This window comes from Rhinolophus sinicus, chromosome 14 (genome assembly GCF_057876585.1).
Source record: "Rhinolophus sinicus isolate RSI-liver-muscle chromosome 14, RSI-T2T, whole genome shotgun sequence".
Classification (NCBI taxonomy): Eukaryota; Metazoa; Chordata; class Mammalia; order Chiroptera; family Rhinolophidae; genus Rhinolophus; species Rhinolophus sinicus.
In genome coordinates, this window is record NC_142514.1 from 38,343,594 (window position 1) to 38,458,027 (window position 114,434).

The 114,434-nt window shown below is 41.0% G+C and overlaps 3 protein-coding genes across 10 annotated transcripts; 1 reads left to right on the forward strand and 2 right to left on the reverse strand.

Moving 5' to 3' along the window:
- Window positions 1-7,344: 7,344 nt before the first annotated feature.
- NDC1 (NDC1 transmembrane nucleoporin) lies at window positions 7,345-52,552 on the reverse strand. 2 transcript variants are annotated; one of them, XM_019742886.3, is made up of 18 exons: window positions 52,342-52,552; window positions 50,746-50,866; window positions 48,863-48,964; window positions 46,937-47,111; window positions 44,691-44,829; window positions 41,604-41,712; window positions 36,103-36,154; window positions 34,196-34,331; window positions 33,589-33,681; window positions 31,999-32,080; window positions 30,549-30,704; window positions 28,142-28,387; window positions 27,943-28,055; window positions 25,845-25,895; window positions 24,010-24,073; window positions 23,217-23,317; window positions 13,003-13,163; window positions 7,345-9,866 (listed from the first exon to the last, which is right to left on the reverse strand). In XM_019742886.3, the coding sequence occupies exons 1-18, from the start codon at window positions 52,396-52,398 to the stop codon at window positions 9,803-9,805; spliced, it is 2,022 nt and encodes a 673-aa protein (XP_019598445.1). In that variant the 5' UTR covers window positions 52,399-52,552; the 3' UTR covers window positions 7,345-9,802. The 2 variants fall into 2 exon arrangements, with proteins under 2 accessions (XP_019598445.1, XP_019598446.1); XM_019742887.3 differs by lacking the exon at window positions 25,845-25,895 and having other exon boundaries at window positions 52,342-52,540.
- A 9,063-nt stretch (window positions 52,553-61,615) lies between these two features.
- YIPF1 (Yip1 domain family member 1) lies at window positions 61,616-91,582 on the reverse strand. 7 transcript variants are annotated; one of them, XM_019742829.3, is made up of 11 exons: window positions 91,416-91,580; window positions 90,917-90,989; window positions 90,472-90,551; window positions 86,410-86,543; window positions 83,266-83,346; window positions 82,932-83,019; window positions 72,701-72,817; window positions 69,498-69,664; window positions 68,954-69,136; window positions 64,914-65,011; window positions 61,616-61,765 (listed from the first exon to the last, which is right to left on the reverse strand). In XM_019742829.3, the coding sequence occupies exons 3-10, from the start codon at window positions 90,500-90,502 to the stop codon at window positions 64,922-64,924; spliced, it is 891 nt and encodes a 296-aa protein (XP_019598388.1). In that variant the 5' UTR covers window positions 90,503-90,551; window positions 90,917-90,989; window positions 91,416-91,580; the 3' UTR covers window positions 61,616-61,765; window positions 64,914-64,921. The 7 variants fall into 7 exon arrangements, with proteins under 7 accessions (XP_019598388.1, XP_019598390.1, XP_019598386.1 ...); XM_019742831.3 differs by having other exon boundaries at window positions 86,410-86,540; window positions 91,416-91,579; XM_019742827.3 differs by having other exon boundaries at window positions 86,410-86,570; window positions 91,416-91,579.
- A 2,725-nt stretch (window positions 91,583-94,307) lies between these two features.
- On the forward strand, window positions 94,308-111,311 carry DIO1 (iodothyronine deiodinase 1). The gene is made up of 4 exons (XM_019742832.3): window positions 94,308-94,681; window positions 102,353-102,496; window positions 107,767-107,966; window positions 110,229-111,311. Exons 1-4 carry the CDS (start codon window positions 94,360-94,362, stop codon window positions 110,295-110,297), a joined length of 735 nt encoding a protein of 244 aa, XP_019598391.2. The 5' UTR covers window positions 94,308-94,359; the 3' UTR covers window positions 110,298-111,311.
- The last annotated feature ends 3,123 nt before the right edge of the window (window positions 111,312-114,434 follow it).

Genomic DNA, 114,434 nt, shown 5'->3' on the forward strand with positions numbered 1-114,434 from the left:
GCCTTTCTTACTGTTATCACATGACCTCTTCAGTGAGAACAGGGGGGTCAAATTGACCACTCCTTATCTGGTGATGAACGCAGCTGTCCTCTTCTGACTCTCCAGCTTTATGGAAAATCTTGGTGATTTATTCAGACATGAATAAATAAAAGTCCACTAAAACAGATTTATCTTTTCATTCAGCCTATTTCTTTTCAAAGTTAGGAAGTTTTCCATTGGGCTTGTAAAATGAAGTAAGAAATCTTTTTAGTAAACTTTACTCACTAAACAGGTTTGTCAGCTTGAGACATTTTTTTGGAGACACTATATTACTAATATTTGTTTTCATGTGGAGAAGGAGCAAAGCCTGACAGAACATCACAGTTCCTATTTTCAAAGGAGACTAAGAAGTAAAGTCTACCTTCTTCATGAAAATAAGCTGAAATTTGCAGAGGAAAAAACAGCAAGCTATTTCTAAGGTTTTGCTTCAAAAATACAGACTCCCCTCATACATTCTTGGTGATTGTTGCTTCAGGCTGCCAATATATTCCTTCTCTGGGAAAACAAAGTACAACTCCCAAGAAAATTAAGATCCTCACTTTGAAGACAGATCTCCCTGCCATTCAGATAGAATCTGAATCCCATCCCCACTAGATGTGTGTCTTGGGGTGAATTAGCACACTTCTCCTGCCTCAGGCTCCTCTTCTGGAAAACTGAGGTAAACTTCACAACAACCCTGGAAGATAAATGGCTATTAAAGAGAATGCGTGTAGAGAATAGTGCACAAGGTCCAGCACCTAGTAGGTGCTCAATAAATGGTAGCAGTTATTCCTCTCATAAGCAATGATCTCCAGAAACCCACTCAAGCCATCAACACTTTTAAATGTAATATTTAAAAACAACTGATTTTTTTGAGAACATTTAAAAATACAGAAAGTATGAATAAAAAGTCTCCCACCAGGGTGATGAATAAAACCTCCCCAAAAGAGAAGTGGTGTGGTTTTTCCTCAAACAACTTTGAAATAGTGACCTCTGCTGGCTCGTGGAAAACATGAGCTTTCCAACCAATGCTTCATGATGGAGCAAGGGTTGAGTCAGCCAGGCTTGGTCCCTGTCCCTGGAACAAAAACCAGGTGTTGCATTACAAGGGACAGAAATCGTCACAAGGGTTACCACAATGTAATTGGGATGTTAACAAAATTAAAGGCCGGCCTTTCCATTTGCTCATCCGCCCAGAAGATTCTTTTTTTTTTCAAACCCCATGGTCTCCTATTTTTAAAATGTTATAATTGCATGCAAATGTTACAGCCGAAAAACAACACAAGGGGCATTAAAAATCAATCTTCCATGTAAGCCTCAGATTTTCCAGCATGAAGATCCAAAAGCAGAAGTGGTGACAAATGTGTAGAAAACAGAGTGAAAAAGTCAGAATGCATCATTAAGAATATTACAACAAAAGGAGGGAAAAAAATCTTTGGGAACACATGTCTGATTCAGCTGGGGTAAACGGCCAACTACAAAGAAGGCTTTAAAAAACTCTGCAAACCTCTTACAGATCTGACCCAGAAATCCCATTAGGAAGCAGTCACGACCCTTTTCTTCAGGCAGAAATATGCTTGATGGAAAAGGCAGCTCAAGAGTCTATTGGCTGGGATGTTTAGACATGAAACACATTCCCACCTCTTAAAGGTGTGAAGTAAAACAGAGGTTGCAAACTGACAGCCATAGGGCTGTGTAGTTTGGTTTGGCACTCACTGTATTTTTTTTTAATTAATTAGTTTCCAACTCTTAAAAAATGGAGATTTCACGTCAAAATCTGAATTTCTGCCTTCTTATAAACAAATGGGGAGATAGACATACCAGGCAAGCATTCTCCCACAGCAACAATCAACGAGGGCCAAACAGCAGCGGCAGTCACCAGGGCACATGCTCTCCAGTTTCCCAGGCCCCCCATTCCCCATACTTGGGCCCCACTCATCGTATCACCTGCCTGGCTTTTGTAAACACTTGAGTTTGAGACCCTGGGTTTCTAACAACCCTAAGGCACTGAAGTACATTCAGTTCAAACAAGTATCAACCGTGTGTGAGGTACTTTAACAGGCACTGGGGATATAAAAAATATGATCCCTGAACTCCAAGAGCTCATAGATCACTGTTTCCAGTGAGAGCACGTAAACCGGCAATTATAATACATTACGACATGTGCATTGAAAAGGTATAAAAGTGGTAACGACCCAAGTGAGTAAACTCACTGTCTAGCTTTTTGAGATGATTGTCAGCTCACTGATGTTCAGCCTTTTCTTCTTTCCTAATATACACATTTAAGTGTATAAATCTCCCTCTAAGCTTGGCATTTGCTGTATCTCACAAGTTTCCACATGTATTCTTATCACTCCTTTGAAAACATTTTCCTCATTCCGACCTATGTGATGTCTTCTTTGGCCTGTGGACATATTAAAAATGTATTTCTTAATTTCCAAATATACAGAATGCTCTAATTGTCATTTTTAATTGATGTTTACCTTAGTTGCCTTACAAACAAACTCGAAACAACTTGAATCCTTTGTAATTGGTTGAGACTGCTTTATAGGCCAACATAGGGCCCGATTTGTAAATGTTCGATGTGAACTTGAAGAGAATGCACGTCCTTCCATTGGTCGGCGCAACGTTCCTTGTGTCCACTTAGGTCACGTTTGCTGATCATGTCATCCAAATAGTCTACATCCTTAGTGATTTCTACAATCTGCTTGTTCTATCAGCTACTGAGAGAGGTATGTCAAATATCGTTATAATTGTGGATGTCTATTTCTCCTTGTAAGTGGCTCTGTTTTTGCTGTGATGTATTTTATTAAGGTATAACATTCGTCAAGTACATACATCTGACATAAATAGTTTGATGCATTTTTATATGTATATGCCCACATAATCCAAATCAAGATTTAGAACCTTTCCCGCACCTCTGGTTTCCTCGTGCCCTTCTAAATCAATGTGCTGCTCCTCTCTCCATGACCACTATTCTGACTGAGGGTGACAACATTGTTACCTATTCCTGACGTGCATATAAATGCCACCATACAGTATATATTCCTTTGTGTCTGGCTTCTTTTGCTTAATATTATGTCTCTGCGCTTCATTCATCTTGTTTCACGTAACAGTTCATTCTTTCGATTGCTATTTAAAATTACACTGTAGAAGTATAGCATGATTTATCCATTCTATTGATGGACATTTGAATTGTCTCCAATTTGGGAGCTATTGTGAAAAATCTTGCTATAAGCATCTTGTAAACATGACTGTCGGTGGACATATGCACTCATTTCTCTTGGGCAGAGACCATTTAGTGCAATTGGATAGATTCTAAGATAGGTGTGTTTAACTTTAGTAGATATGGCCCATTTGTTCACTACCTCCAGCAATTATTTGAGTTTTAGTTGCTTCCCATCCTCATCAACACCTGTCATTGACAGTCTTTCTATTTTGAGCCCTTCTGATGGGTGTGTAGTGGTATCTCAGTCTAGTTTACATTGGTTTCCCTACTAACAGTGAATACCTGCCTTCTCTTATAAGCCGTTTGAATACCCTTCTTTTTAAAGTGCCTGTTCATCTTCCGTCCATACTGTTCTAATGCACTGAGAGACTATGCTGTTAGGGACAGTAACATTGAGAACTGTATCTTTCTCATGAATTGAATCTTCTATTTTGAAGTGCCCCTCTTTGTCTCTAATCAGGCTTTTTGCCTTAAATTATACTTTGTCAAAAATTAAGACAACTATACCAGTTTTCTTTTAGTGCATATCTTTCCTATCCTTTTATTTTCAATATATCTATCCTTATGTTTTAGATGTGGTCTTGTTAACCGCAAACAGTTGAATTTGGGTTTTTATTTAATTTTATGACCTTTGCTTTTTGATCAAAACATTTAATCCATTTACATTTAATGTAATTACTGATATATTTTGGTTTAAATCTACATCTTACTATGTGCACCTTCTTTGTCCTGTCTATTACAGATTTCTTTTTCCTTCCTGCTTACTTTGTTTTAGATTACTTTTTATTGTTCCATTCTTCCCCGGTCTCAGCTTGAAAGTTTTAAATGATTCTTTTAGTGATTATCCTTAAGTTACAATGCACATATTTAATGTATCAAGAATCTACTGTTGGTACTTTCACTCTTCCCAGACAATGTAAAAAGCACAGGATATTTTGAGTCCCAAATACTCCAATTTCTATGCCACTATGTTGTGTACTTTAATTCTCTATATTTTTAAAACCTCATCAGACATTATTGTTTCCTAAGTCGTCATATATACCTTTTTTGTTGCTCTTAATTTCCTGCTTCTCTGTCCTTCTCCCTGAAAAAGCTACCTTTATAAATTTTTTTTTAATGTGACCTGTTGATGAAATTTCTCAGCTTTTGTCTGAAAATGTTTTCATTTCCCTATCATTTTGCAGATTAATGCTGGGTATGGAATTCTAGGCTAGCACATTTCTTTCAGTATGTATTTCATTGCATTCAGCTGTTTTTGTTGAGAAGTTAGTTGTCTAGCTGTTGCTCATTTCAAAGTGGTCTTTCTTCTCCTCTGGCCACTTTTAAAACTTTGCCTTTGGTTTTTAGCACTTTTACTATGCTGTACCTCAGTGTGCGTTTTTATTTATCTGTTTGTTCATAGAGCTTTTCCAATCTGTGACTTGATGTCTCATCCATTTGATAAAGTTATTTGCTACTAAACCTTCAAAATTGCTTCTGCTCCATTAGCTCTCCATCTTTCTAGGATTCCAATTAATTACACTTATAAGCTTTCTCATTGTATCATGTGTCCTAACCTGTCTTCTTCTGTATTTCAATATTTTTTATTTTCCATACTTTATTCTGGATAATTTCTTCTGACCTACCTTCCAAGTCATTTTTTTCAGCTATGTCTAATCTGTAGGTAAACCTAACCACTGACTTCTTAATTTCAGTTATTCTATTATTTGGTCCTAGAATTTCTGTGGCTCTCTTTCAATGTTTACTTAGAGGTATATATATAACAAGGGTTGCCTCCACTTACTTCTCCCACACAAGGTGGTAAGTTCTTTGAGGGCAAGGTCTGTGACTTTGTACCATCAATGCCTATCACAGAGCCAGGTATACAGCAGGCAGTGAGTGAATGCTGAATGAGTAAATGGAAGAATTCACAATATTCTACAAAAGCAAGTCTACAAGGTTTTGTCTTAAACTCCTGATGCCTGATGTTTCAGAATAAAAATGTTTCAGATTTTAGAAAGGAAACAGTGACGCTTATTACATACAACTCCCATGGAGTCTGGGATGACAGCACCTCATAATCAAACATACTATAGTGAATTAAGCACAGTCATACTACATGGAATAAATTAAGTCTACAAACAGCCTCATAGGTTAAGGTCAGACTGCGCTGCCAAATCAATTTTGTCACAAAACTTACCAATAAACAACAAGAACAACTAAAACCCCTTCATATTTCAGAATCATAACTAAAGGTCTGCTAATTTTCACTTATTTATTGGGAAACCATTGATAGTGGCTCATAGTCTATGTGGCATTCATTGATGGAAAAGTGAAAAATATTAGAGAAGACTAATCATTAAGACATAGATGATATACTGAGAAAATGTAACTGGAATCCTGGAAGAAGTCTACCAAGGAAAGCAGATATGTAATCAGTTAAGTTACAATTCAGTGTGATAAGGTCCAAAAAAGGAATGACAGAGCATTGAAAAAAAACTCATTGAAATCTCTGGGAGTATGTGGGAAAGCTAAGGTCACCGTGCAGAATGAGAAGTACGCCCAGACAGAAAATCAGGCAAAGGGAGAACACTAGCTCAAGTGCATAATTGCATCAAAGGGCACCTTATGTCACATCACCTGCTGCGACTTCAAGCTAAGCATATAAACACCTGAGTATTTCTCAGCATTCCTGCCTTACTTCTGGGATCTAACCATATTCTTCAAGCTTTCCAATAAACGACTCAGATGGAAGAAGTCTACCTTAGAGCAAATGATAACTCCTATGCTGCACGCATCTGAGAGAACCCCACACATGAGCAGTGATTCTGTGTAGTCTTCTGATTAGCACTGTCACCTCGACTCAAATTCATGGGCCTCACCCCAGACTTAATCAGAAACTCTGAAGATGGGACCCAGTTATTTGTGTTTTTACAAGCTTTCCAAGTGATTCAAATGCATGCTAAGTTTGGTTAACTCCTGATCTATCATAAACAATTCTCACAGTGTGATTCTCAGACAGCTCTTGGCAATCAGACCAGATCTCCCAAAGCAGACCCTGCACTGAAGTGGAGTCCAGACTCTGCACCTCTACTAAAGTTTCTGTGAGTATGATGTTTCTGATTCCACATTCCAAATGCCACTACATTAGATTATAAACTCCTTGAGGGTACAGACTGTCTTGCTCACAGTTCAATTTGTTTCTACCGTGTTTCCCCGAAAATAAGACCTAGCCGGACCACCAGCTCTAATGTGTCTTTTGGAGCAAAAATTAATATAAGACTTAGTCTTATTTTACTATAAGATCAGGTCTTATAATATAATACCTGGTCTTACATTAATTTTTGCTCCAAAAGGCACATTAGCGTTGATGGTCCGGCTAGGTCTTATTTTCGGGGAAACACGGTATTAGCAGGCCCATAACAGACTCAGTGAATATTTGGGACTGATTCGCTAGCTCTAAGTCAACTTGCTCATCACCACAGCAACTGCCCAGGCTGCCTAGGATCAGGACTGAGAACTGTAGGGGTATGTGCTTGTCTATCTCACCTCGTACCCCTCAAAACAATAAAGATTTTACTTATTTAAAAATGGTGGTCAGCAGCTTGCTAATTGCTGGATGGTTAATGGGTAAGTTCAAGCCATCTTTGTTATAAACTACGTGGTTTTAAGGAAAGACGACTGCATTGGGAGAGCAAAAGAGGGAGTGAGGGCCTTGGTGTAGTACCTCAACTACCTTGAGGTTAAGTTCAGACTAATTTAAGCCAAGCTGACAGACATAACTGTTAGCTTGGGGGAATCTGATCCATTTGGAAACACTACTCTGGCAAGAAAAGAAACCTCTATTAAGAGATGTCTTTCAGCACCTGCCTCCTTTGTTTAGTTCTGGAAGAAAGGCAGCCAAGACAACGAAGAAAGAGACTTTCAGAATTCAGGCTCCTTTGCATTAGCATTAAACAATGATCACCCACCAAACTACTCTAGTTAAGGGCAAACGCTAATTTCTCAAGAAGTTAAACCTTTTCAGGTTTTATAAGCAATGACGTGGAGATGGAATTCAAATGGCTAAGGAAACGCACACACCAGAAATTAAATCATTGACACTGTAGATACACGTATTTCAATTAATAGTCCCATTTTTTTAAATGTCAATTTATTTGTCTACCCAATTCAGTGTCAGTGATATACAAAAGGATATAAACACATTACCATATTTACAGGAAGACATACAAAACAATTACCAAGGAAGAAATCTGGCAAAGTAACAAATTCTTACTTATCCATGTCCACTCAGCTGCACAAAGTTTATTCTAGGACAGTTTCCTGGTTCTCTAGGAAAGAAGTTGTATGGATTTATATCTTCCGTAAGAATCAAGCAAACATTACAAGGGCTGACAGAATCATGTTTTACACGGACAGAGAAAAGCTTTTAAAGAACACTCTAATTTTCAGGCCCATGTTAGAGCATCAGTGGGCTCACAGGCAAGATGTGACTTCATCCAAGGAAATGCTTCTCTCTTCTTGGCCTTCCTGCGATCCTCCTCCTTGCACATAGGAGGAGCAGCTCTTTTTAATAACAGGTGACGGAGCTACACCCTACCCCACCAGATGGTGTGGAGATCATCAACACACAAATGGGGAAAAGAACTGAACCAACTAAACACAATGCAGATTTGGGAAGACAGTTTCACTTTATATGACCCATACTTTGTACAAAGCGCACTCTCTGGAGAGAAAATAGGAATGAACACCTCAAAATTTTCACATTGCTCATCAAAGGTACCTTTGCCCAAAGTATTTGGGAAATGGCAAAAATCTAAACTCAGCCAGACATTTTATCTAAGCCAAAATTTAAAGGAATCATCCCGTTGTCATTCTGGGGAATCCAGTGGGTTAAATACCACAATTCTTTAATGGAAGCAGAAGGTGAAGAGTCCTGTTCTCCCAAAAATGCCTCAGCTAGGGGCAGCACAGAGAATGGGATATAAAAAGCTCAATGGATTTAAAATACGGAACACAACAGTTCTCAGTCAACCTAGCCACAATTGTCTGGTCATCTGTAAGGAACTATGACATTCAAAATTCAACTTCCATATTCAAAAAGAGATCAACTTCACTTCGGGGGGGCGGGGGGGAAAGCAATGACAATAGCCGAAATCCTCCAAACACTTGACAATTGGGGAACTGTCTCATAAAGACTCTTTAAAGGCCATCAGGATTCATTTATAATTTGGAATGTGCCAGCTGAGGGGCAACAAATGAAGGGAATAAAGATACAATACGTCAAGCAATCAGACAAACTGTAGACATATATACCACATAAAAGATACACATACAATACTGTGCTGACTAAAGAAAATATTGGGGATCACTAGAGGGAAAAGATAATAGGAACAAAATTACAAGGGAGCATTTCAGCCCAAAGTTAATCCAGTGAGTATCTAGCGGTAGGATTTCCAATCTCTCATCTCCAAAAAAGTTGAGCAAATAAATTATAAAATCACGTTGCTCACCTTTGGGACACACAACATGCTCTCAAGTAATCCCCCTGATATCTTGGACTCGCTTGCTATTTGACGACTAAGTTGTTTCTGGCTGTAAAGATTTTCCCAATATATTTGAATTAGCCAGTTGACACAGCAAAGACTGCCCCCTCTGTGAGGCCAAAACAGCTTCACAAAATAATTTGATCTAATGAAGATGAAGGGTGGGGAAAAAAGGAACATTTCCTTGTTCTTGCAAAACTTTTTCTCTCACTTAAAAAACTCTGCAATCACTTAATGTTTTGTTCCAGAAAAAGAAAGTAAAACTGGCTGGGAAAATCACCATATACGTATTGTTTACTAACATGGTACAAAATAAATTCATAGATGGCAGTCGATTGTCTTTCAAAAACTAAATGCAAATGCTTCATCTTGTAACTTAAGAACTGAATTTTTCCACATTCCTTTATATAGAGTTAGCATCTGTAAATTGAGACCTTTTTTGGACAATCATGCAAATTTAATTTGTTCCTGGAAACAAAAACACAACCTAACAGATTAACAAAATATGTCCTTTAGACAGTATTTTTTTCTGTGAACTTTTCTCCAGTGTTACCATTTTTATCCTTTAGTAAACAGACACTTCTCTAAACAAGTTTATGTATCTTGAGTTTACAGAGAGCTAAACTCTCAGAACGATTAGAAAGGAAGACTGGATCAAGTAAACCTATTTTACCTTCTGAACTGGCTCTAACCCTCTCAAAAGTAAATTCTAAATATTTTCTAGTTATTATGATTAAGCTATATAAGCTAGAGACATTTCTACTGTCATAGATGCTTCTGTAAAATTGAATAAAGATTTTATTATACCACACACACAAAAAGCAACTGGTACAGAAAAGGCCGTTTTCAGTTTTTCTGTTGAGAATTTCTTTCCATGATTTCTCCCATTAAAGTATAGTTTTCAAAGCAACCACCACGACAAAGGAAGCATCTAATTAGTCCATTTTCTTCTGATCCAAGAATGCTGAACATTTACTGTCCCATCTGTAGTTGTATCAGCAGTGTAATGAACACAGTTTATATTACTTAACTATTCTTTGAACTCCAAGAACTGTTGAAGTCTTTTCTGATGTTCTGCAGATGCTTGCACAGCACTAAATGAAACATAAATTCAAAGCATAAGCTTTATTTTACATTAAGCATATTAAGTGAACCACAGAGCACAGAGTCAATATTTTTCAAAACAATTAAAAATGAATAGAAATCTTCACTTATTTAGTACTTCTGAAAAAGTTGGATGAAAACTCTCCTTAATCTAATGAGGAGGGTGGCTCACATTCAGTAATGGCATGCTTCCACCTTCTAAAAGACCAAAGCAAATTAAGACTGACAAGTGAAGGCATCGATTTTAACCTGCTCTGCTGTGGAACCTGCTGTGTAGAGTTCCAGGGCTTGCAGATTTTCTGGATTTTATTATTTTATTTAAACCAGATTCCAACATTATCTTTGAGTTGTGGAGTATTTGAATTGTCTTTAATATAAAATCCTTTAAACTAAAATGTTTGGTTAAAACATAATAGACTCCACTAATCGTTTTCAAAGGTAACAGCTCAGTGGTTTCAATTTACTTTTCCCTTTGAAAATAAATTGTCTTGGATGGGGAAATTGAGTTCTCTCCCTACCCTTGCCCCCAGAAAAATACATTACCTTGACAAAATTGGGCAAATATATACAGAAACTAGTGTAAAACTTCCTCTTAAACTTCTGGCCAAAAAGTGAATACAATGAAAGATTCTGATTTTCTAGCTGTTGAATAGTAATATATCATCACGGAATGATAAAATTCCAGTAACTGAAGGTCACCACTCTTAAAAGTGCCAGAGTCTTATTATAACAATTTTGCTACAAATCATTCCAAAAGACCTTATACATACACCTCTCTGCTTTCCTAAACCATGTAGCTGCCTCTAATTGAACTACTTCAAATATTTTACTGTGCAGCTTCTGCCTAGGTGCTAGTGAGGCTGTAACCACCTACTAAATGGCTCTGAAATCTCTCAAACACCAAGTCTGCAACTTTCCTCACGACCCTTCCCTCTGCGAGCTGGTACCGCACTATGTCTTAGTCCTGTCAGCGCGCCTGACTCGAATAGTTCTCCTGTTTCCTCCCCTCAAAACTAATACGCTACGGGTTGGAAAACCAGTAAATCAAATTTGCCTATATTAAGAGTCAATATATATTGTATGGCAACTGTAATTGAAAAATAAATTAAAAAAAAAAAAGAGTAAATCGGGGTTGAATGAGTGTCTCCCATGAGAAATGGCCGTGTTAATTTTCACGCCTCCAGAGTTTACTTCATTTATACCTGATTCTCAGAGGTGGAGCTTTGGAAAATGAATAAATTAGGTATTATTATACAGTAATATATATTGTCCAACAATATATAATGTACAGGTTGGGCTTTATAGATGTATGACCCCATTTTATCTCTAATAGCAGCCAATGGCACAAAGTGGGACGAATAACACACCCTTTCCATGGGAGGGTAAGCAGTGGCAGCAAGCTTCAAAGGTTAGGCGGGAAAATAGACTGTAGCTAGAGCTCTAGGGTCACAGATTTGAGTCTGAATTCTGGCTCTGCAATTATTACCTGCATAATCTTGGGCAAGTTACTTAAATCATAAGGTAACTTGCCCACAATCACAGAGTCAATAATGTAATGTTTTAACTCCAAATCTAACATTTTTTCTACCAGATCGTTCTGTCCTTTATTTGTACAAAATAGTCTCTACTGACCTCAACAATTTCAGTGCACATATAAAACATGGCTCTAGAAAATAAACTAAGGCAGTTTCATTCTCATAATTTATCAGTCACCTATCTCTCATCTGAGAAATCTCAACTTTCCCCTTTTCTCCCTGTGTTTTGCTCTATCATCAACATACATCACATCTATTTCATTCTCTGAACTCATCAAGTGTTTTCTGAGAGTAACCTGCATGGCAGTTTACATCTCAGAGGCGGTCTGGTGGTATACAGGAAAAGAAGGTGGAATTTTAAAAGCAAGAAAGACCTGATTTCAGGTTCATGTTCTAACTCTCACTGGGTTGTGCTATTTATTAAGCAAGTTCTTATCCTCTTTGAGTTTTAGTTTCCATATTTGTACAATTATGCTCATCTCTACACCTCACAGGCTCTTTGAGAAGAGTAAATGAAGAAAACGAATGTATAAAGTGCTAAGTGTATTGTCTAGAACAGCATTGTCCAATAGAACTTTCTGCAACAATGAAATTGTTTTGCTATCTAAGCTGTCCCATACAGAAGCCACTCGCCAGCCATATGGAGTTACTGAGGACCTGAAATGAGGTCAGTGTGACTAACAAACTGCATTTTAAATTTCATTTAACTTTAATTAATTTAAATAGCCATACACGACTATCATATTGGAGAGCGCAGATGTAGAAGGCACTCAATAGATTTTGTTTGTTTTTAAACAAATGAATAAACCTCTTAAGGACAGAGGGTTATCTACAGCTCTCTTGAATTCCCACATAGAACCAATGTGTGCCATAAAACTTGCTACTGCTGCTACCTGGAATTATGGAAGTAAAAGAAAATATTCTACTGTTTATTAAAGCAGGTGTATGAGGAAGTTCTGAACTATTTATTGATTGCATACAGACAGGCAGAGCAATCTCTCATGTCTCCTCAAGTTCATTTTATAATTATGATAAACAAAGCTTAGTTAATAAACTAGTATCCCTTATCCTGCCTCGCCAGATTATTTCATGAGAGGAAAGCAGTAAACATCAATGAAACTAAATATAAACAGGTTTGGCATTTGTGGTTTTCTTTCTGGCTCCGTGTCTGAAGGTGTTGTGATCTGTCATGGTTTTTCCAGCATGATTCACAAAGCACCAAGGACTCATCTATGGAATATTCTGCTCACCCACGTCTTAGTAACCTAGATGCAACTGAATTTTCTTTGTCTTTTTTCTCCCTTAAGGATGTTTTGGTAATTTAAAAAAATAATAATAATGTGTGATTACATTTGCTGTTTTCATAACTTTCTATCCTCTTTTTTTGGCCATCTGAAAGAAGGCCCCAAAGCTTATGATAGGCCACATTTTAAAATATAAAGTCTAAATCCAAGCTGTTAATTTCTGGTAAGAATCAAGAAGGTGCCAAAAGAACACTTTCACCACATGAGCCTTTCTAATTCTCAGATCTATTTCTTAGGGGACCTCCTGAAAGTGGACTATCCTCAGGGAACAAAACAGGTAAACTTACTTCAGATGTTCACCAAATGTAGTAGTTATTCGATAGATGGCAGTTTTTAATGATGCTCTAAATGCAAATCTTAATGTTTTATAAGAAGTGTCCACAAGGCTTCCTGAAATCCGAGGTGGCTTACTGGAAGCATGAGGAAGCTTGAAGTACTTGTCAACTGCCTGGATCAAGAAAGAAAGAAAACACATTAGTTCAAACTACCGAGAAAGCCAATTTAGTCCAATGGATTAAGGAGATTTTATTTCACACATCCAGACAGACAGACACATACAAAGACATATATGAAATATTTATTTTGGATGACAAACAGACCAGGAGAAAGTCCAGACCTTTCCTCTAACAAGGAGCTGTACGTCACAACAGCCTTGAAAATGCAAAACTGGGGAGTGAAACATAGTCACCCTACTCTGCTTATGATGTGTTTATGTGTGATGGTAAGAGTGTCTTTATTATAAACTAAAGCTCAGCAAAAAAAACTGAAACAACTTTATACTTTACATAATAAAAATTACTTACTAAACTAATCTTCCTTTTCAATTCTAGATGATAAATCATCTACACGCAAGAATAGGTGGGGAGAGAGAATTTAAAAGAGAAACTGATTTATAGTTGATAGAATAGAGATTTAAGTGTATCTTTTAAAGGCCAAAGGTACCTTCAGACAGAAGTGAGGATAGAAAAGTATACATGTATTAATCTACTACAGTAAGATAATGTCTAAAGTGACTAGAAACAATAGTATAAACCTATTATTTGTAGTAATGGATAGAACCACCAAAAGAAATAAAAACAACAGTTAAACTGATTTATGCCATCATATTTTAAATTTTAAGCTCTTTATCCTTTTCACTTTAGCACCCTTTTAAAAATTTTTTTTAATTAGTTTCAGGTGTACAAAACAATGTAATAGACATTTATCATTTATATCCCTCACACAGTGATAACCCCCCTCCCTCCATCTACTACCCCTCTGACATCGCACAGAGTCATTACATTTCCACTGCCTCTATTCCTAATGCTGAACTCCACTTCTTGTAACTATATATATAAAATTGTAGTTGACATTCATTATTGTTCAGAGGCACCCTACTTTTGTTTCAAGGAGGCAATATCCTTTCTTATGTCTGAGGATTTTGCTGATTTTTGTTGTGTTTTTGGTTGCTTGTCAGTTTCTTCCAAGTTGCTTCTTTCGATCTTTTATCGTCTACGTTACAGACCTTCCTCAGAAATCTAGTGACTCCTTGGCTCATACCTGAGAGTGGACTTCCTAAGGAGCTGACCGAAAGCTCTGAGTACACGGTTGAGATTACTGACAACACTTCACAATAGGTGATCTGTGTGGACTTCTGTGGGGTGAGCTCAGAGTTCCCAGAGAAGAGTTTTTCCAGTACGCTGTCTGGAGGGCCTGGTCTCCAGTGCTCGGGGAGCCAAGTGGGGAACAGAGAGCTACTGAGGACATCCCTGTGCTGTTGGTGCAGAACCCACAGCTGTGTCTGGACTCTCTCAGTCCAAAGACCCAGTGTTCTACTCTCTCTAAAGGATAAACTCTGACTTCTGCTGGAGTGAGGGGGGAGCAGCAGCAGCAAAGAATCTAGAGATCTAACTGGTTTTGAAACAGCTCTCACCTAAACCTCTTCATTTTGGTACCTGTCTCTACCCTTGTTTCCAGAGGTGGTTGGTGTTTGTCCCACTAACAACTTCAGATTTGCCTCTGGGATCTGCTAAGTCATTTATGTCAAGAATCTACTGCCCAGCTTTGAAAAATTTGTTGCTGTTGTCTCTTCTCCTGTTTATGGATTTATATGTCTTTTTCAAAGTCCTTTACTGTATTTTAGCAGAGTTTGGGGGAAGGGACAAGATTTAATATGCGTTCTGTCTGCCATGATAACTTCAAGTCCAATCATTTATTCTTCAACAGCAACTAATAAGAGTGTTTCCCCAAACTGGGACATACTTGAGATAATTTTAGGCAGTATGGGTGGGGGTATTCAGTGACACACTTAAGCAACATTAAACAACAGTGAATCAAAATGGAAAAGTTACTTCCTTTTCAGTTTTCTTGCAAACCTTCTGATTAACTCTCAATATATCAGGAAAAATAGTCGTCATTGTTTACCACCTTGGTTCAATGGACCCTTTTTATAAAGTCATTTTACAGAAGTAAGAATGACAAGATAATATAAACTAACTATAGAAATGTAAAGAAGAATACAAACGTATTTTCCAGGTTTTGAAGATATATATACATCTGAAATGGGCAATATCCTGTGACTGCAACTAGCTGCTCACTAGTTATCAAGCATAAACTTGGAACATACCCATCTTATAATACTGATTTCAAATTGAGGTTCTAGCTTATCATTACTTCTGGTTCTTTTTTTGCATTTGTACCATCAAAACACAATATTTAAAAAAAATTTTGATTTTATATATATATATATATATATATATATATATATATATATATATATATATGTATGTATGTATGTATATTTTTTAAAGATTTTATTGGGAAAGGGGAACAGGACTTTATTGGGGAACAGTGTGTACTTCCAGGACTTTTTCCAAGTTAAGTTGTTGTCCTTTCAATCTTAACTGTGGAGGGCGCAGCTCAGCTCCGGGTCCAGCTGCCGTTACCGTTGCTAGTTGCAGGGGGCGCAGCCCACCATCCCTTGTGGGACCAAGGAATCAAACTGGCAACCTTATGGTTGAGAGCCCATTGGCCCATGTGGGAATTGAACTGGCAGTCTTCAGAGTTAGGAGCATGGAGCTCCAACCTCAAGCTACCGGGCCCGCCCCGATAACTTGTAATTTTGTTGAAGAGAGTTCAACCATTTACTTTGTACCATAATTGCAAAACATTTTCATTCTTAGATTTATAAAGACAAATTCAAAAGGTTAATTCAGTGACTTTTTCATTTTGATATCATCTATGCCTTCCAATGTCCTTTGTATACTTTTAGCATTTATCCACTTATGAACCATATAAAGTCAATTTTGGCACATAAATGTCATAGAAGATGAAGGAATACTGTCACATTTACTTTCAGCAAAATGGGATGATTCATGTTCTTTCTTACTTATATTATGGGATGAAATCCTTCCTGTTGAGTGACTTACTAGATGAGAATATCACATATATTTCCTTTTTTCTCCTTAAAAATTTGTTCCGTCAACAATTCTTGAGTTTGAGAAAAGATATCTAGAATATTATGATCTGAAACATCAGTGTGAAATTCCTTTTATATGATCAAGTTCACCATCATCATTAAAATCTATAGCTACACTGTTCAATATGGTAATCACTAAGACACATGTAGCTATCAAGGACTTGAAATGTGGCTGGTTTGAATTGAGATACGCTATTAGTAAAAACTATACACCAGACTTTGTAGACTTACTATAAAAAAATATAGCTCAATAATTTTATATTGATTACATGATAAAATGATTTTTAGATATACTGAGACAAATGAAATATATTATTAAAACAAATATCACCTGTATTTTTCTAATGTAACTACTAGAAAATGTAAAGTTACATATGCGAATTATATTTCTATTGATCAGATATGGTCTAGAGTATTGTTATTTGTCTCTTTGCATTCATTTTCTGATTTACCTACATAACTACGTAACATGATGGCAATCTTCTTCCCTTTACCAAGTGGGTGGAAAAGTTTTTAAATTCTGAATTAGCAGCTGTATTCAATGAGACCTAACAACAACAACAAAAATACTATAAGGATGTGGGTCCAGGCTACTTATATGTACCTTTTCTTGAAAGATGATGCCACACACAACATGATTTCATCATGCTTCTGTTTTCTTACTGGTCTTTTTTACCGCAATTGAGAATAACTGATGAGTAATAATGAAATAATTCCTAGGATGATCACACAACAAATTGTTTCAAGATACTGGAAATGTAAAATCACTAAAATTTTAAAGAGGTCTAAAGGGTAAACTGCAGAAGAATAAATTTTGTTGAATTGTTTTCTTTGTTTTTTGAAAGACCTCTAAGAGAGAATAGAAGTCATAAAATATCAAATCTTACAAATAGTTGGACCAGCTCAAAAAAGAAATGCAAAAAATAAATTAGGTCCAACAGACCCTAATGGCATGAGGGTTAAATCAGGGGGTAAAGTCTCGGTTTGGAGCGAATGTGTCCTTAACATATCTTTAATCATCACTAAGCTCCTTTTATAATAAAGGATAAGCAGGCTTCGTGTTAAGGGACTTCAGCAAACAACAGTATCTTACAATCACTGTCTTTTCTCACTCTGTCTTATGCTCAGTACTGAAATCCAAAAAATTCTGAACACAAACTTGTGTAACTGTTGGTGGCAAAAGCTGACCTGACCTGCCTGACCCCATCTGGCAGTAAAACCTGACCCGAACTGACATAAACTATTTAGTCTTTAATATAAACATTCAGATATTTCATTGGAGAAAAGTATTAATGTATCTGATTAAGGGGATTCTACCTCAGATACCAATAGGACTGTTACATAATGTTTGATATGTATACTATTTGTTACATTTTAAAATCCAAAAAAATCTGAATTTTGAAATCTGTCCTAGGGTTTGAGATAAGGGGACATACACCTGTATTCTATTTATAGCAAGTCAACTAGTTTTCCTTTTACAAAAGTGATATAAACTTTCCTTTAAAATAAATTTAAGTTAAAAATGAATGATTTAAAATACTAAGTAATAGTTCAGGTGGAATATAAATGACTAAAATTATGACAGTATGTTGTGACAAACAGTACGGCCCAAACCACGAGGGAAGTATATGAATAACTGAAATTCAGGACACACTGATTTATGTATCTAATGCTGTGCCCCCTGGTTAGGAGAACTGAAGTACTTAATAAGCTGTGAGATTAAACAAGTTATCTACTGAGCACTCATTGTTTGCGCTACGTGTGGTTCCTGCCCTGAAGCCTCACATTACACAACTGGGATCTCAAATATTTGGTAAAGAATTATCCCAAACAATAAAAAGTATAAGCAGTGAGTACAACACACCACTGAACACAATATACTCTTCAGGAAAATTTTAAAATTCCTTGAAGGTCTTAACTTTGGCCCTAATACATGTAAAGCCGAAAGAGGGCTGTACTATGAAAACAGACACTTTTTGTCCATTTACATTTATATACAGTAGTTAGTACATGCACAAAAGCCAAATAAAGAGAAAATTATAGTTGCTCTCCCCTCAATATTTATCTATTGGTGTCATTAACAAATGTTCACTATGTAGAGACTTGACAGTCTCTGGTCTCAAGGATCCTACTTATAACCTAGCTAAAACGAAAGTTGACTCCACTAAAGCCAGAATTCCAAACAAATGTTAAGGATAAATGTAGACTTTGTTACTGGAAATAATGACTACAGAGCAGAGTTTTCCAACCTCAGTACTAGAGTCATTTTGGACTGGAGAATTCTTTATTGTGGAGGCTGTTCCTGTGCATTGTAGGCTGTTTAGCAGCATCTCCAGCCTCTTACACAATAGATGGCAATAGCACTTTCCTAGTTGTGACAATCAAAATGTCTCCAGACACTGCCAAATGTCTCCTGGGAAACAAAATCAACATAGTTGAGAATCTCTGGTACAGAAGAATAATACTATTAGATGATAATGACAGCCAGGTACCATGTCAGATGTTAGACAAGGTCCCTGCCTCTACTCCGACTAACAGAGACAAGAAAAGTAAATGGAAAATTAAAATGCAGTGTAATAAAAGTGTTGAGATGGGGGTTACAGGGCAGAGCCAGACAAAAGGAGAAAAATCTGTTCTAGGCAAAGAAGGAAAGAAAAGATATCATGTATAGAGTCAGAGTTAGGTTAAGAAAATAAAATATATTTTGGGGGAAAACTGAATAGTCCCTGGTAGTTATTAGAGCAGAGGGCTCATGGGAAGAACAGGAGAATGGCTGGAGTCAGAAAAGAATCTCTGTTAAGAGTTAGCAGGGGCAAGAGGCCACAGTAATAATTCAGGTCAAGAATGCCAAGGGCCTGAAGTAAGGCCAACACAGGAGCGATGAGCAAACAAGAATGGATGCGTGGTGGATACAGAGGTTTTGCCACATCAGCACAACTGAAGAACACAGGGACAGGGAGTTGAAGGAATTAGGAATAAAATGGTTGAAGTGACAGACTATTACCATCTAAGCTGAATAAGAAAAGATACATATGCAGCCAGGAGAGACTGAAAGACAAAGGAAGAGAAAATATTGATAAGGACACAGTGTACAGAAAAGGCAAGGGCATGAGAGGGCTATGCTTGGAGTAAGGGCTCATGTAAGAGATATACCCACAGATATATGGGTAAAATTCAGGGGGCGTAAACTTTAGGATAAAATTTACGTATATGTCTTCACTAATAAGCGCTAATTAAAAACTAGCATTTCTTTCAATGATGAATGTAAGCAACAAATCACAATTGCATTAGCAGTTCCTGTGAATTTGTCACCAACAGAAATTGCCAATTATCTTCATATCACATTACTATTGCAATTATCTTGAAATACCATTAAACTTATCACTACTTCAAAATGACAGTCATTAGACTCACTGATAGATCCTGTTAGTTAATGCATGAATTAAAAGGCATTCATTACTATATCACAAATTTGATACTTTCATAATTGTATTCCAATATAATTGCTTTCCTTTCTAATCCCAAGTACTTTATTTTATGCTTTTAAGAACATTATTCTGAGAAAAAGTCCACAGGCTTGATCAGACTGCCAAAGAGATCTTCAGCACAAAATGTTTCAGGATTCTGGTTTAGAAGATAGAATCCTAGAGGTTTAAGCTTTGAAGGTTGAGAATTCAGGGGATAATGAGGCCTGGGTGATGGCCGTGGGCTGAGACTGAAGGGTACATAAGAGAAGTCAAAGAACTGTGCTGCCAAAAAGGTGTGGGACAAATATCCAGCCATATGGACACTGGATTACTCATTACAGTCAATCTAAGGATATGGGGTGGAAAAGGCAACACCGTAAGGTAGTATGCGAAATCTGATGACTGTCGAATATGACCAAAAGGCTGATGTGAAGTAGCCTAGGAGAGAAGAGATGCCATGAGCCCTACACAACGAAGGGTTTTTATACTCAGAAGCTAAGTACCAAGTCAATGGTCCTGTTTTTGTTCCTTTTACCTCTTCCAACTCTTAAAAATATGCCTCTGCTTCTTTCTGCTTTGCTGCTCAAAAGTATTCTCCTTTCCAACTCCTCTATTTCAAAGTAAATAGAGTCATACCTTTCCACAAATCTGTAATCCCTACCTTCCTAACCAAAGGTATAAATAACTATAGTCAAATAAACTGATCGCTTTCCTTGTCATACCTACCCATAGTCAACTACAAAGAAGAATTAGGTATTTTGATGGTGGGAAGGTGAAAAGAAAGAATATCTCCAGGGCAGTGTGATCCTTATGAAATCAATTCAGTTTCAACCAGCATTTTTTAAAATGAAATAGAATGGAAAACATTAGACTGAAATGCATATAGTAAAAGGTAAGTACTATTCTAAAAATCTTTTGTTTCTGTTATACACACACACACACACACACACACTATATCTAATGTAAATGTACTGCAGGTCATGGTTCAAAAACTTTGAAAGCATGGTTGCAGGGGTAGAAATGTCCTCTCTGAAGAGAACCTCGTGTGAAAATAAAAGGCCCAAGACAAAGAATAAGGGACGTGGAGCTACAGCTTTCCCTGGGGTCTACTACACTGCTAGTGGCCTGCAGTCAGCTTGGCTTCAAGTCCCAGCTCTGCCACCTACAAGATCTGTGTGTGTGAAAGTCACTGCACTACCGAGCCTCCCTCACCTGTGAAATAGTGCTAAAATACCTCCATCTGAATTACTTCACAGGATAATTATGAGGATCAAAAAAATAATGATATGAAATCATTCTGTAGACTAGAACGCATTGTACTGGTATTTGCTGTGAACTACACAGCCAGAGTGATTAGAAACAAACTCTGCTATATGAGTACCAAAGATATGCCCAAATCATGGTTACCCTAGTGTGGTCAGACAAGCCAAATATTAGAAGTTGTGGGGAAAGACTAGGAAATTATTTCTTTAGAGAAAAGTAACTGCAAAAAGAGCATAAATAATGAAACTACCCATGTGTACATACATGTCTCAAGTAACATACATGAGACAGTGGGCACAAAGAAGACTCAAGGCAAAAAAAAAATCCAAAAACACTGGTTTTGGTGGGTAAGACTTTTTAAGAGGTAAAATGAATTGAGATGAAGAAATGGACAGTGAAGCATGATTTCTCTTCATATCTTAAATTGCTTTCCAAGACCAAAATATGCACCAATTGTTACCCTTCAAGCCTAGTTCAATATCACCTCCTCCAGAAAACCCCAGCACACCCCACCCTCTAAATGCCTCTAGCACTCAAGGATTTATATGTCTCATGTGACACACAACCAATACTACAAGGCGGTGTAGAAGGCCCATCCACCTTATAGAAGGGCCTTCTGCTTACTCACAGTTCACCCATGTAAATGTTACTCTCATCCAAAAACATCTTCCACCTTGACACATACAATTAACCGTCACACCCTGGAAGTAATTAATTCTAAACAGATCCATTAGGAAAGGCTCTAAGTTATTATTGACAGAATGTCTGCGTTGAAATCTTATTTCTTCTGTTTCTCTTTGTGTTATCTTTGGGCACATAATTTAATTTCTCTGCCTTGGCTTCATTGCCTGTAAAAATGGAGGTGTAATAATAGTGCCTACTCCACAGAGAGGTTATGAAGGTTAAATGAGACAATGCAATGTTAGAGTGAGTCCGTCATGAACAGAGTTGCTATTATTGGGAGTATTAGAAATACACAAGCGTTTAAGCACAGGCACATCCTATTCACGCTAAACTCTTCTTATGATTTACAAACATACTTTAGGCAAAAGTATTTCATATTAACAACTTCTCACGTCGCCACGTAAGTATTGTTTGTCATCCACTGTGCCTAAATACTACATATGCCTTTTCTGATTTAATCTTTATCAGAAACATGACGTTAGGTGTGTTATTGTGCCTATTTCCAGATGCTACATTGAGGCTTGGAGGAGTCAAATGATGTACTCCAGGTCAGACAGGGACTCCGTGGTCGATGGGGTCTCCGTCAGAAATCTCTTGACTCTTCTTCATCTGGATCCTTTTCCATCTTAACATGCCTGTGTGCTGCTGGATGGCACCTAAGTCAGCCAGGCCTAAGTTTGCTGCCTCTTTGCATTTGGAAATATAGTCTTTTTTTGGGGGGTGAGTGGGGGTGGGCTCGAATCTGATAGTTTCCTCTTCATGTAAAGGGAGTGTAGGTACTCACATTTTACATTTAGTTTTGATTTTTTTCTCTACTTTGCTTTATTTCCTTTTTGACGTTAGCTAGGACCCCCATAAAATGACAGTTGCAAAACATGCCACGTTTTACTTGCTATGTATCTGCGTACTTATTTCTGAGCAAGGAGAAATGACAAATAAACATTGGTGCGTGTTTTATGCAAGCTAAGTGTCAGTACACTGGCCTCTTTGCAGCTGAATGGCCCCACGAAAGTCAATGATGGTCTTAGCTGGATTCTGCTTGTTTTCACTCACACCAGGGGTTCAGTAAAACTCAAATTAGTCTCTGCACTCAGAGACTCAACATGAAGTTAGGAAAGGCGGCCTATACATTTTATTTTTCTGCCTTTAAGTCTAGGACTAAAAAGACCTATTAATTTAAAACTATGCACCCATCCTGACGGCAGGGATCCACTGGCTTCAGCTTGATTGTTGTGAGCCTCTGGCCAATAGGTAATTTATTATCTACATGGGCAATTTAATTACAGGTCACTTTTAGTAGCTACAAATTGTGTAAGGATCCAAATGTATACTACTGAACAGAATTGTAATATCCTAAATAACCTGATTACTACCAGAGGTATAGCCTACAGGTTTAGTATACTTTCTTTTTCTGTTACTACAAAATTATTACTTATCAATGAATTAAAAGTTTTTATTCCTCGTCTCTTACATTATAATTTCCTAAGGGTGAGAATAGTACCATTATTTTAACTTCAACATATATTTTGTTACACAGTAAATATGATATATTAAAAAAAAACCTGGGGCAGGGGGTGAGGTGGGGGAGGGAATAGGACCTCTACAGCCACCGAACCCACATATGGCCTACCTCTTGTAGCGTCAACAAAGTATTAAGAATAGCTGGTAGTGTAGTCTGCACAGCCCCGAACCTATCTTCTGTAAACGATGCTGCTACTAGGTGAGACAGACCTCAAGGAGAAAGAAGAGAAAAATTAAAAGTGAATCAAAATTAGGCAAATCTATTTGCAATACATCGATTTGAGAAAGGATTAATATTCTGAATCTATAAAGAACTTCTAAATAAAAGAGAGGGGTAAGAAAAATGGACATGAGGTTGGAAGAGGCACTGGAAAGATGCTCAACTGCAGCAGTCCCCAATAAGATGACAGTCTGCTTTACGTTCTAACAGGAAAAAGTTTTTTGAAGAACGTGAGGATGCTTTTCATTCAGTGTCAGGAAAGGCCTCTCTGAAGAAGTATCGTTTACGCTTTGAGAAGGCAGTATCTATAAGATATACATAAATTCTTTAACAACTATGTTTTCATGTTTAATCTAAGTTAAATATATTAAATATGTTAAATAGTTGTATCAACGTAAGTTGCCAGTTAAAAACAATCTATTAATTGCAGTTTTTTTGAAGTAGAGAAAGATATACAAGAATCCCAGGCTCAGTTTATTTATTTATATACAAGGAAAATTTCTGCCCAAATCAAAGTACACCCAAATATGTAAGAAAAATGATCTGTATGAAACAAAAATATAAAAATGTATCTGAAAATTCGAAGATTGAGATCAAAGTCCAAAACTGACCTTTCATAAATTATACTTCAATATTTAATTGATAATTAAAATCATAGTTGTAATTCACTGACATTGCTTACCTTCTAATGCCCAAATATGCATTTGGGCATCTGAAAAAACAACTTGAATGGAAGCCTCCGGGTGCTACAAATAACAACAAAAACATTTAAGTAAGTTCCCCTGGGCAAAAACTCTTATTTCATCTAATCAACTATGTAGACTGGAACAATGAAAAATTCACAGCTGCCTCAAGAATTAAAATCTGAAATTCTAATGCAATGTCATCTAACTGCAATACAGCATTCTGCCACCAACTTATTATGTGACCCTTGCCAAGTCTCTAAATTTCTATGTGCCTCAGTTTATCATTTAAAATAAGAGTTTCATATGCTCAACGCACCTTAGGGATTAGTATAGAGATCATTTAAGGGAATGGTTACAAAAGCTTTTTTTAAAACAAAACCAAAAAAACTGCCTAAATACATATTACCTCTCTTAAATTGTCTATCCCAACCCCACTCCGAAGAAAAACCACCCAACCTTATTTAACATAACAAGGCCGAATAGCATGAAGCAACAATTAGCTCATTTAAACAAACACTGGCTTTGGTAATGCACTCAATGAAGCCCATTAAGCATAACAGCACGTTACATTGCTCAACATCAAACAGCAGTGTCTATGTGTCTATAACTCCTTATTACAAGATAGATCCACTTGCAAAATTACAATCAAAAGTAACTGTTCACTTGCAAGGAAAAAGGAGACCTCGTTCAGCCAAGCCTGCTCTGTCACTTACAGGCTATGTGCCCTTAGGCTAGCTGCCTGACCTCACCCCAGAGCCTCAGGTTTCCCTATCCATAAAAGGAGGACAGAAAGACCACTCACAGGAATGGTGTCAGAATTAACGGAGGGAACTCAGGTGAAAAGAGCACGGGGTACAGGACACAAGGGTGACTTCCCTCCATCCTTCTGACACAAAGCACTGACTTGAACTTCAGACGACCTCTCTTCCTCTTGGTGGGAGACACCTTCCTCAGGTGTCTCGTAGTTTTCCCAAAGCTCTAATGGACAGCCTAAGTCGATTATTTTTGGCAAAGATCACTGATAGCTGGGTGGATCTTCCCTGCCACCACAGTGGAAAAAAGTTTCAAGAACTTAAAATGGTTCTTTGTTATATGCATCTATATTCTATCAGGGTTACTCAGATCTCTTTCCCCACCGGAGTATTACGCCCAAAGAATAAAAATAAATAATGTACGCCAACGCAAATTTTCACTTGGAGGCATAATTGAGTGCAATATTAGCTAATACTGCAATATCTGCAGAAAGAGAGAAGCGAGATTCAAAAAACTAAAACAAAAATTCTTTCCCCTACATATGGGCAAAGGTTTTGCTCATCAAAGGATTAGTTAACACACAACAGCTGTAGCCAGTGAAAATAGAAATGAATCTTTAGCTTCTGCAATTGAGATTTACTCTCCTGTGGCAGCTGGAGCAGCTGAGAGACAAGTTGGAAAGTCATTTAGCTTGTGGCCTGAATTACAACTTTTTATCCAACACAAGTTTAACAGCTGCGATCTAACTCCGTCATCTCTCATCTGAACACCAAACTGGCCACAAACATGTTAGCAAGACAACGAGCCATGAAGGATCGCCATGGATTTGCTCATTTTGCAGGAAGGGTTGTGTATCAGCACAAAGCTGCCTGCAGCCAAGAGACTCAGGGAGCCACTGCGTGAGTACAGGGCAGCTATTGTTAAAATGAAGGTTAAGTGAAGCGCGATGCAAAGCTGCTGGCTGGGCTTGCTGGGTTCCAGCTAAACACTCAGAAGTCAAATCCTATCTGCGACTTCATTTCTTATTTCATTTCCTCTCCCCTGATTGATTCCCAAGGCTATAACTACACAATCTTACCTTACTGAAAAAATACATTATCAGCACCCGTTTTGACAAGAAATTCTTAATCTGAGTTGGAAAAAAAAAGAATTAACACATTTACAGTTTTCAATTCTATTCAAAAATAATATTACATATTTCTAGGTTCTTCCTTACACTAACTTAAACACCTCACAGAGAAAAGAATATTTACAATAAACCACGTAAGTAAATACCTTTGTGCTATAAATTAGATTACCAAGATGGGCCATCTGACTAACTGCATTACCAGGTATACATGTCTAACCCCCAAATTAGAGACCTGTCATAATAAAAGGAATACTAAGTGGTTCTGGTGATATTTGCTAAGACCATATTCTTTCTCAATTCTCCACAGCTGTCTTGCCCTTTTAACTTCTTAAAACCAAAAAAGAACATATTTACCTTACCAAAAAAACCTTAAGATGTGGAGTGATTTTCTACTAATTGACATTTACAGAGAAAACAATTTTCTTAGTATTATAAGCTGAAAGTTACGCAACCCCAACTAACTTGAAATTAAATTCATGGCATGGCAGTACTTCTGGCATATAGAGCCATAAGGGATCCGGAAGTTTGTAAAATGCCTTCAGTTCTTCCCTCTATCAATTGATCATTCCATCAGCAAACATGTTATTACTTCTGCCATCTTAAGAAATAAAACCCGTCTTGGACCCTAACTCCCTGCAGCTACTACCCCATTTTTCTGCTCCTCTTATAGCAAAACTCCTGGAAAGGCCCGGTTTTTCTCGTGGTCTCCAGTTCCTCTCCCTGTCCCTCCTGACCCCATGCCAATCAGGTGTTCATCCCCACCACTCCCTCCGACAGCTCTTCACAAGGACTCAATGACCTCCACATTTCTAACACGGCAGTTCATTCTTAGTTTGAATCTCATGCGACTTGGCAGGAGCACCGGCCACTTCTCCTTGAAAAGCTTTTTTCTTGGTTCTCTTCTTACCTCAGTGGTCACTTGGTCTGCTTTGCTATTCCTCATCTCCCAGATTTTTAATTATTGGAGGGTGCCAGTTCTTGTGTGCCTTTTCTTCTGTGTCTACCATCCCTAAGAGTTCCCATGGAGTCTCACAGTTTTAAATACTGTCTATACTCTGATGACTTCCAGATTTACGTTTCTAGCCCAGAACTTTCCCCTACACTCCAGATATATGTCCAATTTCCTATTCAGTATTTTCACTCAGTTGTCTAGTAAGAATCTCAAAATCAACATGTTTAAAATCAAACTCCACATGTTTACAATCAAACTCCAGATTTCCCCACCTCGCTCCCATCAAATCCCTTCTTCTAGAATCATCAGCAAATTGCAGCTCAATAAATTCCAACTACATTATTTCAGATCCTTGGGCCAAAAACTTTAGAATCAATATTGACTCTCTCTTTCACACCACAACCAAACCTATTACATTTACCTTCAAAATATGTCCAGACCTTGCTCCCATCTTACAGCCTCCACAACCACTTTGGTCACACATACCACCATCTCACACTAGATTACTTCAGCAGCTTTACTACTATTACCGTGTTTCCCTCAAAATAAGATCTAACCGGAAAATAAGCCCTAGCGTGATTTTTCAGGCTGACATCCCCTGGACATAGGCCCTAATGCGTCTTTTGGAGCAAAAATTAATATAAGACCCGGTTTTATTTTCGGGGAAACACGGTCTCTGAGAATGTAGTCTCAACACAGCAGATAGAGCAAGCAGCACTTTCAAAATATAAAGTTACATCATGTCATTCTTACAGGCAAAGCCATACAGTGGCTTTCCATCTCACTCAGAAAATGTCAGTCTTGACAAACACGCATGGGCCCGACGAGCTCTGGGTGCCTGCTACCCCTCTGACCTTATCACCCACCTACCACTTTCGCCTCATTCACTCGGCTCCAGCCACACTAGAACCCATGCTCCTCACACAAACCAAGCTCAGTCAAAACCAGTCCACCACTGGCAATTTCATGCGGGTCAATTTAATATAGGGAGCATCAAAAAAAAGTCCTTTTTATTCCTGATGGTTCACTCATGTGAGAGCCTTGATGCTCTCAATGTTACATGCAAATATAAATCCTGTAACCATATCATCCTACCTGTTCACGTTTATTCTGCATCCATGAATAAATCACACTGGGCGGTCTCACTGTCTTACCCTCAGCACTAACAGTGGTAAATGGAGGATTAGAAAATTCAGTCATTTGCTGATCTGTAAAAAAAAGAAGGTGAAAACTTAGGCCATCTGATTCTCTGCAACTACGACATTTCAAATTTTAGAAAATAAGTAGTCCTCACCAGAAGCAGAAGTCCATAATCTGGGCCCTCTTCTTATTAGCTGAGGACTTTGAGGTGACCCATAGCAGGTGTTCACATCAAACATCCCAGCCATCCGATTCACTACACTAGTGCCAAATGGGGTCCCAAAGGGACTTGCAACATCAGGTGTAGATAATTTTGAGGAAAACAGTGACGTCTTCACTAACGGTGGCACTGACGGCTGAGGCATCTGGCTAGATTTTGGGGTCTGAAAAGTAGTTTCTTCTGCAAAAGAACAGATCCAGCGCTGAAGGGGCAACCTGATCCAAACAGGTCAGCATGGGGTGTTCTCAAGTTTTATACATCTCAATCTTTTGGTTAATGCATTCCCCCAGGGCTCAGTAGGTTGTTTCCATTTAGGTTTACATTCGCAAGAGCCAGCTTTTATTACTGCAACTCAATGACCACTCAAGGCGCTTTAAACATCTTTTTCTGTCAGACTGGTAAGCCTCTCTTGTCCCCTCCATGAATATCCTCATCTTCAAGATCATTTTCTCTAAGCTGTTTTGAATAAACTTATCAATTTACATTTTATTTTTATATGGCAACAACTTCAATTATTGCATCTTTCCAGTTTTATCGCATGCCCCCACTGGAACTATTACTTGGCTAAACACAATCAAATTCATACTGTGAAACTGTAAAGCTAGAAAGTGCCAACCTTATCCCATGTTCCCAGGAGTTCTTTTTAGTTAACAGAAGTCACACCAAAGACTAATTTGTCCAGGATATCTACATATCTGACCCTACAAATCTGATCTGTAAACATCTTCTTCACAAATTATAACTCTACCAATTTAGTTAGACTGTTGTACAAAGGAACATTTTTCCTGCCACTCCAGTACAAGGCACAAAGACAAATAAATTACACTAGTATTCTTTTAAATAAAACCACCATAAGACATTAAACATTTAAAGTACCATATTTTCATTACATGACGTTGGAAGAGTTAATGGCAATTAGAAATCTTTGAATAATCAATTTAAAAATTAAGACTGGGGTTTTTAAGTGTTGCAATAATTCCTCACAATTAGAGGCAAATTTTGTCGGCACGATAGGCTATGACAACAATTTAAAACAATGAAAAACCCATTTGGTCAGATCCATGATCCCTCCAACCCAAGATTACAATGATCTTTGTAATATACTAATTTGACGTAACTAGCCTATTCAAAACTCTCTAATGGTTCCCTAACTCTATGGGATAAAAATCTAAGCCCCTTTTTATAACATACAGGCCTCCTTTCATTATTAAACATCTTATCCATTCAGGCTCCTTTCTGACAGATTTACTTTTAGCAGTTACATTGTCTTGTCATTATTTGCATGCCTCCCCCTAAACCATCAGTTCCAACGCTGTTTGTCATCTTTGATTCTCTGGATTCTAGCACATTGCTTGGTATGTGGTAGGCATTCAACAACTGTTTGTTCAATAAACAAATGCTGATCTGAAAGTTGATAACATTGGAAACACTCTAGAATCTTATAAAATCTGACATTCATGAACTTATTTCATTGTAATCTATTTATTTTTGGTATATGGTCACTCCAGAGTAATGAAGTCAAAAACACAGATGTGTTTGCTTTGGCCCATACAGGGATTTTTTTAAATATCAAGATTAGTTGCTAACATTTAAAATGTGAAAGATTTCAGGCTTCTCTTAAAAAAAAAAAAAGAGACCATGAGTTCAGATACTGGGTCCAAATTCCCACATGAAAACCACGGTCTAAAGCTAATCCATAGCTTCCCCCTTCAGATGAAGCCTGTGCTCTCACCTAGCCAGTTTCGCTCGTTTTCACTAAATGCCTGGCTCCAAAAGACATCTGAACATGAAGTGCTTCATCAGTCTTACATTCCTAGGCACGTTCTACTTAAGGGACTTGGTGAAATAGAGTAAGTTCTTCCACCTGTACGTCTTCCTGTCAACTTGCATCCTTCAAACTGAAGGGGTACTAACATTATACTAAGCTATCTTATGACATTGAACGTGATACTCCCATCCCCAAATCACTCATTCATTTCAGTTGCTCTTCTCTGGACACTGTCCAGCAACTTTTTGTCTCTGGGATATTGCAATAAGAACAGCAACTAGTATCACCTGTAAAGATTCACCTGGTTTTGTATTTAGAGTAAGATGAAGGCCTGTTTGATGACCAACATTTTGTTAGCCATTTTACAACCACTACTACAACGGACTTAATTTTTTTCAATCTACAATAACACCCAAGTCTTTTTCTTGGTTTAGTGCATTACCCCATATATTAGATTTTCCCTAAAAATATACGCCTCACATTAATATACATATCCTTAGATTAACTACTGTCATCTTTCTTAGGAAATAAAATGCAAATGCTCTCCCCTCTCTTAGTTGTACAAGGAGTTACCTGGAAAATTCAATTTCTTAGGTTCCACTGGGTATGAAGACATTACTCTGCCATTCGTAGCAGCAGCTTCTTGGTAGAGAACTAGTTTTTGAGTCATATCATTTAAAAGATTCAAACACTCCCTTGAAATGGCTGTCCAATTGTGGGGATGTCCACCTAGGAAGTCCAAACACCAGCTTTCAAAATGTAGATAATTATATAGGCTTCTCTCAAAGTGGGGAGAAAAATCAGTAAGAGATGCTACATTACACTTTGTATCAGGGCCCACTTTTCTCGGTTAAGCTACTATTTATACTCATCACATCTAACACACAGCAGGAGTTCAATAAATATTTGGATGAAATAATTTTCCCAAAGTCTACAAGTAAGAAGTTGCTATTTTACCATTAAAAAAAACCTCTCAAACTAATCCCTAAAATAAAGCCAAACACCAGAGCATGGCTTGAGTAAAAAAAGCCCAAGGTTACTTTATTATTACTGGAGTACTGAACAGACTGAAGACTAAGGCGACAAACATGACTAATGAGATGCAACCCACAGCCTGGTGACCTATAAACTGCTGTGTCTAACCCACTGTGCTCCTTACACTTTCATTTGTGTAACAGTCACATATTGTTTGGTAATCATCATACTTCATACTTGGAGACTTTATATCTCTGCTGATTTTTTTTAACTACCATGATCCACACTCTTATTCCCTTATTTCTCATTAACTTTTTGATTTTCCAGGACTTTTATCCTAGAGTTGTGTAAAGATCTACTCTGCTTCATTATGTGTTGATTAGAGAGAAGATGAAAAGCTACTCAGGTTCTCTGCTCCCCACTGCTGGCTGGGGCTGGAATGCTTTCCCTGTAGGAATAAAGCAGAGCACTGGCACAATTAGTCTTGAAGGGCCTGGCAAGTAAAAGTGGAGAAGTGGTTCAGAGTCGCCAAGAGCACCCTTAGGTTACCATCTACTCTTTTCTTTTTAAGGGAGGCAAAGTAGCAGGGCAGGAGGGAGCTCAGCACTCAGAGATAAATGACAGGATGTCTTATTCCAACTGTAACATTAACTTTATTTAAGCCATTTAATCTCTCTGAGACTTAGGTCCCCCATAGAGAGGTCATACCACCTGATTTTTTCAGACCCTTATAGTGTTAAAACTTTTAGGATTCTTACACTGTGCTTTCCTGCTCTAAAACTGTCAATGTACCTCAAACTACTCCAGGTTAAGGGAATCAAGGGTGCTGAAGGAAATAATATAAAAAATTAAAAATACTTTTCCTGATGACATAACTTATACCCACAACAACACAAACACTTAGTTTTATAAGATTTAAATCAAGACTTCGTTTAATGGACTCACTTATGTGTGATATTTTATTAAATATACCTATCTCACCAAAAACTTTAAGTAGAACACCTTCTGCACGCACATGCTTAATCAGGTCTATCACTTTTAGCAATACCTGGTTGGCTAAGGCTAAAAACTTCTTGTCTTCGTGAAGGAGAATATTGAGAAAGCAACATCAGGTCCTGCAAGGCCAAATACTAAAAGGGGAAAAAAATTTATTTAATTTTTTTATCTTCATATAAAATCTTATTTATGAATTGGGCTCAGCACTATATATCTAAGGGGAAATTAGTTGAGACTTTGCATGAAGAAAATAATTTCTAACCTTCCTTTTTAGACTTCTAGAACTTTCCTGCCTGCAACCTCTATAGGCCCCACCCACTGTAGGCTCCAGCTACAAGGAACTATAGAACCCCGTTCCGTCCCACCTGTGTAGTGCGAAACTTTCCTTCCTCCTAGAACTTTCCCTGGCCTCTCCCACACTAACATACGAGTACACTCACACAATTCTCAACTGTGGCACTAACCTAATTTATTATGATCGCCTTTTACTTGTCTCATTTGGTTCCACCCACCAAACTGTAAGACAGGAACCACGTCTTGCTTGCTTCCACATTCAAAGGCCATGCCTAGCACACAGTAGACACATGATGTGTTGTACTTGACTGAAAATCTCCATTTTGGTCCCTGGCAAACCTCTTTACTCATTATGCAAGATATCATCCTTTCTGTGAACCTTTCTTATATTGGTCCCAAGCATAACAAGTGGTTCCCACTGCACTTACCATAGCGCATTTTCATTATTTTGTGCATCTGCCTTTTTGTGCATCTGCCTTTAGGCTGTGCTACACCTTATTCACCATTGTACCCTAAGTAACTAGTAGCCGTGACTGACACCTGCCCAGTAAATACAGATTTGTTAAATAATCAAATGAATAACTGATATTTTTGTTTATCTGTTAGTCAAAATTGACATTTAAAAAGGTAATCAGAGTCTCAGTGGTTCATTTTCTTATTAATTTATAACTTTTCCAGAGTGTAATCAAAACTATGGGTTCAAACTATTTCGATTCTTTTTAAGTTCTATGACCTCTTAACAAGATCATATATATTACAGATATACTTCAAAATTTCAAAATTTAAATAAAAACAATTTATTCTTAGTTTGATTTTTAAATTTATTGCAACTTCTTTAAACTCTATTAAAATTTGTTTTAGGATCATCATTATTCATATTTTAAGAGAGTTTACTGAGTGTCTACATACTATTAATATCAAGCACTACCTTTGATCTTAATAGCCAACAAACTACATGAGTACAAATATATCTTGGTCCAGTGATTAAAAAAGAAAAAAAAGTGCTTTGTTTTGCTACCATGAGGAGTTTACGAAAAGCCAATGCATATTGCTGGATATCATATTTCACGCTAGGAAATATTTTTACATCTCTTCTGCATATAGAATTAGTTTAACTTATAAACATACATTTTGCAATATGTACTGCATTTTAGTCTCTTGGAAAGAAAACTGAAAAAGTAAACAGCATTCAATGTAGCACGTACATGATTTTTATAATACCAGTACTAGAATATTCTAGGCCCTCGAAAAATATTATCTAAATACCCAAATATGCTAAATATTAAATCCTTCCTTACGATGAGTTAGAGATGACTGTGTAAAGATACAAAATGCACAATTCTCGTACCTTTATGATGAGGGGAGGATTGCTGTTTAAAACTTTCGGGAGGCATTCATCTGACTCTTCCGCAAATGGTGGCTGAATAGGGAACAGATGAGCCTATCAAACATAATCAAATGAAAGGATGATGATGGATCATGACTTTATTACATTCACTAAGTACTAACTGAAATTTATTATAACAAAGACAATACAATCAACATTAACATCTTTATAGTTCTTTGCAAAAATAGGTATTAAAGCTATATATATCAAAACACACTATTTTCAAAAATGTTACTCTCCCAATTTTATTACATCTCTGGCTTCCAATAATAGAGACAAATTTTAAAAACATAGATTCTCTGAAGCCATTCAATGATACAAACCTACAGAGATGGTAAAACAGAAATACTCACTGTCCAAGACAAACACTTGGATAATAAAGACAATGTAATTCCCATTCATTTAAAAAATGATAGACGTGATACATCTCTAATGAAGTCTCAGAAGAGACCAAAACCCAATTTACCAAAATGGCTTTGGGTGTAATAGCGTGCTAATCAGTGCTCTACTAAAAATAAATCTGTACACTCTAAAACACAAGAAGTATTATAAAAAATTCAATACTAACCTCTGTGGCATAGATTTTAAAGAGCATCCATGAGATGTACCAAGTCGTCAGGAGAAAGACACCACATAACCAGACATGGTAGAGTAATGAGAGATTCAAGAGGCCACTCACAGTGTCAAGCGGCCTATGAAATTGCCTATGAAAGCAGAAATTACTATTTTATTCTATGGGGGAAATACAATCTAACCATGTAACAGACTTGGGGCTCAACGCTGAGAAACAAATAAATCCTCTTTGTAAATAATCATGGTGATAGACTCCTCTCATTTTGTACCCTATAGAATTCCTTTCCTAATGTCTTCTGACAAGGTGTATAAAGGAGCCTAAAGGGAAGAGTAAACCCAAACTGGCACTCAGTTTCTTGTGTTCCACATCTTCACTGCCATTTACTATGGAGGAAGAATGAGCCAAGCCTACAAGCCAACCCTAGAGGTTGGGTAAAATTTTATTATTGTTGCTTTGTAGTTTAATACTTAAAAATCATTCAACATGACTAGCACCTCTCTTGGACCAGATTTCAGCTCTATCTGTATACTCCATAAACAGTTTCATAATAGTTAAAAGCATATAGTTCTACCTAAAAATAACAATAATTACTTGTAAAATAATTTAAGAAACTGTCAGAATGCTAAATAAAACAAATGCTATCTTACCAAAACCTTGAATAGGTCAATTAGTAAAGTCATCATAACCCTACAATCACACAAGGAGCAATTGTAAAAGCAGGTTTGAACCTCTGACTCTGCCACTTATAAGCGTTATGGTTCATAAATCTCTTGACCTATCCCACTCTCAGTTTCCTCATCTATGTAATGGAGACATGATGTCTTTGTTCTACCTCTTAGGGCTGTTATGAGATTTAAAACATCTTATGTTAAGAGTGCCCAGCATAGGACCCGACATTCACTTGTTGAGTAGGGGGAGAGGGGTGGGGGGGGACATAAATGGAGTTATTTTCACCTTTTAAATAAACATTTACTTAAGACCTGGCATAAATTAAAGACAGAATATCAGTCATGCTGCCATACAAACAAAACAATTTTTCAGTGAAAGGGGGAAAAAGTATTACATTAGATTTCTATCTAATATCATTTTATTTTTCTCTTTCTATTTGATCCAGTTTAAAATCTGGGCTAACAAAATAAATGACCCATGCATTTGATTTCATATCTAGCAATTAAGCAGAAGACAAGACTAAATTTTACTAAGGAACTTTTAAAACAGAAATTGAAGTCTACAGTGTAGAAACCTTATCTCAGAAACATCCATATATGCCAATATTCCCACTCCCAAAACCTGACATTAGTGAAGTCCAACTCAAAAAGCCTCACAATTGAAAGAACAAAACTAATAGAGAAATTTACATTTATTTGCCAAATAAAGATTGAAGCTTTATCTATGTGCAAAGTACATGGTGGTAACTAGAATAATACAACCCAGTGCTGCCATTTGGTTGCCACTTATGATCTTCAACTGGTCACATGACCCTGCTCAATTTTGGTTTCCTCACAGGCAAAATAAGAATAATGCTAAAGCACTGTGGTTGTCTAGCACAACATAGCATAGAATCATTGAGGAGAAAACCAGGAGGCCATGTCCATGCAACTGAAGAAGTCCACTTTTATATAATATAAAAGCTATCATCTAACAAAAAATGAATTATCATTGCTTACTTCTGGGGAGAGTAACTGGGTGACTGGAGATACAGGCAAAAGGAGTCTTTTTCACCATGTACTCTTTAATACACTGCTGGAATTTTAAACTATGTGAACTATGTGTGTTCAAAAATGAATACAATCTTTAAAAATCTTAAAGCCTAACCCAAACAAAACATTCGGAAAGAAGCAAGCATTGAAAGGGATGAAAACATGTAAGAGTTAAAGCTAGACTTTTCATAGAGCACTTACTCATCTATCTGAAGGTCCATAGCTGTGCTAATCCAAGCTTTAGGAATATGACCTGAGGGAAGAAAAATATGACACAATGAACATAAAAAACTAACAAAGCAAACTTTAATCATGCTTTAGAATCCGAGGTTGATGAGATCGCCAAGTAGACACCAAGACCTCAGTCAAAATGCTAGGATTAGGAATCGGCAAGTAAAGAGAATAATTTCTAAATATGGGCAGTACTTGGTTTGCAGTCCTGATATATATTAATACATATTTCAGTTATCATGGTTTAGTTACCAACACCAGTCACCAATAACACAACTCAAATTTCAGTTACCATAGCATATTAACTGTGAGCAATTGAATATAGTACTTCTAGCTTTTCAGTACACAAATCAGGATATAGACAAAAGATGTCCACAATAATCTGTGACTCATCACATATCGTTTTTCAAAGTAGATTGGTGTTTGAAGGATTACAGGAGAATACCATAAACAATTACATGCTAACATAGAAACAATTCTATGCTGGAAGAAATAGGTAACTTCCTAGAAACATACAATCTTCCAAGACTGAATCAGGAAGAAACAGAAAATCTAAGCAGATAGATAACCACTAACAAAATCAAATCAGTAATCAAAAAACTCCCCACACACACAAGGTGAATTTTAACCACATATTCAAAGAAGAATTGATACCTATCTTTTGCAAGCTATTCCAAAAAAATGAAGAGGGAAGCTTCCCAAACTCATTTTACAAGGCCATCATTACACTGATACCAAAACCAGACAAAGACACTACAAAAAAGGAAAAGTATAGGCCAATATCCCTGATCAACATAGATGCAAAAATCCTCAATAAAATACTAGCAAACCAAAGTTAGCAATACATTAAAAAGATCATACACCATTAGCAAGGGGGATTTATTCCCAGGATGCAAGGCTGGTTCAATATCCGTAAATCAATGAACATGATACACCATATAAACAAAATGAAAGATTAAAATTATATGATCATATCAGTAGATGCAGAAAAAGCATGTGACAAAATCTAATATCCATTTATAATAAAAACTGTCAGCAAAGTGGGGATAGAGAGGACATACCTCAACATAATAAAGGCCATATATGACAAACCCACAGCTAACATCATATGCAAGAGAGGAAAGCTAAAACCTTTTTAAGATCAGGAAGGAGGCGTGGACGGGTGGCTCAGTAGGTTAGAGCATGAGCTCTGGGCAACAGGGTTGCCAGTTCGATTCCCACATGGGCCAGCGAGCTGCACCCTCTGCAACTAGAATGAAGACAATGAGCTGCAGCTGAGCTGCCACTGAGCTCCTGGATGGCTCAGTTGGTTGGGGTGCGTGCTCTCAACCACAAGGTGGCCGGTCAGCTCCCGCAAGGGACGGTGGGCTGCGCCCCCTGCAACTAAGATTGAACAACGGCAACTGGACTTGGAGCTGAGCTGCACCCTCCACAACTAAGATCAAAAGGACAACAACTTGACTTGGAGCTGATGGGTCCTGGGAAAAACACATGTTCCCCAATAAATAAAGTCCTGGAAATACATACTGTTCCCAATAAAGTCCTGTTCTCCTTCCCCAATAAAATCTTTAAAAAATAATAATAATAATAATCAGGAACGAGACAAGGATGTTCACTTTCACCACTTTTATTCAACGTAGCATTGGAAGTCCTAGTCAGAGTAATCAGACAAGAAAAAGAAGTGAAAGGCATCCAAATTGGAAAGTAAAAGTAAAACTGCCGCTATTTGCAGATAACATGATACTATATACAGAGAATCCTAAAGATTCTACCAAAACATTATTAGAACTAATGAATGAACTCAGTAAAGTATCAGGATACAAAATTAATATTCAGAAATCAGTTGCATTTTTATACACAAATAACAAACTATCAGAAAGAAATTAAGAAAACAATCCCATTTACAATTGCATCAAAAAAAATAAAATACGTACGAATAAATTTAACCAAGGAGGTAAAAGACCTGTACTCAGAAAACTATAAGGCACTGAAGAAAGAAACTAAAGATACAAATAAATAGAAGCATATACCATGCTCATGAATAAGGAAGAATTAACATCGTTAAAATGTCCATACTACCCAAAGCAACCTACAAATTCAGTGCACTCCTTCTCAAAATTCCAATGACATTTTTCACAGAACTAGTACAAATAATCCTAAAATGTATATAGAACCACAAAAGACCCCAAATAGCCAAAGTAATCTTGAGAAAGAAGACCAAGTTGGAGATATCACACTACCTGGTATCAAACTATATTCCAAGGCTATAGTAATCAAAACAGCATGGAACTGGCATAAAAACAGATAACATAGGTCAATGGAACAGAATAGGGAGCCCAGAAATAAACCCACACCTATATGGTCAATTAATCTATGACAAAGAAGGCAAGAATATATAATAGGGTAAAGACAGTCTCTTCAATAAATGGTGTTGGTAAAACTGGACAGATGCATCCAAAAAAATGAAACTAGACCATTTTCTCACACCATTTACAAAAATAAACTCAAAATGGATTAAAGAGATAGTCAGCGGGATGTAAAGCACAGCAAAGTGAACACAGTCAATAATATAGCAACGATGTATGGAGTCAGGTGGGTACTAGACTTAATGGGGGAGATCACTTTGTAAGTTGTATAAATGTCTAATCACTATGCTGTGAACCTGAAACTAATATAATATTGAACGTCAACTGTAATTGAAAAATTAAAATGCCTAAAAGCCAAAAGTTAATTAATTAATTAACCAATATTGAAAGGGAAAAAAATAGATAAAAGATTTAAATGTAAGACCTGAAACCATTAAACTCCTAGGAGGAAAACATAAGCAGTAAATTCTTTGACATTGCCCTTAGCAATATTTTTTTGGATATGTGTCCTCAGGCAAGGAAAACAAAAGAAAAAATAAATGGGACTATAAGAGACTAAAAAGTTTTTGCCCAGCAAAGGAAACCATTAATAAAACGAAACGACAACCTGAGTGGGAGAAGATATTCGCCAATGATACATCTGATAAGGGGTTAATATCCAAAATATATAAGGAACTCATACAATTTAACATCAAAGAAACAAACAATCCTATTAAAAAATGGGCAGAGTACCTGAATAGACATTTCTCCAAACATGACACATGGTTAATAGACATGAAAAGGTACTCAACATCACTAATCATCAAGGATTTGCAAATTAAAACCACAATGAGATATCACCTCACACCTGTCAGAATGGCTATCATCAATAAATCAGCAAATAATAAATGCTGACAAAGATGTGGAGAAAAGGGAACCTTCATGCAGTGTTGGTGGGATTGTAAACTGGTGCAGCTACTATGGAACTTCCACAAAAAATTAAAAATAGAACTACCATATGACACAGCATATTCCACTTCTAGATATTTACCCAAAGAAATCCAAAACACTAACTCAAAAAGATACATGCACCCCTATATTCATTGCAGAATTACTGACAATAGACAAGATATGAAAGCAACCTAAGTGTCCATCGATAGATGAATAAAGATGTAGTACATACATACAATGGAATATTACTCAGCCATAAAAAATTGAAATCTTGCCATTTGTGACAACATGGATGGACCTAGAGTGTATTATACTAAGTGAATTAAGTGAAACAGAAAATGACAAATACCATAGGATTTCACTTACATGTGAACTCTAAAAAACAAAATAAATGAACAAACAAAACAAAAACAAACTCATAGAGAACAAATTTACAGTTGCCAGATGGGAGTTAGGAAAGGTGAAAAAGGTGAAAGGGATTACTAAGGAATTGCCAGTTATAAAAATACTCATGAAGATATAAAGTACAGCATAGGGAGTATAGTCAATACCATTGTAGTAACTGTATGGTGTCAGATGGGTACTAGACTGATCAGAGTGATTCCTTCAAAAGATATATAAATGTCTAATCACTATGTTATACATCTAAACTAATACAATATTGTATGTCAACTGTAATTAGAAAATAAATTAATACAAAAAAGAAAGGAAAAAAGTCTTTTGGCGATTGGTCACTCACATCAGTTATTCAGTTCAAGCAGACAACAAAGCATGTGTCGCCTCCTCGTCTCCCATAATAAATCCACATTTTACAAGAATTAATAACTGAAAGAGGAAACTTTTTCAGTTATTAAAGACCAAAGTGCTACAAAAAAATGAAAAGTGGTAACATTGGAAATGAAATTTGAATGGAACATAAATGGAGTTATAGAAGAAACAGCTGACCATGGAAATGTGATGACTGCTACGTCAGACTAATGTACAACCACAGGCCTCGGAGATATTGTGGTTCAGTTCCAGAGTTACACAATGAAGCGAGTACCACAACAAAGAGTAGTGATCTTTTTGCAAGTGGAAGGTCTTGCCTTTAATTTGTAAAAATCGCAACATCAGTGAAGCTCAATGAAGTGAAGCGCAGTAAAATGAGGTCTGTCGGTACTCAGAACAGCCAGGCTGACTGCAGTAGATTAATACAATAGAATGAAATGTTAACATTAGATTGACAATTTTGAAAGCCATTTTGAAAAATATGGATTATATAAACTACAACTGAAAAAGAAAAAGTAGACAACAAAATGACACCTATACACGGTGAGAACAGTTTTGTAAAATTGTATTTACAGAAAAAAGTTGGATCAGAAAAAGTTAGTCTAAAAACAGTATTTTAGTGTTGGATTTTAAATCATTATTTGTTGCTACTGAGATTAACGTTTTCCATTCAAATTGTACTGTTCATTAAAGAAGCTATATTGTTGTACTTACATTCATGTTAATAAATTCTACGTGGTTCCCTTAGCAACAGAATATTTCTATTTGTACCAAGTTACAAACTTATAAAAAGGAATATACTATTTCTAGAGTAATGACCAAATGACATACAATATTTTCTTTTTAAAGAATATTTTTTTTATTGTGGTAAAAAACACAGAAAATTTACCATCTTAACCATTATTAAGTGGGCACACACTATACGTTCCTTGTTGCACACTAGATCTCCAGAGCTTTTTCATCTTGCAAAACTGAAATTCTATGTCCATTGAGTAATTCCCTTTTTCTCCCTCCTCTCAGGCCCTGGCAACCACCATTCCACTTTCAGTTTCCAGGAGTCTCACTACTCTAGACAACTCACATAAATGGAATCATATAGTATTGTCTTTTTGTGACTGGCTTACTTCACTTAGTATCATGTCCTCAGGGGTCGTCCATGTTGCAATAGGTGACAGGAGTTCCTTCTTTTTTAAGGTTGGATAATATTCCATTGCATGTATCTCATTTTCTTTAACAATATCTTCCCTTAACTAAATACTCTTCGACAATCTAAACAATAAATCAGTTGAGCTAATCACACACCTACAATTGTAGGAAACATACAAAAACAATCAAGAATGACTTTGAAACTGACATTTTCTTAGCTATGAGCTAACAAAAACACTATCAAAAAGCAGAAATTCTTACCAAGAAAATAATACACAATGCAGAAATTTCTAATCAGGAACAGTGATTCCATACAACTGTGTTTAACTAATAAGAGCAGAGATCTCCTAAAGCGCAAGAACTTGTATTGCTGTGGAAAAAAGAAAAACAGAATTAAATAACACAGCCAAACAGAGGTTCTACTTCATTCTAAAGCAAGCACATAACTACCACAGTCCACATATAAAACATAATCATTGCATAAAAATGACAAAGTTTATTTTAGAAGCTAAATATCAACCATTTCTGATGTTAAAATATTTAATATTTGTATCATATAACATTCATTGATATGAGATCAGAAATGAGAAAATTAATAATATCAATCTATACTTACACTAAAGACTATGGAGATAAAGGAAGTATAAAAATCATAATAAAAACAATAGCAGCTGACATTCTTTGGGCACTTACCATGTACCAGGCACTGTTCCAAGTACTTTACATACATTTATTGATTTAAACCTCACAAGAACCCTATGAAGGAGGTTCTATTATTATCCCCAATTTACAGATGAGAAAATCAAGGAGGCACAGAGAGGTTAAGTAACTTAACAAATGTTACCAACTAGCAAAAGGAAAATCTGAGATTTCAATTGAGATAGACTGGCTTCAGAGCCTAAAATCTTAACAATAATGTGTACTACCTTTACATAATTTTTTTTTAATGCTATTTGCAGAAAAATAGGAGGCTGTGAAGATGACACTAACCTAGGAATCAAGAGATCGGAGTTCTAGTGCTTTCCTCTTTCTGTACAACACTGAGCAAGTCATGTCTCCTCTCTATCTAATTATCTGTGAGGTAAGAAGGCTGAACCAGCTAAATAGTTCCTCAGTGGGTACCTTCCAATTCTATCACTCTAAGACAAAGGAATCAAATAAGAAAAACATGAAACTTTTTTCCTGAAGAAACTATATTTCTTGTGAAATAAGGGTTGTTTGCCCCTCTTCTGCCCAAAAAATGCTGATGGGAAAAACATGTGTTAATTATTAGAAAGAATCTAAAGAAACCTAATGAACAAAAGATAAACTTCCCAAATTCTGGTCTTCTCTTAGGCTTATTATATTCTTACACGTATAAGAATATAGATATAGATATAGACGTGGATACACAGATATATGTAAGAATAGATATGTATATAATTAAACATATGTATTCTTTTGTGCTTATTATATTAGGGTTGATTCTTCTTTAAGAAATTTCAGAAGCTGAAGGTGGAAATTCCATCTTCATACAACGTCTATAGTTTCCTACGGTATCTTACAAAAAGCAGCCCATATGAATACCTGGTCACTAAACATACGACTTCAAGTATATTGGCTTATTCAAATATTTTCAAAGTGCAAGATGTGGAATTGTACTATTTTGTGCAGCCCCTGGGTATTACCACCTTCTTCCCTTAACCTCCACAATAAAAAAGGCACACATATAATAGTTTCTGTACTATTCCTACTGCAGCTCTCGCTTTAACCATTACTCACAAGGGTACAGACAAGCTAGGGAAGCAGGTAGACATTTCAGCAGATATGCAGAGAATAGCACCCACACAGCGAAACCCCTGCACCAACCATCCCGTCTGGAGAACAGCACCCAACTCGACAGACTAAACACCACTGTACATTCATGGTTACAATAGATGCCTCCAAAATATATTTAGGTCAAATACTGAAGGGCCAAATGTTTTTTTGCTAAAGTTGAACCTGAAGCCAAGGCTGAGTATTACCATCAGAGAATAAACTTCTAGAATATAAGAATAAATCTAAAATTTTATCAAAAAAAATTATAGAACTTTTAGTAGTCAAATTTGTAAAATTTGACATTGCTTGGTAAACAATTTATTAGCACTGTCGATTACGGGACTGCTCCTACGTTTACACTATGTTTATCACTATCTGTGATGTTAAACAATGGTCACTTTCAACTAAGGTCCAGAGGGGCAACAGATTTGGGAGTATCTCATTTTTCTCTAACACTGTCTTTTCTTCATTCTCTATACTGCTATGTTTGGATCAAAGGTAATTTACCATGGATATTTCTGTGCAGAATTTTGGAGTTCTTCTCCTTGTGTAACTCCGAAATGGCAAAGCTGACACTCTATTTTTAATTCATCTTCAAGAGATGTGAACGAAGAATGTCTACACAGGACTTTTCCTTCATATGCTCACAGGCTGCAGGGAGCAGATCCTTTTCTGTGAACACTATACAGTCTCCTTGATGTATGTGTATTTTCATCCGTGTTCTCATGGAAGCAACAGGCATGCTAAACCAAGAGAACCCTAACCCACCGCGCTCGTACTTCAGTCTCGTGACACACGCTTTGCCTCCACAGCCCTCCCTCCCCACCGGACTGGGGTCCAGTGGGAAGGGGCTGGTTCTACTATTTTTGCTCCAAAGCCCAGTCCTCAGCCTGCCACCGCGAGGGAATGAAGTGAATAATAGCACAGTTAGGAAGTAGTGGGAACAGCCTGGGGAGGCCTGGATGCCACACTGAGAAATCTCAAGCAATCTCTCTCTCTCTCCTGCCGGAGGAGGTGGTTCTGAGTTCCAGAGACAGCCTACCCGATTAGCAGATTGTTTAAAACCTAACTGAAAGACAGTTTAAACTGTCCCACTCAAAGCAGCTGAAGCTGTTTTATTTATACACATCATGCCTTGCTCCGACCACAACTGACATATTCTATACTTACTTGTACATCCTCAAGCTCGGGAAGTTCTTAGGTTCAAAAAGAAGCTGGCAGTTGCACAGCAGTACTTTGCATGAGTGTGAGCCTCACCCTCCCCGAGCCCTGCTAGGTCACAGCAACTGCCACGACCTCGCAGGGAGGGAAAGAGTGGAGCAGAGCGGTCTTTTGAGTGGCAGCAGGAAAGGGGCTACAGCTCTCAAACATATGCGCAAGTCTCACGAAAACAAATGTCTCCTCTCCAAACGGCATTTCGAGGATCTCAGTCCTAAGTTTTGCTGATCAAATCTTGAATCGATTAGATGAGGCCAGTTATATACACATATACCAAGGCAATTTTAACTCTGCCAAATTCTGACATAAGGTGATGCTCAAATGATTGCTTACCTGTATGATGGGAAATGGAAGATAGTTCATGTTGTTAATAAAATACAGGAGGCTATAGCTATAGCCCATAAATGCTCCAGCCAGTAGGAAAAAAAGGTGATATTCATTTAAGCAGGTTTGTGCAGCAGGGTTATCTAAGCTGAAGGGAAAAAGTTAGATTAATTCAACAGTCAAGGACAAATATCACCATTTTAGGCTTAGTACTTATGGACGGCAAAGCTTTAACTTAATCACCTAAGAAATGCCCCAAATTCTAACAAAATGATTTGTTTCAGGTAAGTGTGGGCAAAAAAATTAAAACCCTTTTCTCTGATACATGAGAATTTGACCTTTAGTTAACTCCCTAGCTCTGTCCTCTGGAAATATGACGAGGATAAGAATATCCTTTGTGACAGGTCGTAACTGCTTACAAGCTGGTAAACTGCACCTGCACTAAGAAAAACTATCAACAAACTATATACTCGTGTACCTGACAGACATGCCACAACTTTGGGCTTCCTTCTGTGTTGTCTCTTATAACTGAGCAATCCCTCATGGGGACCCTTTTCACTAAACAAAATGTATCATCACTATGAAAAAAAACACCCTGCCTCATATGGTAGTAGCTAGGGCACAAAAGGTAATCAAGTATTCCGCAGTGCTCATGCACAGGGTTTGTTTGTTTGTTTGTTTGTTTGTTTGTTTTTATTGGGGAAGGGGAACAGGACTTTATTGGGAAACAGTGTGTACTTCCAGGCCTTTTTTCCAAGTCAAGTTGTTGTCCTTTCAATCTTAGTTGTGGAGGGTGCCGTTCAGCTTCAAGTTGTTGTCTTTTCAGTCTTAGTTGTGGAGGGTGCAGTTCAGCTCCAGGTCCAGTTGCTGTTTCTAGTTGCAGGGGGCACAGCCCACCATCCCTTGCGGGAGTCGAACCGGCAACCTTGTGGTTGAGAGGATGCGCTCCAACCAACTGAGCCATCCGGGAGCTCAGCAGCAGCTCAGCGGCAGCTCAGCTCAAGGTACCGTGTTCAATCTTAGTCGCAGGGGGCAGAGCCCACCATCCCTTGTGGGACTCGAGGAATTGAACTGACAACCTTGTGGTTGAGAGCCCACTGGCCCATGTGGGAATCGAACCGGCAGCCTTCGGAGTTAGGAGCACGGAGCTCTAACCACCTGAGCCACTGGGCCGCCGCCCTCACGCACATGGTTTTAAAGTCAGTGAAGAATAGGGAACTTAAGATTACTTTAGTAATCTCGAATGACTTTTTAAAGTCACAATATCAACTTGCAATTTTTATCAATGCCATGTGTCCCAGAAAGGTATAAACTTCCAAACTATGAATGCACTCTACTGGAGAGGGGAGTGATAATATTTAAAAACGTTTTCCTCATTCTTCCCATACTACCCTTCCTTCAAACTGCACCCTAAATGCTACCTCCTTGGCTCCTCAGGAGAATGGAATGGAAGACCCAGCTTTCTCCAACCCAAGAAAAGAAATCTTTTTCCAAGGAGAAGCTGGTCAGTCGTGATCTTGAAGAAACAGCTGGCAGTGGAAGTCTTCCCAAGAGGAAGAAATCTTTCCCCAAAGAGGAACCAGTCAGTGGTCCTGAAGAGGCCGCCAACAGGAGGGTCTCCCAGAAAAAGGGGAATTTCTCTTCCAACGAGGAGCCAGTCAGCAGTGACCCTGAGGAAGCTGCTGGCAAGTAAGGGCAGCATCGCCAAGAAAAAGTTCCAAAAACTATACCAGGAAGATCAGAACGGACATTTCCCGAGTGAGGTATTTCCCATCCCAACCCATCTTCTACACCCCAAACAAAACAAATTCAGAAGGAAAAAAATGCCACCTCCTCCAAGAAGCTCTGTGTGGATCCTCCACTTTCTGAACTCCCACAGGTTTTATCTGTACATCTTACTTTTTTCCTATAACAACCTATTTCTCCTATGTTCCTACTTCTGCATTATATCCATTTGTGTCCATGGCTTAATTCCCCTGCTGTTCTCAGTTCTCAAGGAGCTCATAGTCTATGTGTGAACCAGGCTTATAAATCCAACAGCATCTAGTATAGCACCGTGCATCAAATAAACGGCTTTAAAAACGTGTTGGATTCAACAAACATAAAACATGAAAAGCATTTGATGTATGTAAAAAAGCACCTTCTATAGAAGTCTAGAAAGCGAACAATGCCCCCATGAACCATTAAACTATACAAGTCATCTTTGGCTTAGTAACTACACAACATTCCTTAGACGAAAACACACTTATTATTACCTCTTAGTACCAGTGCAGGGAACCACAAGAAAACTGTATCGGCCCTTGGTGATCACTGCCGCACACCAAGCCACCATCATTCCCATCGCAGCGTGAATAAACGAGTGCATGAGCTGCTGAGGATGCACGATCTTCCCGATCAGCGCCAATCTGGAGCAGGGAATGGAAGGCACAACTACAAGCAAAACAGATTAATGTGGCTTTATCATCCACCGCGTAGGAAACCAGACGACCTAAACTGTCCCCTCTCATCCTTGCACAAATACTCCAAAGGGCGAGAAGAAACCCAGAGGCAATGTAAAATACAGTGCAGAAAAATTCCTAGTTAAAAATTCTAAATTAAAATGACTTGGAAAAAAGATTAAATACAAAGAGATGCAGCACGTAACAAAAAAAAAAAAAGAAAAACCAAAGAATCTAGAGAGATGAAACCTAAGGACAGTATGAGGAACATTTTTCATTTCTTCTTAAAATTTCTTGATAGCTCAAATAGTGCCTAACCTGGCACTCTCCTGTCATAAAAAAACAATAATAATAATTTTTAAAAGATAGTGCTTGCCCTCCAGCAAGTTATCTTTATTTCAGCATTTGAAAATTGGTAATATATAGTCCACCTGTGAAAAATAAACCACCAACTAGATAAATATTGATAACGCTGAATACAAAAATAAAGGCTTGTGTGGGAATTTCTAATACCTCTCTCTCGGATAATACAAAAAAGTTTTCTGGAAGTGAACTGGGGAGGTGAGTGTAGATGGGAGATGAGGGAATGTTGACCTTTGACACAGCTAGCATAGGGTTCCCTAACTTATATGTAGGCATTCTTCTTTTAATATGCTCAAAGTGAAGACATTGTGGGGAGGCAGAAAATGAAGTGTGAAGGAAAAGGGCTTCGGTGCTCTTGGGGAACAGGCTGCTATCACCACTCCCTCTCCAGCAGAAATGCCCACGAGGGGCAATGTGAAAGGACACATGCCATGCACCGAGGAGTTCTGTACACAATTTGAACAGAAAAAGATCCATCAGCCAGAAGTGCAGGATGAGCAAAGCAAAGTTAAACAGTATGCATTATAACATCCAGAATAGAATTTGAAATTGTACACCGTATCTAACAAGAAACTACTGGAGAGCTAAAAATAGGAAAGATGTTATAGTCAAAACAAGCAGTGTCAGAAAAAGTTTCTTATTGTATCTTAAGGACTCAAGGAATCTGAAAGGCAAGAAGAATGAGGAGAGAAACTGAGGGGGGAAAAAGAGCTCGGGAATCTAGCAGGTGACTCTCCCAAGGCAAAACATATATTTTTAAGTTTTTTGGAAAATCTTGGAATTATAGATTTTTATATTGGAGAAAGACCTAAGAAATCACCCGGTCCTAATCTCCTACCCTATTAGAATACATCTGCTGAAGCACAACTTTTACACCAGCTGTGAACCATGAAAAGACCTAAATTTTTTTAACTGTGGTAAAATACACATAAATAAAGTTCATCATTTTAACCATTTTTCAGTGTATAGTTCTGTGGCCTAAGTACATTCACAGTGTTGTGTAACCATCACCACCAATCATCTCCAGAATGTTTTCATCTTGCAAAACTTAAACTTCGTACCCATTAAATCACTCCCCATCCCCTCCTCCCCGCACCCCCTGGCAACCAGAACTCTACTTTCTGTCTCTACGAATTTAATTCTGTAGGGACCTCTGAAGTGGAACCATATAATATTTGTCCTAGAAGGTCTAAATATTTTTTTAAAACCGAGAAACTAGCACTCAAATTTTAAGACATTCAAAGCACATGATTCTGTATACATTTGTAAAACTTTGACACATACACAGCCTTTGTCATACATACCCATATACAAAATGCATGGAGTCTGCCCTTAACAAAATTCAGATTTTTTAAAGATGATTAACTTTTGAAAACTCACCTGCATAGAACTCCACATTGAAAATATTTATTATTACTATTACCACTGACAGCAGCAGGAGGTAAAAGATTACATAGGAACTATACAGATCATTGAAAGAATCTGAAACACAAGAGAGAGGAATTAGTTAAGTTCATTCAGTCATATAGTCATGTTCAGTATGCTGCAACAGAAAAGGTTTTGAACCACAACTGTAATTTTAATTGTAAAAGTTTTCTTTAATAATTTACTCAAATATTACTGACAGGTCCTATAGGACATCCACTCAAAAACTACCATGTGAGTTATTTGGACCAAGTTCTCGGTCCTTTAAAATTACACTAGAATTTCTTTTAGATGACCCAGATGTTAACAGATACTGACATATATAAACATATTTCATCATGTGAAACAGAGAAGTACCACATTTAGTAATATGCCGACAAAGGTTCTTTTTAAAATGTAAGTAACATTTTTCAGATCTCTTCTTAACAAATGCAATTAGCCTCTCTAGCTAAAAAAAAAACAAACAAAAAAAACAAAAACAAAAACAAAAAAAAAAACATTTCTGGAAATAGTATAATCCATAAATCATCTAAATTAGCTGAATTAAAAAACAAGTAACATTTGGTGGGGAAAATGGCATAAATCAAATCCAATTTATGAGATTGGAGTATTAAAGAATACTTGGCCATGAAATGGCAAAAGTTTTAATCTTAAGTGCCAATTATGAACAACTAGTAATGGCTCTAGATTATAACACTGACTATTCTGAGATTGTGACAGCCAAGATCAAAAGATCAATAAGTGAAGCAGATTCTGGCAAAGCGGTTACAGAAATACTTGCCATCTCTGCATAGGTTTATGGCTTTATTTCATCTGATCTATGGGACCCATCTAAGAAATGACTGCTATATCTCAACAAAAACTTAACATGACTTAAATTCTTTAGCAGCAATATCTCCAACGGCAATAAAGCTTAAAACTCCTTAAAAATTGGCATTTTCTTCTGAAAAATTAAATTAACAACACACTTCCCCCTTTCCAAAGGAAAAGAAATGTATTGTTTTTGTTGTTGAGAGGAAATAAAAAGAATTTCAAGAGTATTCGTCTTCTTAGCCTTAGGCAAGATTTTAGATCTCAAAACCTATTCTGGCAACATTCCTCTCTTTTTAATTCAAGTGTGGCATAGTGGAAGAACATGGGCTTTGAAGTCAGAGACCAGTGTTCAAATCCCAGCACAGTTAGTCACCAACTGTATGTGTCTGAAGACTTTAACCTGAGTCTCAGTTTCCTCATTTATAAAGTCAAGATAATACCTCTTTATTACACACGGTTGTAGGAAGAATAAGAGGTAGTACTTAAGGTGCTTATTTAGCACGGTGCCTGGCACACAATAGATAGCTCCTCATCAATCTTTGCGTTTAACTCTATGTTCCTTAGTCTTTAACTCTTTCCTCCTTTTCTCTCTCGTCTCATCTTTCTTTCTTATTAGCCACAATACAGAAATGAAATATTCTTAAATTTAGACAGGCTTTTTAAAAAGAGATATATTTTCTATCCACAATTTTTAAATAGATGAAACAGTTCTCTTCCTTAAAAAGATAATCTCGATAAAACTGCCAGAAACAAATAAATAAAAATTAAGTTTTAATTTACATGGCCTTCTAATGATTTTTTTGTTCATGTGGTAATACAGTCTCTGATAGGTTTACTAATCTTATTATTATATAATGAAAAGGTGGTTTATGCTTAGGAAAGGCATGCCTTAAGATTACCTCAAAGTGAATGTTTGGTCATGTCAATACAGGCAGCAATTAAAAATAAATTTGAAACATAATGCAATTTTTATGTTGAGTAGTAGATCCTGTAAATCTATTTTCCCCAAACTGAATTTCACTTACCAGACAGCCACTGTATAGGATGAAATAAGTCAATATTGCTGAAGATTATAAATACTGTGGTACAGATGGGTAGAAGCAGCACTGACCAGGCAGTACTTGAAACTATCCTCCAGCCCAAAACCTGTAACAAAGTCATTCAATCATAAAGTCAGTTAAACTATTTCAGTTTATGCAAATCTTATCTTTTCATACAGGATGTTAATCACTAACATTTATACCCAGATCATAGTCCATGCAGCTACATATAAACCCAATGATTATTACTAATAACTTTACATACCACTACAGAATATTGTAATATCAGTGAACTGATGCTTGTATTAGTCCCGAGTCGGGTGCCGCATCAAATGTCACAGGGTGCAGGAGGCGGAATTGTCTTAGTTTTACACCTGTATTTCACAGCAACTTATACGTGTCTCCCTAGGTTTAATTGATAGATGCATCAATATCTAAAGCTGTATACATTTTACGAGAACCATCTGTATACTGTAACTTTACAATGATTGGATATGCACTTCTTACTGGGCAATTAATGTATCATATTCATGTCTGAATTACCAATGCCTACCATACAAGAGACACAAGATTTACTGCTGAATGAGTGAATACAATGAGTGACTACTGAGGGATTTTAAGCATGAAAAAAGTGACAAATGGACTTATATTTTGGAAGGTAAAACACCCTTGTGTTTGTTTGTAAGGTGGCTATGATGAAGGAGGATCAGAAGGGACAAGACCCAGACGGGAGACAGGCAGTCCACCGCAATTGCCCAAGCCAAAGATTATAGTCAGTGGCTGAAGGCGGCCACCGGGAAAAGAAAAAAGGGGAAGAAGACATTGCAGCCACATTTTTAATACACAATCTACAGGACATCGGTGATTGATAACATAGGTGGTAAAGAATAGGTAAGAGTGAAGGACTCAAAAGTTTTGGTTTGGGATACAGGGTAGATTAGATGGCTGTGCACTGGGGTAGAAGCACTATCCTAAGAGGGTTAGTTCTCCAATTTCTCTTTGTCCTCCACAAAATGGATGCAGAACTGTTGAAGCATTTTCAACGAGGAAGTATCATCTCGGTCCCACAGTGCATACATTCCTCTAATTGAACAAAGAATACCTGTCCTGCTTATCTAGTCCCCAACTCCAGCCTCTGCTAAGGCCTTTCCAATTCTGAACATTCCTCCACACTTCTTATCCCAAGTAACCAGCAAGTTGTTTATTTTGCACCTACTAGGTACACCATCCCCGCATAGACTAGTCCTCTGTTCCCTACTCCAATTCCCATGCAGGCCATCCCTCCCACTCTAACCAACTTCCACCCAGAACTCGTCTCTCCCCCAGTAACAACTATCCACACAGAACGTCCCTCATGCACACACCCTGTACCCAGCTTTCCCTAACACGTCCTTCCCACCCTGTAACCAGCTTCCACTCAGGGCGCCCCACATGACCCTGTAATCAGTCTCCCCGCACACTCCCCACGCGACACTAGAGCCGGACCCTCCCACGCCCACAGCGCACGCGCGGTCAGCACCCAACCACCCTCTCCGACCCCAGCAGCCGCCCAGCGCACGCCAAAGTGAACGCAGCACTCACGCGCCACAAGATGTCCCGCGACCCGCCGAAGCAGGGCCAACTAGCAGCCGTGGCCATGGTGATGGCGGCCCCTACTCTGAGAGGTGCAGGAGACCGTGAGCCCGCCCGCCACCGCAGTTCAAAGGGAGGAAGGCCCCAGGAGGACCCCGGTGGGGCTGCCTCAAACGCCGCCTGAACGAAGCCCGGCCCAGTCCCCAACCCATCCTTTCGAAGTTTCGTCTGGGCAGGCCCAATGGACCAGAACGTCCCTGCAGACACGTGCCCCACAGTGGCTTGGGACTCCAGAACCCGCCCTCTGGAACCGAAAAGTTCTCTCCGAAGCAGAATCTAGCGTGGTGCCAGTAACTGGGGGCGGGGCTGCTGCATGCTGGGAACTGTAGTTTCGACGGCCGTCTGGAAGCAAGGAGGAGTGTTGCACTCTGGGACTCGGAGTTCCAAAGTACAGCATGCTGGGAGTCGAAGTCTTCCTGGAGATACCTTGTGGCATGCTGGGAATCTTAGTCTTTTTTCAAGTCTACACTAGCCACAGTGTTGACAGATCGGAATTCTAGTTAGAAAGATCTGGCGAAATGATGTCCCCTCATTTCTCTGGATTTCAGACCGCCTGAAAGTGAAATCAAACGACGTTGTGGCCCTCTCCACAAAGGTACCCACTCATTTTATTGAAATGGAAAAATTCTCTCCCTAGAGGTGCATTTGGTTTCGTAAAATCTAGTTCCAGTTCTGCCGGATGATATTTTCTATAGAGGAGTGGAGAACATATACTCCCCAGGATAAACCTAAGTCCTTTTTTTTTTTTTTTTTTTTTTTTACCAAACTCTAAGCCTTGGGGAAGAATTTGAAAGGTTCAGCAAACTGAAAATAAGGCTCAGGCTCCTCCTCCTTTGATCATCCTTCTCTGGAGCCAGGCTGCACCTCTTGTTGGCTCTTGGGTAGGGCTGTCCTCTGCTGCTTGTTTCTTGGGGTCAGATTTCAAAGGAAAGAACTGAAGATAGAGGGAGATCCTTGAGGGAAAATCCACACAGTAAAAGCGAAGTATATAACACAGTCTTCAGAAATGCCTTTTCTCCCTTTTAAACCAGCCTAGGGTGTTTGCAAAGTGTGATTTAACCTTCTGCCTATGGCAGAGACAGTAAAATGAAATTTATGGGTAAAGGTGAGAGTACTTAGTGCCTCATCTCCAAGTATATGAGGAAGAGGCAGGATCAAAGGTTTTTCACATCAATATTTAAGTGCCTGAGAGGCAATAGGTAAAGGCTTTAGAGTCAGACAAATGCAGATTTGAATTCTAGCTCCTTGTCTAATAGCAGGTTAGGGTGGGCAAGTAACTCAACCCTCTTAGTCCATGAGTTTCCTCAACTGTAAAGGGGGATATAGTGTACACTGTCCTTTCTACCTGTCTAAATTGAGTCCCATTACCCACCTTTCACATAACATCATAGCTCTTAATACTGTTCAAGTATTTCCAGCTTTCTAGGCATATAATACAATTGCACTTCATGGCCCTCTTTAAAGTTAAGTATAGCCATGTGTCCATTCTGGCCACTGAATTGTGAGCAAAAGACATTGTGACATGTGACGCTTACAGGTGAAAGATTTAATTGCCATTGTAAGACCCTGCGAGCTCTTTCCCTCTGGCACAGTGACTGATAATATTTGTGATGGTGATTGCTCCTTTGAACCCGGGACCTGAGTGACTAGAGTGGGCAGAGTTTCCCTGCCCATCTGTGACGGATTTGTAACATGAGCAAGAAATAAAACATTGTTGTTTTAAACTGCTGATATTTTGGAGTTGTCATTGCAGAATAACCTAATCTATCCTGAATGATACAAATAGTAAATCAATAAATGTAGTTACCTGAAGAGGGCTTGAAAAGCCTGTGAAAAACTTCATTTTATATATGACCTTATTAATTCACCCCACCAGCCAGGTCCTGTGGGCATACACCAGACCAGAGCCCCTTCTGTCAGGATGTTCCTGCCTGGTATACAAGCCCCATCTTTAGATACTCACTCTCCTAAATCATACTCTCAACGAATGCACCTGGTAGAATTGGTTATCAGTCTTAGTTTATAAGTTGTTCTCAGGATAAAAATGGGTACAGGTGTAAGAAGCAAAAACTGACCTTCTTTCAGATCCCTCACTCCTCACCAACATGTCTTGCTTTGTCTCCTTCATGCCTCTGCTTAAGCTGGACTCTGCATGTTCAAATGCCATGCCTTCCATGAACCTTTGCTGTGGCATCTTTCCTTCTTCTAATTCATATAATTCCACCATTCAGTGGCTACGTCCTGCCTTGAGTAGCACAATAGAGAAAGAACTAACTTTGGAGCCAGGCACTCCTGCATTCCAGTCCGAGCTTTACCCCTCCCTAGCTGAGGCAAGAGATCTTGCTTTGGTTGCACACTTACTTTATCTTGGACACTGGAAATCATATCATATAAATTTAATTGTCACACTTCCCCTTTAAGATTGATTATATATATAATCTTTTACAGAGAAAGTCAAGCAGAGAGAGGTAAAGTGAAGCAGGGATTCACACCCACAGCTATTGGAATGTTTCAGCTCTTTTATATAAATAGTTTTTCACTGTGTGGTCTGTTTATTTGCTTGCTTTATCCTTTTTCATGTTTTAAAAGGTTTGTGTTATTTCCTTTATGTAACATCTTTAATCCCCTCTATTTGGGGAGGACAATTATTGTTGATTGTTCTCTCAATGAACAACATTGACCTTATCTAATAACTTTTTCTTTCTCCCGTATTCTCCAGCATCTGATTTGAAGCAATATTCTTTCACTCTCAGTTAATAACTATAAAACAATCAACAAGCTTATTCAGCCTTATAAATATTCCCCCATTATCCTTCCATTATTAGTTATACAGTATATTTATTTTAAGGGCATCTAAGCATTAGAAACTATATTCTCCCCTTATAACCATCATCTATTTATTCTTAGTTCTAAAAGTAAATATATACTTAAGGCTCACCCCCTGTATGTTAATGTCTTACCATCCATGTTGGGTTGTCTGAAGTACAGGTATGTTGCCTAGCAGATACCTCAGAAAGGTCTCATGAGAGTATTCCCTGTGTTAACATGTTGGTAACATTGTCTGTGACCTTTAAACCTGAAAATCAGTTTGGCTGGATGTAAAATCCTTAACTCACCTTTCCTTTCCTTGGGTATCTTAGATATGTTGTTACTCTACAGTCTTCTGACATAAAGTGCTCTTGTCAAAAAGTCTGATGACAATCTGACTTTTCTTTCCCTTATAAGTGAATTTGTCTTTTAGCCTGGATGTGCCAAGTATTTTTTCTTTAAGTACACTAGAAATTTTACTAAGTATGTATGTCTCAGTGTTGATCTTCTGGGTTGATTTCCCCAGGTATGAGGCATGCTCTTTCTACCTGCAGTCTCAAATCTTTTTTTTTTTCATGAAAGTTTTTTTTAATTATAATTTTTTGCTTTAATTTCCCTCCATTGCATAATTATTTTCTTCTTCAGGAACATGTATAATATACCTTTAGATATCTTTTCCCTAGTATCTTCTATACTTGTCATTTTTTCTTCAATTCTTTGATTTCTCTTTATTCATTCTGGAATTAAAATTTTTTCCTTTTCACTTTTTATTCCCTTAAGGCATTATCTGTTATGCAAAAATTATGTTATTCTGATATTCCTTCTAGTTCGGTCTGCATTTGTGAAATGAGTTTTCCTTTTCTTTCCAATGCTTTCCTGAGTTTTATTACCTAATTTCTGCATTCTAATTCTGATTTGTGCTTTTCTTTCTTGTACTATTTCCTTAACTTACTTTAGCTCATTTAGAAATATTAAGTTATAGTTTTTATCTGGTTTTGTGGACATATCTTTCTGGAATGCTTTCATTCATTAGGGATGTTATTCTGTTCCTTGCTCACTCACTCGCGCGCGCTCTCTCTCTCTCTTTATATAATACCTTCATTATGAGATTTGGCTGCAGTCCTTTCAGTTGCTCATTTTTACATGAAAATAGTTTTCCTTCACATTTAGGAGGGAGGGGTGAGTCAGGATAGCTTTGCTAAATTCAAGGCTCTACAGCTTCCTTTTCTCTGTTTTCGCGAACTGTTCAAAACTAGGGCTTCGGGTGTTCTGAGATCTCCTGGCTCTGTTCCCTATCCACGTTCTCATCTGGACTTCATTTGCCTGTGCCCCAAATATCCCTGGCCTACCCTATTTGTATTCTATTCCCTGCATTTTTTACTCTGGTGTCCTGGGACGACACTTCGTCTGGTTTTGAGAGGTCACAGAACCTGGACTGCTCCAGCTTCTTCAGGCTTTATTTCCAACCCCTTGCTCTCATCAGCTGTAAACTGGGTTGTACAGAACTCCCCTCCACACCTCAGGACTAGCTGCTGTTCTGTCATCCTCTGTACTTTCCAGGGAGTACCTACTGGCTCTTTTGAGGTTCTCTTATTTTTGTATTTCTCAGATGCCCTATTGTTTCCCTCTGCTTCTTTCCACAAAAATTCTGGTACCATGCAAGTCTTCAAGCTGCCAGTGGTTTCCACCTACTTGACTTCCGGGGTTTGTGGTGATATCTTGTCACCCAGTTTTGTTGTGGATGTTGTCCATAGGTTTTGGGTTTTGCTATCTCACTCGTTCTGTTTTTATGGGAGAATTCAGGAAGATTCAGAATGTGTGTTACTGCCATTGCCATCATCCCAGAATTCTTTTTTCACAATTCTTTGGATGATGCCAACCAGTGAAATCAAACTGACAATGGACAAACCACCCTCATTAACTTTTCTAAAAGTCAGGGCTCCAAGATGTAATAGTTGTCTATCTAAAACCCATTCTGACAGTGTGCCAGCCTCCCTTGCAGCTAGGGGTGACCCTGTGATATACAGTTCTCACCAGCCCCATTGGGTGAGGCTTTGGGAAAATCTCACTAAAAGGCAGGTTAACTCAATGGCCAACCCCTTTTGCCCTTTCCCTTCTTCCTGCCTATCAAGAGCTGAGCTGAGCTGGAGAGTGCTGAGCTGCCAAGTGTCTGAGTAGAGCAGTGAAAATGAAAATAACCATCAAGCCTTTAATCACTTACTGTAACAGTATAAGCAAGAGACTAAGTAGGAGAAAGTGCTGGCTCCTCTAATGTTCCATTTTTCTCAAATACACCCACATTCAAATGTACCAGAATGCATTCCACCATGGAATTTGAATGATTGGATTCCCCCGTTCATTGGTCTGGTTAAACAAAAGTTGGCTGGGGATTAAGGGGAAATCACGGCTATCTCAAATCACGCTAAATAATAATGAGCATAAATGAATTGCTCTGAGTGGGTCTGTACACTGTATTTAACCATCCTCTAACAATTTCACGCACAGCTTCAAAGTTTCTCTTCTTTACTTGCTAGTTTTCTTAGAACGGTGGAATTCAAGATGAAAGAGAGAAATGACAACCTCAAATTTGTTTTCTTCAATGTTAAGTATTTATAGACTTAATATTTGGGGATTACTATAAGTCATTACGTAATAAGATGGAGAAAGGTTGAATGTTTCTGTACTGTTATTCTTAATATTATAAAAAAAAGTAAGAAAATCTTACAAAGAAAAAAGAACAGTGCCAGGTAAGGATCAGGTGGATTAGTGCAGTCGTGGCCATTATCTCACTGCCAAGGGATCCCTAAACAACAGGCTCCAGCCATTTTACAAACCCAAGAGGCTGGGAGGAGGGAGAGGGGGGAGGGTTGGGAGTGGAAAAGTACTGAATATGAAGTCAGAGTACACAAAAACATCTTCAAGGCACCCCCCCCCACACACACACACACACAATAAGTTGTTCTTAGCGGCACCTGAGGGAGGCTATAGCTAGGATCCCCGACCCTTGCCCCCATAAGGAGACCTCCTGGACTAGGAATGTAGGTATGCGTAAGAGCATGGCTGGGGTGATGGTAGAGCGGGGCCGGGGTCCTTCACTGCAACTCCCCTCAGAGAGCTCAGTGCACTGGCTGTGCCCCTAGTCTACAGTGAGGCAAGCAGCTTTTCCCAGAGGCCTGTCAAGTGAAGCTTTGTGACAGCCTATGGCAGGCCTGAAAGATCCCACATAGGTTTTTGGTCTGGAGCTTAACTCCTCAATGCTTACACTTAGCTGGGAAAAGAGCAGACATCTTGGGATCGAATCATGCTAAGGACTGCTGATCAGAAAAAAAAGAAGTCAGAATCCCTGATGGCATTGGGAGCAACCATATTAACCTGGGGCTATCTCCAAACTTCTATTTACATGAGAAAAAAACCCTGCTAATTTGTTTAAGCCACTGCTTTCCACGCTTCTATTACAGCTGAATACAATTCATTAGCGCTACATGGGGGTACCAAGAGCATGGCTCCCAAATGGTGGTGCTGGCTGGTTCATGAAATTTTCACTGGTCCTTAGTAGGTGAGAAAAAGGAGGGGAGGAGGAGGGGGTGGTAGAAGAAGGGAAAGGGGGTCAAATATACAGTGATGGAAGGAGAACCGACTGTGGATGGTGAACACAATGCAATATATAGATGATATATTATAGAATTGTACACTTGAAACCTATATAATTTTACTAACCAATGTCATCCCAATAAATTTAATAAAAATGTTTAAAAATGAACAGTGCAGTTTTTCATAAAACTAAATTTAATTCAATTTTCAGTACTGAGATTATGCCTTCTGAATTATTTGGTATTATCAGGTCCTCTCTCTTATAAGAAGATGGTGCTAATTTATGATGCTGGTTATAGCTAACCTCCCTACTTAAAATTTTTTGGAAAAATTTATCAGTCGTACCACTTAAACATACTTAGTAGTAACTAAATCCCCCTCAAGTGTGGATATTTATATATGTTCCTGGGAAAAACTCAAGTTTTCCTTTACTCTAATATGACACTTTTGTGACCAGATGTGTGGGTTTGCCACACCAAGCAATTCTGACACTAACTGCCGGAGTTAGCAAAGACCTCACAGGTTAAGGGCTCAGTCCCACAAGACTGCTCCCCACTTCAGATGCCAGTTACACATAGCGGGGTCCCCCAGTTACCCACAACTTCTGTCCGACTTGGCTACAAATTGGAGGTTCCCACAACAACCTCCTCAGGTTTGATAATTTGCTAGAGCAGCTCACAGAACCCAGGAAAAGTTTACTTACTACTGCTCATTTATTACAAAGGATATTTATTACAAAGGATATTTTAAAGAACACAAATGAACAGCCAGATGAAGATACATAGGGTGTCTGGAATGGTCCTGGGCGCAGGAGCTTCTGTCTCTCCCAGAGTTGGGGTACACTCCTAGCGCATGAATTTGTTCACCAACCCAGAAGCTCTCCAAATCTGTTCTTTTGGGATTTTTATAGAGGCTTCCTTCTGTAGGTATGATTGATACACTGTTTGCAGCCTCTCTCCTCTCTCTGAAGAATGGGAGGTGGGGCTGAAAGTTCCAAACTGCTAAACATGACATAGGCTTTCTGGTGACCAGCCCTATCTAGGAGCCCCCCAAGAGTCTCCTCATTACAAAAGATGCTCCATCACCCAGGAAATTCCAAGGGATTTAGGATCTCTGTGTTAGGAATTGGGGTCAAAGACCAAATATTAGAACAAAAGATTCTCCTAATACCCCCATTTACAAGGGTTTTAGGGAGTCTGTGTTTGGAACTGGGCAGAGACATATATACACATACATACATATATACATACATATATATATATGTATGTATATATATATATACATATACATATATATATATGTATATATGTATAATTTTACAATGTGCTCCTTTCTTCAACAGGAGAAAAATCCTGCCACATTTGGTAAGCGACAGGAAGGGGATGTTGCAGATGGCTGGTACAAGGCAATTCACAGGATCCACAAGTATAAGAATCGCTACCTTGGGCAGCAGGAATTAAGCATTAAAGAAAGAACGAGCCAGGTTACCAGTTCAGAGGGTGCCTGGGAGGTACAGAGGGTGACACCAAGTTCTCTGAAGAGTGCTTGAAGACGGAAGAAATACTTAGCTAGAGCGACTCGTGGGGCACAGAACAGCTATCGTCAAACATCTGAAGTTAACCAAGTAAAAAAGCTCAGACTTGTTCTAAGAGGCGCAGGGGTAGAGCTAGGACCAACCAGGGACAACAGCAGAGGAGCTTCTAACAGAACAGTTGTTGGCAGGAGAAAATGGCTGCCGTGGAGAGCCTGAGGCTGGCAACCACTTAGCAGTGATCGCTGGACTAGAAGAGCTACGAGAACAGGGACCTTGTCTGTTTTGTTTGTTGCTCCAGCCCCAGTACCTACTAGAATGACCAGCACGTAGTAGGTACACAATGTATATCTGTTGAGTGAATTATTGGGGGGATACTCAGCACTGGATGGGAGGTTTGTCAAGGTGACCTTACGTTCATTGCCACCTGAATTTGTGCGCGTCTCCCTTTATCTGCGTGGTCAGCCTTTTAAATCCAAATGTGTCTTTGTAGACGGCTCAGAAACACACAGGGAACTCCTGTCCTGAAGAGGATAACAGGAGCGGTGGGGAACCGTCAGCCCTCACCTGGCAGAAGCTCAGCCTCCCGGACGGTGTGCATTTTTAATATAAAGTATAAAACAGTACCTTGGAGGTGTCACTGGTTTCTCCTTTGAATGCATCTAGCCCGAAGTCATGCCACCTTGAAGAGGTACTCAAAGTGCCCTAAAAGAATTTTCTAAAATCATTGTCAAAATAGGTTATAAGTGAGCATGTTCTTTAAACCCACTGTTCCACACTTATAGGAGGAAAAATTCAGATGTTCAATTTAACCCCCAGAACACCACAGCTAGCACATTAAATCAGATTCTCAGCAGCCTCCAGCATGCTAAAGACAAAACATTGAGGAAGAACTTGAGGTCAAAATCATGAAATGCAGGCACAGATGTCACGTGAGGTATTTGTTTTGCCACCAGTGGGTTCAATTGCCCAGTATCAGGTCACCAAAGATAAATTTTTAGGCTCCCAGTGAATCCCAACCAAAGTTCACAGCTGTTTGGCCACATTAGAATGGCAAGCATTTGGAGAGAAGAGATCACCTAGGAAATCTGTACACTGAGAAGACCTCACAAGTTAGGATGGATCCATTTCAGGTATTAAGGGCACACCTAACGTGAAGCACATCACATGACCGTGAGAGGCAAATGGCAGGGTACTTGAGCTCGCCTAAGCCATTCCCTTGTATTTCATCCAAACCAGCGCACCGTCACAATGACCATCGACAGGTGGGAAAGAAGAGCTGAAAGACACATGTGCTGAACAACATTTAATTTTCGTTTATTAAATAGGTGATGAGGTTTCCGTGCGGAACCATCCAGATGTTAGCGGTTGGTGCCGTTCCATCAGTTTTCCTGCTGGCTTTGGTGTCCAAAAGAACCACACTCCGAAAAACACAAAAGAGGACTGAAAAACAAAAGAAAGAGTGACTTTCAAGATAAAGATTCCCCCGTACAGAAAGGAGCTAAATTGTAGAAAAGTGTATTTATTTATGTTTAAAGGAGAACTTCAATACCAGAGGAGTCTGCCCCTACCAGACTGCTTTTCTTATATAAACTATATCACTGGACAACCAAACAGTAGGTGAAGGGAAGTTTTATAAAAGAAGTACTCTAGTTAATAAACAAAGAAGGTAGAATTGAAGTCTTGCCATGTTGAAACCCCTAGTGAATTAACAGATATAGCCATTACTTATTAATGGCCACTAATATCAAAAAAAGAAATAATTAGGTATTATGAGTTTATGGATGGAAGAATTGAACAGCACATATCAAGCAGTCTTGCTCAAATCCTCCCCAAAAGCCCCTGAATCTGATCAAAGCTTTAATGCAACCACCAATTTGCAGATTACACCATAGAGATCTAATCAGCAAAATCTAGATAGTGAGAACATACAGGATAAACAATTCTTCAACAAATAAATGGCAAAAGGGAAGAGAGAGGAAGACGGAGTAGGATTCTATGATTTAAAAGACATTTAAGAGATACTTCAACCAACTACAACATGAAATTCAAACAAAAGTATATTTGATATTAAGGAGTTATATTTTTTAGATGTGACAATAGTATTATGGTTATATTTTAAAGGGTATCTTTTACAGATATAGAATTTAAATATTATGGATGAAATAATAGGATATCTTAGATTTGCTTCAAAATAATACAGGCAGAAAAGGTGGTTGTATGGATTAGATTGGCCAGGAGGTAACTCCTGTTGAAAGTGGGTGATGAGTACATGGGGATTCATTATACCATTCACTCTACTTTTGACTATATTTAAAATTTTCTATTAAATAAGTTTAAAAAAAGAATTAAAAGTTATTATGTTGACCTACTTGCCACGCCAGGTTCTCCCAATTTACCTCAGAGAAAGGGAACAAAGAAGAATATAAGAGAAAGACATAGCCCATGGATTCTCTCGGCAGGGACGTGTCAGACATGGTGTGGAAAAGAATAAGGGGCTGGCAGAAAACAGAGTCAGCCATGGTGTGAAGTCATGCAGCTTGGATGCTGTGTTTAAGAGGATTATAGCACTGAATTAAAGCTAATTTCAGAATGAAAGAGTTGATGTGTATAAACCTAGTAAAAAGGTTTGTAGCTTTGGTTTATGAAATGAACACTCTTGACATGAATGAGTGAAAGGATAATTGCCTATAAACCCTGTGTATCAAATCAAGAGGGTTTTAATTATAAAGGAGTCTCCTGGAGCTCTTTGCTTATCTATTAAAGCCCTTCTCACACTGCAATGTAATTGTCTGCTGGCTGCATTCCTCTGGACAGACCCACTTGTCACGACCCTGGGAAGGCAGCCTCAATCTGAATGCGGCCCTTCAAATACTCGATTCCTCAAGCCAAGGTAAGCCTTCTAAGTAGTTTCCAGGCTTTACCTGGATTTTGGCTCAGAGAAGAAATGACACTGGCCCTCAGATGGTAATTTTTTAAAAAGAAGGAGAGAAGGAAGTCAGATAGTCTTTATAACATCTCAGTGACTTCTGTAGGGGTAAGTTCCCTTATTACAAGTAATTGGAGGCTCCCCTATGATCCTGAGGTTTCAGGCAGAGAAGGGGTTAATGTTCTCCCAGTGCCCCATTCCAGGCTAAGCGCTCCAATGCACAGATTTACATGAAGAAGGTTATCTGCAAGATTAGAAGCCATACTTTTCCAGTGAAAGCTCGGAGTCCAGAGATTACAGTGGAGGGCACAGCCAGCTCGTAAATCTGCAGGGCCTGGGGCTCTGAACAGCCCCTTTCATTCGCAAGCGATTGATGCTTCTGCCTGGGAGGCTCCAAAGAAACTGTTCATCACTATCTCATTTGGAGATTTGACACCCAAATGGAAGTACTGACACCCAAGTTTATAGATCTGAGCAAAGCCCGGCAGTATCAAATCCGTGTAAATCAGGATGGTAGGTCTGCAAGGGCCCCGAGGGCCAGGCCATGCTCAGATGCCAGCTTCTGACTCTTACAGCTTACAGCACCAGGAACATTTGCTCTGGAGCCTTCATAACCAAGATGTAAGGAAGGAACTGTCGTCTCAGCTCAGGTGCAGGCTGAAAGAGCCCCTCCCCAGGGCCTGTCAGGTATTCTGGGCCAGCATTGCAGGGGCCCAGGCAACTGTCACCATGGTTTTCTCTACCTCTGTCCCTCTACAACTACAACTGGGCTCATATTTTCTGTTCTCAATAATATGGCCTCATTATGCCCTTAAGAACAGCCTACGCCCTCACCTCCCCAAAAGCCACGGCCAGCTGACTACTCTTTTCATAACAATGGGTAACTGACTGCTTCTGCTTAACCTTCAGCACCTTGCTCAAACAATACGCCCTCTGTGATGTACAATACAAGGTGTCATGCGGTAACAAGGTGAGTGTTGACTGTTGGAAGGGAAGGAACATTGCAGACATCTGGAACAGCAAGTGCAAAGGCCTGAAGAGTTCCAGCAATGGCAGGAAGTTCAGCATGACTGCAGCCTCGGCAGACTGAGGAGGTAAAACAGGGAGGCAAGGAACAGGCCATGGAGGAATTGACATTTTTTCCTGTACTCTGACCCACTAAGCTAACCCTTGACAGTGGAATCATCAGAGGCCCACAGAACAAACCAGGCATGCGAATTTGTACGCTTTGAAGAACCCACTAGTAATTCGACAAAGGTCATATTCAGAGCCTGAAGCAAGGTTGAAAAGTCACAGGGAAACCAGGAGAAACCACCAGGACTGCACCCAAATGGAGGAAACCCACATTGTACTGCTGGGAAGGGGATAAAGGGAGGAGAGGAGATGGGGATGCTGGACCGAAAGGCAGGAGCTCCTTTGGTAGAAGAATCACAGGGCTGGTATTTCCCACATCTATAAAGCCAGCTCATGTGGCTTCCACAACTGAAGACTTCGGCAGGAAGGACACATGGACAGACAAGCACATGGACACCCCACACTGCACTGTACAAAGAGCTGCAAGGCTCTGGCCCTCTCGTTCTTCTGCTAAGTGGAACAGAACTCACGCACCTGCCCAGTTTTTACCATGCCACACAGCAAGGAGATAAAAATGTAATTTCTTACTTTCCTGGTTAGCTAGACTTGGCTGCTGCAACTGTTTGGTTTGGAACAACTGTAGCCGTTAGGAGATGGTCCATCTCTGGTGCATCGAAAAAGTATGCCTGCCGAAAAAGGAGAACCATACAGGGAATTAAAAACTGTCCTGGACTCCACACTAACAGTACTTCTGGGCTCTTGTGGCCTCTAGGTTTCCTCCCACCGCATAGGTCATCGCACTGAGTGAACTACAAGCGTCTGTTTCTGTCTGTCTCACTCAACTGTGAGTGCCTTTTTAAATTTCATTACCATTTATGGAGCACTTTCTACATATAACCTAATCTTCATAACAACCCCGTGAGTTTGATATTAGCCTCATTTGACAGATGAAGAAACTGAGGCTCAGAGGGGCTATCATTCAATCAGGTGCACGTGGCTAATGAGTGGTGGAGCCAGGACTCAAAACTGGGTCTTTCTAACTCTAAAGCTCAAGCTCGTCATCACTCCATGATAGAGCCTCTCCTCCAAAGACTGTCTCCTTCTTGACTTTGCCAGGCTCTCTGCAAAGACCTTTAAAAGAAAGTGCTAGGCAGGCCTTGCCTCATAAGTCTTCAGCTTGGAAATGAAAGGTTTAGTAAGTGCTTCCACTCACCATCTACAATTTAAGTGTCAAAAATCAGGAGGTGGGAAAGAGAAAACATTAAGGATAATCTTCTCACCTGTTCCAAGGTCTGAGAATCCTAACTTTAGTCCAGGAAATACCAACCTCACTAGCCTTGAACACTGGTTTTTCAAAGGAAAGGTGAACTGCTAATAAATCAAGGACCACCGCACGCTTTTGACTCCCCCTTGGAGGCAGGGCATTAGAAAGGTAAAAAGATAGAAAGCCACCAAGAACCATTTCGCCAGTTCTGCTCTCTATTAGCCAGAAGGGGGCACCCACACGACATGCTGGAGCTTTCCCGGAACATATTCTGCGGTAACTCCTCAATAGACCATTTCAGAAAGTTTCTAGCTGCAGACTCCTTCTAGTTTATCACATTCCCAGAGTAATTCTATTCGTTTTAAAAGTCTTCCTCCCCTGACCCCTTCCAGCAGCTGTTTTCTGAGGCAGGAAAGAAGAGTCCCTAACTTAAGGAGGGGAGACCGGGGCCATGTTGCTAGTGTTGGGCCCCTCCAATTAACTGATTAACTGGCAGGGGTGCTGAGCCACAAAGCCCCCACCATGCAGGAACAATGCCTTTCTTCCATGGACTTGACATGTGCCTAAGTCACATGGATAAGTCACTCCACCCCTGTGGGTCTCAGATTTCTTAACTGTAAAATGAAAAGATCGGAAAAAACGATCTCTAAGTCAAGGTATAACTCTAGGATTCATTAGTTCCACAAATACTAGGGCACAGAACCCACTGCTATCAGCGGGAACCACTTCAAAAGGCTCGTATATCTCCAATCATCCCAGCCAAGGACACACCCTCTGCTGCTTCCTTAGTCATCCCTGCCAGGTGTGTGCCAGTACCAACTTGGAGATCGTGTACAGATGCAGCCCCAAGGGGACCTCAGGAGGTGTAGGCCTGTCATATGCTTCACTACACTAAGGCAAAAACATCAGTCATGCTCCCCAGGGGGGAGTGAGGAGACCACGCTATCTAGTTCAGCCAGTGTCCCCCCGGCTCAAATAACTCCCCTGCCAATTCCACTCCCTGCCCTTCCAATAATAATAATGTCTTCATTTGTACAGCTTGTCATATTTTTCATGTTGCACATATCATTCAATCCTTACAACAGTAAAAATGTCACTACAGCGTTTTCTAAGTGAGGAGGCAGGGGTCCAGAGAGCGGACATAAGCAAAGCAGACAGTGATGGATCTGGGACTAGAACCCATCCCCTGATTCCGCTTCAGCCCTGCTGCACTACACACCTCCTCCAGAAGGGAAAGGAGGCGGGGATCTCCCATGTGTAGAACAAAACCCCAAGTACCGCGGGCCCCTCACCACACACCTGATCATGGGTTGGCTCCTTCCCTGAGGAGAAGGAAACTCTGCTCCCCTCCAAGAAGTCCTATTCCCGCAATGACCTCCCTGCTCTACCGTCCCTCTGCCCTGCTCCTCTGAGTCCCTGAAACTGGACAACGCCTCTTCTCCTGCCTCCTTCTCTCCTCCAACTTCTCAACCAGGTATATAGTAGGTAAGAAGTTCAGAAGAACGATGGGAAGAGGCCAGTGCGAAGCACCAATGCAAAGGCCTAGTCTTTCTGAGTTGTGTGACCTTGGACCGCTCTTCCTGGGGCACACAGGAGGCATAAGCAGGAGTGGCCCTGACAGCTGCTGATGACACAGGGCTCTTCTAGAAACTTCTTTACATCTGAAGAAATTGTCACAGTCTATGAAGGGCTTTCACAACCATTTCATTGAGTCTCACAAGAGCCCACGGAAATCAGAACCTCCCTAGCAGATGAGGAAACCAAGGTTCTGAGAGCCAAGGCACTTGCCTTAGCAGCTCCCAGTCGAGTGCTCTTTCCACTTCACGATAGTCTCTCTCTCGGAAGTTCCTGAGTATCAAGGTGGGCAGCTAAATCCTACCCTCAGTGTCATTTACACCAAAAGGGAGTAATAGGCATAAAATAAACTCCCTGGCCACAGGTACCAGATGAAATGGGATAACCACCACCACCACCACAACCACATCTCCCTGCTCCACTGTCCAGTTTGCCTTGCTCCTCTCTATTCTTTACAGAACCACACAAGGCCATGCCTTTTCTCCTGCCTCTTTCTCTTCACCAACTTCTCAACCAGGTATATAATGGGGGGAAATTTCAGAAGAGAGATGGGAAGACACCAGTGAGAGGCGTTACAGTGACAGAGTTAGTTACAATGAAAAGGACATTCTTCTTCAGCAGACAGAAGGGTCACAGCAGCATTTCAAGGGATCAGCCAGAGATTCCAAGTGCCAGAAATTAACAGTGTCCCTCTGCCATGAGTCAAACCAACAGTCCCCTATCTCAAGGGTTTAAAGCTTAGGCACATGTTAAGTGCGTGTAAATCAGGTTTCTGTTTCAGAACTTGGCACATTTTAGGAGACTTGTTCAATGATAAAGTATTGGGATCTTATTAATGCACTTAATGAGACCACGGTTGTCTACCCAAAAATATTAAAGATCAAACAGTGCCAAAGAAATATTTCATCCCACAACTGCAAAGCCTGACCAAGGGTCTGGACACGTGCTATGTGGGCATCTTCCAGAGGGCATGTCCTTTCCTTCATCACTGACCTTACATTCTTGGACTCGGAGATTTTTCAAAACCTGTGCCAGGCCTTGTTAAGGCCATGGACAGCCATTTTTGAGCACCACGTGTACAGAAGATACAAAACCCTGTCTCCTTAGGATCAAAGGAAAAGGAAAGGGACCTAATTTATGGGCACTTATGAGACAAGTTCTACGTTATGTGCTTTATTATTTTATGTTATCCTCAGAACAACCCTCTGTGGCAGGACCTATTATACCCATTTTACAGATTCAGATTCAGAGACGCTAATTACCATGCCCAAACCCACAGAGCGAGTCAGTGAGCTGGGCTTCGACCTGGGTCTGTCTGACTCAAAAGCACATGCTCTCCCTAAAAAAAGACACCTAAACGCACAAACTCAAAAACTATTTTAAATCTTATTCACCTTAAAAATAAACCCCCTTTCCTATATTTGATGCCATTCTCAAGCTTTCCACCTATAAAGCTTTAAATTTCAAAACTCTTTCCAGGTATGTGCAGAAAACCAACAAAGGTATCCAAAAGCAGAACTCCCCCCTCCCCGCTCCCCAATCCTATTTATAGACACTCATCCACCCCTACTTCCTCTGGCCAGACACCACATCTTAACCAAACTTCAGAAACGAGGTAAAGTGCGAGATTAAGATCAAATTCTCATGCATTTCCCACTTCTCATCCAGGAGAATCTATCTAAAACTAGTTATTTCATGGATCCAGTCTTCAAAGAACCATCGGGTCTAATAGGTTGAGGCCTTTCAGTCTTGGCCTCTCAAGCCAGCAGAACACGGGAATGAGACATACCAAGCAGCCCACAGAAAGCAGCATGTGAAGCACCACGATTGTCACAATTGTGGCCAACGCGATGCGCCGATTATCCTCACGGACAGCTGGCCAAAATGTCATTGCCAAGACAGAGCCTGAGATGCCCAGGGCCATTAGGACTAGAATCCAACGAACAGCTTTCTGGGGAATAATCCACAGTATCTGAAAGAAGAGAGGGAGGGGAGGGGTTTGGAGAGGCATTTCAGAGAGGCATTTGTTCATCCCAGGCACATGTGTTTACAAAGGCCCATGAGCCAATCAGCGCTGGGCCCCCACTGCCTCTGGTTTCTCAGCACAGCCTGAGAAACAGCAGCAGCATGCAGACTGAGGGGGATGCTTTCATAACCAAGGGCTTGAGATCCAGTGAAGGAAGGCACTTGGCTCCCCAGTCCCCATTCATGTTGAACTTCTAAATTCAAAGGGTGTTTTTCCGGCACACATCAGTGTTAGGCTAGAAAGAATGATGCTGGTTAAATTTTTCAACCCAGGACAGAGCATTACTCAGAATAAGTGTGGTACTTACTGCTGTGGGGATATAAATGAAGAGTGAATATCCATAAACGCACACAATCTCCAAAAACGAATAGGAAACGATGTTCATAACTCGGCTGTTTCTCCACAGGAGGAAACCCCAGAGTGCGAGAGGAACCAGCCAGGCGTAGGCATAGATGACTGTGGCTGCTATGGACACTGCGGACGACAGGACACAAGTTTTAATCCCCACCAAGCCTTGAATGCACTATCAGAGCATTTCCAAGACCCTACTGGACCTAGTTCCTAACACGTCCCTCTACTTCACTGGACCAGGGGATCACGTCTTACTGGTTTTCATCGTCCCTGAGCCTGGCACACTAACTGACACATAGTAGGCACTCTAAAAATCTGCTGAATTGATGAATCTTGGGCATTTGTCTTTGTGGTGATGACCAGTAGTCTCTCATACGGTTTCCTAAATTTGTTTAATAACAATTTTAAATACTATTAAATTAGTTACTAAAAACTGAATCATGTAACTGAAATACTTCAGAGGGCCATACTACAAATGTTCAAATATACTGGAGCATTTCAATCAAATAAAAGCCAACTATCCCTTTGGAAGAACATGTCCTCTTTCCTAGTATAACAAGAGCTGACACTGATTTCTTTAGCAAATTTATTAAAATGCCCTGGGTACAGATTAACTTGCTCTGCATGCTATTTAGAGTTCCTTCTGTCTCTGAAATAGGGAGTTCCAGCTTATTGATGAATTGCTTGAAATATTCTCCAGTTTCACTTCTTTAAATAATTCTGGCTCTGTGGTGGAAAAGCCATTTAGCGGCTTCTCAGAACAGCCATGTTCAGTACATTACTGTACCTCCCTCCTCCGCCTCCAGCTGCAGCAGCACACCCTAGAGGTTTCATTTCTCCCCCTTCTGGAGTGGAGGGTCATAATGTGTGGCTAAGCCCGAGGCACCAGCCCTTCCTACACAAAAATCAGCAGGTAGTTCACTTACCACGCTTGGCAACAACAAAGGCACCCGTAGCAATTACGGTCAGACTCTGGTAAGACATGTGACTGTCCAAAATATTGTTAGCTGCCCAGAGCAGTTTTTTCACCTTGGGAACTCCCTGATTAAGCCAAACGCAATTTTGCTGACATACTGCTTTTTTCTTAGACAACTAAAAGAAGGGGAAGGGAATTACTACTATGGCTACAGCTGGCCACTGGGTGCCAGGCATTATACTGAGTGCTTTACTGAGAGGCAACATTGTGTAACAGTCAAGGCCAAAGACTCTGGATGCAGACTTCATGGATTCTAATCCTAGCTCTGCCACTCATAGCTAAGTAACTCTGGGTGGTGAGTTACTTAACCTCCCTGCCTCTGTTTCCTCATCTATAAAATGGGAATGATGATAGTACACTACCTTATAAAATTATTAGAATTTTACATGAGTAAATGAATTTTAAATGCGTAAAAACAGGTATACTTAGAACACTGACTGATACATAATAAATGCTCAATCAGTAATTAGCTTTTTATGTTTTTTTGTAAACACATTATTTCATATATTCTATAACTGCATTTTAGAGATAAGGGAAAAGGATCAGAGAAGCTAAGTGGTTTGGTCAAGATCAAATAATAAGTGGTGGATGCAGGATCTGCCCTTGGATGTGTGGCTTATACTCTTAATGTACAATAGAAAACTGTTTATTGATGGAGGCAATCACTACCTTACTGGTACAGATATCCCATGACTCCCAGATACTGGGATGCCCAGCCAAAGAGGGTAAGAAAAGATAAAGACTCTCCTGAGCTTCCAGACCTTCGGGCAGGGTGATTCACTCCTTCTCTTCCGTCAATATACCTATATGTACCTTGGATATAGAAATTAACACATGCCATTTACAGCAATACTCATTTACCTGCCTTTTCTTTGCTTAACCATTGAGCTACTTGAAGGCAGGGTCAGTATCTCATGGATAACATTTATGAAGTTAAACTCAAACTCCATTTGACAAATGGAGTTGAGACTGAATCCAGGTCTGACTCAATGATGGAGAAGGAAAGAGAAGAAGGAAAAACGAGCATGAAGGGTAGAGGGGAAGAAAGAAGGAAGGATGCACAGAGGCACACAGATACACACACACAGGTAAGTACATGTCTCTATATACATGCATATAGGTGTATGTGTATATATAAACAAATATTGACTACTGCTTTACATACTATATCAACTCTTTATTCTTACAACAGCCCTATAACATAGGCATTATTATTCCCGTTTCCCTGATATGGGATCTGAGGCCAAGAGAGATGACATAACCTGCCCGACAAAGTAGAAGTTAATGAGTGGTAGAGCAGGAACTTGAAGCCAGTGACCTTGTTCCAGAGACCATGCTCTTATACAGTCTATATACAGCCTCTCGACAGGAGAGCACGCAGGGAGGGAAGGAGAGAACTGAGAAAGTGGATCCATCTTTTACAAAGCCAAACTTCTTCATTTTGGGGTGGCTGTCATCTGTAAGTCCCTAAAAATTGTTTTGTTTTGTTTTATGGTTTGTTTTTTAAATTATCCAATACTACCACAAGAAAGGACGTTTTAAAACACAAATGTCATCCAGCAGCCCATCACGGCATGGACACCCTGATTTCTGCATTCTCCCTTCTAGCCCTGACCTAGACTGTGTCTTTAACAAAGTCGCTAACAGCACAGGCATCAGTTTGGGTGATCACTCTTCCACCTTGCTCTAGAGCTTCCTAATTCCTGGCTCCAGACCTAGCTAGCGGAGTCATCATGACTTAAATAACAACACCCCTATGGTTTCCAACATTTGGGTGACACAAAGATTGCTACAATGGAGACTTTCATGCACACTGCTTTTCACGTAATTCGTACATTTTTCTTTGGATAAATTTCAAGTGCTATTGGGCATTCCTTTACAGTTTTCCAGAAGACTTAGTGGATTCACAATATTGTGACTGTACTTAATGCCACTGAATTGTACACTTAAACATGTGAATATGGTAAATTTCATGCTATGTATGTTTTACCACAATTTAGAAAAAAAGGTTATGTAGATTTAAATACATGGGTGGTAAATTCTCAGGAAGTAGGTAGTTTGAACCCTGAAATACAGAAAGCATGGCTGCGGCACCTAGACACGGGGCCTCAGAGCTCAGTGGATGAAAGGAACTCATGGTTTATAAATGACAGCATTCCAAATGAGTCAAGCTATTGACCAACCTTTTCGGAATTCGGGTACATAATGGTATGTCTTCTCTCCCAGATGGATTAAGAAGTTGGAAAGATTCCCACTAATTGCTATGGCAAAGACCAATGTGGCACATATCCAAAAGGGGCCTGCAAAGGAAACCAGAAGATTCAGAAACAAGAAAATGAAGCACCAGCCTTTAGACTTTTACAGCTCCCTTAGAGCCCTAGTCATATAAGCAAAGGAAAATGAATTTTTCATGCATTCAATACTCATTTAGTGGGAATTTTCGTTTTTGAAAGGTCAAACACACAACTCAGTAATTAGCTGCCTTGAAGATGGGGGGATTGGAATGCAAAGGCCAAAATACCTCCCAAAATTAGGTGAATAAAGACACTGATTTGTTTATAGCTTCTTTTATTGGAGAAAACCAAAAAAAGTCATGAACATTTTGTGAAACCTTCCTCATCAGGACACAGAAAGCAAAAGCAAAAGTTATCTAAGTGCCAAATGTTAATGCCAGTGAAAAAGAACTTAAATTAGACATGTCCTTCTGAAGTCTAAATGGAAGATTAGGGCAGGCAGAACACTTTAGGGAAGAGTTAATTTGATCTACCAGTTCACCATGGGTGTGTGTGCATGTGCGTGGGTGTGTGTATGTGTGGGGGTGTTTAAGGTTTTATTTTTTTATTTATTTTTTTAATGAAAAAGTAATACATGCACATAATTCAGTGTTCAAAAAAGTATAAAAGGGAATAGAGAGAAAAGTAACTTTCTGCCCTCTCTATTCTCTAGCTATGCATCTCCCCTCCCCAGAGCTCACCACTGTAACCATTTTCTAGTGAATCCTGCCAGAGATTTCTATAGACATATAAGCAAATGCCTATTTGTGCGTATGTTTATACAAATGACAACATACATATATATTTTCACCTTAATATATTTTTGCCTTAATATATCCTAGAGATTCTACCATAGCTATTCATAAAAATCAGCTAATTCATTTTAGTGATTATAAAACATTCCAGTTTGTGGATGAGTACACCATGCTTTGCAAATCCCTTCCATCACTGGGCTTGATTTCATGAACACCTTGTTTCTTCCCATCTAGAAAAAGTACTATTAGAACAAATACAATTTTAAATCAAAAGATTTTAATACATTTTATGAATTTCATTAATATTTTTCACTACCTTTTGGGACAACTGCAGGCGCCTTGACATATCATAAAATTAAGAAAATTACTGTGTTGGAGGAGATGACCAGCAGAAATGGGTTAGCACTTTCAAAGCCACACTGGACCCTGAAAGTGGGAAAGGGAGCACAAACACTCAACTGGGATGCTCCAAAGAGTTACCATCAACTTTCCAAATATTGCTGTTTACTCGCTAGCCTGCAAGCTCTCTGCTACAGGCAAGGACTAAATCTTGTTCACCATAATATTCTGAGTGCCTAGCATATACAAGATTCAACAAACAAAAAAGATGAAAAAAACAAACAAAACAAATCCCCAAACCTTACAACCAACAAGTTAAAAATCCCCAAAAGCTTTGTAGAACAAATGAACAAAACAGACCATGTGTTATCCATACACCATCCCAGCACATGACCACAGTGGCCAAAATATTATAGGACCCATAACTGGAAAGCAGAGAATACCATATCCTACCAGCCATTATTGACTAAGTACCCACTACCTTCTGGGCCCTGGAGTACTTAGGAAGTGCTGGGGATACAGCGAAGCACAACAGACACAGTCACACGGTGCCTCTAGCGCACTCAGGCCTGAAAGAAGCTTGGACTCCAGACACACAACAACCACCTGATCACCCCAGGCGTGCAGCGGCTTCATACCGCCTTCTCTCTTCCTCTTTCCTGATTAATTCCTACTCTTATTATGGGATAGGGGTGGGAGAGAGCCTTAACTTAGTTTGTATTACGCATTTTTATACTACAAAATGTTTCTAACATCCAGAAGTGTGCAAAGAATAAAACAAACTTCACATTTTCTCTTTTGTGAGATAAGGTTACCTTGGAGTGTGAGAAATGAAACAGGCACTTGTAGGGTGCTCACCAGATGTTTGTTCTACCTTTTCTTCCTCCTTGGGGGTGGAGACTATGACTTTATCTTCGAATCCTCAGTCTCTATCACAAAACAAGGTGCTCAAAAATTGTTTGAGGGGTGGCCGGATGGCTCAGTTGGTTAGAGCACGAGCTCTGAACAACAAAGTTGCCGTTTCGATTCCCACATGGGCCAGTGAGCTGCACCCTCCACAACTAGATTGAAGACAATGAGCTGCCACTGAGCTTCCGGAGGGGCAGCCAGATGGCTCAGTTGGTTAGAGCGCCAGCTCTCAGCAACAAGGTTGCCGGTTCAATTCCTGCATGGGATGGTGGGCTGTGACCCCACAACTAAAGATTGAAAATGGCGACTGGACTTGGAGCTGAGCTGCACCCTCCACAACTAGATTGAAGGACAACTTGGAGCTGATGGGCCCTGGAGAAACACACTGTTGCCCAATATTCCCTAATAAAAATTAAAAAAAAAAAAATTTGTTTGAGCACTTACTCTGTGGCAAGCCCTCTGCTAGGAACTGATGACACGTATTACTCAGACCGAGCCTGCCTCTCAAGAAGCTCTCAGACTAGAAGTAAGAATGAATGAGAGAGCTAAAAAGAGAACCCACTTGGCAACGCTTAGATGAGCGGCATGGACCAAGGCCATGGTTTTCACTCCACACTCACTGGAGCTCCAGGAATTCCAGCTGTGTGGACGGAATCCTGGGACTGCAGCAGAGAGAGGGAGCTGAATGTCAGTGGGCCTCTGTTTAACCTCCACCAGAGTAGTTCCACGTTTACTGGTTTTAGGTACTGGACATCCAGGCCATTTGATGAAAAGCTTCTGTAGTCTAAAACCTCTAGTCTAATAGGATAAATATGGACTTTATGTAACACTGAGCTAGGTTCGGGTTCTACTTTTTTAGTTTGACGACTCTCAGCCTTAGTTTCCTCACATGGAAAAAAGAGATAATAGTGCTGAATGCACAGCCTTGTTGTAAGGATTAAGCAGTGTATATACTGATTGACACAGTAGATTCTCATGAATTCCTTTTCTTCTTATAATCAATATATGTAATTGCTCTGAATACTTACTGTTTAGGATTGAGAATATATATTACTGAGCCTCACTGAGTATCAGCTTCCGCATTTGGGATAGGTAATACCTACCCAAAAGGTTGTTGGAAGAATTAAATGTGACCGTGTATCACAGTCTTTTCTAGAGCACCAGCACACAGAAAGCACTCAGAGCCGGTGGCTCTCTTCTCCCCTCAAACACAGAAGCCCACTGATATTAGAGCGCTTTCCTGCAAAACACTGAGTGGACCTCTGACCTTTCTCAGATAACAGGGAGGGTGGGAGTGACAGTTCTTCCCTGGCCCCTCCCTCTTACAGACTTCCAGTGCTGCTGCCTGAGTCCCAAGGGAAGCCAGACTGCCTGAGGGCAGAGCTGGGACTCAGCACCTCAATTAAAAAGTGTGAGACTACCTTCTCCGCACTCATGCCCTCCCCCACATCCTCTAAAGGTAACATCTCCTCTTATACAAAGTACCTTAATTTGTCTCAAGTTTGTAAAGTCTTTTAAAGACTTTCAAAGGACACACTATTACTTGTAATCATGGCATTAAGATAGCAGATAATTGCATTTTCTCCAAAATTTTTCCCAAGGGTTGCTACTGAAGCTCAGAAGAGTCAAATAAAATGCTGTATGCCTTGCCAACAGTACAGTTCTCCAACTTTCCAGGCAACCCTCATGCTCACCTGAGTTCAGGGGGCACATGGTAAAGCATAAAAACGGACTGACGTCATCAAAATGGCGGCGTGAGGTGAGCCTCTGTAAAACTCCCCTGGAATTTACAACTAATCGAACAACAGTAACTCCACAAAGGACTCCCTGCACAGCAGACAGGCAAGACAAAGAGGCCCACTACTGAATTCACCTACAGGTGGGCGAATCGCGCGAGCAGGGGAGGAGGGAAGGGAGAAGTGCGGAGACGGAGACGTGAGGGCTCAAGACGCAGAACGAACTCAGTGCTCCGAGCTCGCTGCATCCCGGAACCACCGCAGCTGCGGGACAGGGAAGAACTCAGACTGCTAGGGCTCCGCTTATGGCCCACAGGGCTGAGGGGGCAGCATATAACACGGCTGAACCCAACGCTCACGGCAGAGAACTCCGAGAAAAGACTGAGGGAAGAAGGCTGAAAACGGTGGTTTAAGCCCTCACTGCTGAGCAGAGAACAGCGCCTTAGGCACTGAGACTAGCCGCCCCCTCCCTACCCTCCCGGAGCTTGCCCCACCCCCACCTGCCCGGTGCTAGAAGCAAAACAATAGTGGTGTCAGATCAAAAGAACAGAATATTTGCTGTTCTGAGAACTGTGGACTGCAGACACAGATTCGCAGCCCAACTAGTTCAAAGGGGCAAAGAGGAGGGAGCTGTGGAAGCAGGACCGGCAATGGTGGTGGTCGCCGTCATTGCTCTGGGCCACCTCTCACAACTCACCCCGCCCCAGGCCCCACCTATCTGGACGGTTCCCTGTAGGAATAAACAGAACTGCTAAAACATACGGGCTCTGAATCTGGTGCAGGAAGAGCTTTGGAACTTCAAAACCTCTCCGCATACCCACACGGACACTGCGCCCTGTGACCCAGGCGAACTATTAACAGGAGAAGCCTGTCTCCCAGGGAATCCCCCCATTGTGTGAGAAGCTGGAATAGTGCAGAGAAAAGATAGCACTACAATGTGAGAGAGAGAAAAAAGGCTGCAGTCGGAGAGAAAATAAAACATTCTACCAACAAGTACTGGAAAACAAAAGAAAGACCTCTTCCTATCAACCTGTTGCAGAAGCCACTCCTGTAGATGTCTAGGAAGAGAAATAGTAAACCAGTAATTGCCATGAATAACTAAGGCAACAAGACAGCTCAGAAAGAAAGTGAAAAGTCTCCAGAAAAGGAACTTAAAGATATGGAAATATGTGACTTAAATGACAGAGAATTCAAGATTGCAGTTCTGAAAAAACTCAACGAGATGCAAGAAAACACAGAAAGGCAGTTTAATGAACTCAGAAACACAATCAAAGAACAACATGAGCATTTTACGAAAGAGATTGAAATTTTAAAAAAGAACCAAACAGAATTTCTGGAGATTAAGAACTCAATAGAAGAAATTAAGAATGAAATAACCAGCTTAGGTAGTAGAGTTAACCAGATGGAGGAAAGAATCAGTGATATCGAAGACAGAAACCTGGAAATTACACAGATGGAAGAAGAAAGAGACTTGAGACTTAAAAGAAATGAAAGAACTCTACAAGAACTTTCTGACTCCATCAGAAAGAGCAATATAAGAATAATGGGCATACCAGAAGGAGAAGAAAGAGAGAAGGGAACAGAGAATATATTCAAACAAATTGTTGATGAGAACTTCCCAAACTTGTGGACAGAACTAGATCCTCGAATCCAAGAAGCAAATAGAATACCTAATTACCTCAATCCCAACAGGCCTTCTCCAAGGCACATTGTATTGAAGCTGTCTAAAATCAATGACAAAGAAAGAATCCTCAAGGCAGCCAGGGAAAAGAAGACGGTAACCTACAAAGGAAAGCCCATTAGATTATCAAAAGATTTTTCAGCAGAAACTCTACAAGCCAGGAGGGAGTGGAACCAAATATTCAAACTATTGAAGAGAGAAATTATGAGCCAAGAATAATATATCCAGCAAAGATATCCTTTAGATATGAAGGAGGAATAAAGACCTTTCCAGACATACAGAAGCTGAGGGAATTTTCTAATACACGACCTGCACTACAAGAAATACTAAAGGAGGCTATTCGACCACCATCAACAGGGACAATTTGTGGCAACCAAAACTCAAAAAGGAGGAGAGTAAAGGCCTGAACCGGAATATGGCAATGGAGAAAGTAAGCGTGCTAAAGAAAATGGAATACTCTAAATATCAAACATTCTTTTACATAAACTTAAGGGAAACCACTCAAAAAAAACCCAGAACTGAAATATATACTGTAATAAAAGAAGAAACATAGGGAAACATCATAGAATACCACCACACAGAAATAACAGACATCAACAAAAAGGCAAAGAAACAATGGAGACACAGCTTTACCAAAAAACTAAAGATAGAATGACAGGAAATCCTCACATATCAATAATCACCCTAAATGTAAATGGACTGAACTCACCAATAAAAAGGCACAGAGTACCAGATTGGATCAAAAAACTAAACCCAACTATATGCTGTCTCCAAGAGACACATCTCAGCTACAAGGACAAGCATAGACTCATAGTGAAAGGGTAAAAATTGACACTCCAAGCAAATGGTACCCAGAGAAAATCAGGTGTAGCCACAGTGATATCAGATGAAACAGACTTCAGGGTGAAAAAGATAACAAGAGATAAAGATGGACATTTCATAATGGTGAAGGGGACTGTACAACAAGAAGACATAACAGTCATCAATATTTATGCCCCCAATCAGGGAGCACCGAAATACACCAAGCAACTACTAACAGAACTAAAGGGAGAAATTGACCAAAACACAATTATACTAGGGGACTTAAATACATCATTGACAGCTATGGATAGATCATCCAAACAGAAAATAAATAACGAAATAGCAGCCCTAAATGACACATTAGATGAAATGGACATAATTGACATTTATAGAGCACTTCATCCTAAAACAACAGACTGTACATTCTTTTCTAGTGTACATGGAACATTCTCAAGGATAGACCATATATTGGGACATAAAATCAGCCTCAGCAAATTTAAGAAGATTGAAATCATACCAAGCATATTCTCTGATCACAAGTGCAAAAAGAAAGCAGGAAAAAACATAAATACATGGAGATTAAACAACATACTTTTAAAGAACTATTGGGTCAAAGAAGAAATTACAGGAGAGATCAAAAGATACATAGAAACAAATGACAATGAAAATACATCCTACCAAAATTTTTGGGAAAGCCATTTTAAGAGAGAAATTTATATCATTACAGGCCTATCTCAAAAAACAAGAAAAATCCCAAATAAGTAACCTCATGCTACACCTTAAAGAACTAGAAAAAGAAGAACAAGTGAAACCCAAGGTCAGCAGAAGAAAGGAAATAACAAAAATCAGAGCAGAACTAAATGAAATAGAGAACAAAAAGACAATAGAAAAAATGTGACAAACAGCTGGTTCTTTGAAAAGATTAACAAAATTGACAAACCCTTGGCTAGACTCACTAAGATAAAAAGAGAGAAGACACTAAAATCAGAAATGAAAAAGGGGAAGTTATCATGGACACCACAGAAATACAAAGGATCATCCAAGAATACTATGAAGGACTATATGCCACCAAATTCAACAACCTAGAACAAATGGACAAGTTCTTAGAAACATATAGCCTTCCAAGGCTGAACCATGAAGAACTGGAAAATCTAAACAGACCTATCACCAGTAACGAAATTGAATCAGTCATCCAAAACCTTCCCAAAAGCAAAAGTCCGGGACCAGACGGCTTCACTAGTGAATTCTACCAAACCTTCAAAGAGGATCTAATACCAATCCTGCTCAAACTCTTCCAAAAATTTGAAGAAGAGACAGTACTCCCTAACTCATTTTATGAGGCCAACATTACCCTGATACCAAAACCTGGTAAGGACAACACAAAAAATGAAAACTACAGACCAATATCTCTGATGAATACAGATGCAAAAATCCTAAACAAAATTCTAGCAAATCGAATACAACAATGCCTTAAAAAGATTATTCATCACGACCAAGTGGGGTTCATCCCAGGGTCACAAGGATGGTTCAACATCCGCAAATCCATCAATGTGATACATCACATAAACAAAATAAAGGACAAAAATCATATGATTGTATCAATTGATGCAGAAAAAGCATTCGACAAGATACAACATCCATTTATGATTAAAACACTTAATAAAATAGGTATAGAAGGAAAATACCTTAACATAATAAAGGCCATATATGACAAGTCCTCAGCTAATCTCATAATTAATGGTGAAAAACTGAAGCCCTTTGCTCTACGTTCAGGAACACGACAGGGCTGTCCCGTATCACCTCTGCTTTTCAACGTAGTGTTGAAAGTCCTTGCCAGAGCAATCAGGCAAGAGAAAGAAATAAAAGGCATCCAAATTGGGAATGAAGAAGTTAAATTATCACTCTTTGCAGATGACATGATGCTATATATAGAGAACCCTAAAGACTCCACCAAAAAGCTATTAGAAACAATCAACGAATACAGTAAAGTTGCTGCTTACAAAATCAATGCGCAAAAGTCCATTGCATTCCTATATACTAACAATGAAATCTCAGAAAAAGAAATACAAAAAACAATTCCTTTTGCAATTGCAGCAACAAGAATAAAATACCTAGGAATAAACTTAACCAAGGATGTGAAGGACCTATATGCTGAAAACTATAAGACATTTTTAAAAGAAATTGAAGAAGACACAAAGAAATGGAAAGACATTCCGTGCTCATGGTTTGGAAGAATCAACATAGTTAAAATGGCCATATTACCCAAAGCAATATACAGATTTAATGCAATCCCCATCAAAATCCCAATGGCATTTTTTAAAGAAATAGAACAAAAAATCATCAAATTTGTTTGGAACCACAAAAGACCCCAAATAGCCAAAGCAATCTTAAGAAAAAAGAACAATGCTGGAGGTATCACACACCCTGACTTTAGCTTGTATTACAGGGCAACAATAATCAAAACAGCATGGTATTGGCAGAAAAACAGACACATAGACCAATGGAATAGAATTGAGAACCCAGAAATAAAACCACATAAATATGGACAGATAATTTTTGACAAAGAAGCTAAAAACATACAATGGAGGAAAGACAGCCTCTTCAATAAATGGTGCTGGGAGAATTGGATAGCCATGTGCAAAAGAATGAAACTGGACTGCTATCTGTCACCATGTACCAAAATTAATTCAAAATGGATCAAAGACTTAAGCATAAGACCTGACACAATAAAATGCATAGAAGAAAACATAGGTACTACACTTATGGACCTTGGGTTCAAAGAGCATTTTATGAATCTGACTCCAAAGGCAATGGAAGCAAAAGCTAAAATAAACGAATGGACTATATGAAACTTAAAAGCTTCTGTACAGCAAAAGAAACCATCGACAAAATAAAAGAGGCAACCAACTGAATGGGAGAAGATTTTTGCAAACAGCGCCTCTGATAAGGGGCTAATATCCAAAATATACAAGGAACTCATGAAACTCAACAACAAAAAAACAAACAACCCAATTGAAAAATGGGCAGAGGACCTGAAGAGACATTTCTCCAAAGAGGACATACTAATGGCAAATAGACATATGAAAAAATGCTCAACATCACTAATCATCAGAGAAATGCAAATCAAAACCACAATGAGATAACACCTCACCCCAGTCAGAATGGCTATCATCAACAAGACAAATAGTAACAAGTGTTGGAGAGGCTGTGGAGAAAAAGGAACACTCATACACTGTTGGTGGGAATGCAGACTGGTGCAGCCGTTATGGAAGGCAGTGTGGAGGTTCCTCAAAAAATTACGAATAGAATTACCATATGACCCAGCAATCCGTCTCCTGGGTACCTACCCAAAAAATCTGAAAATATTTATACATAAAGACACGTGTGCTCCGATGTTCATTGCAGTTCTGTTTACGGTGGCCAAGACATGGAAACAACCAAAATGTCCTTCGACAGATGAATGGATAAAGTTGTGGTATATATACACAATGGAATACTATTCGGCGGTAAGAAAAGATGACATAGGAACATTTGTGACAACATGGATGGATCTTGAGATTATGATGCTAAGCGAAATAAGTCAGACAGAAAAAGCAAAGAACCATATGATTTCACTGATATGTGGTATATAAACCAAAAACAACAAAAGAACAAGACAAACAAATAAGAAACAAAAACTCATAGACACAGACAAGTTTAGTGGTTACCAGAGGGTGAGGGGGTTGGGGGTTGGGAGATGAGGGTAAAGGGGATCAAATATATGGTGATGGAAGGAGAACTGACTCTGGGTGGTGAACACACAATGGGATTTATAGATGATGTAATACAGAATTGTACACCTGAAATCTATGTAATTTTACTAACAATTGTCACCCCAATAAATTTTAAAAAAACAAACAAAAAAACGCCACTACACATACCATAGAGGTCTGGATTGCTGCGGATATATAACCTCACAAAGTTTTTTCCTGGTATTGGCAAAAGAGACCCTTTGATTCTGTCAAAGACCTGGAAAACAACATAGCAGTAAGTCTACTGAAGATTTTTTTTTTTAAGTTTAATAAATTCAACTACTGTAAAATTAAAACTCAGTTATTAGAGCTTTCCTGATGATAGTATTTTCAAATGCTAGTAACCCTTTACTTTTGTAAGACCATAACCAGTAACAAAAGCTTTAACATTATTTGATTGTTTAACCATAGAAGAAACAAGTCTCCAATACATTTAAAGGAAAGGTGAAACTGGTTTACAAACCTGGTAAGTGTCTACATCAAAGAATGTTTGATAGTATTCAAATGTCCAGAACGGGGAGCTTTTCTTCTGTCCAGCAAGTAACTGTCAGAGGTAAAATAAAACATACTGACCACAGAAGTAATTTCCTTCTTCCAAATACACAGACAGAAAGGGAGCTGATCTAATGGAAAATCAAGATGTATGAAAGACTAAGCTGTTTTGCACTCATCAATCAATTTTGCAATAGCTATGCTCAACCCTCGGCCTGATATAACACAAGCTTGGGTTTTAAAGTCACACCAAAAGGCTCCAAATCCTGGTCCCTCCTCTAGGGATTGGCTTTGTCAAATCACTAGATTTGTCTCAGTCTTAGTTCTCTTACTTAAAGAGTAGAGCTAACAAGTTTTACCTTCTAGGATTATAGGGAGGATTAATTACACATATGTATTATGTACAATAACGTGTGTGTACATACATATAGGTATATACGCACACATCAAACATAGACATACAGAAGGCAGTCAGGGTCAATATCTTTTTCTCCCTCACCCCCTCAAGATACTTACTATTATTACCACCTGAATTCTCAAAAATGTGATACATTGATTCACTCCAAAGAACTAAAAACTTAAAATACGCTGTTCTGACAAAAGAACAAAACTGCACATGAGGAAGGTCACGTGTCGCAAAAGCATAGCTACTTGAAAGCAGAATGCAGACCCCACGCGAGGACTCATGACTGCCACCTTCAGATAACTGAAGAGGATTCATACAGCGATGCAGAGGCACGCTGAAGCTTTGCAGGACAAGGGAAGGTACGATAGGCACATACTTTTTGTTCACTAAAAAGATAATTTTTTTCACAATTAAAGTTGTCCAAACAGTGGCTGCAGCCGCTTACGGTATTGAACAGCCTGCTTCGGGAAGTATTCAGTGTTGTCTTCCGCACATACCTTGGACAGCAGCCACAACTTGGAAGGGAAGTTGAGAAAGAGGAAACTGAAGGCTCTTTCCAGCCCTAATATTATATAAGATACTGAACACCACAGACTTATGTTCCATAAGCGAGGCCAAAGAATACTGGTATCCTCTTCCCCATTCACAGACAAAATTAAGACAATGGATAGAATGTTTTCAACTTTCAGATTTTTTCCCCCTATACATTTCTTCTTAAATGTTTGAAACTTGCTCAGTGTGATGGTTAATTTTATGTATCAATTTGTCTGGGCCATTGTGCCCAGATAGTTGGTCGAACATCATTCTAGATGTTTCTTTGAGGGTGTTTTTGGAGGAGATTTCCATTTAAATCCGTGGACTTGTTGAATAAAGCAGATTGCCCTCCCCTGTGGTTAGGACCTCTGCCCATCAGGTGACGGCCTGAAGAGAAAAGGCTGATCTCCTGAGCAAGAGGGACTTGCTTCTCCAGGAGACTGCCTTCAAGACTTTATCTGCAACACTGGCTTTTCCTGGTTCTACGGCAGAATGCCTTGGGACTCAAACTCCAGCTTCTTCCTGAGTCTCCAGCCTACCAGCCTCCTCCATCAGATTTTAGACTTGCCAAGCATCCACAATCATGGGAACCACTTCTTAGATCTCTTTCTCTCTATCGACACATCCCATTGGTTCTACTTCTCCGGAGAAATCTAATACAGTCAGTTCAGCTATGGTAATAATCACTCCTGTCTCCTGAGGGTGCCAATCACTTTAATAAGCACTTCACGGACACTAACTCTAGTACAGAGGGGAGGAACACAAGCTCTGGACTCACACTGCCGCGGTGTCAAGTTCCATCTGCCACCTGCCAGCTGTGTGTAATGGGGCAAGTTACTTAAACTCTGTGCCTCAGGTTTCTCATTTGTAAAACAAGGATGAGAACAGTTCCTGGCATACAGGGTTGTTTTGAGGATTAAATGAGATGACCCACGTAAGGAACTTTAAATGATGTCTGGCAGCTATTAAACACTGAACAAATATTAATATTATGATGATGATGACAATAGTCAATGTACTGTTTTCTTATATTTCAGATGAGGAAACCCAGGCTTATGCAAGTTAAAATACCTTACCCAAGACCAGATAGCTACTACTGGCTGGACCAGGATTCAAAGTTAGGCTGCTACGTCTGAGCTCTTGTCACAGTATCTAGTATATGATGGTATTGAATTTAGCATAAACTTTGGTACTTATCTGGATATTTCATGGAGTTCCACAAAGAGCACCTGGCACCCAAGAGCTCCACTATTTGAATAAGCCTGGGAACCCACTGCTATAAACTGCGTGCTCCTTTACTATACTAGTCATGATTCCATTTATAAAAACTAGAAATATGATTTTCCTGGAACACGACAGTGCACATGGAAATAAATCTTCATGATAAAAAAAGCCACCTAAGAGGCACCATCCTACTAGATGCAGAAACCTAGAAGTCTCCTTAGAATCCTCTCTTCCTTCTCTCACCCCTTGGTCACCAAGTCTACTGACGCCACCCTCTCTACCTCTGTGTCCAACTCTAGTTCAGGCTTCAACACTTCTCACCTAAACCACTCAAACAGTTTCTTACCTGGTCTTCTGGCCTCCAGTCCATCTCCCTCCAATTTATATTCCACAAGGTCACCATATCTTAAGTATCTTTAAATATATCTGGCCATACTATTTAAAATCTTTCCATAGCTCCCGATAGTTTTCTGAATACGATTCATACTCACTGGGTTGAGTCCTGCCTATCTGTGTAGCCTCATCTCCTGTCTTCCAAGTATATTTTGTTCCCAATGTATATGAAGATAGGAGATGTACTGTCTGTACTGTGTTCTTTCATGACTCTGTGACTTCATCAAAACTGTTCCCTTTGCCTGGATCACCCTTGCCCACCTTCTTCCTCTGGCTACTTCCTACTCTTTCATCAAGATTCATTAAGCTCACTGACTCCAGGAAGCTTCTGTAATCGCCTTCTCTCTGCTCCCACAACCTGGTGCTCCCTTCCACCATGGATGGCAAATGTCGGGTTGCCTATCTCTTTGTCCCCCCCAAGGTGGAGGCCATGTGTGATGCCACTTTGTGTTGCCACTGTCTGGCATTCTACCTGGCACACAGGAGACAATAAACAAATTCATGAACACATCTTTTCAAAATTGAAAGAAAAAAACGATTTCAAAGACAAGTTCAAACCTCAGTTTTGTCAGAGTCATTTCCCAGCAACTCATCGTCCTCTTCTCTCCCTGAGGCTCTTGGGGGTCCTCGCTGATGTTTGGGGGTTTCACTAGGATCTTCAATGCTTATTGTGGTGGCATCTGGGTTTGCTGCTAAAGAAATGGCTACATCACCAAATTCTGAAATCAATTAGAACATAAGGGCATCAGGGACCTTACCCACACTGGAAATGTTATGCTTTTGATTTAAAGACAAGCTGTTACAATCTCAACTTTGCTACAGACCCTGTCTGATACAAATGGCAAAAGTCTCTGAAAAGAATATCTCATCTAAAAATCAAGCTGACATAGAAAAATGATTACGAAGACAACAGAATGTGGAGTCAGACCTAGATTTTAGTCCTGGCTCAGCTACTTACCAACTACATGAACCTGATTAAGGAACTTAAAGGCTATAAGCCTCAGTGTTTTCATCTGTACAATGGGGAGAATAATACTTACCTTAAAGAATGTTGGAAAAGTTAGGAATATTACCTAGCTCCTTAGCAGAGTGCCTGACCCACGGAAAGTACCCAATCTAAACCTCTCTTCTTTGATTAAAATACAAAAACATTTAATGGAAGTTATTTTTTCCAGTGAGTCCTATGTAGTCCCTATAGAAAATATGGGGACAAAAATGAGAAGTAGAAACTGTGGAATAAAAATCACTTAGTCCCATCACAGAAAGGCAACCATTTTTAACTTTTGGTATATTTCCTTTTCTCTATATAGCAAGATTCATGCCAGTGATGATGTTGAACGAATGAATATTCATTCAACAAATATTTACTGCGTACCTACAATGTGCCAAGTACTAATTTAGGATGTGATAGTACTATGTAAACAATTTTGCATTCTGTTCTGTCTACTGGGAATTATATAAAAATGATATTTTTACATTATATCAGTCTTTGCAATGATCGTTTATGTGGCTACATACTATCCTATCAGCCGGGGGGTGGAGAGAGTAGGAGAGAGACACCATAAGTGCACACAATTATTCCACTGTTATTGGATGCTTGGGGTGTTTCCGACTCTTCATTATTACAAATAACGCTGTGAGGAGTGTCTGTGTAGAGAAAGCTTTTTGGGTTATTGCCTTAGGATGAACACCTCTCAGTGTGATCACTAGGTCAAAGGGTACAAACCATTTGAAGGCTCTTGAGCCACAGTTCAACTGCTTTCCAGAAGAACCTCACCAATTCACGTCTACAAGAAATGCCTGAGATTTCCTGTCTCTGGGCATACTAACAAACTTTACTTATTTGCTCCTGAATACAACTCAGGGCAGCTTAGAACTTGGCAGGACTGAGACAAGGTATCAGCAGGGCACCATTGTAACATTACACATATGGCATGAATCCTGGAATTGGCGGTAGGATGGGGCTCTTGGATAACTGAGCCCATTCTTACTGCCTGCCAGCTATGCAAATAGTTTTATAGACAGAACTACAGTGACTGAAATTAATTAGGTGGCTGATATGTTACCATTACTTAAGCTTCAGTCTCCAATGTTTTGTCTGTTGAAGCAGCATGAGACTCTGGAGTGAGATGGTCCTTTGTTTAAGTTAAGACTTTAACACTCCATGACCTTGGGCAAATGACTCCATATCTCTGAGTCTCTGTTTCTTCAACTATAAAATGTAGATAATTTTACAGAGAGATTTGGAGGATGATAAGAGATAATAAATAGTTACAACTATCATTTATTGACTGGACAGGGCACTGATTTAAAAAGATGAGGTCACAACTTTGCCTGAGAGAATCAGACCAAGACGATACATATACTTAAAGTCGCATATTTCAAAAGCAGTAGTTTACAGGGGGCAAGGGTATGCCAGAAGAAAAGCAGATTGACACATTCTAGGTACAAAGGCCAAAGAGGATCAAAGGAAGACACTAACTCATCTAGTTGATGGGCTTGGAAAAGACTTCTTAGAGAAGCTGCCATATATGAAGGATGGCCAGAGTGGTGGGGATGGCATCTCATGCGAAGGAAATGGGATGACGAAGACAGAAAATGTGTCTCGTGTTTGAGGAACAGCAGATGGCATAGTTTGATTGGAATGTAGGATGTGTGCACCTCTCACATGATGACTATTCACGCGTTCTGTTCTCTTATTCTTGCCCATCTTGGCTCCTTGAGGGCAAGATTGGTATGTTTCTTATTTCCACCAACATTCTCTGCTTCTACATCCTGGCATATCCCTTGCTATTATTTTGCCTCTGTTCCTTTCTTGACACAGTATCTTGTACCTGAAGGCTCCTGAACTCCATTTATTCATCTAACACTACCATTCTTCCTCAGGGAAGCTTTCCATGACCCACACAGTATCCTGTGTTCTTTTTTAAAGAGCAAAGTCCTTAACATAATTTATAAAGTCCTGCAAGATTCGGCTCTGTCCCCTCTCAAACCCCACTTTGTGATAGCCTGTCCCACCATCAGAGCTGATACATTGGCATTCTTTCAATTACTTGGAAAAACAATCAAGCAAATTTCCTCCCTCTGCAGGTACTGTGTATATGCTGTTCTCTATGTTTGAACTTTCTTACATTGTACTCGTATATAGGATGGCCAAGGAAGGCCTCTCTAATGAAGAGAGATTTGAACGGGGTGAGGGAACAAGCCACGTGGCTATCTGGAGTAAGAATGTCCCAAACAGAAAGATGACACAAAAGCCCTAAGCTGTGAGCGTACTTGATGTCTAGGAGGAAGAGTGATGAGGCCCGTGTGGGTAGAGCAGATGGAGAAAGGGTAAGAGTAGCAGGAGATGAAATCAGAGGCAGTGGAGGGCTGGATCATATACGGCCTCCAAAGCACAGAATGGGCTCTGGCTTTCACTCCTAGTGAGATGGGAGCCACTGGAAGGCTTGAAAGGAATGACACGATCGACTTAATTTTAAAGGACTATTCTGGCTGCAAAATATTTACTATAGCAGGGCAAGGGAGGAAGCAGGAAGACCAGAAGGAGGGTAAGGGCTATAATAGAGACAAGAGATGATCATGACCTTGAACACGGAGGGAGAGTAGTAGAGGTGGTGAGAAGTGGTCAGATGCTGGATATATTTTGAAGATGGAACTGACAGTACTTATGATGAAATGGATTACTCATATCTCTTCCTCAAATAGTAGTGAGATAGCATAAGTTGTGAAGGTAACCTGCCTGGGTTCAAACCCTGCTTTACCACTTCCTATCTAACCTGACGGCAAATTACTTAATTTTTCTGGTAAAATAGGAAGAATAAAACAACTATTTCATAAAGTTGACATAGGGATTAAACTAGTTAATATTTGTAAACCATTTAGAACAGTGCCTGCCATATAGTAGAACTACACAAGTGTTTATGAGACAAATAAGCATTCATCAATCCCTAGCCTAGATCAAGCTCTGGGTTATGAGTTATGAACGCTTCCTATAGCCCTTTCATAGTTCGTAGATTATTTAATATTTAAATAAGATATTTAAAAGACCATTTCACAAATAAATGTCTCCCTTACTAGACTGATAGCTTCATAGGGAAGAAACTGGCTGTTGGTTCACTCTGCTATCCCTGATAACTAGAACAATTGCCTGATTCACGGTCACACTCATGAGATACTTACTGATTCAGTGAAGAAATGACCTGATCATATTTCATCATAATTATCTTTTTACACTTTTATCTACTCCAGCAGTATAAAAAAAAAATTCTCCTTTATCTGTATCTCCTGTACCTGGTACAGTTCTAAGCACAAAGTAAGTGCTCAATAAATGTTTGTTGAACTAAAGCAGGGACTCTATATACATTTTCTGTAATCACTGTAATCAATACTAAATTTATGTTACCATCTGAAGAGCTATTTGGCAAAAAAAAAAAAAAAAAGAAAAAAAGAACAGCTGGTGTGGACAAATAGAAAAACCTGGGCGTGGCCAATATTCTTTTACCAAAATGTTTGAAATAATCTACTTTAATGTATGTGCCAGTATAGCAATGAAAATTTGTCGCTGTGACTGCAGAAATATTGATCATAAAGACAAAGGTGGGCACCCAACTGATGTACCTTCAAACTGCAAGTCATCTACAGCTGCCATTCAGCCAGTGGGTCTTCTCCCAATTATTAGGAAGCAAATTCGCAGAGGTCTAAAAAGGGAAAAATGAACAAACTTAACAGGATACCAAAATAAAATTTCTGCAAACAAATCTTATTTCAGCATTCGAAATGGTATTTGTTTCCCTTTTTAGTGGGGTTTGAAAGGTGTATATAAAAACAGTCATTTAGCCTTAGATATTATTAAAACTGTTATAAAGAAACTAACTGGAGGAGGCAGGTCCAAAGGTTCCATCCAACCTTACTATGTGTGTTTAAAGACCAGGTGCAGCGGGGAGATGAAAGGATGAGGAAGGGAAAGCTGGGGATTGAGAAAGGCGGCTGTGAGGACAGTGAAGAGCAAAGGCAGTTCGGCCTAGCCAGTGGTTAAGGTCACAAGCTCTGGGGTCAGACAGACCTGGGTTTCATTCCTGACTTCTGCTGCTTCTCGCTGTATGACTTTGGGCTCCTCGAGGTCTCAGTATTCTCATCTGTAAAATGGGTTCATAATGGTACCCTGTTTCCCCAAAAATAAGACCGGGTCTTACATTAATTTTTGCTCCACAAGATGCATGAGGGCTTATGTTCAGGGGATGTCATCCTGAAAAATCATGCCAAGGCTTATTTTCCGGTTAGGTTTAATTTTCAGGAAAACCCGGTACCTATTCAGACGGTGTTGGGGGCCATTAAATGAGACAGTAAGGCGCTTAGTGCACAGCCAAGCAATCAGCAGGAGCTGGGGTGATGGTGACCCTGACGACTGGGGCACCCTGAGCCCTTTGCAGGTCTAGGCAAGCGATGCCCAAGAAGCAGAGGCAGTGTTTTAGGTGGAGGAGCTGGGCCGCAGCGGCCCGGGCGGGCAGGGGATACCGGGACCCCTTCTTCCCGGGTCAGCCCCGCAGACCCGGCCGCCTCACCTCGGGGGGCTCGGCGTCCAGCCGGTCCCGGGAAAGCTCCGGCCTCAGAAGCTCCGCGTAGGTTCCGGTCCCTCGGAGTTGCCGGAAGCCGGAGATCCGGGGGTGGGAACTTCTCCGCCTCCTCCGGGTAGAGCCCCGCCTCTTTAAAGAGACAGCAGCACCCGGAGACGTTGCTTCCGAAGACCTCAGGGGTCGGCCGGTTTCCAGAGACTGCTCCCTTCGCCGTCCTTCCTGAGTGTGAGACTCAGGTTCTTCACGAGACAGACCTCGGCGAGAAGGTTCCCCTCCGCTCGCCTCGCTCCCGCGGGGCGCATGGAAATCTCGAGTGTGGGGTTTTCTTTCTGTTTGTTTATACCTCTTTTCTTATTGAAATATAAAATGACGTAATGAAGGACGATTGTGAAAAGAAAACAGTCATCAATCCCGACCCCAATTTCTTTGGCCATAAAAATGTAATTAACCAGTGAGGGAGTGAATGAGTCAGTTACTCAGAGTTCGTGCATGAGTGATCGAGGGCAGTGTGCCTGTTAATATGGGCACCCCAGTAGTGTGGTCATTCGTTCCTTCACTCCCGCGACAGTCTGCCTTCCGCCCCAGGGATGGAGTGGGGAGGGTTGTTTGGAGCCTCACCTGCTGCTTATTTCACCATCACTGATCTTAATTCCACCTTCAGCAGGTAGAACCTAAGCGAGCTTCACCTTAAGCCCATACCTCAGGCTTCTCACCTTGTGTCTGATACTGGGGGTCATGGCACTGCTGGAACACTCAACACCCAGACAGGTACAACCCAGAGGTGCAGGTGTGGGGAGTGGTTACTGCCTCAGGGGGCAAATCTTTGACCAATGGTGTCAACGCTGATGAATAGATGCTTCTTCCTTTCCCCCCTCAGATATGTCGTATAGCTTTTAAACTATCTTGCAGGATCAAGCAACCAAATGCCTTTGGAAGTGGCTGATTTGATAATGTGTCCTAGCAATGGCTCTCCTTCCTGGCCTCCTTTACAACCCCTCTCTTTCACTCCTGGTCCTTGCATTCACACTTACCAATAAAGTACTCATATGAGGAACCCACACTAAGGCATGTTGGTACCAAGAGTGGTCCCAGAAAGCAGCCCTCAGGTTGGAATTTTGGAGCTGGACCACTCACCAGTCAGATGGCAACAACAGCCCCATTTTGTGATAAGTGTGTGTGTATGATGTCGGGGGGTGATAACACCTAGACTATATATTTCTTCTCTTGGAAACAGAAGTAACCATTATCTTGATATATTAGTTATAATGACATGTAAGTTTTGGCTCAAAATGAAACAAGAATCAAAGATAACTGTACTGGTTTAATTAAAACAGTGATTCTGAACTGGGGACTATTTTGCTTCCAGGGGACATTTGGCAATGTCTGAAGACATTTTTGGTTGTCATGACTTGTGGAGTGCTACTGGCCACAGTGATTCTAGACATCCTACAATGCACACAGAGCCCCTCATAACAAAGAATTATTTAGTTCAAAATATCAGTGATGTCCAGGTTCAAAAACTCTGAACTCACATGTTCAGATTTCCTTAACTTGTCTGCCCAAGTATAGTAATAGGTGAGCCTGGCTGGTAATACTAATCAGACCTCTGCTTTGCCAGTGGGGGGCGTGGGCGGGGATGAACCACTGAGAGCTAGAACCCATCCACCCACACTTAGATAGCACGGAGAAGAAAGAGTTGGGGGAAGGAAGCTGATGAGCAGGTGTTGCTCTGACAAACAGGTATGGGGGGGATGCAGAGAGGACACTGAAAAGTATGAGCCTTGATTAGATGCTGCATGGGATCCTGACCGACTCCCTGGGCTTTCGTGAAGAGGAAAGCTGGCGGCCACACTGCTGAGCCATCCTCCATAAAGTGTCTCCAACGTCCCATGAGCGATATCTATCCCAAAACAAAGGCTGCTGGTACTGTGGGGGCATCTTACCCTGGCTCCAGGGGTTGTAAATAAGAGAGGGGCAGTTGGTACCACTTTAATCTTCTACTTTTGGAGTACCAATAGGCCTCTTTTCTTTTTTTATGTGCCTGGTGTTAAGTGCTAAGATTGTTTGAAACCACGTGTGGGTGACAGAGAACCAGAATAGGTTGCTTGCCCAATGCCCAGGGTAGGGCAGAGCCATTCTGCAAAGAACAGGACACAAAATTCATATACGAGTATCTATTTACCACCCCAGCCCCCAACAAAATTTGATTATAAAATTTTGTAAGCAAATGACATACATTATAAAAGACAAAAGAGTAGACTTTAAAGATTTTGAAAACTGACTGGTAATTTTCTGTTTACGTGTTTTTTCCCCCCACTCTAGACTACCACCCTGCTGAGAGCAGAGAGTGTTGTATTTATACTCTGGCCCTAGTGCTAAGGGAAGTTGCAGGCCCCGATTTCCTTGGGAATGGCCCCAGCTCTGTCTTTGCTTGGGGAGCTTTTAGACCCAAATCCTCTGAGGAGGGCTATGCCTCCAGAAACACTCAACCACCCGCTGAAAGCTGTAAGAAAAACATTTTTCATTAGTAAAAGAAACATTTACTTTATTAAAAGAATAATTAACATTAGGACCTACTCACTTGCAACATAGGCTTTCTAAAGGATCATAGAGTCCTTTTAAGTGTGATCTTTTAAAGTATTTGTTCTTAAAAATTTATCAGGGGGAGAATTTAAGATTGACATCTTCCAGTCCAAGATTCTCTCAAAGGTTAAGGCAAAGAATCAGAAGCGATAATTAGAACAGATCTTTGAGTATTTGGTTTGGAACTTTCCATTCCATTGACAGGAAGGCAAACACCTTTGGTCCTGGCACCTTCCTCCTGTCCCGGGTTGGCTACTCCCACCCTGCACCTTTGTTCAGCTCCGCCCAGTGTGGCCCAGCTGCGGCCTCTCTGCTCAGCGGCCTCAGAGCCACCTCTGGCTGTGCTGAGATGGGGCTGCCCTGGCCAGGGCTGTGGCTGAAGAGGCTCTGGGTGCTCTTGCAGGTGGCCCTGCATGTGGCCGTGGGCAAAGTACAACTGATACTGTGTCCCAGGAGAGTCAAGCAGCACATCATGGCCATGAACCGGAAGAACCCCACTTTTTCCTATGACAACTGGGTCCCAACCCTCTTCAGCACCCAGTATTTCTGGTTCGTCCTGAAGGTCCGTTGGCAGCGACTGGAGGACACGACTGAGGAAGGGGGTCTGGCCCCAAACTGCCCCGTGGTGTGCCTCTCAGGACGGAGTTGCAACATTTGGGACTTCATGCAAGGTCAGGAGGCTAATACAGCTTGAGAAGTGCTTGGAATGGGGGTGCTCAGGCGGGTGGGGAGGTGGGTTCAAAGTCCTGAATTCTTCTACTACTCCAGCTGCAATTTTTTGGCATCTTGTCCTCTTCCCACTTCCTGAAACCAGGACTTCCCCTGGCTTCTGCTTTTCTGAGTGGCATCAGCACCTTCACAGGCACTCAAACCACACACCAGCCACACTGGCCTTCAGCTCCTCCAGCACGGCTCTTACTGCGCAGTCACTGCACCTCGGATGCACTTCACCGCCTCTCTGCCTGGTCAACTCCATTCATTCTTTAGACTGCTGCTCAGCGACACTTCCTACGACAAGCCAACCCCAACCCCTCCACACTAGGTTACCCCCTCTTATATGTTTAACATCCTAAAGTTTTCATTATTGCACCTGTCCTGGTTTGTAATTATTTGTGGGTATTTGATTAATGTCTGTCACCCTCACTAGCCTGCAAGTTCTGTGCAGATGGAGACCATCGCTCTAACCCACTGTCATGCCCCTATGGCTGCTGCTGACTTATAGTAGTTGCTCACTAAATATTTGTTGAAGATCTCATGCATATTCTCTCTCTTCTAGGCAAACCAGCTCTGTCTACTTGGGTTCTTAAAGACCTGTCCGATCAGTTTTCTCTTTTTGTCCTCATAGCTGCTCTTCCTGCCAGGACTTCCTCCTCCCCTCTTGCCCTCTCTTCCCACCCAACTTGTGAATGGCTGCCAGATTATCCTTCCACAAGCACAGCCCTGACCAATCTGCAACCCCAGCTGACCAACCCAGCAGCCACTCTCTGCATTCAGGACAAATGCTCAAGGCCATCCATGGGCTGTGCTTTGTGCTCAGGGTCCTCCTTGGACTGAGTCCAGCTTTCCTTCCCAATTTCACCTGCAAGCTTCCTCTCACGCTCATTGCTTGCAGATGAACTGTTGGACCTTGGACGTCCCTTGTGCCGTTCCCTCTCTGCCTTTGCTGAAGCTATTGGCTCTTCCCCCTCCATCGCCAACAGTCCAAATCCCCCTCATCGCCAGAGTCCTGCTCTCCTGCCTCCCCCCCGTGAAGCCAGCCATCTCAGATCCCTACAGCTGGGCACATGCTCTCTCTCTCTTCTGGATTCATAACTCTCTGCACTTCTCCTCGGACACTGATTCTTCCTATGCAGTCTCTGGCTGCCTAAGCACAAGTGTTTTCTTCCTGCCCGATGGAAAGCAACAGGACTGTGTCTCACTTATCTCTGAGTTCCCAGGGACTAGACCCAGCAGATAGAGTAGAGAAGGTCCTGGAGGCAGTGGCTAATCTAGTGCTTTTCAAAGTGTGTTCTTTGGAACCCAAATCCCACAGACATGCTTTACTATTACAAAGAGTCCGCTAGTCGAAGTACCATGTTTCCCCGAAAATAAGACCAGGTCTTATATTAGCTTGTGCTCCAAAAGACACATTAGGGCTTATGTTCAGGGGATGTCCTCCTAAAAAATCATGCTAGGGCTTATTTTCCGGGGAAACACGGAAAATTATTATTCAGGGAAACATGGTAGTTTAGGAAACCCTGCAGCACACGATATCCTCCTCCTGGAAATTCCCAGTGCCCATGAACATATAAAAGTCTCTGAGAAGACCTGAAGCTTAAAACAAACAAACAAAACTTGAAAAAAGTTTAGCACAGCTAAATTTTCCTAACACACACACACACCTCCCCACTCTCCATCAGAGGAAATGTCTATCATCATATTGGTTCCAAAGAATACCCTTTGGGAAATGTTGACCTGATCCAATCCTCTCAGTTTAGAAGGGAAATGGAGAAAACTGAGAGGCAAAGGTAACAGAGCCAGTGACAGACTGAGTCAGACCCAGAACCAGGGCTTCTTCGCCTTGTTCTTTCCATGCACCTCGACAACCTCCAATGCGCCAGGCCCTCAGCTAGATGCCATGGTTATGTAAGAGCTTGCTGCTCCACTCAAGGAGTTTGTGTTTCCACAGAACAGATGGATGCGATAAACAAATTCTTATAGTTCTGTGGGATGGGGGAAGCTGTCGAGGTATGAGCTTTGCCTGCAGGGCTTGTAAGGTTTCCTGGAAGAGGTGGCTTTGGAACTAGGCCTTGAAGAATAAGTAAGATCCCTGTACCTTGATTACAGAAAAGGGAAAAGTATTTCAAGCAAAAATAAAGGCAAGAGTTTTTTGCTCATGGTGTTAAAACAGGGTGTACAAATGACCTCTAGTCAACATTCATTCACCAAGTGACCACTAATAATAAGAGCAATAAGAATAACAAATAACTTTTATGGTGCATCCACTATGTGCCAAGCACTGTGACAGCCAGGCCAACTGGCTGAAAACCAATCATCAACGATCGATGGGTTCCACGAAGGCCACCTTGCCTCATGGTCAATTCACAGAATTTACTTGCTTCTTTTGCTTGTTCACTTTAGGTGGGCCAATTTACATTTTAAAGACTGTTCTAGTATTTGTGTCTTTTCCCTGCTGTTGCACCTGAGACTGAAGAAGAGAGAAGGAGCCCAAGAGATAAAAGAAAACTCTACTTATGAAATAGAGTTGGCTTTCAGCACATTGACGCAGAGGCCACTGAAATAATACCCAGGTGCTGGTGGTACAGAAATCAACACAAGTGGTCTCTGTCCTGGAAGATCCCATAACCCGGAGAGGGAGAGGGTGTAGTGAGAGAGCCAGAGGGTTCTGGAAGAAGTGGGGTGAGGTAGGGAGGTGGTCAGAGGAAGGCTTCCTGGAGAAGAGGGTGGTGAGCTGATTTTTCAGGGACGGTGACGTCTTAGGCTGGGTGAGGGAGGGGGAGTGGGAGCAGCGCAGACAAAGGGCAGGAGTAGCAGAGGTCCAAGATGGGGGCAGCTTCAGTCAGTTTGGCAGAAGCGGGGTGTGGGAGGCAGAAAGGGGGGAAGGATGAGGCTGGAGACACCATCAGGGACCAGAGTTTGTGGGGGCTTATGTGTCTTACCAAGGAGTAGACTTTATCTGAGGGTACTGGGGAGTTCTAAGGAGATGTTCAAGCAAGGAGTTAACATGATCAGGATTGCTTATGAGAATGATATCCTGTAACTACTTTGGAAACCCATTAGGCCACTAAAAAGCTCTGTCGTATGCTCTGGGTATAAATGTGAACTCATTTTAGAGCCACAGACTAGAAGGTCTGGAAGAGTCTTTATGGATAACCTAAAGCAACTCTTTCGTTTTTTAGATGCAAAAGCCCAGAGAGGTAAATTACTTGCTCGGAGTCACACAGCGAATTCTTAGAGAGCCAGAACTAGAGCTTGTGCCTTCTGACTCTCAGCTAGTGCACTTTCTGTTATTGGGTAAGACAACAGAGGCTCAGAGAAATTCTCAGCCACCTCCTATCCTCTGCATGTACATGCACCCACATGATACACACATGTTCTCAGACACACACACACACACAGCAAACATTGATTAACGGTGTACTGTGGTAGAAGACAAGTCTGATGATTTTATAAGTACCTAGGCGTTTGTCTGAAACAGGATTTATTTTAGCCTTTAATATCTTATAAAATCTGTCCAAGCCTACTTATGTCATCTAGTAACTATAAATGGGCTTTCTCTGCTGAGAGAGCCTGGTATGGGGGTTAATTTACTGGGCTAGGGGTCATGATGGTGGGTTCAAGTCCAGTGCTACTACAGAGCTGTTTTTTCCATTTATACAGGTAAGTTGGACTTGACATTCCTTGCCCACCATTCTGGGAAAAAATGGTGTTCTCTGCACCATGGCCTGTGGACACGCGCAAGGTGTCAGCACTGCCACCCCTTGCACCCATCCTTCCACTCTCTGCTACCTGGAAAGCAGGGAACTGAGTTTAAACTTTGCCCTCAGTACTGATCATTGCACCCTACCCCACTATAAATAATTAAACAAATGGTTCTATCTCTTTTAAGGTCCTAATCAGTGGGTGTGAATCTTTTTTTTTCCAATTAAAAACAAATTCCGGACAGCTAATGTTTAATGCTGGTCCTGACCTTAAGTCTTTTGGATTCTTATTGAAAGAATGACTTCCCGGGGTCACTGCAGGCCAATGGCCAGCCATTTGTCCATGACTGGTCTCTAAGCCTTCCCTGCTGAGGCCTGGGCCACCCTGTCACATGGGTGAGGACTTGTGCAATCAACCAGCAGGCACTGAGACCCACTCAGAGCTCTCTAGGGCCTCCTATGAGAAAACCTGGGAGCCCAGGACAAGGAGAACTTTGTGTTTCCAGGGAAACTGGAAACTTCTCTTCATGTACTGAAAAATGAGGACTATATAACCAATTGCTTCTCCTTTTACTTGTCCACCAGAAAATTCAGAGTCATATTAGCTCAGTTATAACAAATGCAGGGACCTTAAGGCCTTTTTATTTTGTTCCATATTTCCCTCCTCTTCTATGCCTCCCAGAGGGACATGATTTTTTAAATATATATATATATATATATATATATATATATATATATATATATATATATATATTTTATTATATGTGTAAACTGCGTCAAATCCTTTGCAGAAGTAGGTGAGGGAATAACTAACCAAATTAAGCACAAGCAAGTTAATATGCCCTCTATTCCCCTTCCATCAGCAAGTCCTGTCCCTTCTCCACTGCCGACACACTAGGCCATGGCTCCCATTATCTCTCATGTGAATTTCTCCCACGCCCCTTAACTGAGTCTCCCCCACTTCCATTCTTACCCTCAGTCCTTTCCCCATAGAGTAGCCAGAGTGATCTTCTGTGTCAATTTGATCATTTTTCATTATAGAGCCCTTCCGTAGCAGTCAGGTTCTGGCTTGCAAGCAACATAAACTCATCCTAGTTTTCTTACTCGCACACATACATATACAAAAGGACATATTAGAAAGATGTTGCAGGATTGCCAGATTCAACCATAGCTGGAGCACTGGGCCTGGATTGTCTTTTAGCATCAACAGTCAGGCCTGGATGCTGCTGTCGCTTTGGTTGCCATAGGAACTCATCATCACTGTAGGATTCTGCTCCCTGAGACGGCTGTGTATTAATTCTGCCATCTCAATGACTCCAGAATCAAAGATCTATGTGGGAAGGTCTAGTTAGCCAGCCTGGGTCACTGCCTGTGCCTTGGCTGCGGAGGGCAGAGAATGGACCTGGCCTCTGTCATCCATAGGGAAAGGCTGGGCATACTCTCATCACTATTACACAGAATAGTGAAGTCCAAGTAGGAAGGAGAGTTGGGAGCTCGACAGGCAACATTGTACCAAATATCCACCATCCTTGCTTTGTATCTCCATGACATCCCATTGTACCTAGAATAAAATTCAGATTCTTTACTGTATAGGAGAGCCTGCCTGTTCTGGCCCGTAACTATCTCTCCCACCACCACCCCCAGCCTGACTCCGGTCACAGTGGATTTGCGGGTCCTTGAACACACCAAGTCTGTCCCTCCTCAGGCCTTTGTACATGGAGTCTCTTTGTCTGGAAGTCCCTGCCCTCCCTTTGCCCCGGCTGGCTCATTCCTACTCTTCCATTTCTCAGGTTAAATGGCATCTCCTCAGGGGCCTTCTTTGACCTATTGGACTAAAGTATGTCATTCCTTTATAGTCTCTTTCCTAACACTTATCGCAACTTGAAATTACTTCATTTATGCATTTACTTGGGTGTGTTTTTTTTTGCCTGACTCCCCATTAGACAGACCTCAAACTGCGTGCAAGCAGAGATCTACTGGTCTTGTTCTCTGCTGAATCCCCAGTGTGTGGCAGAGATCCTTGTAATTATAAGTGTTAAGTAAACGCTTGTAGATGGAATGAGAGTGTGCTCAATATTGGGGATGTGAGGATGAAAGAGGAAAAGGCCCTGCCCTCATGGGCAGCGGGTAGCCTGGGGGATACAGACACTTCAACAGGCCACGTCACAGTGCAGGATGTGCCGAGCTCTGACAGATGTACGGTAAGGGCTCAACAATGTCTACTCTGTCATAAGTAACCACAGGGTGCTGGCTTAGAGCTTCCCTCAGTTTACACTGCGTGAGTTGCCGAAGGTTCCCGCCCAGAGTCAGCTTCATGGGCATAGCACCAGTGAATTACACTTGTCCCACATTCAGAAGGACCCCCTGCTTGTCATTTAATGCTTTATAGTAGTTGTCTTGAAATTCTTAATAGTTTTATCTTTTCATTTGGTGGTGAAGGCTGACAGGACCATGGAACATGCCCCAGGGACTTGGAGCCTCAGCTCCTGCAGGATCCCGCCTCCCACAGAGTCCCTGCTCTCCCTGAGACACACTTTTCAAGGCCCACTCTTCCACTCCTGGGGGTCCAGCCCATCCTGTCTCCTTCCTGTTCCCACCCAGTGACTGCTGCCACCTTTTGGCTCCAGACAGGGCCTGGACATGGGCATGGGAAAGGTCAGGGTCAGGTGTGGGCATCTCGGAGCATCTCTTGGCAGGACATGGAGGCAGCCATCTCTACCCTGAGCTGATAGCATCTTGGTAACAAGTGACTGGGCGGGACTTGGCAGGAGGAGTCTCTTGCCCACCTCCTTCCCCCATCAAGGTACCTACCATGTCCCTGCACAGAGTTCGTAATAACCTGTGGGTTGGGGTGGTGGGTAGGTGGGAAGGAGAAATGTCTGGCTCAAGTTCTGCGCTCCTGGTTGGGGAATGGTGCATTGGTACAGGGGCTGGAGGGAGAGGAAAGCCAGTAGGCAGTGGCCACAGACACACATACACATGCGCACTGAGTTACGGGGCTCTTGGGAGACTGTGAGGGTCTGCATTCACCCTATGGATAGCCCTGTGTCCAGGGGAGTGCAACATCAAATAGCAGAGAAAAAGCACCATCCCAGGGCATGACAGAGACCACGGAAAAAAATCTTTATGTTTTAATAAACTTAAGGTACTTTCCCCCCACTTTTTGAACAAGGGGTTCTATATTTTCATTTTGCACTGGACCCAGCAAATTACGTACTGGCCCTGCTCCCACCCTTCACTCCCCTTTGTGGAGTCCCCTTCGCTGCCTCCCCCACTTCATAGCTCAGGGAACAGATAATAGCTAATAAGAGCAGCTTACACTGATTGAGCACTTCGTATGGGTCAGGCACCATTTTAAGCCCTTATCCACATTAAGTTACTTAATTCTAATAACAATCCTATAATGTAAGTATTATTACTGTGACCATTTATGGATGAGGAAACTGAGGTGCTTTGAATGGAAAGAGCATTGACTTGAGAGTTTAGGTGCCAGAGTGTTAATTTTAGCTCCACCACTGACCTGCTGTGTGACATGTAGCAAGCTTATAAAGCTCAATTTGTCTATAAAATGGGGGGAAATTATCTACCTTGCAGGATACTAATCATATCACATGAGAGAACGGATGTGTGCCTGGCTTATAAACAATGAAAGGGACTCTATCATTCTTTTGATTCCCACCCAGCGACTGCAGGTGGCCTCCTGAGACCTCCTGATACTAAAACTGTTCATTTTAGAGGGGAGTAAACTGGATCCAGCCTCTGCTAAGTCACGCTTTCTAAGCTTCAGCCCCTCACTGTGCTCTGGATCTACCTTAGAGTGGAAACAAATAGAATTGGATGCTGGAGTGAAGATGGTGCTCGCAAAAGAAATGCTGTGTGTAGATTATTGGTTGGTTGATGGTGGTTCCGTTTCTGTTTCAGAAAACCGGCCACTGGTGCTGAATTTTGGAAGTTGTACCTGACCTTCATTTCTTTTCAAATTGGACCAATTCAAGGGACTGATTGAAGATTTTAGTTCCATAGCAGATTTTCTCATCATTTACATTGAAGAAGCACACGCATCAGGTACAGATAGATTGCCTGCCCTCTGTTTTCTCTCTCCTCTTCTCCCAAGGTTGGGGGTGGGGAGAGGCATATGAGGAGAGAGGGAAAGAGCCATTATGCACTGAGATCCCACCCTCTCCCGGTCCTTGCTACGTTTACCCACCGCTGGGTTCACCCATCACACGCTAACCAGGCACACAGAGCAGAAAAGTTGGAGTGACTGGGTCTAGCAGGGAAATTATCTGACATTCTGAATGGATAAGCAGAGAAATCAAGGGAGAGGAACTAATATGAGCACAATTACAAGGAACTTAGACCTGAAACGTCACAAATGAAATGACTGCTATATAGCTATTTGTGACATTCATTCTAAGACCCTCCAAGCTCAAAGGATCACATTGTGATTCATCTTGGTCAGTGGTTCCCAAGCGTTAGTGGGTAAGAGAAGCCCCTGGCAGGCTTGTTATAACAGACTTCTGAACCCCACCCCAGAGTTTGTCAGGTCTGGGCTGGAGCCTGAGAATTTGCATTTCTAACAAGCTCCGGGTGTTGGGGACCACACCTGGAGAACCACTTCCCCAGGCCAGGCTTCACCTGGGGGGGCAGGAATCCTTTCTTCAGCCCCTAACAGTTGGTCACCCATCTTCATTATGGCTATTTGTGAGAAAGTCCTTCCTTGCAATGGGCAGACATGTCCCTCCCTGAAACTTCTACAGCTTGGTCTAAGCCCCATGAACTTTCCAAAAGGGTCAGACACACTTCAATGTCCCTGGTTTTCATGGGGATCAATCCCATAAATTTGGCCCAACTCTCAAACCCAGAGATTGAAAAAGGCAAGAAGGCTCAGGCAGCCGAGTAGAATGTTGTTTCCTCACCCATCTCTCCACAAGATTCGTCTTTGTCACCCAGCACCTGGCAAAGTCCGTGTCACAGACAGAGCTCAGTAAAAGCTGGGTGAAGGAGAGAGTTTTAGGCCACTATTAGCCTTGCTGGCTTATCCACGTGGGGTACGTGTAGCGATTGCTATTAACTCACTGCCAGCAAAGTTGGCCAGCAGCCTTTCTCCAGTGTGGTCCCTGGATCCCTGGCATCAGAGCCACCTGAGTTGCTTGTTGAAGATGAGTATGCCAGGGCCCCACCCCGGGCTCATTTCATCTTGTTTTATACGCACCCAAAGGTTTAAGAACCGCTTTCAATGTAATATTGTATTCACTTAACTGGCAGCTTCTGTCCTCATTAAGAATTTGGGGCAACTTAAAATATTAACATTGGGAAATAGGTACACAGAGGTTCATTGTAGCAGTTGTCTCTACTTTCATGTATATTTGAAAATTTCCATAATAACATTTAAATAGCACAGGTAATATGTAGGAGCGCAAACGCAAGCACAATGTACCTCTTTGTTAAATACCCCCTTGGGAGAGCAGTAGCTCTCAGTTAAAGAGAGAACTTGGGGAGCCTCTAGGTATGTAGGTGTCTGTAGTCTCCATGGTTGAGAAGAGATGAGGCCTGATGTCATCAGAGCTGACAGCTGAAACTCAGCCAAAGCTGGTTGAACTGTCCTGGGGCAGCACTTCTCAAACTTTAAGATGTGCTTACGTTACCTGGGAGCTGAGTAAGACGCAGACACTGGCTCAGGGGGCTGCAAAGGGACCTGAGGTTTGGCCTGTCTAACCAGCTCCCTGGGTGCTGTGGAGGCTGCTGGGCCCAAGAGAACCCAGCTTTAATTTCTAAAAGAACAAGCTACAAACTGTAAAAAGAGGGCTCAGAGCGTCATAGAAATTGTTTCCGGTCCTGATAGCTGCCTCCTGACCCATTTCTCCTGGAATCAGACCCAGCAAGTTGAACCTTTCCACAACCCAGGCCTATTCACCTCGTCCATTGAGGAAAGGCTTCCTATCTGTCCTGACAGACTGATTCCGTGCCTCTGTGCTTTGTCACTCCTAGTTTGGGCATTTCTTCCTCCTCCCCACCTCCTTCCCCAGGGTGCTTGTTTCTGTTCATCAGAAGTGGGTATGGCCTGAAATTCAGAATTAAAGCGCATAGAGCCAGTGTCACCGGTCCTAGGAGTTCTGGGTTCTGTGGCCCCAATCAGTTGGCTTCCTTCTTCCCACACCCCACGACTGCCCAGGCCCATTATGGGGAAGCACGAGGGGTGGTGAGAGGAACAGACTCTGGAGTTTCAGGCCTGAGTGTGAGTCCCAGCTCCATCACGTGCTGGCCACACGACCTGGGGCAACTGACCTTCCATGCCCACTTCTGTGCCACTAAAATGGGATGATAACACTGCCCTCGCAGAGTCACTATTTCTGCAATATGTAACAAGTGCTTGCAATGTGCCCAGTCCTGCGCGCAGCCTGGGGATATAGAGATGAAACATACACATAGTTCCTGTCTCTAAGGAACACACAGCTGAAGCTGGGAGGCAAGTCAGTGCTCCCCGCTGGGCCTCCATGTTCTCAGCTGCAGGATGCGGAGGAGGACCTCGGCTGGGCCTCCCATAGGAGGCTGCCACGAAGCTCCAGTGAGCTAATGGGTGGGCAGACTGACAGCCTAACCATGATACAAATCTAAGCTGGTGTCATTGTCATCTACAACGTTTTGATGTCCTGGGGTGAGTAATGAAGACTTTAAATACCTGTTTTTCTTGGGGGCAGGGTCCTGAGCAGAGGACTTGGAAACACTGTGGAGGAGGAGCCAATTCTGCAGATGGACTTAAGCTTACGTTACCCGTTACCCGTTACCCGGGGTGGCAACTATTATTGTAAACACAGGCCTTCCGGGTTCCAGGCTCTGGAGAACTGGGGCCAGTAGCAGTTTATGGTTATTTTCTCAACCTATGGGCCCATTAGCTAATAAGTATCACCTCTCCTGTACGCAGTAGGCAGAAGAGCACTTTGGCAAATGATGCCAATTGAAAATCTCCTTTCATTAAAGCTAAGCAGCCTTAAATGGTTTTGTTTTAGAAGGGGGATTTCCAAAGCACAGTAGCAAATAAACTGTGGTATAGAATAAAAACTAGGTTCTTTCCCACCTGTCTGTTATTTGGGGGTGATCAGGCAAAATCAGTATTTTTGGGGCAGCTTGTATGAACCAGGCAGAGCACTGGGAGTTCCATAGGTTGTCTCATTTAAGCCTCAGCAATATGGGTTCTATTAAACCCATTTAACAGATGGGAAAACTGAGAATTTAAAGAGGCATAAAGAGCTTCCCCAATATCACACAGCTGAGAGTCAGGGAAGGCTTCCCGAAGAAGGTGTTACTAGAGCAGTGATTCTCAACTATCATGCAGGGTCTCAGCTCCTACACCCCACACAAGGATGCAGGACATGGTGAGGCCAAAAAGGAACACCCACGGAGCCATGGATAGGGGAGTCATACCACTATATGCTCGCTGGCGGCTGGGTTGGAGACACAGGAAGCAGGAGCTACACGATCCGCAACCTGCTTTCAGCTTCTCTGCCAACAAACCTCACTTGCTAGCTGCAATCCGTCGTGCTAACTGCAATCCGTGCTTGCTAGCTCAGCCACCATCTTTCTGCTAGCGTAGCCACGGCAGTTATATCAGTGGCCAATGGCTCACTGGTTACAGCTCACGGCCAACTAGTCACAGCTGATGGCCATCTACTACCTGAGCCAGCACTTTCTATGTGAGACCGAAAGCCTGGAAACTGCTCTCTGGGACTCTGTCCCCACATCAACTGAGGGTGATTTTTTCCTCCAGGGGATTTTTGCAATGTCTGGAGACATTTTCAGTTGTCACAAATTGGTGGCGTGGCGGGGGGGTGCTACTGATATCCAGTAAGTAGAGGCTAGATTCAATTCGGCTCAACATCCTACAACACACGGGATAGCCCCCACAACAAAGAATTATCTGGCCCAAAATGTCAATAGTACCAAAGGTGAGAAGCCCCATTAGAGCTGAGCCTTAAAAAAACAGGTAGCATTTCAAATACGGAAGAGATGATAAACAGAAGGAGGCGAGAGGTGCCAGGGTCATTTGAGACGAAGTCCACTTTGGCTAGATGTGGAAGGACTGGCAGCTGTGACTGAAAATGTAGGCTGGGAGAGATGACAGGGCTCATTAAACGCTGTGCTAAGGAGCAATTGGGTTTTAAGCAGAGAAAAAATATGATCAAATTTTGTGTTTGAAATCATTGTCAGAGATTTCTGGATGATAAGTTAGAAGGTAGTAAGATCAGGAGGCAGGAAGACAGCGTGGCAGGGGGCTGGGGGGTCGCGGATGACAATCAGGGTGACAGCCAGGCTAGCAGTTGTACTTGGCTCTGACTTTACCCTGAGCGCCTTATCATGAGGCTGTCAGCACAGCTAACACATCAGCTGCAGCAGCAGCAAAGAAGAAAAGGTCCTACTCTACACACACCACAGCTGGAAGCAGGAGCTGTGGTGTGTGTGGAGTAGAAAAGGGCAAAGTGAGAGACAGCATGGGGGTGAGTGGGTCAAGGAACCCCAAGTATTACACCTACCTGCAGGAGCAAAAAGTTGGAGGAAGGATGGAGAGATGGGCCAGCTCACTGAGAACCTGGTAGGCCACACTGAGAGGCTTGGGATTTATCCTGAGGGCAAGAGGGAGCCATTGAAAGATCTAAGCAGGAGCGTGACATGGTCAGATTTACATTTTGGGAAGAACAGTCTGGTGGAGAATAATTAGAAGAGGGAAATCGTCTATAGACTCTAGAGCAGTAGTTCTCAAACTTCGGCATGTGTTAGAATCATCTGGAAGGCTGTTAAAATAGCTTGGTGGGCCCCATTCCTGGCCAGTCTAAGGTGGGACCTGAGAATTTGCATTCCTGACAAACTCCCAGGTGCTGCTGACACCACTGGTCTGGGCAGCTCACACTTCAGGGCACTATTGCTTTAGACCCTCGCCTCACGGAGTGCAGTCCAGGCACCAGCAGCCTTGGCATCCTGGGAGCTAGCTAGATTCAGTGCCACCCTAAACAGACCGAATCAGAGTCTTCCTTTAACAAGGTCCCTGAGTAGTTCATTGGCACATTAGAGTTTGAGAAGCACTGGTCTGTTGGGCTGCCTCACATTGAAGAGCCGGGGTCTGGGAATCAGGAGCTATGGGCTTCAGTTCTGGGCCAACCACTGACTCCCTATGTGATCTTGTGCATTTGCCCATGAGAAACTGGGCCAAATCATGGCCGAGGGCTCCTTTCTCTGGGACCCTCAGTTAAAAGTGTGTGCATGTGGGGGGGGGGGGGGGGTTAGTCTGCAGGAGGGTATGCCAAGCCTGTGAGATCTGCTGTCTGGCCTCTCTCTCCTAGATGGCTGGGCTTTTAAGAACAATGTGAACATCAGGAATCACCGGAACCTCCAGGACCGCCTGCAGGCAGCCCGCCTGCTGTTGGACAGGCGCCCCCAGTGCCCTGTGGTGGTGGATACAATGAAGAACCAGAGCAGCCAGCTCTACGCGGCCCTGCCTGAGAGGCTCTACGTGCTCCAGGAGGGCAGGATCCTCTACAAGGTGGGGATCCCTCCACTCCCTGGGGGGCAGGGGCCCAGGGAGGGCAAAGGGTAAAGGGAGGGCTTTGTACAGGCAGACCTGGGTTGGAATCGCTGCCCAGCCATTTACCAGCCATGTGACCAGGGGCAAGTCATTTCCTCTCTTGGAGCTTTGGTTTCCTCTTCTGCAAAACAGAGATGTTGGGCCCCATGTCACAGGGGACAAGATAAGGCACAGGAAAGTCCCTAACCTGGCTGCCTCTGAATCCAGAAGACTGGTCCAGCCCCGGTTTAGTTTAAAGCTGAGAGATGGAAAATATTGTTTCTTATTTATAAACAATGCTCAGAGAGAACTGACTTGCCCAAGGTCACAGTGGACAAGGCTCTGATTTCAACTCCAAATCCTCTGGGTGGGATGAGTTAGGAGTGGGAGGGTCTGAAGCAGCTCATCTCCAAGGCAGGCCTGAACCGGGGGCGGGGTGGAGGGGTGATGTGGGGGGAGGAGGGTAAGAAGAGGCCAGAAGAGAACAAACCCTGCAGTTTGGAGCTGGAAATGCTGAAGCAGGAATTGAGGCCAGGCTTCCTTTCTGGAAGGATTGTGTTCCTCTCAAGGCTTCCAGCTGGGCCAAGGTGAGGGGTGTAAGCACAGCCTCTGACCCCTTGGGCACTACTGGCCTCCCCTGAGGGCAGAAACTAAGTTTTATGGCTGCTGAAGGGATTTCCAGCCTGGAGAGCACACGAAGCCCGAGCCGTGTGGCTGCACCTCTGCCCGCGGGTCAAGTTAGCCCTATGTACGCAGGTGAAACAAGCAGGGACTTGCAGATGAATCCCCAGGGTGCCAAGGGGCACAGCATGAGGATTCAGGGTCTTCCTTTCCCTTCCCCTGAGACAGAGCTCCAAGATGGCACAATAGAGGCAAGCTGGGCACAGAGTCCCTACCCTGGGTTAGGCCCTGTGCAAGTACTAGAAACACAAAAATGAGTTTAAAAATGGTCCACACCTTACTTCAAGTTGCTCACAGTCCGGGAGATAAGGAAGACCCAAAGAGAGTGTTACAGTATCCCAGGGGCTGTGATACTCCCGAGCAAGGGTCAGAAAACCTTTCCTGTAAATGGCCAGACAGTAAGTAAATATTTTTGACTCTGTGGGCCAAACAATCCCTGTTGCAACGATTCCGTTCTGCAGGCATAGCACAAAAATGACAGACAATATGCAAACGAAAGGGTGTGGAGGCCTCAGGACAGATTTAACTCTCAGAATATTAGTTTTCTGATGCCTGGGGAAGGGTAGGCTTTTCAGAGGAGGTGACAATTGCTTGGGCCTTAAAGGATAAGGAACCAGACTAGTGAGCATGGTGGGTGAAAATTATTACCAATATTGGGAAAAGGGTGGGCACAGGCACTGAGGCATGTTATAGCAGGGTGTGATTGGAGAATTGAGGGCATTTGGGCTACAGGGATCTCACTCTGGACCACGGAGCCTGGCCTTCATCTTAGAGCAAAGGAGAGCCATTAAAGAGTTTTGAGCAGGGGAGAGACCTGATCAGATCCTTACTTTAGAAAGATCACTGGCTGTGGGGGGAAGAATGAACTGGAGGGAGCAGGGGAGCAGGTGCCACTGAGCTCCAGGATGGCTTAGTTGGTTGGAGCGCATCCTCTCAACCACAAGGTTGCCGGTTCGACTCCCACAAGGGATGGTGGGCTGCGCCCCCTGCAACTAACAACCGCAACTGGACCTGGAGCTGAATGGTGCCCTTCACAACAAAGACTGAAAGGACAACAACTTGACTTGGAAAAAAGTCCTGGAAGTACACACTGTTCCCCCAATAAAGTCCTGTTCCCCTTCCCCAATAAAATCTTTAAAAAAAAAAAAAAGAAGACTGGGGATAGTCAGGGGGTGTGGCAGCTGCCCAAGAAGATGAAGAAGGCGGAACAAGGGCAGTGGGATTGGAGACGCCTGTGTGGAATGGAAAGAACTTGATGTGAGGGGTGGAGAAGATAAGGCCAGTCCGAAGGTCTGATTATGCAAGAAAAGCTTATTTGTATAGACCTCTTTCTCCTTTAGAAACTCCAGTCCCTTGACCCGCTCTGGCTTTCCTACTTCTCTGCCCAGCCCTCCCATTGAATGTTGGTGCCACTCCACACACTCTCCCTGGGTGATCGCACCTACCTCCTGGCTATACCTACCACGGACAACACCATCCTAGTGACTCCCCCAGAGCTAGCACTAGCCCTCATCTCCTGTAAGTCAGATACCTGGGAATGCCGATTCCTTTCTCTTGCAGGGTAAATCTGGCCCTTGGAACTATCACCCAGAGGAAGTTCGTGCTGTTCTGGAAAAGCTCCACAGTTAATCTGGACAGATCCCCCAGCTCCAAGTGACCCATAGGGTGCTGCACAAGGCTTGGCTCTCCCCACAACCAGCTGACTTTTATCTCTTGACAGTGGAGTCCCAGGCTCAGATAGTTCCGATCTAAGCAAACAATTGTTATAATCAGAAACTGATGCAACGAGTCAGCTGAGTGTTAAGGAATGGACAACTCCACACTGCCTCCACTGTGGAGACAACTTTCATTGCATGACGTCTCAGAGTGTGCGACAGTCACATTCCACGGGCGTCCTTCTGAGGTGTGCTCTCTCTCCAGCCACTCTAGCCCTTAGATACGGCATCCCTTATAGGAGTAAATGCATTTTACCAAATTTGCCATTTATGGAATTGATCATTAAGGCGCTAAACTGGCTTTTAGAGCCAAAGATGGGAGGACTCCAGGTATTTAGAGAGAGAGGAAGAATTGGAAGGGAGGGAGTAAGGATGGGAGGAGACAGGAAAGATAGTAATCCTTTCCTTGCCAAAAGACCGACACCAGTCAGTAGTGGTGGTGGTGTCGGGTGAGTTTCCATGGTAACATATCTCCAATTCCATCACAGAGGAGGAGGGTATTCACTTTACCATCTTTGAATATATTTCATAGAAATCTGACTCTCTATACCCTGGACTCTTCCACTACCTTTACTTACTTGTATCAACAGACTCACTTGAGGGGGAGGACTGGCTTCCCCCAAAATTATAACCTTGACCAAACTGGACAACAGGCCCCAGCAAAGCTGTCATTCAGTTATGCAAAAACTCATATTTGAAATTCAGTTTCTCTGATTTGTTTGGTTTTTTTTGCAATCTCTTAATGGTCATTTGTGTTAAATTATATCAGACTAATGGATAACCATTGATATTCATTTGTTTTAACTCTGCTTCTTTTCATATTTGTTGATGACGGCCACAGCCTAAAGTACACACAGCTGTGACTTGACCAAAAAAATATTTTAAGAGGCAGCAAACTAATACAGAATGATTAAAATATATCAGCCTATTTGGGATGGCCTCGGTGTGATCTTTACATTTTCTTTTCCAATATGTCAGACTGTTCTATCTTTTATTATACCCTAGTGTACAGTAATCTGATCAGCAAAAATACCATATGCTGGAAGGGGCCTCATTTGATGGGAAGAACACTCAGTCTCTGTGTGTTACATGTCAAATGTGGTTTTGTCTTGTGAACTCCCGCTGGAGAATTTTTCACATTGGGATCAAAGTAGCTTCACAACATGACATAAAAGAATGGACTTGTGAGACATTTTTCTGACATGAAAACACGTTCTCCTTGGCTCTGCCTTAGTTGCTACAATGCTAGTATTATTAATGTGCCGTTTTACTCTTTTTAAAACAGCTCTCATTAGTCATCTACCAGACACAGGCACTTTCAGATAGGTTATCTTATTTAACCTCTATAGATCGCAAAGAGATTACCCCCATTTTACAGATGAGGATGTCAAGGCTCAGTATACACTAATTTGTGGAGGGGCTCAGAATGAGTATGTAAGAAGCTGAGATTCAGACCCCATCTCTAACTCCAAGGCCAGAGTCCTGTACTCCCGGCTGGTGGTGTGAGTGGTTAAGCTGCCTTGACATCTTGAACTATAAAGTGGGATACCACTAGCGTCTACCCCATCGAGAGGATGCATGAGTAAAGCACTCAGAACTGTGCCTAGTTTGGAGAAAATGCCATGGAAGTGTTGGCTATTATTATCATCATTATCGTTCTGTGACTGCCTCCTCGGGCTCCCTTTGTAGGGTACAGGGGGTGGAAAGAAGACAGGACAAGTAGGGACACGATAAAAATTCGTCATCCTGCCAAAGCTACTGACCAATATTAGTATGAGTTTGTGAGGGTATATGAGAGTGAGTAGCTGTGAAAATGGTGGGACTTGTGAAGTACAGCTGAGCACTGTCCTTTCTAAGTCCTAAGTTCCACAAGAGGAGAGAGCTTCTAAGACCATGTGCCTCTCAATCGCATCTCAGATGGTCCTCCAACTCATGTCTATAAATGCACAGAAACCTCCCCGTTTTCACAAATAACAGAAGCTGGAATTGAGGAGTTTTCAGTTTAATAAAACAGACCCCAAGTGTTCCAATTCAATTCTCTTCAATATAATGTATCAGACATTAATCGAGCATTGATTCTTTTCTGGGTGCTGAGTGATGCAAAGATGGACAAGGTCCAGCTGTTGTCCTCCAGCAACTTAAGCTCATGGGAGACCAAATGTACACTGTGATAATTCAAGGCGGAATACGATGGGTTGGAGCTGAGGTAAAGACTAAATGCTCAGGGAGTTCAGAGAGCAATCCCTCTGAGCGAGGTGGATCTGGGAAAGCTTTATGGAGGTGTTGGCCTTTGGGGCTTGGTTCTCAAGATTGCCCAGAACTTCCATAATTTGGGATGGGAACATGGAGAACACGGGAAGGGAGAAGGGCATTTAAGTGGAAAAAACTACATGGACAAAGGTGGAAAAAATAACATGTGCAGACGACAGCAAGCATTTGGGCTCAATTCTAATTCATAGAGAAAGGGCTTTTCTCTTTGAAGATGACCTCTCAGGGTCTAGATAGCAAGAATGAACCCATTCTGCTTGGCTAAGGTAAACTACTGGAAAGTGAAAGAAGCTCGTTAGTATGTCCTGTCCAGCTCTGAGTAGTTTGCAGTCAGAGAATCACTTTTGAATCAATTTCATCACCCATGTCTGTCTGCTTTAGACAGGCGGGTTTTTCCCCCTAGCTCATTTGTTTTCTGAGGGTGACGCCCTTTGCAGTACCCAGCTTTATGTAGGGCAATGAGCCTACACCCCATTCTGCTAGACAAAAGACATTGCCTTGTATGCCTGGCAGAAGTCCTAGGAAACCAAAGCTCTGACTCAGGAATTAGCAGATGCCCCCGGAATGACCCGCCCACTTTAATGCTTGTTCACCGCCCTAGAGTCGGGCTGTCAATTCGTTCCCGACCACAGACTACGTATTTCACTTCTGGTAAGCTCAGCCATTACTTTAAAAAGGTGTATTAAAGTATTTTATCCAACATTATTTGGTGTTCGATTGAGGAATGATTCCAGGATACCCACATGCCATATAGATGATATCACTGATTCTCAACAAGTAGTGTTTTCCAGAAGGGCACAGGGACCCTGTATTCCATGAAGTCTCACATGCTCGCAGATGCCAGTCTATAGTCTTTAACCCTGAAGGATACCTGGCTGGGTTTCAGATTCTTGTGTTTCAATCTCTTTACCTCAGAGATTTGTGGACACTGCTCTACTGTGGTCTAGCAGTAGTAATGAGAGGAGAAGTCTGAAGCCAGCCTAATTTATTTCTCCTGGCACTTGAATTTGCTTTTCTTCTGCCTGGAAACATATCAGATTCTTTCTTTATAATTCAAGCTCAGGAACTTCACCTAGATATATTCCAGGGTTGATTGTTCTACATCAAAATTTCCTGAACTATTGTTATGGTCTGATTGCTTGTGTCCCCCCCGCCCAAATCCACATGCTAAATCTTAAAGCACAGTGAGGTAGTATTAAGAAGTGGGGCCTCTGGGAAGTGATTAGGTCATGAGGGCAGAGTCCTCATGAACAGAATCAGTGCGCTTATAAAAGAGGCCCCAGAGAGCTAGCATGTCCCCTTCTGCCACATGAAGCTAGAAGCCTGCAACCCAGAAGAGGGCCACCCCCGCCCCCGACCTTGTTGACACCCTGATCTTGGACTTCCAACCTTCAGAACTGTAAGAAATGAATTTCCGTTGTCTACAAGTCACCCAGTCTGTGGTTTTTTTGTTCTGGTAGCCCAATGAATTAAAGCTAATACTAATACCCTCTTTTGATCCTAAGATTTATTTATTTATATATGTATGTGTGTATATATGATTTAGATGTGTAGTTTTAAATTTCAGGGACATTCTCTTCTGTTGCCTTTCTTTCTGTTGCATTTTGTCCTATTCTCGTACTGAGGAACGATAATTATGGGTATGTTGTATCCCTTTTTCTTCCATAACTATTTTTGAATCTTTGTTTTTCCTATTCTATTTTGTGATTTTTCTCAAGAATCTGATCCCGATTCTCCTTAAATTTGGTTTATTATTGTGCCAGATATAGTTTCCTGGTTCTCA

Coding starts and splice junctions, on each gene's coding strand:
- YIPF1 (XM_019742827.3), bottom strand. CDS start 90,502: ATGGCAGCTGTAGATGACTTGCAGTTTGAAG. Junction 86,571..90,471: donor AGATGACTTGCAGTTTGAAG/GTACATCAGTTG, acceptor AATTGATTTCAG/AATTTGGTGATGTAGCCATT. Junction 72,818..82,931: donor CAGCAATCCAGACCTCTATG/GTATGTGTAGTG, acceptor TTTCCTTTGCAG/GCCCCTTTTGGATATGTGCC.
- NDC1 (XM_019742886.3), bottom strand. CDS start 52,398: ATGGCCACGGCTGCTAGTTGGCCCTGCTTCGGCGGGTCGCGGGACATC. Junction 47,112..48,862: donor CAATGTGGAGTTCTATGCAG/GTGAGTTTTCAA, acceptor TTTTGCTTGTAG/TTGTGCCTTCCATTCCCTGC. Junction 28,056..28,141: donor ATTATGGACTTCTGCTTCTG/GTGAGGACTACT, acceptor TTTTTTTTACAG/ATCAGCAAATGACTGAATTT.